Source organism: Salmo salar, chromosome 05 (genome assembly GCF_965601325.2).
Source record: "Salmo salar chromosome 05, fSalSal1, whole genome shotgun sequence".
Classification (NCBI taxonomy): domain Eukaryota; kingdom Metazoa; phylum Chordata; class Actinopteri; order Salmoniformes; family Salmonidae; genus Salmo; species Salmo salar.
In genome coordinates, this window is record NC_138295.1 from 17,624,515 (window position 1) to 17,753,893 (window position 129,379).

At 44.2% G+C, this 129,379-nt stretch overlaps 3 protein-coding genes across 7 annotated transcripts; 2 read left to right on the top strand and 1 right to left on the bottom strand.

Annotated features, from left to right (window-relative positions):
- The first annotated feature begins 23,223 nt into the window (after positions 1 to 23,223).
- On the top strand, positions 23,224 to 44,064 carry LOC106604358 (MORC family CW-type zinc finger protein 3). Of its 5 annotated transcripts, none has more exons than XM_014198913.3 (16): positions 23,224 to 23,492; positions 23,640 to 23,712; positions 31,422 to 31,554; positions 31,919 to 32,139; positions 32,404 to 32,551; positions 32,948 to 33,110; positions 33,628 to 33,756; positions 33,958 to 34,077; positions 34,325 to 34,428; positions 34,561 to 34,704; positions 34,878 to 34,994; positions 37,489 to 37,566; positions 39,186 to 39,548; positions 40,187 to 40,712; positions 40,931 to 41,100; positions 41,216 to 44,064. In XM_014198913.3, the coding sequence occupies exons 1-16, from the start codon at positions 23,454 to 23,456 to the stop codon at positions 41,373 to 41,375; spliced, it is 2,688 nt and encodes an 895-aa protein (XP_014054388.2). In that variant the 5' UTR covers positions 23,224 to 23,453; the 3' UTR covers positions 41,376 to 44,064. The 5 variants fall into 5 exon arrangements, with proteins under 5 accessions (XP_014054388.2, XP_014054389.2, XP_014054390.2 ...); XM_014198914.3 differs by having other exon boundaries at positions 40,190 to 40,712; XM_014198915.3 differs by having other exon boundaries at positions 39,186 to 39,503.
- Positions 44,065 to 47,627: 3,563 nt separating this feature from the next.
- On the top strand, positions 47,628 to 72,192 carry LOC106604360 (coagulation factor V). Its single transcript, XM_045717952.2, has 26 exons — positions 47,628 to 47,944; positions 48,149 to 48,249; positions 48,377 to 48,499; positions 49,040 to 49,252; positions 50,659 to 50,835; positions 50,961 to 51,064; positions 51,470 to 51,590; positions 51,815 to 52,076; positions 54,493 to 54,658; positions 54,772 to 54,859; positions 55,117 to 55,334; positions 55,593 to 55,743; positions 55,892 to 56,101; positions 56,324 to 57,566; positions 58,624 to 58,789; positions 59,106 to 59,354; positions 59,540 to 59,768; positions 59,929 to 60,111; positions 60,308 to 60,424; positions 61,545 to 61,616; positions 62,004 to 62,089; positions 62,294 to 62,455; positions 65,364 to 65,508; positions 65,833 to 65,981; positions 71,057 to 71,239; positions 71,509 to 72,192. Exons 1-26 carry the CDS (start codon positions 47,793 to 47,795, stop codon positions 71,662 to 71,664), a joined length of 5,226 nt encoding a protein of 1,741 aa, XP_045573908.1. The 5' UTR covers positions 47,628 to 47,792; the 3' UTR covers positions 71,665 to 72,192.
- A 4,897-nt stretch (positions 72,193 to 77,089) lies between these two features.
- LOC106604362 (monocarboxylate transporter 8-like) lies at positions 77,090 to 120,446 on the bottom strand. Its single transcript, XM_014198918.3, has 8 exons — positions 119,384 to 120,446; positions 98,409 to 98,553; positions 96,180 to 96,417; positions 95,777 to 96,031; positions 89,583 to 89,726; positions 88,859 to 89,087; positions 85,057 to 85,323; positions 77,090 to 84,739 (listed from the first exon to the last, which is right to left on the bottom strand). Exons 1-7 carry the CDS (start codon positions 119,889 to 119,891, stop codon positions 85,073 to 85,075), a joined length of 1,770 nt encoding a protein of 589 aa, XP_014054393.1. The 5' UTR covers positions 119,892 to 120,446; the 3' UTR covers positions 77,090 to 84,739; positions 85,057 to 85,072.
- Positions 120,447 to 129,379: the final 8,933 nt, after the last annotated feature.

The following is a 129,379-nucleotide window of genomic DNA, read 5'->3' on the forward strand; positions in this document are numbered from 1 at the left end:
ATGCAGTGTATCATTCTCATCATTAAAACTTAAGTGTTTTTTTTTTTTCATAAAGGCTCTGCTGATGTAACTATTGATATAAAAAGAGTGTTTGATTGATTTATCCGCTCACCTTCCATGTGCCTGGTTTTGTGTTGGGGACCTTTGAAGGTGGGTGAGAAGGAGGAGTAGGTTTACTGGAGCTGGATCTGTTGGTAGAGAAAATATTCTAGAACAATATGTTAGGAGTATTGGCTTGATCTTCATCTCAATTATTCTCCTCTAATTCTCACTCTGAATTTACTGAGTGAACTTGAACCGGTAAAAACACAATTCCTTTAATTGTTGTCATCAAGACTGTCTTTCAATAGTAAAACTGAGAAGGGGAAGAAGCACCTTTGGACTGTTGAGATACAGCCAAGGGGTTCATGGGAATGGAGAGGTCCAGGTTAGGTTACCCATTATAATTGTCTGGTGGCTTTGGGGCCTTTAGTTGAGGTGGCTTCACTATGGCGGGCTGGGGAGAGCTGAATTAACTGTCCTCTCTTGGACATCGTGGGTGGACACCGTGGATAGTCACCAGACACAAGAAAGATAGAAGTTAGGCAAAACATTGCATTCTCAACCTACTAGTCAATAGTAGTCATAATGGTGGCTATCTGTCCCTACCGAAGCTGACTTTTCTTTGTCTTTGCCAGGCAACTACAGTATATAGAATAATGGGTCTCCACACACTGACAATGCCTTTCTAATTGCCCCAAGACTTGACCTGAATAAACAGACTAGGAGACTAAATCAACAGGACAACAGACAGTTGACAGATAGTAGGAGATGTTTTGGTGATGATGAGGAGGTTGTTTCTTGGAGGGAGCAGACTGTCCAGGCTTCTTGCTTCGATCGATCAGGGGGACAGAAGGGGCTGGGGATAAGCATTTAAAGATGTTGCAGAGGTATGATCTGATAGGTTGTTTTAGCTAAGGTACCATTGAATTAGATTAGGCCCATGTCCGCTCTAGTCTTTTTATTTCTATGGTTTTACCTACCTTAGTTGAATGCTACCTCATAGAATGCACTGATTGTCCCAGTGGGTAGCAGTGTCTGCTAAATGACTCAAATGTAATCTGTCCTGATTTTCTGTCCTAATTTTACGTCGGTGAGCTTGATCTACCTCTAAACCAGGGTTTCCCAAACTCAGGCCTGAGGCCCCTCCTGGGTGCACATTTTGGTTTTTGTTCTAACACTACACAGCTGATTCACATAACCAACTCATCATAACCAACTCATCATCAAGCTGTGATTATTTGACTCAGCTGTGTAGTGCTAGGGTAAAAACCTAAACGTGCACCCAGGGGGGGCCCCAGGATAGAGTTTGGGAAACCCTGCTCTAAACCACTATCCTCCTATTCCTTATTTTCATGGTGCTGATCACATCGGAATAGTCCTGCTTTTTACAATATCAACACAAGCAGCTAAAAGACAGACAGTATGATCTCAGATAACATGGTAAGAATGACAAAGCCTGCAGCTTTGAATGGCCTCTGAGGGGAGGGGTCTAGTCTGGTTGTGGGAGGTTTGGCCAGCTAGAGAAAGGGGAAGAGAGAGTGACAGAGAGAGGGAGAGTTGGAAGCTTAATTAACAATGATTGATTTCAGAAAGAGAGAGGAGGGTAAGAGATGGACGGATGGTAACATGAAAGAAACGGTAGGGGTCTGATGCCACTGTTGCAGTATGCAAACATTTGGGCCATGGCTGCATTCTTCTTTTAGGGTCCACACACAAAACACTACAAAACCGCCCAAGCACAACCAGGCACAACCAGGCACAACCGGTCTAGGATGTTGGTTGATCTAGATTCTACATACAATGGGTTTTTTTCTTTCTTTTTGCATTCTAACAATTTTGGTCGGTTCCTGTTCCCCACACATGGACCCTGGCTGGTATGGCGGACTAGTGACCAGAGGCCAGGCTGAAGCATCTCTCAGATGGGTTAACAAGGTCAGGAATCGCCCTCCCCTGGTGGGCCTCACTAACACACACACACACACACACACACAATGTGTGTATCAATGTAGCTGTGTGTGTTTCAGGATGGAGTGTTTCTGGTGAGGGTCAGTTCCAAGGCTCTTCTGAGCAGTCCTACACCCTCATGGTGCTGAACCAAGGCAAGGTCTACAACATTCAGATACATCACCAAGGCAACACATAACACCTGGGCACCGGCCTCATGGGTAGCGAGGTAAACAAACAGCCTCCTCTCTGCTCCGTCAAGGGATCCCCTCACAAACAAGAATTCTACTTCTTTTTTTCAATCATTTTTAAAGATAATGTTATTGAACAGATAGTGAGAGAGAATGACAGTGGGAAAAGATAGAGGTTATGTCAAAGGTGACTAGGCCGGATTAAAAGCTTTGCCAACACTGTGTCTCGTCGTCATTACCACTAGACCAGCCAGGGGAATTCAAGGGTTTTCAGCTTAGCATGCAAAGGCAATTAAACATTGGTCATCTAGTTAGCAGGGGCTTTTGTCTAAAGTAGCTTACAGTTTACAAACAGATCAGGGACTCAGGCTGTAGGGTTTATTGGCTGTGCACAGATAAACACCACCCACTTGTTGACTTGATGCCTAAATGACCCAGTGCAGTCAAAAACAAGATTTTCCGGTGTTTTATATACATTTCCACAATATGATATTGGAATAATACATTGACATTGTGAAAATGATGCCCTTTTAGTGTACGAGCTGTTTGAAAAGGCCACCTGAAATTTCAGCCTGTTTTTGTGGGATGGAATTTTGGCTTGCCTGGTGACATCACCAGGTGGTAAATTAGTTAATAGACCAATAAGGGAGAGTTCCAAACCTCTTTGCCAATAACAGCTATTTTTCAGTTTTCCCCTCCCCACTCAGACTACTCCCAGACAGTCCTAGCTAAATTCTTGCTTGAGGAATTGCTCTTCCAGCTGCAAAGTCACAATTATCTATATTAAAAAAATTCATGAAAACTAAAATGTGCATTTTGGTCTTAATTTAAGGTTAGGGTTAGGCATTAGGGTTAGCAGTGTGGTTAGGGTTGAGGCTAGGGTTAGGTTTAACATCCGATTTTATGACTTTGTGGCTGTGACAGCTACTGAACACTCTGCAGAGTTCTTGACAATAAATGCCAACCTGCTAACACAAACAAACCAATGGCTCTTTCAAATCTATTGTGCTGCTGTGTTGCTGATGCAGAGTTTCCCAGGAGTGAAGATGATAGACCACCACACACACACACCTCTGCTGCTCATAAACATGGAGAGAGGACCTGGAGCACAGAGCCAGTGCTGCCTGCTGCACCCTGCACCACTCTGACCAGAACCAGCAGTGCAGGAGACACTGTGTGTGTGTGAGTGTGTGTGTGTGTGTGTGTGTGTGTGTGTGTGTGTGTGTGTGTGTGTGTGTGTGTGTGTGTGTGTGTGTGTGTGTGAGTGTGTGTGTGTGTGTGTGTGTGTGTGTGTGTGTGTGTGTGTGTGTGTGTGTGTGTGTGTGTGCACATGTTCTCAATGACTTACCTTGTTAAATAACGGACAAACAAATAAAAAAGGTGTACAAGGGAAGAGATATCTGAAATAATGAAGCTGGTAGGGAGAAGAGAGGGAACCAGATTTTATTAGGTAGCCAAATAATCAAATCAAATGTTATTGGTCACATACACATGGTTAGCAGATGTTATTGTGAGTGTAGCGAAATGCTTGTGCTTCTAGTTCTGATAGTACAGCAATATCTAACAATTCTACAACAACTACCTAATACACACAAATCTAAGTAAAGGAATGGAATAAGAATATACACATGGATGAGCAATGACTGAGTAGCATAGGCAAGATGCAATAGATGGTATAAAATACAGTATTTCCAAATGAGATGAGTAATGCAAGATATGTAAACATTATTAAAGTGGCATTATTAAAGTGACTAGTGATCAATTTCTTAAAGTGGCCAATGATTTCAAGTCTGTATGTAGGCAGCAGCCTCTCTGTGTTAGTGATGGCTGTTTAACTGTCTGAAGGCCTTGAGATAGAAGCTGTTTTTCAGTCTCTCTGTCCCAGTTTTGATGCACCTGTACTGACCTTGCCTTCTGGATGGTAGCAGGGTGAACAGGCTGTGGCTCGGGTGGTTGATGTCCTTGATGAACTTTTTGGCCTTCCTGTGACATCGGGTGCTGTAGGTGTCCTGGAGGGCAGGTAGTTTGCCCCCGGTGATGCGTTGTGCAGACCGCACCACCCTCTGGAGAGCCCTGCGGTTGTGGGCGGAACAGTTGCCGTACCAAGCGGAGATACAGCGCGACAGGATTCTCTCAATTGTGCATCTGTAAAAGTTTGTGAGAGTTTTAGGTGACAAGCCAAATTTCTTCAGCCTCCTGAGGTTGAAGAGGTACTGTTGCACCTTCTTCACCACACTGTCTGTGTGGGTGGACCATTTCAGTTTGTCCGTGATGTGTACACCGAGGAACTTAAAACTTTTCACCTTCTCCACTACTGTCCTGTCGATGTGGATAGGGGAGTGCGCCGTCTGCTGTTTCCTGAAGTCTACGATCATCTCCTTTGTTTTGTTGACGTTGAGTGAGAGGTTGTTTTCCTGACACAACACTCCGAGTGCCTTCACTTCCTCCCTATAGGCTGTCTCGTCTTTGTTGGTTTTCAAGACTACTACTTTTGTGCCGTCTGCAAACTTGATGATTGAGTTGGATGCGTGCATGGCCACGCAGTCATGGGTGAACAGAGAGTACAGGAGGGGGCTGAGCACGCACCCTTGTGGGGCCCCAGTGTTGAGGATCAGCGAAGTGGAGATGTTGTTTCCTACCTTCACCACCTGGCGGTGGCCCGTCAGGAAGTCCAGGACCCAATTGCACAGGGCATGGTTGAGACCCAGGGCCTCAAGCTTAATGATGAGCTTGGAGAGTACTATGGTCTTGAATGCTGAGCTGTAGTCAATGAACAGCTTTCTTACATAGGTATTCCTCTTGTCCAGATGGGATAGGGCAGTGTGCAGTGTGATCGTCTGTGGACCTATTGGGGCGGTACGCAAATTGAAGTGGTTCTAGGGTGTCAGGTAAGGTGGAGGTGATATGTTCCTTGACTAGTCTCTCAAAGCACTTCATGACAACAGAAGTGAGTGCTACGGGGCAATAGTCATTTAGTTCAGTTACCTTTGCCTTCTTGGGTACAGGAACATTTGTGGCCATCTTGAAGCATGTGGGGACAGCAGACTGGGATAGGGAGAGATTGAATATGTCCATAAACACACTAGCCAGTTGGTCTGCGCATGCTCTGAGGACACGGCTAGGGATGCCGTCTGGGCCGGCAGCCTTGCGAGGGTTAACACGTTTAAATGTCTTACTCACGTCGGCCACAGAGAAGGAGAACCCACAGTCGTTGGTAGCGGGCCGCGTTGGTGGCCCTGTATTATCCTCAAAGCAGGTAAAGAAGGTGTTTAGTTTGTCTGGCAGCAAGATGGTGTCCGTGATGTGGCTGGTTTTACTTTTGTAGTCCATGATTGTCTGTAGACCCTGCCTCATATGTCTTGTGTTTCTCTCATTAAACTGAGAGAAAAATGTCTTTGATTACAAGTGTGAATATGTCAATTGCTCTTTGCTAAGAAGCTATTTTTGTTTATTTTGACCATTTTAATTGAAAACAATCACAGCAAGGTACTTCATTGTTACCCAGAATTGATTTGATATTGCAATAAAAATGGTTGCTTTGAATCTTTAACACATTGCAGGTTGACATTTATTGTCATGAATCTTTCCCTGGAGGCAGAACTGAGCGATTTTCGCTAGAGCTAGATGGTCGAGCTGTAAAGTCAAAATTGGCTATATCATAAAAATTCCTAAGAATTTGTTTTTACTTTTTGGTGTTAATGTAAAGTTAGGGTTAGGCATTAGGGTTAGTAGTGTGGTTAAGGTAAGGTTTAAAATCAGATTTTATGGCTGTGCCAGCTAGTGACCACTCTGCAGAGCTGCATCCAGGGAAAGATTCATGACAATGAATGCCAACACGTCATAAACGAACTAATGGCTCTTCCCATTCTATGATGCTGCTCCTTCCCAGGAGTGAAGGATATGATAGACCACCACACACACACCCTCTGCTGCTCATAGACATGGAGAGAGGACCTGGAGCACAGAGCCAGTGCTGCCTGCCGCATTGAGAACACACACACACTGTGTCTACTGCACTACTCTGACCATAACCAGCAGTGTGTGTTCTCAATGACTCACCTGGTTAAATAAAAGGGAAGAAAAAGACGTGTATAAAGTAGCTGGTAGGGAGAAAAGAAGAGAGGGAACCAGATTTGTATTAGCTACAGTAGCCAATTCACAATGGAGGGTTAATTTTCATGTTATTAGGTTAATGTTATGAAGTTGCGTGTCGTAAGCTAAATGTAGTGAAGTTGTATATATTATACTGGTCTTCACCTGTCCTTTTTAGGTTGTGATCATTATTAAGCTGAGAGAAAAATTGGTTTATTACAAGTGTAAATATGTGGACAACTGATGGTCCCTATCCAGTTCTATTGGCTCCATGCTTTCCACACACACACACACACACACACACACACACACACACACACACACACACACACACACACACACACACACACACACACACACACACACACACACACACACACACACACACACACACACACACACACACACACACACACACACACACACACACACACACACAAACATCCTCTCCTTCACCTTAATTTCCATTCCATTCTCCTCCGTCTTCCTCATCTTCTCCCTCACTCCTCAGCCCGAGGTCATGTTTGGCCAGGTCACCCACCCCCTGTTCGGCTCTATTCAGAGAGGCCATCTTGTCTGGGCGGCTGAAGTCACACGATCAGGTCACACCATCTCAGCTGTGCCCGCACTGAACAGAAGAAAAGATTTACTAAAAAACACACTGTAAAATAAACGTGTCTATTTGACAAAGCTGGCCTAGCTCTGTGCACTTTTTAAAATAGGTTTAAATCAAAAGGACTGAGTCTACCAAAATGTAGGCCTTTTATTTAAAAACAGTGGATTTGTTGATTAGTTGAACTGCATGTGGCATTGTAGGGCTAGAACAACATGGATTGTCTGACAGTTCCCTAGGTAGGAGAGGGTGTGGATTGTCTGACAGTTCCCTAGGTAGGAGAGGGTGTGGATTGTCTGACAGTTCCCTAGGTAGGAGAGGGTGTAGATTGTCTGACAGTTCCCTAAGTAGGAAAGGGTGTAGATTGTCTGCCAGTTCCCTAGGTAGGAGAGGGTGTGGATTGTCTGACAGTTCCCTAGGTAGGAGAGGGTGTGGATTGTCTGACAGTTCCCTAGGTAGGAGAGGGTGTGGATTGTCTGACAGTTCCCTAGGTAGGAGAGGGTGTGGATTGTCTGACAGTTCCCTAGGTAGGAGAGGGTGTGGATTGTCTGACAGTTCCCTAGGTAGGAGAGGGTGTAGATTGTCTGACAGTTCCCTAGGTAGGAGAGGGTGTGGATTGTCTGACAGTTCCCTAGGTAGGAGAGGGTGTGGATTGTCTGACAGTTCCCTAGGTAGGAGAGGGTGTAGATTGTCTGACAGTTCCCTAGGTAGGAGAGGGTGTAGATTGTCTGACAGTTCCCTAGGTAGGAGAGGGTGTAGATTGTCTGACAGTTCCCTAGGTAGGAGAGGGTGTAGATTGTCTGACAGTTCCCTAGGTAGGAGAGGGTGTAGATTGTCTGACAGTTCCCTAGGTAGGAGAGGGTGTAGATTGTGTGACAGTTCCCTAGGTAGGAGAGGGTGTAGATTGTCTGACAGTTCCCTAGGTAGGAGAGGGTGTAGATTGTCTGACAGTTCCCTAGGTAGGAGAGGGTGTGGATTGTCTGACAGTTCCCTAGGTAGGAGAGGGTGTGGATTGTCTGACAGTTCCCTAGGTAGGAGAGGGTGTGGATTGTCTGACAGTTCCCTAGGTAGGAGAGGGTGTGGATTGTCTGACAGTTCCCTAGGTAGGAGAGGGTGTGGATTGTCTGACAGTTCCCTAGGTAGGAGAGGGTGTGGATTGTCTGACAGTTCCCTAGGTAGGAGAGGGTGTAGATTGTCTGACAGTTCCCTAGGTAGGAGAGGGTGTGGATTGTCTGACAGTTCCCTAGGTAGGAGAGGGTGTGGATTGTCTGACAGTTCCCTAGGTAGGAGAGGGTGTAGATTGTCTGACAGTTCCCTAGGTAGGAGAGGGTGTAGATTGTCTGACAGTTCCCTAGGTAGGAGAGGGTGTAGATTGTCTGACAGTTCCCTAGGTAGGAGAGGGTGTGGATTGTCTGACAGTTCCCTAGGTAGGAGAGGGTGTGGATTGTCTGACAGTTCCCTAGGTAGGAGAGGGTGTAGATTGTCTGACAGTTCCCTAGGTAGGAGAGGGTGTAGATTGACTGACAGTTCCCTAGGTAGGAGAGGGTGTGGATTGTCTGACAGTTCCCTAGGTAGGAGAGGGTGTGGATTGTCTGACAGTTCCCTAGGTAGGAGAGGGTGTGGATTGTCTGACAGTTCCCTAGGTAGGAGAGGGTGTGGATTGTCTGACAGTTCCCTAGGTAGGAGAGGGTGTGGAATGTCTGACAGTTCCCTAGGTAGGAGGGGGTGTGGATTGTCTGACAGTTCCCTAGGTAGGAGAGGGTGTGGATTGTCTGACAGTTCCCTAGGTAGGAGAGGGTGTAGATTGTCTGACAGTTCCCTAGGTAGGAGAGGGTGTGGATTGTCTGACAGTTCCCTAGGTAGGAGAGGGTGTGGATTGTCTGACAGTTCCCTAGGTAGGAGAGGGTGTAGATTGTCTGACAGTTCCCTAGGTAGGAGAGGGTTGGGGAAGACTGTAGTAGATAAAGGAGAGGGTTGAGAACACTGTAGTAGATAAAGGAGAGGGTTGGGGAAGACTGATGTAGATAAAGGAGAGGGTTGAGAACACTGTAGTAGATAAAGGAGAGGGTTGAGAACACTGTAGTAGATAAAGGAGAGGGTTGAGAAACACTGTAGTAGATAAAGGAGAGGGTTGAGAAACACTGTAGTAGATGAAGGAGAGGGTTGAGAACACTGTAGTAGATAAAAGAGAGGGTTGGGGAAGACTTTAGTAGATAAAGAAGAGGGTTGAGAACACTGTAGTAGATAAAGGAGAGGGTTGAGAACACTAGTAGATAAAGGAGAGAGTTGAGAACACTGTAGTAGATAAAGGAGAGGGCTGAGAACACTGTAGTAGATAAAGGAGAGGGTTGAGAAACACTGTAGTAGATAAAGGAGAGGGTTGAGAAACACCGTAGTAGATAAAGGAGAGGGTTGAGAAACACTGTAGTAGATAAAGGAGAGGGTTGGGGAAGACTGTAGTAGATAAAGGAGAGGGTTGAGAACACTGTAGTAGATAAAGGAGAGGGTTGAAAACACTGTAGTAGATAAAGGAGAGGGTTGGGGAACACTGTAGTAGATAAAGGAGAGGGTTGAGAACACTGTAGTAGATAAAGGAAAGGGTTGAGAACACTGTAGTAGATAAAGGAGAGGGTTGAGAAACACTGTAGTAGATAAAGGAGGGGGTTGGGGAACACTGTAGTAGATAAAGGAGAGGGTTGAGAAACACTGTAGTAGATAAAGGAGAGGGTTGAGAAACACTGTAGTAGATAAAGGAGAGGGTTGGGGAACACTGTAGTAGATAAAGTAGAGGGTTGAGAAACACTGTAGTAGATAAAGGAGAGGGTTGGGGAACACTGTAGTAGATAAAGGAGAGGGTTGAGAAATACTGTAGTAGATAAAGGAGAGGGTTGAGAACACTGTAGTAGATAAAGGAGAGGGTTGAGAACACTGTAGTAGATAAAGGAGAGGGTTGGGGAAGACTGTAGTAGATAAAGGAGGGGGTTGGGGAACACTGTAGTAGATAAAGGAGAGGGTTGAGAAAACTGTAGTAGATAAAGGAGAGGGTTGAGAAAACTGTAGTAGATAAAGGAGAGGGTTGGGGAAGACTGAAGTAGATAAAGGAGAGGGTTGGGGAAGACTGAAGTAGATAAAGGAGAGGGTTGAGAACACTGTAGTAGATATAGGAGAGGGTTGAGAAACACTGTAGTAGATAAAGGAGAGGGTTGGGGAAGACTGTAGTAGATAAAGGAGAGGGTTGAGAACACTGTAGTAGATAAAGGAGAGGGTTGAGAAACACTGTAGTAGATAAAGGAGAGGGTTGGGGAACACTGTAGTAGATAAAGGAGAGGGTTGAGAACACTGTAGTAGATAAAGGAGAGGGTTGAGAAACACTGTAGTAGATAAAGGAGAGGGTTGAGAAACACTGTAGTAGATAAAGGAGAGGGTTGGGGAAGACTGTAGTAGATAAAGGAGAGGGTTGAGAAACACTGTAGTAGATAAAGGAGAGGGTTGAGAAACACTGTAGTAGATAAAGGAGAGGGTTGAGAACACTGTAGTAGATAAAGGAGAGGATTGAGAAACACTGTAGTAGATAAAGGAGAGGGTTGAGAACACTGTAGTAGATAAAGGAGAGGGTTGAGAAACACTGTAGTAGATAAAGGAGAGGGTTGAGAAACACTGTAGTAGATAAAGGAGAGGGTTGAGAAACACTGTAGTAGATAAAGGAGAGGGTTGAGAAACACTGTAGTAGATAAAGGAGAGGGTTGAGAAACACTGTAGTAGATAAAGGAGAGGGTTGGGGAACACTGTAGTAGATAAAGGAGAGGGTTGAGAACACTGTAGTAGATAAAGGAGAGGGTTGAGAAACACTGTAGTAGATAAAGGAGAGGGTTGAGAAACACTGTAGTAGATAAAGGAGAGGGTTGGGGAACACCGTAGTAGATAAAGGAGAGGGTTGAGAAACACTGTAGTAGATAAAGGAGAGGGTTGAGAAACACTGTAGTAGATAAAGGAGAGGGTTGAGAAACACTGTAGTAGATAAAGGAGAGGGTTGGGGAACACTGTAGTAGATAAAGGAGAGGGTTGAGAAACACTGTAGTAGATAAAGGAGAGGGTTGAGAAACACTGTAGTAGATAAAGGAGAGGGTTGAGAAACACTGTAGTAGATAAAGGAGAGGGTTGAGAAACACTGTAGTAGATAAAGGAGAGGGTTGAGAAACACTGTAGTAGATAAAGGAGAGGGTTGAGAACACTGTAGTAGATAAAGGAGAGGGTTGAGAAACACTGTAGTAGATAAAGGAGAGGGTTGAGAACACTGTAGTAGATAAAGGAGAGGGTTGGGGAACACTGTAGTAGATAAAGGAGAGGGTTGAGAACACTGTAGTAGATAAAGGAGAGGGTTGAGAACACTGTAGTAGATAAAGGAGAGGGTTGAGAAACACTGTAGTAGATAAAGGAGAGGGTTGAGAACACTGTAGTAGATAAAGGAGAGGGTTGAGAAACACTGTAGTAGATAAAGGAGAGGGTTGAGAAACACTGTAGTAGATAAAGGAGAGGGTTGGGGAACACTGTAGTAGATAAAGGAGAGGGTTGAGAAACACTGTAGTAGATAAAGGAGAGGGTTGAGAAACACTGTAGTAGATAAAGGAGAGGGTTGGGGAAGACTGTAGTAGATAAAGGAGAGGGCCCAGAGGGGTATAGAAGAGATACAGACATACGTACATGCCAGTCTGTCCAAACACTCAGACATGGAGTCCAGCCCCTTCAGAATGTGGTCCAGATCAGTAGTCACCCTGTTCGGTGCTCCTCTCTCTTCTCTCCATCTGAAACACCACAGACAGTCAACTAGATTACACTCAGTCAGTGTAAAGTCAACCTGCATGGCCACTGGTTCACGTAGAAAGAAATAGTCTACTTTCAAACATTCCTCAACATACACTGAACAAAAATATAAACGCAACATGTAAAGTGTTGGTCTCATCTTTCAAAGATCCCAAAAATGTCCACACGCAACAAAAGCTTATTTCTCTCAAATGTTGTGCACAAATTTGTTTATATCCCTGTTAGTGAGCATTTCTCCTTTGCCGGGATAATCCATCCACCTGACAGGTGTGGCATTTCAAGAAGCTGATTGAATAGCATGATCATTACACCGGTGCACCTTGTGCCGAGGACAATAAAATCCACTCTAAATGTGCACAATGCCACTGATGTCTCAAGTTGAGGGAGCGTGCAATTGGCATGCTGACTGCAGGAATGGCCACCAGAGTTGTTGCCAGATGATTAAATGTTTGTCTACCATAAGCCAACGTCGTTTTAGAGATTTTGGCAGTAAGTCCAACCGGCCTCACAACCACAGACCACTTGTAACCACTCCAGCCCAGGACTTCCACATCTGGCTTCTTCACCTGCGGAATCGTCTGAGAACAGCCACCCAGACAGCTGATGAAACTGTGGGTTTGCACAACCTTAGAACTTCTGCACAAACTGTCTGAAACCATCTCAGGGAAGCTCATCTGCGCGCTTGACGTCCTCACCAGGGTCTTGACCTGACTGCAGTTCAGTGTCGTAACCGACTTCAGTGGGCAAATGCTCAACTGCGATGGCCACTGGCATGCTGCAGAAGTGTGCTCTTCACGGATGAATCACGGTTTCAACTGTACTGGGCAGATGGCCGACAGTGTATGGCGTTGTGTGGGCGAGCGGTTTGCTGATGTCAACGTAGTGAACAGAGTGCCCCACAGTGGCGGTGGGGTTATGGTATGTGCAGGCATAAGCTACAGACAACAAACACAATTGCATTTGATCAATGGCAATTTGAATGCAGATACCGGGACGAGATACATTGTCCTGCCATTCATCCGCCGCCATCACCTCATGTTTCAGCATGATAATGCACGGCCCCATGTCGCACGGATCTGTACACAATTCCTGGAAGCTGAACATTTCAAAGTTCTTCCCTGTCCTGTATACTCATCAGACATGTCACCGAAAGAGCATGTTTGGGATGATTTGGATTAATGTGTACAACAGCGTTTTCCAGTTCCCACCAATATCCAGCAACTTCGCACAGCCATTGAGTACGGTTACATGCACACAATAATGTGATTGTGGATAATCAGATTACTATAATAGTTTGATTAAAACGTTTACGTTTTGCAAGAAGAACAATTCCCCTAACAATCCTGTTTGCATCGACACATCTGAAATCAGGTTACCTGATGGCACTCTGATAAATGCAGAAAATTGCCAATAAAAAAAAAACGCTCAACCACAGCAAACATGTTATTTTTGGTAAGCATATTTGATTCTGAGTTCGGACATATAACGTTTGTATGTGAAAACTATGACTGCGCACAGATCAAATACACCACTGGAACGATGATTAAGGTGTGTACATGTCCTAATAATTCAAAAGATTGCTCAGAAAACCATTGGCATATGCTTACCTCGATTCTGACCGTACGCCAATTAAAATAAGCAGAGTAAGGTGTTTACATGGCTATTGCATAATTTGCCTACGTTATATGGGCATTGAATTTGTGAAGACCAGGTACGAGAGCTGGGGATAAATTACTTCTCTAAAGAGAGGCATATTGGATAAACCGCTTGTGCACGCTTTCCCCTTAATGAGGAATGTTATTTTTCTTGTTGTTTGTAGTGTTGTCAATAAGCCGAACACTTTGGTAATGACATCATAATGTAATTGTATTGATTGTCTATGTATCTTTATTAGATTGTCATGTTTCCCCCACAGCCCTCTCTGTGTGAGGTCTTGTTGTTGAGACATTGATTGCCATTGCCTGGCACCTGAAAAAGGGCTCATACTGTATGTCAATGTCAGTTTAATTAGCGGACTGCTGTCCTATTTCTGGTCTTTGGATTATGTACCAGGATCCCGCAACCCATTTCAATTTATTTAAGGTGGAGTCCAGCCGTTGTTAAACTTTTCATAATCTGCCTACTGCCATAATCCGTTTTAATATTGAATTATTAGTGTACATGTAAACATACTCATTGAAGAGGAGTGGGACAACATGCCACAGGCCACAATCAACAGCCTGATGTGATTGAGATGTGTTGCGCTGCATGTGGCAAATGGTGGTCACACCAGATACAAACTGGTTTTCTAATCCACACCCCTACTTTTTTTTATTTTTTAATTCCCAGTCATGTGAAATCCATAGATTAGGGCCTAATGAATTTATTTAAATTGACTGATCTCCTTATATGAACTGTAACTTAGTAAATTATTTGAAATTGTTGCATTTATAATTTTGTTCAGTGTACTCTGAAGAATGAGATAAAGGCTTTAGAAACTGTAAGCCTTAAGTACAACTCTACAGTACCATGACTGCTGGGGGTACGACTAGGATGTGACTATCAATATGTAGAACGTCAACACGTGCATGCACATTTTACCAACTCCTTTTGGCATCCCAATAAACAAGCTGACAGTCAATATTCGCTATTGAAGTTTATCTTACTACTTGACCAAACCACAAATTCAGAACACAACACTAAAGCTAATTGAACACCCATCCAAAGGTACATAACACACAACGATAACCTACATACAACAGCACCATACAACAGCCTGCTGCTCATCTTAGACAGCATGCAGTGTGGGGCAGTGGTTGCTGCTGCAGAGATGAGACTAGTCTACATATAACTGCAACAACATTGTAGACAAGCATACAGGACGCAGGCTACTATCTTTGGATTAAGGTCCATTTCAGGCTACTATCTTTGGATTAAGGTCCATTTCAGGCTACTATCTTTGGATTAAGGTCCATTTCAGAACATCAGATATTCCTGGTGAATCACGGCCAATCACATCTGTCAGTGGGATGGAGGTGGTATGTACAGGTCTAGGACACTCCATCCCTATAACTTGGTTCAGCCCCTGTCCCAGTTCCTATCCCATCCCCTGGTCCTTTCCCTGCCCCTGGTTCAGCCCCTGTCCCAGTTCCTATCCCATCCCCTGGTCCTTTCCCTGCCCCTGGTTCAGCCCCTGTCCCAGTTCCTATCCCATCCCCTGGTCCTTTCCCTGCCCCTGGTTCAGCCCCTGTCCCAGTTCCTATCCCATCCCCTGGTCCTTTCCCTGCCCCTGGTTCAGCCCCTGTCCCAGTTCCTATCCCATCCCCTGGTCCTTTCCCTGCCCCTGGTTCAGCCCCTGTCCCAGTTCCTATCCCATCCCCTGGTCCTTTCCCTGCCCCTGGTTCAGCCCCTGTCCCAGTTCCTATCCCATCCCCTGGTCCTTTCCCTGCCCCTGGTTCAGCCCCTGTCCCAGTTCCTATCCCATCCCCTGGTCCTTTCCCTGCCCCTGGTTCAGGCCCTGTCCCAGTTCCTATCCCATCCCCTGGTCCTTTCCCTACCCCTGGTTCATCCCCTGTCCCAGTTCCTATCCCATCCCCTGGTCCTTTCCCTGCCCCTGGTTCAGGCCCTGTCCCAGTTCCTATCCCATCCCCTGGTCCTTTCCCTGCCCCTGGTTCAGCCCCTGTCCCAGTTCCTATCCCATCCCCTGGTCCTTTCCCTGCCCCTGGTTCAGCCCCTGTCCCAGTTCCTATCCCATCCCCTGCCCCTGGTTCGGCTCCTGTTCCCCAGGGGAGCCACAGATGACAGCCCTGCAGCGGAGGAACTCTTCCTCCAGCCGACGAATGGAGTCCCCCAGATCAGGACTGGTTCGCTGCACCACCATGTCATAGGCCATCCACGTCAGCTGTACTGGGAAACCACAGGGGAGATGAGGGATAGGGCAGTTGGTGTCAGTATTGGGTTGTACAGAGTATGATTTAAAACACAAGGTGGAATTTATATAATGGATGTGTGTAATTCCCTTTTCTAAATGTAATAAAAAAGGGTTGGTAGTAAATTGAATGGTGGTGGAGAGTTATCTCAGAATAACAATAGGTAATCATACAGATGTTTAATAAAGCTAGTTGCCATACCTGATATATTTTCCACGTCTTCAATCATTCTCTCTAAATCCTTGTTCAACTCCATCATCTCTTCGCCCCAGTCCTCTTGATGGTCGCAGGATGAAGGAGAAGCAGCCATCTACAAACCCCATATATTCTCATTAAACATTCGAAACACTAACTAATAACGTTACTGTAATTGTTTCAACCAAAAGCAACCACACTGTAAATTATTCATGAACGTACCAAAATGATTGGGATAAATACGTATACGGTAAATAAGTATAAGGTATGGCCGTGGATAAACTAGTTTATAAGTTTTCAAATCCGTTTTATTTTGGCGACATTTGATTGACAGGTTCATGTCGTTAGCTAGCTGACTTCAAACCGTTGCTAAAATGTATCCAAACAAATGAAGCAGTCTGTGAGCTTGTATCAAGTTTGGTTTAAATAACACAATTTCGAGTACCTTAATAAAATAATCATATTCTTAGTTATTAATATTTAAAAATCAAGAAAAAAAATACTTACGATGCTCTAGCTAGGAGTCTATTTTATCTTCGTTGTTTGTTAGCAAAGATTGCGCGCGCACTGAGGAACAAATTTGCGGATCGTCATGCCAATAAATAAAAGTATTACTTCGAACAATTTACATAGTAAAAACATATTTTACTGGAAAACTGCAGATATGAAAACTTTGGTAACAGATCTGCTATAAAATCGCTCTCGAATTGTATTCTGTGGATAGAGTTATGTGGTTTGTTAAACTTTCAAATCAATGGTTTTTGTTTGGTATACAATATAAGGTGATAAATGAGTCTCAGCATAATTCTGTTACCATGGAATTTCCCAGAGACAAATCGAACCCAGCCTGTCATGTGCTGGAGCCAATGGCCACTAATTAATAAGCATTTGAAAGTGGATCGCCCAACAACAATTCCTCATATTCAATAATATAGGGTTGTTCCACCTCAAAAAAGCACAAAAAATAGGATTTCGACCCCGCAATCTCAGATTGTTCGGAAATAATTTCTGTAGTTAGTAACAGATACGATTAGCATTCCTGAAACATGATTTTGTTTAAATATAATTTCATCTCAGAGAAATTAAGCTAATTGATTGCACTCAAATTGACCATTTTAATTTATAGGATTCAGATAACATTCAATGAATATAGTGCCCAACGTCTGATTTGGACCAAACATCTTCCTACCAATGAGTAAGACACGAAGGAATCCCCCAAAAATATAAAAGCCACCCATGGCCCCTCACACCAATCCCACCCCAACAACCAGTATTCAGTATCGGTTGGCTCTCTATGTTTGACAAGTAGTATGAAGCCGTGGCTTGTAATATTGCTTCTCCATACTATGTAATGTATTCCCCTGTGAATCTGGAGATGTATTTTTTTCCCCTGTTCAGAGAAATTTGTAATTGAAGTTGAAGGCATTATCTACCATAAAGTAGGGTGAAAATACAAGGTTTTGACCACTAGATGACACTGATCCTTTGCAACTTTGGGTAGAAAACCGATAGATTTGTCTCATTATGAAAATACACTACATGACCAAATGTATGTGGACGCCTGCTCGTCGAACACCTCATTCCAAAATCATGGGCATGAATATGGAGTTGGTACCCCCTTTGCTGCTATAACAGCTTCCACTCTTCTGGTAAGGCTTTCCACTAGATCAGGGTTCCCCAACTGGTGGCCCGCCGGGCTAAATTGTTTAATTAAATGTTTCTACATTTTCATTGTTGGACATTAAAAGACTGTACAAACTCCAGGAAATGAGCTCCAAATGATTTTAATTTAAGAAATCTGTTCCCAAGTATTCCCACACATAAAAGAGAGACAAGTGATTGTATACAAATGTAAGTAAGGTTTGAAATGATTATGTTTTAGTCAACCATATCTGTTTGGGCTTCTTGCAGTCAATATGCAGTCTACAAATTATTTGTAATTTTAAACTGGGTGGTTCGAGCCCTGAATGCTGATTGGTTGACAGCCATGGTATATCAGTCCGTATACCACGAGTATGCCAAAACATTTCTTTTTACTGCTCTAATTAGGTTGGTAACCAGTTTATAATAGCAACAAGGTACCTTGGGGGTTTGTGGTATATGGCCAGTATACCACGGATAAGGGCTTTGACGGTGCCACGTTGAAAGTCACTGAACTCTTAAGGCCGGCCATTCTACTGCAAATGTTTGTCTATGGAGATTGCATGGCTGTATGCTCGATTTTATACACCTGTCAGGAACGGGTGAGGCTGAAATAGCCGAATCCACTAATTTGAAGGGATGTCCACATACTTTTTTATATACAGTGCATTCGGAATGTATTCAGACCCCTTCCCTTTTACCACATTTTGTTACGTACAGCTTTATTCTAATAATAACAAAGCGAAAACAGGTTTCTAGAAATTTGCTCAAATTTGTTACAAAAAAATACAGAAATGCCTTATTTACGTAAGTATTCAGACCCTTTGCTGTGAGACTTGAAATTGTGCTCAGGTGCATCATGTTTCCATTGATCATCCTTAAAATGTTTCAACAACTTGATTGGAGTCCACCTGTGGTAAATTAAATTGATTGGACATGATTTGGAAAGGCACACACCTGTCTATATAAGGTCCCACAGTTGACAGTGCATGTCAGAGCAATCGGGGGAGAAGGGCTTGGTCAGGGAGGTGACAAAGAACCTGATGGTCACAATGACAGAGCTCCAGAGTTCCTCTGTGGAGATGGGAGAACCTTCCAGAAGGAAAACCATCTCAGCATCAGATGGAAGCTACTCCTCAGGAAAAGGCGCATGACAGCCCGCTTGGAGTTTGCCAAAAGGCACCTAAAAGACTTTCAGACCATGAGAAACAAGATTCTCTGGTCTAATAAAACCAAGATTGAACTATTTGGCCTGAATGCCAAGCGTCACGTCTGGAGGAAACCTGGCACCATCCCTACGGTGAAGCATGGTGGTGGAAGCATCATGCTGTGGGAATGTTTATAAGCACCAAGGACTGGGAGACTAGTCAGGATCGAGGGAAAGATGAACGGAGCAAAGTACAGAGAGATCCTTGATGAAAGCGCTCAGGACCTCAGACTGGGGTGAAGGTTCACCTTCCAACAGGACAACGACCCTAAGCACACAGCCATGACAACGCAGGAGCGGCTCGGAATGTCCCTGAGTGGTCCAGCTAGAGCCCGGACTTGAACCCAATCAAACATCTCTGGAGAGACGTGAAAATAGATGTGCAGCGACGCCCCCCTTCCAACCTGACAGAGCTTGAGAGGATCTGCACAGAAGAATAGGAGAAACTCCCCAAATACAGGTGTGCCAAGCTTGTAATGTTATACCCAAGAAGACTCGAGGCTGTAATCGCTGCCAAAGGTGCTTCAACACAGTACTGCGTAAAGGATCTGAATACTTTTTTTAAACCCCTTTTAAACCCAATTTCGTAATATGCAATTGGTTGTTACAGTCTTGTCCCATCGCTGCAACTCCCGTACGGACTCCGGAGGTCGAGAGCCATGCGTCCTCCGAACCACGATCCCGCCAAGCCACACTGCTTCTTGACACACAGCTCACTAAACCCGGAAACCAGCCACACCAATGCTTCGACCGAAGTTTGCGTGCATGCCCCCGGGCCGTCACAAGTAGTCGCTAAAGTGCGATGGGACAAGGACATGCTGGCCAAATCCTCCCCTAACCCGGACGATGCTGGGACAATTGTGCACCGCCTCATGGGTCTCCCGGTCGCGGCCGGCTGCGACACAGCCTGGGATGGAACCCGGGTCTGTTGTAGTGCCTTAGACCGCTGCACCACTCGGGAGGCCCCTGTTTTACTTTGAATAAATTACAAACATTTCTAAAAAACTGTTTTTGCTTTGTCATTATGGGGTATCGTGTGTAAATTGATGAAGAAAAAAACTGATTTTTATCAATTTTAGAATAAGGCTGTAATGTAATAACATTTTGAAAAAGTCAAGGGGACTGAATACTTTCCGAATGCACTGTAAATGTTAATTACATGCATTATGCTTTGTGGACAGAGGTTGCTCTCCGGTTTTGTGATGAAAGAAAGGTGTGGTTGTATTTATTCTGCGACGGTATCTTCTTATTTTCTTGGCCTATATATATCACAGTCGCAAGGCATATGAACTAACCGGTTATAGAGCAAACAATGTAATTATCACATCAAATAGGTTGTAAAATTGCTTTTTTCTGTCTTCTCTAGTGATTGTACCCAATACTGATTGTGTGGTCATCCTCACGGTTTATGCCAGTCCTCCATGAAAGCAATTCAGTTTGTCCATCTCTTAGCAACCTAATTCTTCAAACCAACTCTACTTGAATAGTCCAACAAGTGGCCGCTCTCTGATGCAATCCCTATGGTGCAATTCTCATAAAGACTTTTCCTGCCCAAAACTTTGATGGAAAAATGGGCTAGGGACTAAAATATTGTGACAACCCTAATAGAACCCAACACCCTTACCATGCACAAAACACTATACAGAGTGTGTTTGGGAATTTTACCATTGAAGACCCTTAGACACCATAACATTGAAACCATTTGAACTAATGTAGCTTAAAGCTGCCGGCATACTAGGTTCTGTTTGCTCCTAGCAGAACTCGGTGTGGTGATATTTTATTTTTTTATTTAATTTTTTATTTCACCTTTATTTAACCAGGTAGGCCAGTTGAGAACAAGTTCTCATTTACAATTGCGACCTGGCCAAGATAAAGCAAAGCAGTGCGACACAAACAACTCAGTTACAGATGGGATAAACAAACGTACAGTCAATAACACAATATATAGCAGGATATAGCAGGAACAGCGGCATCTAGTGGTCAACACTTGGTCCTATCACACTACTTTATGGTAAATAAAGCAAGTGACTTCAATAAGTTATTGAAAAACACATTACCAGATTCACAGGGAATACATTACATAGTATGGAGAAGAAATACTCCAAGCCACAGCTTCATACTATTTGTCAAACATAGAGAACTGATACTGTATACTGTTTGTTGGGGTTGGATTGGCATTGGGTGTCGGGGTCCGTGGGTGGCTTTAGACTGTTTTTGGAGGATTCCTCATACTCATTTGTAAGAAGAAGTTTGTTCCAAATTGGACGTTGGTACTATATTTATTTAATATTATCTGAATCCTATACATTATAAATAGCCAATTTCAGTGCAATCAAATTTCTTGGGGATTTAATAACATTTCAACAAAATAATGTTTCAGGAATGCCAATCTTGCCTTTCTAACTACAGAAACAATTTCAGAACAATCTGATGGTGGGTGTCATGGCTTGCTGAAATGACATGGAACACCTCATACAGAGCATTCGGAAAGTCTTCACGGCCTTTGACTTTTTCCACATTTTGTTACGTTACAGCCTGATTACAGACTCGAGTCTTCTTGGGTATAACGTTACAAGCTTGGCACACCTGTATATGGAGGATTATCCCATTCTTCTCTGCAGATCCTCTCAAGCTCTGTCAGGTTGGACGGGGAGTGTCGCTGCACAGCAATTTTCAGGTCTCTCCAGGGATATTCGATCGAGTTCAAGCCCAGGCTCTGGCTGGGCCACTCAAGGACATTCAGAGACTTGTCCCGAAGCAACTCCTGCGTTGTCTTGGCTGTGTGCTTAGGGTCATTGTTCTGTTGGAAGGTGAACCTTCACCCCAGTCTGAGGTCCTGAGCGCTCTGGAGCAGGTTTTCATCTGTACTTTGCTCAGTTCATCTTTCCCTCAATCCTGACTAGTCTCCCAGTCCCTGCTGATGAAAAACATCCCCAAAGCATGATGCTCCACCACCATGCTTCACTGTATGGTGCCAGGTTTCCTCCAGACGTGACGCTTGGTATTCAGGCCAAAGAGTTCAATCTTAGTTTCATCAGACCAGAGAATCTTGTTTCTCATGGTCTGAGAGTCTTTAGGTGCCATTCTACCATAAAGGCCTGATTGGTGGAGTGCTGCAGAGATGGTTGTCCTTCTGAAAGGTTCTCCCATCTCCAAGGATGAACTCTGGAGCTCTGTCAGAGTGACCATAGGGTTATTGGTCACCTCCCTGACCTAGGCCCTTCTCCCCTGATCGCTCAGTTTGGCCGGGCGGCCAGCTCTTGGAAGAGTCTTGGTGGTTCCAAACTTCTTCCATTTAAGAATGATGGAGGCCACTGTGTTTTTGGGTACCTTCAATTTTTGGGTACCTTCAATTCAATGTCCACTAGACTAGAACACACAGGCCTGCTTTTGTTTGTCCAAACCAAACTCACCTCTACATTTTTTTGGTACCCTTCCCCAGATCTGTACCTCGACACAATCAAATCTCGGCGCTCTACAGACAATTCCTTCAACCTCATGGCTTGTTTTTTTTGCTCTGACATACACTGTCAACTGTGGGACCTTATATAGACAGGTGTTTGCCTTTCCAAATCATGTCCAATCAATTGAATTTACCACAGGTGGAAGTTGTAGAAACATCTCAAGGATGATCAATGCACCTGAGCTCAATTTAGAGTCTCATAGCAAAGGGTCTGAATACTTATGTAAATAAGGTATTTCTGTTTTTGTTTTTTTTATACATGTGAAAAAAAATCTAAAAACCTGTTTTCGCTTTGTCATTATGGAGTATTGTGTGTAGATTGATGAGGAAAATGTTTTATTTAAGAATAAGGCTGTAATGTAACAAAATGTGGAAAAAGGGAAGTGGTCTGAATACTTTCTGAATGCACTGTATATGAAATTGCCCAATGTTTTAATGTCTGTAAAACAGTTATTACATTAAAATGTGAGATATTTTGGCATTGCGGCTATTATTTTCAACGTGATCATTTTATCCAGAGACCCTGCTTTAAGGGACCCCCTGAATGTTATGAGGCCCCTGGGGGTCCTATAAGCCCACTTGTGTGAATCGCTGGACTAGAGGAAGTTGTTTGTATGGCTGAACGGTGCAACATTCTGTGGTCTGTTTCAATACACAGGAGATAAGCCTGTAAGGTCAAGGTTCAATGTCCACTAGACTAGAACACACAGGCCTGCTTTTGTTTGTCCAAACCAAACTCACCTCTATTTTAAAAAGGCAGATTAAAAAAAACGACTTCTGTGCGCACAAGGGGCGTATTGTGGCGTTTCCGTTACTACACTATTAGTTTTAGACCACATCAACACTTACTACTTTGGCACTCTCATTGTCGATAGAAGTTGTTATTCTATTCTGCGAAAGCTTTTCTGAACTTTGAAACCATACGTCTAAAACACCGGGGGGAAAGCAGGTGCACCACCTTGCAGCTCCCCGGGGGATAAGCAGTGTGGTTACGGTTAGGGTTATTTAAAACATTTTTTAAACAAATTGTCGAAATGGGCGTGGTTTATGACTTTGCGGTAGAAGCTAGTGACGACCTCCCCTGAACAGATGCCGCGTGTATGTACTAGTCGGAACTAGGAAACTCTGACATTTCCGACTTACTATCTGGTTGAACAGGACCCTGGTATAACTAGGCTAGCAAGTCGTACATTTCAGAGTTTCCTAGTTCCGACTAGAATGTGAACGCGGCAAGACGGACCTGTTTGTGTGGCCTGTCGCTACTCACTACGTAGGCACAGAGTTTAAACTCTACTGTCGTTGACGTTTGCCTGCAACTGGCTTTCACTGTAAAAACATGGCGAGGCTTAGCGAGCATGGGATTCGTCTCAGTTCCGTATGTATTTTTAAAATAAGTTATTGTGCAAAAACGGGTTATGAGCTATTGCATTTGTATTCGTTCTTATAGTCTATATTGGTTGTTGACGTTTTGTTTTTATTATAAAGAAAGTTACTAAATATCGAAGTTGTTGTTTTTTTGCAGATGAGTCCGTCCTTCCTGAATAGTAATTCAACAAGTCATACGTGGCCTTTCAGCGCAGTTGCAGAACTAATAGGTAACAGACAACTTTAATTTTGATACTTTCTGTGTTGTCATTTCCCCTTCTGCTGGAGGTAGGAACGTTGCAAATGTGTGTGCGTAAAAACTTACTGGTGACATGGCTTCCGCGTAAAAAAAATACTATAGACGCCATGTCTGTGGTGCGCGCTCTTCATCGACAGTCTATCATCCACCTGTTCTTTTCTCATCGCAATGTGTGTCGCATATACATAACTTTAGTTATAAAATGTAAGTATAATAAATGAAGTGCCATAACTTGGAGGAAAATGTTCTGCCTACAGTAACTTTATTATGACATGACGTCGCTTGCCAGGCATGCAGAACATATTTTTCTCGACGCAGTATCAACGCCGTAACACCACTTGTAATGCGCGTAGAATGTTTTATATTCATGTTCGTTTTTTATCTGTAGATGTGTTTCAACCAGTCAGCGCCGAGAAACCTCCACTCAGTGCATGATCATTGGTTGGAATTGACAAGTTGGTTGGTGCCGTGTGCATTGTCTGTTGGCTTGTAAAAGCCTACGATTTGCATGCTTGGAATAACCCCAATTGAGGTGTAAACTGAAGACTTGCATTTGGTTAAAATACGCAGTGCTTGACTTGGGCAGGAGCTCACGTAGCTGACTACCAGCACCTCAAATTTGCTACTGCTTGAGCTCCTGTTCCTCTTAGAATATTAGCTCAAAAGTATTGTGGAGCTCCTGCACCTGTATATAAACAGTACCGGCACCTACTTTAGTCAAGCACTGAAGATACATACTGGGCGTGTTTGGAGCAGAGCACTTTTGTCAAGTCGTTGGTCACCACTTTCCAAAGTGTGTTGCGTTATGGGGATAAAAATTGTCCGCCTACATGATGATTGCATATACTTTACAAAAACCACATCATCAATGGTCATGAAGTTTTGTCTGTAGACACCTGCAAATTTCCGCAGTTGCTCTTCAACTTCCTCCTGCAGCCATCACCTGAATTGTGGAAGGCAATTGTCAACTAATCATTAGGGTGTTTTTGTTTGACCCACACAAACGTGACCAAAGACGTAACTAAACAGGAACTAACTTTGCTGCGATTCATGTACAGTTGAACATGATATTTGAGTCTCTCTTTCACCAATGGATAGTACAGTGTACACATCTATATTTACAGTTTTTGAGTGTGTGATATGGGGATTGGTGACGTATTTATTTTGACAGTACATATAACCTTTTAGAAACCATGGCAACACTGACATGTTGCACTGAGCCTTCCTGTTGCAAAACCACATCCGTGTCCGACTTTCGGCTGTTGCTGATGCACCTCCCCAACTTCACTTTTCAACTCAAACAAGCCCATTGTGTTGTGACTTTGATTAAAGGCCCAATGCAGCCGTTTTTATATCAATATTAAATCATTTCTGGGTAACAATTAAGTACCTTACTGTAATAGATTTCCATTAAAATAACTAACGAATAACTATTTCTCAAGCAAGAATTTTGTTAGGACTGTCTGAGTGGAGAGGGAAAACTGAAAACTAGTTGTTATTGGCAGAGAGGTTTGGAATGCCTTTGGTTATTGGTCTATTAACCAATTTACCGCCTGGAGATGTTTCAAGTTTTGTCACATACACAAGTACAGTGAAATGCATTTCTTACAAACTCAAAACCCAGAAATTCAATGACAATGTAATAACAGGAAAACAAACATGAGAAATATGAAGTTCACAAGTAAGTAAGCATACTATATAGAGGGTCAGTTCCAATACCATATTTACAATGTGTATGGATACTAGAGTGTTGGAGGTAGATATTTCTAGGGGTAAGGTGACTGTGCGACAAGTATCCTAGTGGTTAAGAGCATTGGGCCAGTAACAGAAAGGTTGCTGGTTTGAATCCCCGAGCCGACTATGTGAAAAATCTGTCTGTGCCCTTGAGCAATGCACTTAACCCTAAACGCTCCTGTAAGTCGCTCTGGATAAGAGCGTCTGCTAAATGACAAATGTAAACGTGACTAGGCAAACGTGACTAGGCAACAGGATAAGATACAGTTGAAGTCGGAAGTTTACATACACCTTAGCCAAATACATTTAAACTCAGTTTTTCACAATTCTTGACATTTAATCCTAGTAAAAATCCCATTTTAGGTCAGTTAGGATCCCAACTTTATTTTAAGAATGTGAAATGTCAGAATAATAGAATAATGATTTATTTTAGCTTTTATTTCTTTCATCACATTCCCAGTGGGTCAGAAGTTTACATACACTCAATTAGTATTTGGTAGCATTGCCTTTAAATTGTTTAACTTGGGTCAAACGTTTCGGATAGCCTTCCACAAGCTTCCCACAATAATTTGGGTGAATTTTGGCCCATTCCTCCTGACAGAGCTTGTGTAACTGAGTCAGGTTTGTAGGCCTCCTTGCTCGCTCACGCTTTTTCAGTTCTGCCCACAAGGTCAGGGCTTTATGGCCACTCCAATACCTTGACTTTGTTCCTTAAGCCATTTTGCCACATCTTTGGCGTATGCTTGGGGTCATTGTCCATTTGGAAGACCCATTTGCGACCAAGCTTTAACTTCCTGACTGATGTCTTGATGTTGCTTCAATATATCCACATAATTTTCCATCCTCATGATGCCATCTATTTTGTGAAGTGCACCAGTCCCTCCTGCAGCAAAGCACCCCCACAACATGATGCTGCCACCCCCGTGCTTGCTTCAAACATAACAATGGTCATTATGGCCAAACAGTTATATTTTAGTTTAATCAGACCAGAGGACATTTCTCCAAAAAGTATGATCTTTGTCCCCATGTGCAGTTGCAAACCGTAGTCTGTCTTTTTTATGGCGGTTTTGGAGCAGTGGCTTCTTCCTTGCTGAGCGGTCTTACAGGTTATGTCGATATAGGACTCGTTTTACTGTTTCCTCCAGCATCTTCACACGGTCCTTTGCTGCTGTTCTGGGATTGATTTGCACTTTTCGCACCAAAGTACGTTCATCTCTAGGAGACAGAACACGTCTCCTTCCTGAGCGGTATGACAGGTGTGTGGTCCCATGGTGTTTATACTTGTGTACTGTTGTTTGTACAGATGAATGTGGTACCTTCAGGCGTTTGGAAATTGCTCCCAAGGATGAATCAGACTTGTGGAGGTCTACAATTGTTTTTCTAAGGTCTTGGCTGATTTCTTTTGATTTTCCCATGATGTCAAGCAAAGAGGCACTGAGTTTGAAGGGAGGCCTTGAAATACATCCACAGGTACACCTCCAATTGACTCAAATGATGTCAATTAGCCTATCAGAAGCTTCTAAAGCCATGACTAGAGGTCGACCGATTAATCAGAATGGCCGATTAATTAGGGCCGATTTCAATTTTTCCTAACAATCGGTAATCGGTATTTTTGGCCACCGATTTGCCGAATATTTTTTTTTTTGAAATGTATTATTATTATTATTATTTTTTTTTTACACCTTTATTTAACTAGGCAAGTCAGATTAAGAACACATTCTTATTTACAATGACGGCCTAGAAACGGGGGTTAACTGCCTTGTTCAGGGGGGGATTCGTTTTTGCAACCTTCGGTTACCAGTCCAACGCTCTAACCACCTGCCTTACATTGCACTCCACAAGGATTAACAGGCTGACTACCTGTTACGCGAGGGCAGCAAGAAGCAAAGGTAAGTTGCTAGCTAGCATTAGACTTATAAAAAACTATCAATCTTAACATAATCACTAGTTAACTACACATGGTTGATGATATTACTAGTTTATCTAACGTGTCCTGCGCTGCATATAATCGATGCGGTGCCTGTTAATTTTCATTGAATCACAGCCTACTTCGACAAACGGGTGTTGACTTAACAAGCGCATCTGCAAAAAAAGTACTGTCGTTGCACCAATGTACCTAACCATAAACATCAATGCCTAACAGGAATATTTAGACTTAGCCACCCGTTAGATAAAATACGGAACGGTTCCGTATGTCACTGAAAGAAAAAAAACGTTTGTTTTCGAGATGAAAGTTTCCGGATTCGACCATATTAATGACCTAAGGCTCGTATTTCTGTGTGTTTATTATATTATAATTAAGTCTATGATTTGATAGAGCAGTCTGACTGAGCGGTGGTAGGCAGCAGCAGGCTCGTAAGCATTCATTCAAACAGCCCTTCGCTGTGCTTCAAGCATTGCGCTGTTTATGACTTCAACCTGGGTGGGTATAATTTGTGGAACGTTCCAACAGGAATCTATTCCAAAAATTTCGTAAATAACAAGGTTTCCAAAAAACAACGCGTACAAAGTTGTATAGCGGCAGAATAAGATACCGGGTAGGGAGTGGTCTATTTCATTGCGTTTTTCACTCATCACGTTTATTCCGAAAAATGTCTGTCCTCACATGTCTGTTTGCCTATGGACAAACATTAAGAATAAGCTACGTGGTGAGTTGATGCCTATTCGGCAGCTAGTTAGCTAGGTTTGTATGCGTTGCTACTTTGTATGCGTTGTTGGTTGGCAACCTTTTATTTTACGTTTTTTGGAACAGATTCCTGTTGGAACGTTCCACCCCTTCAAGCCTATCAACTCCCAAGATTAGGCTGGTGTAACCGATGTGAAATGGCTAGCTAGTTAGCCGGGTGCACGCTAATAGCGTTTCAAACGTCACTCGCTCTGAGACTAGTAGTTGTTTCCCTTCCTCTGCATGGGTAACGCTGCTTCGAGGGTGGCTGTTGTCGATGTGTTCCTGGTTTGAGCCCAGGTAGGAGCGAGGAGAGGGACAGAAGCTATACTGTTACACTGGCAATACTAAAGTGCCTATAAGAACATCCAATAGTCAAAGGTATATGAAATACAAATCGTATAGAGGGAAATAGTCCTATAATTCCTATAATAACTACAACCTAAAACTTCTTACCTGGGAATATTGAAGACTCATGTTAAAAGGAACCACTAGCTTTCATATGTTCCCATGTTCTGTGCAAGGCACTTAAACATTAGCTTTCTTATATGGCACATATTGCACTTTTACTTTCTTCTCCAACACTTTGTTTTGCATTATTTAAACCAAATTGAACATGTTTCATTATTTATTTGAGGCTAAATTGATTTTATTGATGTATTATATTAAGTTAAAATAAGTGTTCATTCAGTATTGTTGTAATTGTCATTATTACAAAAAATAAAATAAAAAAATTAAATAATCGGCCGATTAATCGGTACCGACCCCCTTTTTTTTGGTCCTCCAGTAATCGGTATCGGTATCGGCGTTGAAAAATCATAATCGGTCGACCTCTAGCCATGACATAATTTTCTGGAATTTTCCAAGCTGTTTAAAGGCACAGTCAACTTAGTGTATGTAAACTTCTGACCCACTGGAATTGTGATACAGTGAATTATAAGTGAAATAATATGTCTGTAAACAATTGTTGGAAAAATTACTTGTGTCATGCACAAAGTAGATGTCCTAACCGACTTGCCAAAACTATAGTTTGTTAAAAAAAAACATTTGTGGAGTGGTTGAAAAACGAGTTTTAATGACTCCAACCTAAGTGTATGTAAACTTCCGACTTCAACTGTAAACAGAGTAGCAGCAGCTTGTATGTGTGTGGGTTTTGTGTTGAGTCAGTATAAATGTATGTGCAAATTATGAGTGTGTTTGTGATTGTGTAGGGCCTTGTGAGTGTGCAAAAAATAAAAGATCAATAAAGATGCAAGGTTAACTCAGTCTGTGTAGCTATTTATCAATCTTATTGCTTGGAGATAGAAGCTGTTGAAGAGCCTGTTGGTGCCAGACTTGATGCACTGGTACCTCTTGCCATGCAGAAGCAGAGAGAATAGTCTATGGCTCAGATGGTTGGTGTCTTTAACGATTTTCCTGGGTTTCCTACCACAACACCTGATATAGATGTCTTGGATGGCAGGGAGCTCGGCTGGGCTGTCCACACCACCCTCTGTAGCGCCATGCGATCAAAGGCGGTGCAATTGCCATACCAGGCAGTGATGCAGCCAGTCAAGATGCTCCCAATGGTACAGCTGTAGAACTATTTGAAGGCCCATGCCAAACTTTTTCAACCTCTTGAGGGGGAAGAGGCGCTGTCGCACCTTCTTCACGACTGCACGTGTGTTTGCATCATTTTAAATCTTTAATGATTTGGACACCGAGGACTTTGAAGCTCTCGACATGCCCGTTTCCTGTAGTCCACGATCAGCTCTTTGGTCTTACTGACGTTGAAGGAGAGGTTATTGTTCTGGCACCACACTGCCAGGTCACTGTCCTCCCTGTAGGCTGACTCATCATTTCGTCAGCAAACTTGATGAGGTGTTGGAGTTGTGCGTGGCCACACAGTCGTGGGTAACCGCAAATACAGGAAGGAACTAAGCACACACCCCTGTGTTGAGGGTCAGTGTGGCGGAGGTGATGTTGCCTACCCTCACCACCTGGGGTCGGCCCGTCAAAAAGTTTGGAGGGGATAATGGTGTTGAACGCTGAGCTGTACTCTATGAACAGCATTCTCAAATACTGTAGGTATTCCTCTTATCTAGGTGGGTGAGGGCAGTGTGGAGAGCAATTGAGATCGCGTCATCTATGGATCTGTTGGAGCGGTATGCAAATTGTTGTGGGTCTAGGGTGTCTGGGATGGTGGAGTTAATATGTGCCATAACCAGCCTCTCAAAGCACTTCATGATTACAGAAGTGAGTGCAACAGGGCGGTAGTCATGGTGGCATGAAGCCTTAGAGTTCTTGGGGACAGGAATGATGGTGGTCATCTTAAAACATGTGGGGATTACAGTCTGGGACAATTAGAGGTTGAAAATGACCGTGAATATGCCTACCAGCTGTTCTGCGCATGCTCTGACAATGCGCCCTGGAATATTGTCGGGCCTTGTGGGTGTTGACCTGATTTAAAAACCTTTCTCACGTCGGCCTCAGAGAGCGAGATCGCCCAATCCTCTGGGTCGGTGATGGCCCTCACACGATGTTGTTGTTGTCAAAGTGTGCATAAAATGCATTGAGTTGGTCTGGTACAGAGGCAGCGTCGGGCAGATCACGGTTGGGTCTTCCTTTGTAATCTGTAATGGACTGTAGCCCCTGCCGCATGCTGCAGGCGGTGGAGCCTGTGTAATATGATTCCAGCTTATTCCTATATGTCACCATGGAAAGGCAAAACTCCTGCCCTTGCTGACAAGAAGGTCCTGTGTAGATTGTATTTTCAACCAGCAACCAGGAAATAACACTGATCAAATTTGTTAACACTTTTACAGTGTTAGTTTCATCAGCTGTTTGTTGCACAATATGATATAAAACACAGGAAAATATCATTTGGACTGCACAAGGCCTTTTTTAAGAATATAATAGATAGCGGGTCACCTACTTCACGCCTTCTGGTTAGGCTATAGCAGGGTTCCCCAAACTGGGAAATAATTACAGTACACCCCTGCTTCAGGATAACTTGGTCAACTGATTTTAATCATTACAGTACACCCCTGCTTCAGGATAACTTGGTCAACTGATTTTAATCATTACAGTACACCCCTGCTTCAGGATAACTTGGTCAACTGATTTTAATCATTACAGTACACCCCTGCTTCAGGATAACTTGGTCAACTGATTTTAATCATTACAGTACACCCCTGTGAAGCACTGTAAGATGTTTACAACTTGTTCTACAACAGTTTTTCATGTAGAAATGGCTTTATAGATGCATTCAATGATTGATTGACTGACTTTGTGCTGTGTAGATAATGCATCAGACCCAGGCGTGACAGCCAGGCAGATCTGGATAGATGTGGTGGAGGAGCAACAGCAGCTCTGTCTGGCCTTCACTGACAATGGCAGCGGCATGACCCCCAGCAAACTGCACAAGATGCTCAGGTGAGAAACACACATACGTACAGTTGTCTATACACACACACACTGCTGTTTGATCGTCCATGTTGCAGCCTCTACACACACACACTGCTATGTGAACTGTTATACTGTAATTAACCATACATAAATGACATATGAGTTACTAACACATAGCAGTCCCTTTTCTTTCACTCACACCATTCTTTTCTCTCACTCACGCCCACTCTCCCTCTCTCACCGAAACACACACACACAATCGTTCTGTCTCCCCCTCATTCTATATCACACACACGTCCTACACACACACTATCTCTCTTCACACCAATACAGACACACCTCTCCAACTAACGCTGCAATCTCACCCCACCCCTTCTCTTTGTCTGTTCAGTTTTGGTTTCACAGAGAAAGGTTCTGGTAAGGGAAGCCACCAGGCCATCGGTGTCTATGGAAACGGCTTTAAGTCTGGCTCCATGCGTCTGGGTCGTGACGCTCTGATCTTCACTAAGAACGGAGGCTGTTTGACCGTCGGCATGCTGTCCCAGAGCTACTTACAGGCTATAAAGGCACAGGCTGTCATCGTCCCCATTGTGCCCTTCAACCAACAGACCAATATCCTTACACATAGAGAGGGGGAGAGAGGACCCAATGCAGTACCATTGATGCTTTGGAAATGTTTCCTAAATGCCAATAAAGCAATTGAGGTTGAGAGCGAGGAAGAGAGACAGAGAGGAAGAGAGAGTACATGCATGTGTGTGTATTAGAAAGAGTGAAAGAAAAAGTGTGTGTGTGTGCATCCGTGTGCTTGCCTGTGTGTGCGTGCGTGCGTGTGTGTGTGTGTGTGTATCCTGGTTGCTCTCCTTAACTATGTCTTACAGATGCTGGTAGTGACTGAGGACTCTGAGGCCAGTCTGAATGCCATCCTGACCCACTCTCTGATCCACACCCAGCAGGAGCTGCTGCAGCACTTTGACTCCATCCTCTCCAAGAAGGGCACCAAGATCCTCATTTGGAACATACGCAGGTCAAGATGCACACACATATGTAACCAGTGTGAAATGGCTAGCTAGTTAACGGTGCACCCTAGTAGCGTTTCTATCTGTATCGACACTTGCTGTGAGACCTTGAAGTAGTTGTTTCCCTTTACGCTTTTGCGGTGCGATGGGTAATGATTCTTCGAGGGTTACTGCTGTCCATGTATTCAGAGAGTCCCTGCTTCAAGCCCAGGTTGGGGCGAGGAGAAGGATGGAAGCGAAACTGTTACACACACACATTTGTTAGTAATGAAACGATATTGGGTATCATCTCCGAAAGCAGAAGGGATCAGTGGCCCATTAAAGATTAATTACAGATAAGTATTTGATAATTCTATGAAGAAGGAAGCTGACACAAGTAATGAGTTCTACAATATCACGTACAGGAACAAAGATGGTAAGCCGGAGCTGGATTTCGAGACCGATGAGTTTGACATCCGGATGCCAGAGATCCACTCAGAGGAGACCAAGACTAGAGGCAGGAAGAAGAGCTTCCCTGGACCGCAGAGGACTGACCACACCATCCCAGAGATGGACTACTCCCTGAGGGTGAGTGATAACTAAGAAAAGATGAAGTGATGTGTTACAATGAGAATAAGTGATGAGAGACCGGTTAGGATGGTTAAGAGAAAGTTCACTGTCAACTCTTCAGTCACTTTGCAACTCTATTCACCAGATGATTGTGACCTTGAATGCAGCATAGCCCTACAGAGTGATAAAGGAAGGTTTGATGATTTGAATAGGATTCTGAACAGGAAGTCCCCTCAAAAATGTCTATACATTTCTTTTTTTTCTCTTTTTTTTTAACCTTTATTTAACTTGGCAAGTCAGTTAAGAACAAATTCTTAATTACAATGACGGCCTACCCAGGCCAAACCCCAAACCCGGACGACGCTGGGCCAATTGTGCGCTGCCCTATGGGACTCCCAATCACAGCCGGTTGTGATACAGCCTGGAATCAAACCACTGAGATGCAGTGCCTTAGATGCTGCGCCACTCGGGAGCCCAAATAAAGTATCATTCATTCGCACCTTTTTTTTTATCTCACACTCTATCACTCTCACAGGCCTACCTCAGCATCTTGTACCTGAAGCCTCGGACTCAGATCATCCTGCGACAGAAGAAGGTTCAGACCAAGCTGGTTGCCAAGAGCCTGTCACAGATCGAGAATGACGTTTATAAACCCCAATTCAATGTATCCTTCTGTAGAACTAGAATCTGTTTGTCCATTCATTTCTATCAATAATTGTGTTTATCAGTCTTCTGTAAGTAATATAACTTCATTTAACCTAACTTAATTAACTTAAATATTGACGATGCAAAGTACTGTGGTCACTTGTACAGGATTCAGTCTTGGCGTACGCCCATTAAACTTAACCTTAACCGTTTCTATCAGAAAGACAGGGTTAAGGTCACCTTTGGGTTCAACCGTAAAAACAAAGACCACTATGGCATCATGATGTACCACAAGAACCGCCTCATCAAGTCCTATGAGAAGGTTGGCTACCAGATCAAGGTACAGATAAACTCAACATTACAGTCTTTAATTCATCTGTCAATAACAAACAAGATATATGAGATATTGTGTGAGGGTTTGATTTAATAGTTTTAGACAATACTGTGCTCCTATCTTCCCTCCCTCTAAATCACCCTCTTTCTACATCTCACTCTGTCCATATTTACTGCACTTTTTCCCCACCTCTCCCTCTACTTTTCCTTGACCTATATTTCTCTCTTCTTTTTTCCCTCCCTCTCTTCTTCAGTCATCAGGTCAGAGGGCAGGGGTCGGAGTTATTGGGGTCATTGAGTGCAACTTCCTGAAGCCGGCTCACAACAAGCAAGACTTTGAATACACCAAAGAGTACAGGTAAAACACACACACTCATACACATAAATTAGTCAGTATTATCATGAATCAGAAGAGCTGATTGTCAGATTGACATGCTATTTTAACTTCTGGATGGGAACCTCCTCACTGTATTTGTGTGGTTTGAAACAGGCTGACCCTGTCTTCCCTGGGGCTGAAGCTCAACGACTACTGGAATGAGATGATGGAGAAAAAGGCGAGAGAACGAGAGTTCCTGGCAGCAGAAAAGAGGAATGAAGAGGAAGATTCAGATGAGGAGGAGGAGGAAGGGGAGGAGTGAGTTTTTATGTTTGTCTTTAGGTTGAAGTGTGTTGGACGTCACAGTGCAAGTACAGGGCTTACATGGATGGCTTGTGGTTAAGAAAGAGGTAATTAAAAGTGTGTGTTTTAACTCGTGTGCCTATAACAAAATGTGCCGTATGTGTGCATGTGTTTGTACATGTGTGTAGGAGTCCAGTGTGGCTGCAGTGTGAGGACTGTCTGAAGTGGAGGCGTGTCCCAGAAGGCCACTACAGCTCCACCCCTGAACACTGGAACTGCAGCCAGAACCCCAACACCATGCTCAGGTACGACCGACAGACAGACAGACTAATAGAACCCACTGCATTCTCCAATTACATTGAATGAACTACAGGACAAAATACAAACCCTCAACCCAAAAAGGCCTGTGGTGTTGATGGTATCCTAAATGAAATGATAAAATAAACAGACCACAAATTCCAGTTGACTATACTTAAACTCTTTAACATCATCCTCAGCTCTGGCACCTTCCCCCAGTATTTGGAACCAAGGACTGATCACCTCAATCCACAAAAGTGGAGACAAATTTGACACCAATGACTACTGTGGGATATGCTTCAACAGCAACCTTGGGAAAATACTCTGCATTGTCATTAACAGCAGACTTGAACATTTCCTCAGTGAAAACAATGTACTGAGCAAATGTCAAATAGTTTTTGAAACAAATTACCGTAGGACAGACCACGTATTCACTCTGTATACTCTAATTGACAAACAAACAAACCAAAACAAAGGCAAAGTCTTCTCAGCCTTTGTTGATTTCAAAAAAGCTTTTGACTAAATTTGCCATGAGGGTCTGCTATACAAATTGATGGAAAGTGGTGTTGGGGGGGAAAAGCATACGACAATATTATATACGTGTACTCAAACAACAAGTAAGTGGTTAAAATTAGCAAAAAACATTTCTTTCCACAGAGCCAGGGGGTGAGACAGGGATGCAGCTTGAGCCTCACCCTCTTGAACAAACAGTGTCTTCGGAAAGTATTCAGACCCCTTGACCTTTTCCACATTTTGTTGCATTACAGCCTTATTCTAAAATGGATTTAAAAAAATGTAATCTCTCAGCAATCTACAGACAATACCTGACCTGTTGTATTCAGCGCATGTGACAAATGCATATTATTATTTTCTTTTTTTAAACAGGTTTTTAGAAATGTTTGCAATTTAAAAAAATAAATATGTATTCCTTATTTCCATAAGTATTCAGACCCTTTGCTATGAGAGTTGAAATTGAGCTCAGGTGCATCTTGTTTCCATTGTTCATCCTTGAGATGTTTTTATAACTTGATTGGAGTCCACCTGTGGTAAATTCTATTGATTGGACATGATTTGAAAAGGCATACATGTCTATGTAAGGTCCCACAGTTGACAGTGTATGTCAGAGCAAAAAACCAAGCCATGAGGTCAAATAAATTGTCCGTAGAGCTCCGAGACAGGATTGTGTCGAAGGACAGATCTGGGGAAGGGTACCAAAAAATGTCTGCGGCATTGAAGGTTCCCAAGAACACAGTGGACTCCATCATTCTTAAATGGAAGAAGTTTGGAACCACCAAGACTCTTCCTAGAGCTCGCCGCCCGGCCAAACTGAGCAAACAGGGGAGAAGGACCTTGGTAAGGGAGGTGACCAAGAATCCGATGGTCACTCTGACAGAGCTCTAGAGTTACTCTGTGGAGATGGGAGAATCTTCTAGAAGGACAACCATCTCTGCAGCACTCCACCAATCAAGCGTTTATGGTAGAGTGGCAAGACAGACGCCACTCAGTAAAAGGCGCACAGACCGCTTGGTTTTTGCCAAAAGTCACCTAAAGACTCTGACCATGAGAAACAAGGTTCTCTGGTCTGATGAAACCAAGATTGAACTCTTCGGCCTGAATGCCAAGTGTCACGTCTGAAGGAAACCTGGCACCATCCCTACGGTGAAGTATGGTGGTGGCAGTATCATGCTGTGGGAATGATTTTCAGCGGCAGGGACTGGGAGACTAGTCAGGATCGAGGCAAAGATGAACAGAGCAAAGTACAGAGCGATCCTTGATTAAAACCTGCTACAGAGTGCTCAGGACCACAGACTGGGACGAAGGTTCACCTTACAACAGGACAACGACCCTAAGCACACAGCCAAGACAACACAGGAGTCAAGTCTCTGAATGTTCTTGAGTGGCCCAGCCAGAGCACGGACTTGAACCCGATCGAACATCTCTGGAGTGACCTGAAAATAGCTGTACAGCAACGCTCCCAATCCAACCTGACAGAGCTTGAGAGGATCTGCAGAGCATAATGGGAGAAACTCCCCAAATACAGGTGTGCGAAGCTTGTAGTGTCATACCCAAGAAGACTCAATACTGTAATCGCTGCCAAAGGTGCTTCAACACAGTACTGAGTAAAGGGTCTGAATATTTATTAAATGTGTTTTTTTTTTTTTAATTGTTAGTAAATTAGCAAACATTTTTGAAAACCTTGTTCTTTGTGATTTTGAGTATTGTGTGTAGATTGATGGGGATATTTTTTTATCCATTAGAATAAGGCTGTAATGTAACAAAATGTGGACAAAGTCAAGGGGTCTGAATACTTTCCAAATGCACTGTATGTTTCCCATGCCAAAAAAGCCCACTTAATTGAATTGACACAGGCGGGGTGAGAGACAGAGAAATGGAGTCAATGAGTGTGCATGCGTTCAAGTTTTCATGAGTGTGTTTGCATGTGAGGTGGTCTTTGTTCTCATCAACTGTACTTCGTTACCTGACCTGTGGTGTGTATTTCAGGAGCTGCTCTTTGCCAGAGGAAGCCGAGCAGAGTGAAGCAGAGTTAACGCCAAGCTACCCGAAGAAGACCTACAAGAAGTAAATATTCCACCACCTGCCCCTACTCTCTCCTTCACCCTACTCTCAACTCCACCCTACTCTCATGTCCACCCTACCCTACGCTCTCCTCTACCCTACCCTACTCTCACCTCTACTCTTTCCTCTACTCTCATTTTAATGTTTGGTTTGTTAAATGTGATACGCCGTGTGTAATGTCCATTTTTATAGTTCACTCCGCTACTTGAGTCATCCCTCTCCTCTCTCTCTCTCTCCATGCTGCTTTCCACACAGACCTAGTCCCTCCCCCTGTCACTCAAGGAGCGTATTTGTTGTAGCTTGACCATGCAACAATGTTGATGACAACGATGTTGTTTCCACTTTAATCTTAATATAAATCCACAAGCTTTCTATAATTACAATATTAGTTTGTGTTTCTTACATCTGCAAACAGCTAGTTTGTATTTTCTTAACAAGTTAAGCTGAATTGTGTTAGCCACTAATGCTAATTCTCTAGTTAGCTGGCTAGCGAAATAGCTAATAAAAGTGCTGAGTCAGAGCAAACGTAGCTAGCTAATACAGCCTGATACCAGTACTGGTGGAGGCTTAAATCAGCATGTTGTTTGTGTAACAGTATCTTCTAAATCAAAGAGGAATAGACGAAGCATGAATAAAGATTTAATGTAGCCAAAGATTATAGGGTCCCCTAGGAAACACTGAACATCACTTTGGTTCCTACCCTGTCACAATAACTCGTCCATGCCATTTTCATTCGTAGTCATGTTAAACTACACTGGATTCAAAGTGCCCACTATTATTTATATTCTAACTAATTTTTATAAAAATCATTCTATTTCCATGATTCCAAAAGTTCACCCAAGTGTTTTGATCTAAATCACAACATTTGCAACATTTGGTTAAAAATAAGGCCTAGTATTTTTGCCCATATCGTGGCAGTGTGGAAATGATCTCAAATGAGTGCAGGGAATGCAGAAATTGATGGAAATGCAGGAAATAATTTTAGGTTGAAGTTGAATTGAACAGTATAAACCAATCAGAATGGAGAAAGACCCATTGAAATCACTTAGAATGTATGTGTTGCCACCCTAGGGTCACACTACTCATAAAGCAAATGTAGAAATTGTATTCATCAAAAACATAAATATAGTGTCATACCATGATATTTTGGCCATTATCGCCCAACCCCTCTTTTCAACCCTACTCTCTTTTCTACCCTACTCTCTTTTCTACCCTACTCTCTTTTCCACCCTACTCTCACTCCATCCCTCAACTCCAGATGTACAGCCAGTTAACGTCTGCACTGGCACTTTGTTTGATGTCTGTGTGCATGGGTGTGCTCGTGTGTGTGTGGCTAGTGGCTATGCATGTGTGCATTCAATGCCATGTATTTGCACTCTGTGTGCATGTGTCAGTTTGTGGTTTGCCGTCTGAGTTTTACATTGTTATTCTCAGCATAAATGTGAGAGATCCGGTGTGGTCAAAACCACAGTGTCAGAGCAGACCTGACTTCCTCCTTCAGTTGCATTTTTTTCCTTATTTTTAACAGACTTTAGGCCTACTCTACTATGCTTATCTATACTGTACTCAGCCCTGTAGCTCGGTTGTTCATTCACTTCTGTTTCCACTCTGTGTCTAAAAAGGGACCAAGGCCTGGTCAGAAAACGAGGCCGTCCGCGGAAGCACCATGTCCTCCCCCAAGGCCTGTCTGAGCCGGTCCTCCTCCGCCCCCTACCCCCTGATACCCCCCTCCCTCTGTCTGAGCCGGTCCTCCTCCGCCCCCTATCCCCTGATACCCCCCTCCCTCTGTCTGAGCCGGTCCTCCTCCGCCCCCTACCCCCTGATGCCCCCCTTTCTCTGCTCACAGAGGAGACTGAGGACAGTGAACTGAATAAGACAGTGGCTATACTGGTGGCCACTTTGGAGGATGAGGAAGACAACATGGCACAGTCAAAGTCTGGGTCAGACACATGCGCACCCACACGCGCATGCAAACGCACATACAGGTAACTGCCAAAATAAAGGAAACACCAACATAAAGTGTCTTAATAGGGTGTTGGGCCACCACGAGCAAGAACACCTTCATTGCACTATTGCATAGATTCTACCTGTATCTGGAACTCTATTGGAGGGATGTGACGTCATTCTTCCACAAGAAGTTCCATTATTTGGTGTTTGGTTGATGGTGGTGAAAAACGTCTCAGGCGCCGCTCCAGAATCTTACATTTGTGTTCTTTTGGGTTGAGATCTGGTGACTGAAAAACGCACAGACACACCCTTTAAACGGCCTATGCTCCTTTGAGACTCCTATTTCAAAGTCACTGAGATCTCTTCTAGCCATAGTAGTCAACATAATGGGCAACTGGGCATTTTTATACATGACCCTAAGCATGATGGGATGTTAATTGCTTAATTAACACAGGAAACATACATTTGTGGAAGCACCTGCTTTCAATATAATTTGTATCACTCATTTATTCAAGTTTCTCCTTTATTTTGGCAGTTACCTGTACATATGCACACACACACACACACACACACACACACACACACACACACACACACACACACACACACACACACACACACACACAAAACAAATATAGATAGATACAAACACACACTCAGTCTCTCTTTCTCTCAGCAGAAACAAGCGTAAGTCAATATGGCCGCCCAGGGACATGGACAAGAGACCACAACCATGGGCGGAGCCACACCCGTTCGCTGATGAGGTCCAAGAGGTGCAACAAACTGGGAAAGATGTCAACGAACCACAGACACTGACTGGACTGACAGACAAGACCAAGGGGGAGAAGGCACTACTGGGGGCCACCAGAGTAGGCCCTTCCCAGCCCAGCTCCAGCCTTGCCTGGCCTCCCTCCCTCCCCTCAGCCCAGACAGTGGTGGTGTCCCCCCTGAGTCGTCCGGAGGGCCCCTGGCCCCGGGCTCTGACCCTTGAGGGGGCTGGGTCAGACAGGGGAGCCCTGGTCCAGAGACTGGCTGGACTGGAGAAGGAGGCTCAGAGGCTGAGGAGGATACTGGGGTCCACTGCACTCCCAGCAACGCCAGACAACGTGGTGATGACAGAGGCTCCCTCTGGGGATAAGGCAGCTGGTGGGGTGGGGGTGGAGACACCGGTGGCCATGGTAACCAAACTGGACCAAATGGAGGTAAGTAGGGTTAACTGGGAATTTCCTAAAGGTCTGATTGTTTTACAAGATTAGGGAAATCAAAAAACGTTCTCTCCCCATTAGAATACATGAAGAACATTATAAAATGGTTATTTCCAAGCCTTCTTATTGGTTTAAACTTGTATTCTAGCTGTCAATTGTTCTGAATTTAAGCTTTTATAGAGAAATGTATCCCACTCCCTCTCCTTTCTCTACAGTGTGAGAGCTCTGCGTCCCCCGGTGGCCCAGGGGTTCCAGGGCTGGTTGTGGATGGCGTCCAGCCCCAGAGAGAACAGCCTGAGCTGGGCAGACTGAGGAGGGAGAAGGCTGACCCCCAGAGCAGGCTGAGACAGACTGACAGCCCAGTGACCAGGGACCAGAGCTCCCGGTGTGTTTACCCACACAGAGACAGAAACACACACAGAAAGACAGAAATACACACACAATCCATCGGCTCTCTAGCTTTGTATTCTCTTTAACTTTCTACTCTCTGTATTCCCCAGCATTGTGCTGGAGAATCTCCACAAAATCCGAGGGAACGTGGTGGCTCTGCTGTCAGCCATCCTGCCCCACCTGGACCTGCAGGGCATCAGCCTGGACACGCCAGACGTAGACAGCATCCTGCAGCAGATCATAGACGCCAACTCACTGTCTCCGCTCTAGAACCCACTCTCAGTGCTCTAGAAACTCACTCTCTGACCGCTAGAAACTCACTCTCTGACCGGCTAGAAACTCGCTCTTTGACCGGCTAGAAACTCGCTCTTTGACCGGCTAGAAACTCGCTCTTTGACCGGCTAGAAACTCGCTCTTTGACCGGCTAGAAACTCGCTCTTTGACCGGCTAGAAACTCGCTCTTTGACCGGCTAGAAACTCGCTCTTTGACCGGCTAGAAACTCGCTCTTTGACCGGCTAGAAACTCGCTCTTTGACCGGCTGGAAACTCGCTCTTTGACCGGCTGGAAACTCGCTCTTTGACCGGCTGGAAACTCGCTCTTTGACCGGCTGGAAACTCGCTCTCTGACCGGCTAGAAACTCGCTCTCTGACCGGCTAGAAACTCGCTCTCTGACCGCTAGAAACTCACTCTCTGACCGCTAGAAACTCACTCTCTGACCGGCTAGAAACTCACTCTCTGACCGCTAGAAACTCACTCTCAGTGCTCTAGAACCCACTCGCAGACTGCTAGAAACGCACTCTCAGCATTCTAGAACTCACTCTGCACTCTCGAACTCACTCTCAACATTAGTACTTATTCACACCAGTCTACAGTCGTGGCCAAAAGTTTTGAGAATGACACAAATATTAATTTTCACAAAGTCTGCTGCCTCAGTTTGTATGATGGCAATTTGCATATACTCCAGAATGTTATGAAGAGTGATCAGATGAATTGCAATTAATTGCAGTCTTTGCCATGCAAATGAACTGAATCCCCCAAAAACATTTCCACTGCATTTCAGCCCTGCCACAAAAGGACCAGCTGACATCATGTCAGTGATTCTCTCGTTAACACAGATGTGAGTGTTGACGAGGACAAGGCTGGAGATCACTCTGTCATGCTGATTGAGTTCGAATAACAGACTGGAAGCTTCGAAAGGAGGGTGGTGCTTGGAATCATTGTTCTTCCTCTGTCAACCATGGTTACCTGCAAGGAAACACATGCCGTCATCATTGCTTTGCACAAAAAGGGCTTCACAGGCAAGGATATTGCTGCCAGTAAGATTGCACCTAAATCAACCATTTATCTGATCATCAAGAACTTGAAGGAGAGCGGTTCAATTGTTGTGAAGAAGGCTTCAGGGCGCCCAAGAAAGTCCAGCAAGCACCAGGACCGTCCCCCAAAGTTGATTTAGCTGCGGGATCGGGGCACCACCAGTATAGAGCTTTCTCAGGAATGGCAGCAGGCAGGTGTAAGTGCATCTGCACGCACTGTGAGGCAAAGACTTTTGGAGGATGGCCTGGTGTCAAGAAGGGCAGCAAAGAAGCCACTTCTCTCCAGGAAAAACATCAGGGACAGACTGATATTCTGCAAAAGGTACAGGGATTGGACTGCTGAGGACTGGGGTAAAGTCATTTTCTCTGATGAATCCCCTTTCCGATTGTTTGGGGCATCCGGAAAAAAGCATGTCCGGAGAAGACAAGGTGAGCGCTACCATCAGTCCTGTGTCATGCCAACAGTAAAGCATCCTGAGACCATTCATGTGTGGGGTTGCATCTCAGCCAAGGGCTCACTCACAATTTTGCCTAACAACACAGCCATGAATAAAGAATGGTACCAACACACCCAACCATCCAGGAACAGTTTGGTGCCGAACAATGCCTTTTCCAGCATGATGGAGCACCTTGCCATAATGCAAAAGTGATAACTAAGTGGCTCAGGGAACAAAACATTGATATTTTGGGTCCATGGCCAGGAAACTCCCCAGACCTTAATCCCATTGAGAACTTGTGGTCAATCCTCAAGAGGCGGGTGGACAAACAAAAACCCACAAATTCGGACAAACTCCAAGCATTGATTATGCAAGAATGGTCTGCCATCAGTCAGGATGTGGCCCAGAAGTTAATTGACAGCATGCCAGGGCGGATTGCAGAGGTCTTGAGAAAGAAGGGTCAACACTGCAAATATTGACTCTTTGCATCAAATTCATGTAATTGTCAATAAAAGCCTTTGACACTTATGAAATGCTTGTAATTATACTTCAGTATTCCATAGTAATATCTGACAAAAATATCTAAAGACACTGAGGCAGCAGACTTTGTGAAAATTAATATTTGTCATTCTCAAAACTTTTGGCCACGACTGTACTGTAGGTAACATGTTGTTTCTTTGCTCATACCAACCTGGAACCCCTGGTGCAATGTCCACAACACATTATCCACACACGGACTTACATTGTAACGGATGACCCTCCAATAGCCCTACTGACTCTCACATTGCATTATCCCCACTGACTGTCACATTGTAAATACTTTATCTCCAATTGGCAGTTCAGATGTGTTATACTGTACTCACTGAGTGTGAGATGTTGAAAGTTGTAATACTGTACTCCGATCAGCTTGCTATACTGTACGTTTTACCTTCACCATATGGGAAGGATCCATATTGGTAACCAGCGGTCTCTGCTTCAATTATCCTTGTCATTCAGAGACCATGGCTTGTGTGAGAGAAGCATATTACTGTTTGTTTTTCTTCATTGCTAATGTTTTTAATATGTTTAATTGTTTTGTCATTTTAATATCTGAAAATGTGCCATGAAAGATTCTAAATACTGTAAGCCTGAACTTAACCAACCCTGTCGTTACAAGTTTTTACTGTTTGTTTGTATATCTTTTTAAAAAAATCAACCAGATATAAGAATTTTGTGATCTTTTGTCTGACTTGAGTGGAACATGCAACATTTTTGTTTTCACCTTACCCCTTTTGTCTGAAGCAAGTTGTCAAGTGTGTTTGAATTCAACCAATGAGAAGTAGCTAACAAAAGTTCATCAAATTCTGCAGTAGACAATATTGACCACAGGTAGGCAGAGTGGCCATCATTTTTACTCTCTTTTACTGTGAGGAGCTCTGAAACAGACATGTTTAACTTCACCATTTCCAACTCACCAGTGGCGATTTTAGAATGTAAATCTTGGTGGGGCAAAATAAACAAAGTGGGATGCATGCCAGGAAAGCCACTAAACAATACATGAATTGCACTATAACGGTGACAGATGAGGCCTGCAAACTGTTAGGACAGCTTTATGTAGGCCCTAACAGCAGAATCCCAACACCTTACCACTGTCTTGTCTGGCAAACGAAGCTGTTCATTCAGCCTCATTTACTGCCTTTTAAAAAAAACAGCTGATATGGCTTACTTGCTTAAACAAACATGGTTTCTACTGACAATTGAGATGTACAAGCTATGGCATAAGGGGACGACAAGGAGATAAGAGGTAATCCATCATTTCGATTAAAACATGAATGAGCGAGCTAGGACGGACGTAGTCAATATAACTATTTGTTCAGCACTTTTGATATGTACAGCGGCAGAATTCAGAACATGGGCCGTTCTTACAGTGTTCTCCCTGTACACCAAGTCAGAACCGTAGGATAAATAAAGGGGGCATATAAGCAGACAATGAAACTATTACAATATTCGATGATTGCATTTCTCAAAAACAGGTTAAAGGCTACATGTGCACCACCAAGTCAGAACAGTAGGTGAAATTAAGAGGTGAAACAAGACCAAATTATTAGGGTGAGGCACATGGGCTACTAACAGTTTATTACACAACATACACTTAGTATTACTTTCTTAGCTACAGTATACATATCTCCCTGGCATATCCACTGGATATTATAGGTGAATGCACCAATTTGTAAGTCGCTCTGGATAAGAGCGTCTGCTAAATGACTAAAATGTAAATGTAAAATATTACATATTTTATGCAGTAGCATACAATACATTTTGGACTCGCCTTGTGCTGTGCTCACTTGAATTTTAAACTTGGAAAAGAGACCCTTAATCTTATACCTGAGACCACACAGCCACTCCACTGAATAGCATTCTAATGATTGCTTCGCAATGCTTGCAGTTAGCCATTGATTCCTTCCAAACCACTGAATTTGCGATTTCCAACTTGTGTAATGTTTATGTCCATTGGCCGATGAGCACTGATACGTTTTATCTATAATTTCTCTTCATACGATAAGGATTAAAAAGGATTTGCCAATCGATTGTCGACTTGATTCATGATGATGTCTGCTAGCTAATATTTTGAAAGTATGATGTCCTAGATATAACATGATTTGACATAATTTTCTCTGTGGCCAATGACCTTGAGCCTTCTTGGATGGGCACTATAATGTAAATATATGGCAGCACCCAAGAGGCTTGAATTTTATAGATCTACCCTTAGACTTGGCGGTGACGTAGTGTCCCCATGACTGACAGAACACTGAGCCAATCACGGCGCAATGCTCCATATTTTCTGCTGGCTTGCCCCACCACCAGAGAAAGCACTGAGCTAGGCTGAAACACCTGCATTTTGGAGCTGCCTTACTCAAGAAAACAAAAAAGAGACTATGTTTGTTTTCGGCTTTATTAACTCAATGATATATATATACTGCTCAAAAAAATAAAGGGAACACTTAAGCAACACATCCTAGATCTTTATGAAAGAAATAATCTTATTAAATACTTTTTTCTTTACATAGTTGAATGTGCTGACAACAAAATCACACAAAAATAATCAATGGAATCCAATTTATCAACCCATGGAGGTCTGGATTTGGAGTCACACTCAAAATTAAAGTGGAAAACCACACTACAGGCTGATCCAACTTTGATGTAATGTCCTTAAAACAAGTCAAAATGAGGCTCAGTAGTGTGTGTGGCCTCCACGTGCCTGTATGACCTCCCTACCACGCCTGGGCATGCTCCTGATGAGGTGGCGGATGGTCTCCTGAGGGATCTCCTCCCAGACCTAGACTAAAGCATCCGCCAACTCCTGGACAGTCTGTGGTGCAACGTGGCGTTGGTGGATGGAGCGAGACATGATGTCCCAGATGTGCTCAATTGGATTCAGGTCTGGGGAACGGGCGGGCCAGTCCATAACATCAATGCCTTCCTCTTGCAGGAACTGCTGACACACTCCAGCCACATGAGGTCTAGCATTGTCTTGCATTAGGAGGAACCCAGGGCCAACCGCACCAGCATATGGTCTCACAAGGGGTCTGAGGATCTCATCTCGGTACCTAATGGCAGTCAGGCTACCTCTGGCGAGCACATGGAGGGCTGTGCGGCCCCCCAAAGAAATGCCACCCCACACCATGACTGACCCACCGCCAAACCGGTCATGCTGGAGGATGTTGCAGGCAGCAGAACATTCTCCACGGCGTCTCCAGACTCTGTCACGTCTGTCACATGTGCTCAGTGTGAACCTGCTTTCATCTGTGAAGAGCACAGGGTGCCAGTGGCGAATTTGCCAATCTTGGTGTTCTCTGGCAAATGCCAAACGTCCTGCACGGTGTTGGGCTGTAAGCACAACCCCCACCTGTGGACGTCGGGCCCTCATACCACCCTCATGGAGTCTGTTTCTGACCGTTTGAGCAGACACATGCACATTTGTGGCCTGCTGGAGGTCATTTTGCAGGGCTCTGGCAGTGCTTCTCCTGCTCCTCCTTGCACAAAGGCGGAGGTAGTGGTCCTGCTGCTGGGTTGTTGCCCTCCTACGGCCTCCTCCACGTCTCCTGATGTACTGGCCTGTCTCCTGGTAGAGCCTCCATGCTCTGGACACTACGCTGACAGACACAGCAAACCTTCTTGCCACAGCTCGCATTGATGTGCCATCCTGGATGAGCTGCACTACCTGAGCCACTTGTGTGGGTTGTAGACTCCGTCTCATGCTACCACTAGAGTGAAAGCACCGCCAGCATTCAAAAGTGACCAAAACATCAGCCAGGAAGCATAGGAACTGAGAAGTGGTCTGTGGTCACCACCTGCAGAACTACTCCTTTATTGGGGGTGTCTTGCTAATTGCCTATAATTTCCACCTGTTGTCTATTCCATTTGCACAACAGCATGTGAAATTTATTGTCAATCAGTGTTGCTTCCTAAGTGGACAGTTTGATTTCACAGAAGTGTGATTGACTTGGAGTTACATTGTGTTGTTTAAGTGTTCCCTTTATTTTTTTGAGCAGTGTATATATATATTAATATATATATATGTATTACATTGTTTGCAAACTGATATGTGACACGTATTAATGCCAAAATAACATGCAAAAAAAAAGTTTTATTATTTTTAATTTTTGCAAAAAATGTGGGGCTCTGCCCCACCTGCCCTGAATGACTGGTCGCCACTGTACAGATCCCACACATACACACACTCTCTCTCCCTTTATCTCTCTCACTCCTCCTTCACATTTATACACACTGTCTTTCTCTACCTGTGACCATCTCTCTGGTTTGGAACTTTCCCTTTAAATATCCCCCCTAACGGAAAATAACGGTAGTAAGTTGCCTGCTACGGTCCGGTCAGAGGATCTGACTTCTCGACCACCAGTGAATTGACGTTCAGTCAGACAGGTGCGCGTGCCTTGCGATGAGAACGCTGTTGATATCACTCCTCTGCGTCCTCAGCGGGGTGGAGGAGACCCTGGCCGTACCTACCACGAGAGAGTTCTATATCGCCGCGGTTGAGATCGGTTGGGACTATCTCTACTGGGGCAGCGCTGACCCCGCATCAGAACAAAGGTGAAGTTCTCTCAAGTCATTACCTAATATCTATCCAAATTATTATTTTTTACATTTTTTTGCGTCAATTTTGTTGTAGGCTTTTCTATTCAACTAAAAGTTTCAAATGTATATCACCATGTAGCCTATTTTATTTGTTTTCATGTTTTAATCATTGATTTATAAGCCTTTTTTTAAATATCCATGTTGATTATGAATTTGCAGGAGGAGGACCAAGGATCCCCCTCAGAAATACATAAAAGCTGTTTATAGAGAATTCACTGATTCCACATATTCAGTCCCCAAGCCTACACCAACATGGGCAGGTATGTGTACTAACTTTATTCATTCATTATTAATTACTTTAAGTATATCTTTGGAATTATACGCTACCACACACACGCTCACACACTCACACAGAGAGAGAGCTAAACAGAGTGTTTTGTGTTGCAGGTATCCAGGGTCCGGTGATCCATGCCCAGGCCAGTGACAGGGTGGTGGTGCACTTTAAGAACCTGGCGTCCCAGCCCTACAGTATCAGCCCTGTGGGGGTCAGCTACTGGAAACAGTCTGAGGGTAATGTCTTTATGTCTACCTACTAACTTACTACTGGAAACAGTCTGAGGGTAATGTCTTTATGTCTACCTACTAACTTACTACTGGAAACAGTCTGAGGGTAATGTCTTTATGTCTACCTACTAACTTACTACTGGAAACAGTCTGAGGGTAATGTGTTTATGTCTACCAACTAACTTACCAACTTACCGTAAACACTAAATCTGCATGTCTACCTACTAACTTACCGTAAACTGTAAGCCACTGTCACATCCTAGCACTGGTGTTATAAAGTAGACTGAATCCAATAAAGGGCTTACCCACTATTTACTGTCTTGAATTACGTGAACAAGTGTGTGTGTGTGTGTGTGTGTGTGTGTGTGTGTGTGTGTGTGTGTGTGTGTGTGTGTGTGTGTGTGTGTGTGTGTGTGTGTGTGTGTGTGTGTGTGTGTGTGTGTGTGTGTGTGTGTGTGTGTGTGTGTGTGTGTGTGTGTGTATCTGCTATGTCAGTCTCTGTGTGTACATGCGTATATTCCTAGCAATATATCTCTTTCTCTTTAGGGGCCGGATACGATGACGCCACGTCAAGCCAGGAGAAGGAGGATGATGCTATTGCTCCAGGAGGATACTACAAGTACGTCTGGGACATCAACCCTAAAGACGGTCCGACCTTGGGAGACCCAGAATGCCTCACCTACTCCTACTCCTCCCAGGTGGACACTGTACAGGACTTCAACTCTGGGCTCATCGGGGCTCTGCTCATCTGCAAATCAAGTTAGAGATACAACGTTATTGCTGCTATGTTACTCCCACTCACCTTACAGTCAGATACTCCACAACTTTATTCCTGCTATGTTACTCCCACTCACCTTACAGTCAGATACTCCACAACTTTATTCCTGCTATGTTACTCCCACACACCTTACAGTCAGATACTCCACAACTTTATTCCTGCTATGTTACTCCCACTCACCTTACAGTCAGATACTCCACAACTTTATTCCTGCTATGTTACTCCCACTCACCTTACAGTCAGATACTCCACAACTTTATTCCTGCTATGTTACTCCCACACACCTTACAGTCAGATACTCCACAACTTTATTCCTGCTATGTTACTCCCACTCACCTTACAGTCAGATACTCCACAACTTTATTCCTGCTATGTTACTCCCACACACCTTACAGTCAGATACTCCACAACTTTATTCCTGCTATGTTACTCCCACTCACCTTACAGTCAGATACTCCACAACTTTATTCCTGCTATGTTACTCCCACTCACCTTACAGTCAGATACTCCACAACTTTATTCCTGCTATGTTACTCCCACACACCTTACAGTCAGATACTCCACAACTTTATTCCTGCTATGTTACTCCCACTCACCTTACAGTCAGATACTCCACAACTTTATTCCTGCTATGTTACTCCCACACACCTTACAGTCAGATACTCCACAACTTTATTCCTGCTATGTTACTCCCACTCACCTTACAGTCAGATACTCCACAACTTTATTCCTGCTATGTTACTCCCACACACAGTCAGATACTCCACAACTTTATTCCTGCTATGTTACTCCCACTCACCTTACAGTCAGATACTCCACAACTTTATTCCTGCTATGTTACTCCCACTCACCTTACAGTCAGATACTCCACAACTTTATTCCTGCTATGTTACTCCCACACACCCTCCACAACTTTCTCTCTACGTATGACACTCCCCTTACAGTACAGTCAGACCCACTGTGACATATATTTGCCTGGTAAAGGAGGAAATGAATGTGGCTGCTGGACTCATAGCTGACTGGGACTTATAATGTGCTCTGCTCTCAGTCATAAAGTGATCATGTCCTACCTAATGGAAAGGTTTTGTGTATAGAAGGAGGTCTGAATCACCTTACTAAGTAGGGATTGTCAATAGTTTACTGCACATGATGAATCTTAATACCCAGACTGCCACATCGCCTGATTATTAAACAAATGAGTAATTGGACCAAACAAGTAATTTCACCACATGAGTAATTTCACCACATGAGTAATTTCACCACATGAGTAATTTCACCAAATGCCTCAATTCACTAAATGCGTAAATTCACCAAATGTACCCTGTGATATTCAGAGAAATCGACTAATGTGTTACCTGTATTCTCTGCTTCCCTTGGGTTCTCCTAGCTGCATTTACAGATAATGGAGTTCGGAAAAGCAGAGAGTTTATTCTGCTCTTTGCTGTTTTTGATGAGAGTAAGAGCTGGTACGGAGAGGTGGGGAGTTTCCGGGAAAGATTTAAGAAGGCCAGTGTGAGAAAACAGTATCACACTATCAATGGATACGTCAACTCAACTTTACCAGGTCAGGAGCTGGTTTAGCATGTTACTGTATAGAGTCAACAGTTCAGAGTCCTGTTGTCAAGTATGCTGTAGTAGAAGACTCAAACATATGTTTTTGTGTGGGTTGGTTGTTTGGTATGTGTGTAGGTCTGACGATGTGCCAGGGACGAGATCATGTGTTCTGGCATCTCATTGGAATGGAGACGGCTCCAGAGATCCACTCCATACAGTTCCAGGATCACAGTCTACAGGTACATCAGATAATTCAAGTTCAAATCAGGGTTTACTTAAAGTTGTCAACAAATCATAACTAATGGTCATATGTGACAATCAACCGAGATTTTCCTTTCGATCATTTTGCCAGTTCAGTTGTTATAAGTCGGCAGATAGGGGCGGCAGGTAGCCTAGTGGTTAGAACATTGGGCTAGTAACTGAAAGGTTGCTAGTTTGAATCCCCGAGCTGACAAGGTAAAAATCTGTAGTTCTGCCCCTGAACAAGGCAGTTAACCCACTGTTCCCCTGTTGGCCGTCATTGTAAATAAGAATTTGTTCTTAACTGACTTGCCTAGTTAAATAAAAAATAAGTTGTTTGTGAGAATGTGTAACCAGTTCAGCAGCATTTCAGTCTGAGCCTAACTCTACCCTTGTCATTCCAGGTGATGGCCCACCGTAAGGTTACTGTGGAGATGACCCCTATGACCTTCACCACAGCGGAGATGAAGCCCAGTACTCAGGGGAAGTTCCTCATCAGCTGTCAGATCCAAGCACACCGCCACGGTAAGAGTATGTTCTCTCAAAGTTGTGAAATAAAGTTTTGATCAATTTCAAAGTTCCCAATTTGAGTTGGCACTCCTGTGTGAGGTAACAGAGTACATTTGTACATTTGAGCCAGAGTAGCATGAATTATTATGGGGTTGAGAATGTGCTATAAGGTGTTCCTATTGCATCTATAAGGTGTCTTGTGAGTTGCTATAAGGTGTCTCTGTATGTTTTTGTTCCAGCGGGTATGAGTGCTGTCTTTAAGGTGGAGGACTGCCCAGAGCCTGTGACGGTGCCTGGTCCTGACGTGCGTCAGGTCCAGCAGTCTGAGAATGAGGAGGACTATGAATATGGAGATGACATGTTTGAGACCTTTGTGTTTAAGCCTGGGAAAGGTCAGGCTGTGGGGCGCTCCCGAGGGAGGAAGAACAAAATCTGGGTCCATTACATTGCTGCTGAGGAGATCATCTGGGATTACGCACCCCACCTCAGCCAGGGAGACAGGTAGGAAACCCCACCTCAGCCAGGGAGACAGGTAGGAAACCCCACCTCAGCCAGGGAGACAGGTAGCAAACCCCACCTCAGCCAGGGAGACAGGTAAGAAACCCCACCTCAGCCAGGGAGACAGGTAAGAAACCCCACCTCAGCCAGGGAGACAGGTAGCAAACCCCACCTCAGCCAGGGAGACAGGTAGCAAACCCCACCTCAGCCAGGGAGACAGGTAGCAAACCCCACCTCAGCCAGGGAGACAGGTAGCAAACCCCACCTCAGCCAGGGAGACAGGTAGGAAACCCCACCTCAGCCAGGGAGACAGGTAGGAAACCCCACCTCAGCCAGGGAGACAGGTAGCAAACCCCACCTCAGCCAGGGAGACAGGTAAGAAACCCCACCTCAGCCAGGGAGACAGGTAGGAAACCCCACCTCAGCCAGGGAGACAGGTAGCAAACCCCACCTCAGCCAGGGAGACAGGTAGGAAACCCCACCTCAGCCAGGGAGACAGGTAGGAAACCCCACCTCAGCCAGGGAGACAGGTAGGAAACCCCACCTCAGCCAGGGAGACAGGTAGCAAACCCCACCTCAGCCAGGGAGACAGGTAAGAAACCCCACCTCAGCCAGGGAGACAGGTAAGAAACCCCACCTCAGCCAGGGAGACAGGTAAGAAACCCCACCTCAGCCAGGGAGACAGGTAAGAAACCCCACCTCAGCCAGGGAGACAGGTAGGAAACCCCACCTCAGCCAGGGAGACAGGTAGCAAACCCCACCTCAGCCAGGGAGACAGGTAAGAAACCCCACCTCAGCCAGGGAGACAGGTAAGAAACCCCACCTCAGCCAGGGAGACAGGTAGGAAACCCCACCTCAGCCAGGGAGACAGGTAGCAAACCCCACCTCAGCCAGGGAGACAGGTAGGAAACCCCACCTCAGCCAGGGAGACAGGTAAGAAACCCCACCTCAGCCAGGGAGACAGGTAAGAAACCCCACCTCAGCCAGGGAGACAGGTAGGAAACCCCACCTCAGCCAGGGAGACAGGTAGGAAACCCCACCTCAGCCAGGGAGACAGGTAGCAAACCCCACCTCAGCCAGGGAGACAGGTAAGAAACCCCACCTCAGTCAGGGAGACAGGTAAGAAACCCCACCTCAGCCAGGGAGACAGGTAGGAAACCCCACCTCAGCCAGGGAGACAGGTAGAAACCCCACCTCAGCCAGGGAGACAGGTAGGAAACCCCACCTCAGCCAGGGAGACAGGTAGGAAACCCCACCTCAGCCAGGGAGACAGGTAGGAAAATCCACCTCAGCCAGGGAGACAGGTAGGAAACCCCACCTCAGTGAGGGAGACAGGTAGGAAACCCCACCTCAGCCAGGGAGACAGGTAGAAAACCCCACCTCAGTGAGGGAGACAGGTAGGAAACCCCACCTCTGTGAGGGAGACATGTACAAAATCCCACCTCAGTGAGGGAGACAGGTAGGAAACCCCACCTCAGTGAGGGAGACAGGTACAAAACCCCACCTCAGTGAGGGAGACAGGTACAAAACCCCACCTCAGTGAGGGAGACAGGTAGGAAACCCCACCTCAGTGAGGCAGACAGGTACAAAACCTCACCTCAGTGAGGGAGACAGGTAGGAAACCCCACCTCAGTGAGGCAGACAGGTACAGAACCTCACCTCAGTGAGGGAGACAGGTAGGAAACCCCACCTCAGTGAGGCAGACAGGTACAGAACCTCACCTCAGTGAGGGAGACAGGTAGGAAACCCCACCTCAGTGAGGGAGAGGGGGAGAAAGAGAGAGGGAGAGCGATACAGAGAGGAAAGAAGGAGTAGGTGAAGGAATAGGTGGTAAAGGTGGGAGAATGGGAGTGAAAAGGAAATGGAAAGTAAGAGAGAGGGAGGGAGGGAGGGAGGGAGGGAGGGAGGGAGGGAGGGAGGGAGGGAGGGAGGGAGGGAGGGAGGGAGGGAGGGAGGGAGGGAGGGAGGGAGGGAGGGAGGGAGGGAGGGAGGGAGGGAGGGAGGACCGAGAAAGGGAGAGGGTCAGAGAGACTGTGTATAGTAAGAGTTCAGATTGGAGGGAGGACCGAGGAAAGGAGAGGGTCAGAGAGACTGTGTATATATAGTAAGAGTTCAGATGGGAGGGAGGACCGAGGAAAGGAGAGGGTCAGAGAGACTGTGTATATATAGTAAGAGTTCAGATGGGAGGGAGGACCGAGGAAAGGGAGAGGGTCAGAGAGACTGTGTATATATAGTAAGAGTTCAGATGGGAGGGAGGACCGAGGAAAGGGAGAGGGTCAGAGAGACTGTGTATAGTAAGAGTTCAGATGGGAGGGAGGACCGAAAAAGACTAGGACAGGAAGGGAGAGATAGCATTGCTCAGAGTTCATGATACTAACGATGCTGATACTTCCCTCCCTCCATTGTCTCTGTGTTCCAGTCAACTGTTATCGGAATACTTCCCCAGGGGGCCTCATCAGCTGGGTCATGAGTATAAGAAGGTGGTGTATGTAGAATACACTGACCAGACCTTCACCAAGAGGAAATCACCTGTTAAAAGACTGCTAGGACCACTGCTCAGAGGACAGGTTGACGAACACTTCCAGGTGTGTGTACCACAATCAACAAAACAAACAAACAAACAAAAAGCATGTAAACAAAAAAGATGTATCTGAATAGATAGTAAAGAAAGTAAAGATCATTCTCATTGTTTCTTCAGATAGTGTTCAAGAACCTAGCAAGTCGTCCTTTCAACATGTATCCAAACGGCCTCACCACGATTTCTCCACTGCGTAAAACAGGGAATGGTAAGATAAACAAAAAGGTGGCATTATGATAAGATAATATTACTGCCTATGCATTTAGGTTTAGAATCATAACTAAGTCCTTGGTGGAATATAGTCATCATATGTGGTGTGTTTATATGTTGGGGTCTGGAGAATCTCATAAAAAGTGATTTTATAGTAATTTTATTAGTCTAATAGTCATTCTATTACACTAATAAAATCTCTTAGTCTCTTAGTCATTCCTGTTCCCCCCGTGGTGTCTATGTGTGTGTGTGTAGAGGGTGAAAAGGACCTTCGCTCCCTGGCTGTACCCCCCAACGGGACATATGGGTACGTGTGGAAACTAACAGCAGAGGACGGGCCCCTGGAGAGAGACCCCCAGTGTCTGACCCGTCTGTACCAGAGTACCATCAACCCTGAGAGAGACCTGGCCACTGGCCTCGTAGGACCACTCCTCATCTGCAAGAAGGACTCCATGGACACCAGGGGGCGGCTGGTGAGACTCGCCACTTCATATGTCCATAATGACACACGGGTTGTTTTTTCGGACACAGATTAAGTCTTGGAATAAGAATAACGTTCAATGGCAAATAGAGATGTGTCCGGGAAACTGTCCCAATATGACATATCAATGCATTATCTCTCCTGCAGCTTGCTCAAGTCATACACTGATAACTTGGATGTTGCTGTTTGTAGCAGTGTGAGAGTATGTGAGATGTTGCGGTTATCCTAACCTAAGATGTCCAATTTGCAGGTGGGCCCAGATAAAGTGAAGCAGTTGATGTTCGCTGTGTTTGATGAAAACAAGAGTTGGAACATCAATGACAACATTCAGAAGTACAGCAGAGACCCCTCCATGGTCAACCCTACAGACCCTGACTTCTACAACTCCAATGTCATCTACAGTAAGTGGGGTTTTCCTGCCTGGTTATCTTGTAGGCTAACTTCCCTTATTTCTTGATGAAGGTGGTGACACCTCCTTCATGTCTGCTCTGTCACCCCTTCCTATGTTTTAGATTTTGAACTGGATCTTGATCTCATTTTTGTTTACAGATGTGAACGGGATAATGTTCAATGGGCAGATGATCCAGCTGTGTAAGGATGACGTGACCTTCTGGCACCTGGCCAACGTGGGGACACAGAGCGACTTCCTGTCCGTCTACTTCACAGGAAACCCCTTCATGAGGGACAACGTGTATGAGTCCGTTCTCACACTCTTCCCAATGTCCGGGGAAACTGTTACCATGGAGACCGAGCTAATTGGTAAGGTCAAATGACAATGTTTGTTTGTCAGCCATTGCTGTTTTTGATGCTGCTGCAGTTGTGTTCAGTAGGCATAAAATGGAAGAAAAATGTAGAAACAGAGAGGTGCTACAGCTCCATTAAGAACACAGGTTTCACTACGGTGCGCCCTACTAAAACCTGACCCTGACCTGAGAGATTCTTTTCTGAAGTGCTGTGAGCTGATGTTTATTTCATCCTCAGGTGAGTGGGAGATCAGTGCTTTCGACAGTAGCCTGAAAAGCCGTGGGATGAGCGCCCGCTACTCCGTCCTGTCTTGTAACATTGAACTGCTTGTGGACAACGAGGACCTAGAGTACGGCCTGGAGGACGTCCTGCCTGATTACGTAGACCAGTTCTTCAAACCCAGATCCCTCCGCCCCCGGCTACAGAACAGGACCGTAGCCGTCAGAGTCTGCAGGAAGCAACCCAGCTTAAACCAGAACACAACAACACCGAAAACAGGAAATGACACAGATAACGAAGTCGCCATCGGAGAATCTGGGGACCACGGGCCTGATAACAATGTCACATTTAAGGCAGGGGACCAGAGGTCAATCTGTGAGGTCAGGTATGTGACGGTGTCGTCTGCTGACGAGGAGGGCAACCTGCTCTCCCAGGGAGGGATCCCCACAGACGTTCTGAAGCAACTGGAAAAGGACGGAGAGTGGATGGCTTCAGAGACCCAGGAGGGAGGGGGCCTGGGTGGGGAGCAGGGGGGGAAGAGACAAACACGCCAGGCCAGGGTAGAAGGAGGAGAGGATGGGGAGGAGGTAGAGGAGGGAGGTCTGGGCAGGGAGCAGGGGGGGAACGGAAGACAGAGACGCCAGGCCAGTTTGGAGGGTGGAGAGAGCAACAAGCTAGCGGAGAACTGTGAGGAGGAGGTGCTGAAGGAGTGGAAGGGTCGGGTATATGGGGAGGCGCTGGAGCAGGAGCAGAGAGAGGAGCAGAAGGTGGAGGTGTTGGATCAGCAGGAGGAGCAGGGACAAAAGGGGGAGTTGGATCGAGATTCACATCCTCTAAGCACATATCACGCAGATAAGGACCCTCTAATCTTGGAGTTAGATGGATGGAGGGATCTAGACCCCCTGAAAAACACTTTGAAAGCGCTCCCGGATCAGCTGAAGGTGCAGCAGCAGAGGGAGGAGCAGAAAGCTGGGGAGGTGCATCCCCTAAACAACAACACTCACACAGATCCGGACACACCTCTACTGGATTTGTTAGACTTCTCCAATGTCTCCAATGACAACGAGACGGCTCCCAGGAACGCAGTGTCTCTGGAGTATGATGACTATAGTGAGAAGGACACTGGGACACCCTACATGGGGACAGAGAACAACCTGGACCTGAGGACCACAGATGGACATTACCGCAGCTACTACATCGCTGCACAGGAGATCACATGGGACTATGGGATCAGGAAACCACATCAGCTCATAAAAACAAGGTAGTGTTTGGTTTTTGTAAGTATCTGGAACACTTATGTTTAGTCTTTGAGCAGCACTTTCAATGGAGAATCTCAATTGAATATGCCTCTTAGTCTAGAACTAGGCCGAGTCTGTGTCTGACCCTATCTGTTAATTAAAGAAATCCTGTTTCTGATTGATCAGCTCAATCTAAAAGACAAGGAAAAGCTGCTCTCTAGTAGCTCCGATGCAATACTTTATTTACCAACGTTCCAACGACAAGCTGTCTTTTATTAGGCTATTGATCAACGGCAAGCTGTCTTTTATCAGGTTATTGATCAACGGCAAGCTGTCTTTTATTAGGCTATTGATCAACGGCAAGCTGTCTTTTATCGGGTTATTGATCAACGGCAAGCTGTCTTTTATCAGGCTATTGATCAACGGCAAGCTGTCTTTTATCAGGTTATTGATCAACGGCAAGCTGTCTTTTATCAGGCTATTGATCAACGGCAAGCTGTCTTTTATCAGGCTATTGATCAACGGCAAGCTGTCTTTTATCAGGTTATTGATCAACGGCAAGCTGTCTTTTATCAGGTTATTGATCAACGGCAAGCTGTCTTTTATCAGGCTATTGATCAACGGCAAGCTGTCTTTTATCAGGTTATTGATCAACGGCAAGCTGTCTTTTATCAGGTTATTGATCAATGGCAAGCTGTCTTTTATCAGGCTATTGATCAACGGCAAGCTGTCTTTTATCAGGCTATTGATCAACGGCAAGCTGTCTTTTATCAGGTTATTGATCAACGGCAAGCTGTCTTTTATCAGGTTATTGATCAACGGCAAGCTGTCTTTTATCAGGCTATTGATCAACGGCAAGCTGTCTTTTATCAGGTTATTGATCAACGGCAAGCTGTCTTTTATCAGGTTATTGATCAATGGCAAGCTGTCTTTTATCAGGCTATTGATCAACGGCAAGCTGTCTTTTATCAGGTTATTGATCAATGGCAAGCTGTCTTTTATCAGGTTATTGATCAATGGCAAGCTGTCTTTTATCAGGCTTTTGATCAGCTCATCAACTCCCAACTGTTCCCTCCCCAGAGAGAGGCGTAGGGGAATGAGGAAGTTCCTGACGGAATATAAGAAGGTGGTGTTCAGGGCCTACAGTGACAGAGACTTCCAGATCCCCATCACCAGAGGAGAGCTGCAGGAACATCTGGGACTCATGGGTCCTATCATTAAAGCTGAGATCAACGACCTCCTTACCGTGCGTGGAGATCAATGATCATCTTATTAATTCACTGATGTTTCAAATCAATTCATATTTTGGTGGCCTTAGCTCAACTACTAGTAACCTCGTCAAGGTGTTTCGGAGTTCTTGGTGTTATGGCTAAGGTGTTGGACAGTTTCAGGAACCATGGTTTGAATCCAGGTTGCATTACCCCCTGAATTCACTGCAATTTTATTTTCATGGCATATTCTCAGATATCAGATTCTGTATATAATGCTGTTAAACATTCACTTGATCTTAATCTTGACCTGTTTTTTTGTCTCAATGCTGATCTTGATCTTGATCTCGACAGGTGACCTTCAAGAACATGGCGTCCAGGCCGTACTCCCTGCACCTCCATGGAGTGTATGATAAGACCCAGGGTGATGGATGGACCCAGACCCAGTGGGGGTCCTCCAGGGCTGGGGAGGCGGGGGTCCCTGGGGAGGCGGTCCAGCCTGGGGAGGTCAGGGTCTACACCTGGAGGATCACCAGGAAGCAGGGGCCCACCGCTGCAGAGTTTGACTGTAAGGCCGGGGCCTACTACTCTACACAGAATAAGGCAGGTGAAACTGTCAACATTTCCTCTACCTGTATATTAAAAAACTAGCTCATAGTTAGGCCTCATAAGTGTATTTTATTTTCAGCTTATCAATGTTTTGACATGCTTTTCCCTGCATGCACTTTGTTGTTCTGGCGTGTGTATTTGACTGTGTGGCTTTGTGTTCTGTTCTCACCCCTCAACAGGTGAAGGACCTCCACTCCGGTCTGATTGGTCCCTTAGTAATCTGTAAACCAGGCACCCTCCACCCCCAACTGAACCTACAGCCCAACCTACAGGAGTACGCCCTCCTCTTCCACACCTTCGACGAGACCAAGAGCTGGTACCTGGAGGAGAACATCCGTCAGTACTGCACCCCGCCCTGCCAGGCCCGGAGAGATGACCCCTGGTTTCAGCTCAGCAACAAGTTTGCAGGTAGAGTTACTCAGACTCCCTCCTAATATCAATACTAGTTTCATAATAAATACATTAAAATAGATTCCTAGTGAATTTCTCTGTTTGTTTAGGTTCATACTCATATCTGATCGATTGTTTGAGATTCATTTCTCTGGAAAATCTTTCCTTGTTACCGTAGCGATAAACGGCTACGTGGCAGAGACACTTCCTGGTCTGATGGTTGCCCAGCACCAGCAAGTCAGGTGGCACCTGCTGAATGTCGGGGGCAACGGGGAGTATCACGCCGCCCACTTCCACGGTCTGCCCTTCAGCATTCACAAGGAGCAGGAGCATCGCATGGGGGTGTACAAACTCTATCCTGGTAAATACACACACTAAAAAACACACACACATGCAAACACATACACAACCACAGTTACCCCACACACACACAACCACGCAAATGCACACACACACATACTGTACACACACACATACACATGCCCATACAATAAAATAATAGTCAATCATAATGAATGAATCACCTGTCCCACCTTGGTCTCTGTCCCCCTCTGCAGGTGTGTTTGGCACAGTGGAGATGAGGCCGGCCACGGTGGGGACCTGGATGGTGGAGTGTACAGTAGGAGAGCACCAGCAAGCCGGCATGAGGGCTAAACTACTGGTCTACAACCCACGTAAGTAGCCTACCACACCTCACAACCCATGTAGGTACCACACCTCACAACCCATATAGGTACCACACCTCACAACCCATGTAGGTACCACACCTCCCAACCCATGTAGGTACCACACCTCACAACCCATGTAGGTACCACACCTCACAACCCATATAGGTACCACACCTCCCAACCCATGTAGGTACCACACCTCACAACCCATGTAGGTACCACACCTCACAACCCATATAGGTACCACACCTCCCAACCCATGTAGGTACCACACCTCACAACTCATGTAGGTACCACACCTCACAACTCATGTAGGTACCACACCTCACAACCCATGTAGGTACCACACCTCACAACCCATGTAGGTACCACACCTCACAACCCATGTAGGTACCACACCTCACAACCCATGTAGGTACCACACCTCCCAACCCATGTAGGTACCACACCTCACAACCCATGTAGGTACCACACCTCACAACCGATGTAGGTACCACACCTCACAACCCATGTAGGTACCACACCTCACAACCCATGTAGGTACCACACCTCACAACTCATGTAGGTACCATACCTCACAACCCATGTAGGTACCACACCTCACAACTCATGTAGGTACCATACCTCACAACCCATGTAGGTACCACACCTCACAACTCATGTAGGTACCACACCTCCCAACCCATGTAGGTACCACACCTCACAACCCATGTAGGTACCACACCTCACAACCCATGTAGGTACCACACCCTCCCAACCCATGTAGGTACCACACTTCACAACCCATGTAGGTACCACACCTCACAACCCATGTAGGTACCACACCTCCCAACCAATGTAGGTACCACACTTCACAACCCATGTAGGTACCACACTTCACAACCCATGTAGGTACCACACCTCACAACCCATGTAGGTACCACACCTCACAACCCATGTAGGTACCACACCTCACAACCCATGTAGGTACCACACATAGTTACCTCACAACAGCTTTACTCAGTAGACTGAGACAGAAGTGTGAAATATGTTATTTGGAATGTCTTAGAATGACATTGTTGGTTGCTTTTTGTGAAATGCGGACAATACAAATACTATAATGTAATTTTCTGAGATTACCTGGCAGGATGCATCCAGCCTCTGGGGTTGAGGTCGGGAAGAATAGACGATTCCCAGATCACGGCATCAGACCACATAGGTAAGCAAGTTTCAGCAATGCAAGAATGTTAACACAAGAATGTTACTACGCACCTCTCCATCATGATAGCTGATGTGTGGCAAGCGTTTTGACAGAAAAAAGGTTGCTTCACATTGGTGGTGGAAGAGGTGAGTTGCCCCTTGCTATGTAAAAGCACTTTGAACACTTGAAAAGCGTTATAAAAATCCAATAAATTATTATTATCAATTTATTTGAAGTCAGGAAGTAGGCTCATACACAGTATACGCATAAGTAAGCCTCTAGAATGGAGAAATGTTACCATGATGAATCAGTGACATACTGTTTATGAAAACAAAGTATACTCTACTCTGTGTCAGGCCTGCATACAGTTAGCCAGTGGGATTGAATGCATATGTGTGTTGCCAGGTAACTGGGAGGCCAGGCTGGCGAGGCTGGAGCTATCTGGTTCTGTCAACGCCTGGATGGGCACGAATCAGAAATCATGGATCCAGGTTCAACACTAAACTTCTTGTTCTTCTATGAAAGATCCTTGTAGATTGAAAGGCCATCTGGTTTAGCTGCCCCTGTCTTTTGCATGGTTGGGGTCCATTCCATTTCGATTCAGTAGATTTATGTTTTCCTCAGTTCACTTCCTGAATTGACTGAATTGAAATGGACCTGGCCCCAACTCTGGTCTCCTGTTGTCTCCTATGTAGGTGGACCTCCAGAGACCCACTCTGCTCCATGGGATTCAGACCCAGGGTGCCAGAGCCTCTCTGGGCCTGAAGGACTACTTTATCGTGCACTTCACCCTCTCCTACAGCCTAGACCAGGAGACCTGGACTAACTACAGGGGGAACAGTACCACGCCATCCTATGTCAGTATCTTACATGTACCTTAACCATCTGTACCAGTACCTACTGGCTAGTACTGTACCCACAAAGCATGAGCTTAATTGTGTACCATACAAACCAGCAGTCAGTGAGAGCAGGTAGTGAGAGCAGGTAGTGAGAGCAGTCAGTGAGAGCAGTCAGTGAGAGCAGTCAGTGAGAGCAATCAGTGAGAGCAGGTAGTGAGATCAGGTAGTGAGATCAGGTGCATGTATCCTTTTGTTACTGTAAATGTCATCCATGCCTAAAATATTTCTGAGTAATTCTATGCAAGGTAGAGTAATTCTATGCAATACTGTGGTGTAGCTGTTCTTAGCCCCCTAAGGTTGATGTCTGCCCCCGCGAAAATATCCAATTAGCATAATACAAAGAGAGAGGTTGAACAGGCGAGTAATAGGGGTTGCAACAATTTCGGCAGATCATTTTAGAAAGAAAGGGTCCAGATTGTCTAGCCCGGCTGATTTGTAGGGGTCCAGATTTTGCAGCTCTTTCAGAACATCAGCTGACTGTATTTTGTAGAAGGAGAAATGGGGAAGGCTTGGGCTAGTTGCTGTGGGGGGTGCAGTGCTGTTGACTGGGGTAGGGGTAGCCAGGTGGAAAGCATGGGCAGCCATAGAAAAATGCTTATTGAAATTCTCAATTATAGTGGATTTATCGGTGGTGACAGAGTTTCCTATCCTCAGTGTCTGGTTAGACTGCAAACTCTCCTTCCAGACTCACATTATGCATCTCCAATCCAAAATTAAATCTAGAATCAGCTTCCTATTTCGCAAAAAAACGCCTCCTTCACTCATGCTGCCAAACATACCCTAGTAAAACTGACTATCCTACCGATCCTTGACTTCGGCGATGTCATTTACAAAATAGCCTCCAACACTATACTCAGCAAATTGGATGCAGTCTATCACAGTGCCATCCATTTTGTCACCTAAGCCCCATATACTACCCACCACTGCGACCTGTATGCTCTCGTTGGCTGGCCCTCACTTCATGCTCGTCGCCAAACCCACTGGCTCCAGGTCATCTATAAGTCTTTGCTAGGTAAAGCCCCGCCTTATCTCAGCTCACTGGTCACCATAGCAGCACCCACTCGTAGCACTCGCTCCAGCAGGTATATTTCACTGGTCACCCCCAAAGCCAATTCCTACTTTGGCCGCCTTTCCTTCCAGTTCTCTGCTGCCAATGACTGGAACGAACTGCAAAAATCACTGAAGCTGGAGACTCATATCTCCCTCACTAACTTTAAGCATCAGCTGTCAGAGCAGCTTACAGATCATTGCACGTGTACATAGCCCATCTGTAAATAGCCCACCCAACTACCTCATCCCCATATTGTTATTTTACATTTTTTTGCTCCTTTGCACCCCAGTATCTCTACCTGCACATTCATCTTCTGCACATATATCACTCCAGTGTTCATTTGCTAAATTGTAATTATTTCGCCACTATGGCCTATTTATTGCCTTACCTCCCTAATCGTACTTCATTTGCACACACTGTATATAGACTTTTCTATTGTGTTATTGACTGTACGTTTGTTATTCCATGTGTAACTCTGTGTTGTTGTTTGTGTCGCACTGCTTTGCTTTATCTTGGCCAGGTCGCAGTTGTAAATGAGAACTTGTTCTCAACTGGCCTACCCGGTTAAATAAAGGTGAAATAAAAAAAATATATAATACATTTTAAAAAATGTAGCACTTCCGCATCTGCGGTGAAAGGTGGCAGAGCGGTGTTTGTCAGACCACGAGAGAAATAGGTCTTCTCACAAAATCATCTGTAGCATCCAAACGGTTTGGCCTGCAAACTATTATGCCCCCTCTATGGAAAGAGGAGACTATCACGAACACGACGATATTCTCCGTTTTTCTTCTCCGACCTCCACTCGTCTGATGTTGGTACAGTCGATCTGCCAACTTCTGTCTGTAGCGTCCGAACCGTTCGGGCTACACACTAATATGTGTGCAAAGGTGATGCCCCTCTGTGGAAAGGTGAGACTCTCCCGAACCTGTACATGTTGGTTGTTCTGCTCTAGGACGCCCACAGGCCTCACAAGACTCGTCTGAAGGTCCCCAGGTACCAGTTTTTTTAAAAGATTGGAAAAATATGGAGACTGTTTAATGCCAAAAAATATATTAAATATTCCCCCAAAAAGTTTCCTGATATTTCTTATATCTCTCAGATCTAGGACAGACACTTCAGAACAAACTTAATTTTTATTTTGTGGGGGGGGACTATCTGTTGTTCAATGTAGTGAATCTGTTATTCTATGCATTTGTATGGGCTACTTCAAGGGGTCTTAAAATTCGAAATCAAATAGCTAAACGATTCTTGGTATGACCTTCTTAAAACAATTCCATATAGATTATTATAAACTGGGTGGATCGAGCCCTGAATGCTGATTGGCTGACAGCCGTCGTATATCAGTCCATATACCACGTGTATGACAAAACATGTATTTTTACTGCTCTAATTACATTGATAACCAGTTTATAACAGCAATAAGGCACCTCGGGGGTTTGTGATATATGGCCAATATACCACAGCTAAGGGCTGTGTCCAGGCACTCCGCGATGCGTCATGTGTAAGAACAGCCCTTAGCCGTGGTATATTGGCCATATACCACACCACCTCGTGCATTATTGCTTAAGTAGAACCCCTCCCCCGGCTTAGATGGGGCTTTGACTCTGATGGCTTAGTAATAATAGGGGAATCCAGTGTGAGGAATATGTGAACCCTGGGCTTGTTTATTTACATTTTGTCCTGTACTCTTAAATTGTATGTTCTGTTTCTCCCTCCTGTTAGCACTCTTAAAGGGGCACAAACTAATTTAACATGAACATCACAAATACTACAATGCCACCTCTTGTACTTACTGTTGACTTCTGTTCATTTCAGATATTTAACGGTAACCTGGATGGCTCAAAGGTGAAGGAGAACCATCTGTTTCCCCCAATCCTGGGGCGCTACATCAGACTGCAGCCTGTCACCATCCAGAGGAACCCTGCTCTTCGCATGGAGCTGCTGGGCTGTGACCTCAACAGTGAGTCCCTGTGGCAGTTAGGAACACCTTTTGTAACAGTTTGTAACAGCTGAGATTACATTTAGTGGTGGTGTATGTTGAGAGGTACATCAGCAGGTAGTCTGTGGTTAGGGGCCAGGGGTCAGTGACCGGGGGAAGGGAGGAGGTGCAGGGACGGTCAGATCTCAGGTGCTGGTGAATAGAATCCCTGAGAGAAGGAAGAAGGAAAACATGAGAAGATGCCTGCAATTTCAATCTAGGATCTTATCTTTCTGTGTGTGTGTGTGTGTGTGTGTGTGTGTGTGTGTGTGTGTGTGTGTGTGTGTGTGTTTGTGTGTTTGTCAGGCTGCTCCTTCCCCCTGGGTCTCCAGAGGAGGTTGGTCCCAGACAGCAGCTTCAGAGCCTCCTCCTTCCTGCAGACCTGGAGGCTCTCTTGGAGCCCCGCCCTCGCACGCCTCCGCCAGGACGGTAGCGCCAACGCATGGCGACCCAAGGTACACACTCACAACACACATACACAAAGTCAAACCACACACACTTTCCTGCCATCCCCTCCCTCTGTTACTGGCACTTATATTTTTCTATGATGTGTCAAGTCTTTCTATCTCTCTCTCAATTCAATTCAATATAAAAGGGCTTTATTGGGAAACGTGTTTACATTGCTAAAGCAAGTTAAATAAACACAAGTGAGAAGAATTGAACAGTAAATATTGCACTCAAAAAGGTTTAAAAAACATTTCAAGTATTATACACTGCTCAAAAAAATAAAGGGAACACAATGTAACTTAACAACACAATGTAACTCCAAGTCAATCACACTTCTGTGAAATCAAACTGTCCACTTAGGAAGCAACACTGATTGACAATAAATTTCACATGCTGTTGTGCAAATGGAATAGTCAACAGGTGGAAATTATAGGCAATTAGCAAGACACCCCCAATAAAGGAGTGGTTCTGCAGGTGGGGACCACAGACTACTTCTCAGTTCCTATGCTTCTTGGCTGATGTTTTGGTCACTTTTGAATGCTGGCGGTGCTTTCACTCTAGTGGTAGCATGTGACGGAGTCTACAACCCACACAAGTGGCTCAGGTAGTGCAGCTCATCCAGGATGGCACATCAATGCGAGCTGTGGCAAGAAGGTTTGCTGTGTCTGTCAGCGTAGTGTCCAGAGCATGGAGGCGCTACCAGGAGACAGGCCAGTACATCAGGAGACGTGGAGGAGGCCGTAGGAGGGCAACAACCCAGCAGCAGGACCGCTACCTCCGCCTTTGTGCAAGGAGGAGCAGGAGAAGCACTGCCAGAGCCCTGCAAAATGACCTCCAGCAGGCCACAAATGTGCATGTGTCTGCTCAAACGGTCAGAAACAGACTCCATGAGGGTGGTATGAGGGCCCGACAATCACAGGTGGGGGTTGTGCTTACAGCCCAACACCATGCAGGACGTTTGGCATTTGCCAGAGAACACCAAGATTGCCAAATTTGCCACTGGCGCCCTGTGCTCTTCACAGATGAAAGCAGGTTCACACTGAGCACGTGACAGAGTCTGGAGACGCTGTGGAGAACGTTCTGCTGCCTGCAACATCCTCCAGCATGACCGGTTTGGTGGTGGGTCAGTCATGGTGTGGGGTGGCATTTCTTTGGGGGGCCGCACAGCCCTCCATGTGCTCGCCAGAGGTAGCCTGACTGCCATTAGGTACCGAGATGAGATCCTCAGACCCCTTGTGAGACCATATGCTGGTGCGGTTGGCCCTGGGTTCCTCTTAATGCAAGACAATGCTAGACCTCATGTGGCTGGAGTGTGTCAGCAGTTCCTGCAAGAGGAAGGCATTGATGCTATGTTTTAGCAATGTGCAAATAGTTATAGTATGGGAAGATAAATAAACAGATAAATATTGGTTGTATTTACAAGCTGCATCCCTGTCTCACCCCACAGCCCTTTGGAAATACATCTGTGTGTTTATTGGCAATTTTAAATGCACACTTGTTGTTTGTGTACATGGATTTTACGTCATATGTTTTTGCCCCAACACCACTTTACATCAATTTGTATAGCAGACCCTCATGTGAAGTTGAGTCAAAAGCTTTTTGGAAATCAACAAAGCATGAGAATACTTGTCAATAAGGGTTTGCAGGTGTATACGTGGTCTGTCATATGGTATTTTGGTAAGAAGACAATTTGACATTTTCTCAGGACATTGTTTACACTGACTGAGGAAATGTTGGAGTCTGCAGCAGACAATTTTTCAGAGATTGCTGTTGACGCAGATTCCACTGTAATTACTGGGGTCATATTTGTCTCCACTTTTGTGGATTGGGGTAATCAGTCCTCGGTTCCAAATATTGGAGAAGATGCCAGAGCTGAGGATGATGTTAAAGAGTTTAAATATAGACAATTGAAATTCGTGGTCTGTATGTTTTATCATTTCATTTAGGATACCATCAACACCACAGGCCTTTTTGGGTTGGAGGGTTTGTATTTTGTCCTGTAGTTCATTCAATGTACTTGGAGAATCCAGTGGGTTCTGGTCATCTTTAATAGCTGATTCTAAGATTTGTAGTTGATCATGTACAGTGGCAAGAAAAAGTATGTGAACCCTTCTGGAAATACCTGGATTTCTGCATAAATTGGTCATAAAATTTGATCTGATCTTCATCTAGGTCACAACAAAAGGCAAACACGGTCTGCTTAAACTAATAACACACAAACAATTAAACCTGTTCATGTGTTTATTGAACACACCGTGTAAACACTCACAGTGCAGGGTGGAAAAGTATGTGAACCCTTGGAATTAATAACTGGTTGACCCTCCTTTGGCAGCAATAACCTCAACCAAACATTTTCTGTAGTTGCGGATCAGACCTGCACAACGGTCAGGAGGAATTTTGGACCATTCCTCTTTACAAAACTGTTTCAGTTCAGCAATATTCTTGGGATGTCCGGTGTGAACTGCTCTCGAGGTCATGCCACAGCATCTCAATTGGGTTGAGGTCAGGACTCTGACTGGGCCACTCCAGAAGGCGTATTTTCTTCCGTTGAAGCCATTCTCTTGTTGATTTACTTCTGTCTTTTGGGTCGTTGTCCTGTTGCATCACCCAACTTCTGTTGAGCTTCAATTGGCGGACAGATAGCCTTACGTTCTCCTGCAAAATGTCTTGATAAACTTGGGAATTCATTTTTCTGTCGATGATAGCAAGCTGTCCAGGCCCTGAGGCAGCAAAGCAGCCCCAAACCATGATGCTCCCTCCACCATACTTTACAATTGGGATTGAGGTTTTGATGTTGGTGTGCTGTGCCTTTTTTTCTCTCCACACATAATGTTGTGTGTTCCTTCCAAACAACTAAACTGTAGTTTCCTCTGTCCACAGAATATTTTGCCAATACCGCTGTGGAACATCCAGGTGCACTTTTGCCAACTTTTTTTTGGACAACAGTTGCTTCTTCCGTGGTGTCCTCCCATGAACACCATTCTTGTTTAGTGTTTTATGTATCGTAGACTCGTCAACAGAGATGTTAGCATGTTCCAGAAATTTCTGTTAATCTTTAGCTGACACTCTAGGATTCTTCTTAACCTCATTGAGCATTCTGCACTGTGCTCTTGCAGTCATCTTTGCAGGACGGCCACTCCTAGGGAGAGTAGCAACAGCGTGCGACAGCTTTTAGAGAAACTTTTGTAACCCTTTCTAGCTTTATGCAAGTCAACAATTCTTAATCTTAGGTCTTCTGAGATCTCTTTTGTTTGAGGCATGGTTCACATCAGGCAATGCTTCTTGTGAATAGCAAACTCAAATTTGGTGAGGTTTTTTTATAGGGCAAGGCAGCTCTAACCAACATCTCCAATCTCGTCTCATTGATTGGACTCCAGGTTAGCTGACTCCTGATTCCAAGTCATTAGCCTAGGGGTTCACATAACATACTTTTTCCAACCTACACTGTGAATGTTTAAGTGATGTATTCAATATAGACAATAAAAATACAATAATTTGTGTGTTATTAGTTTGAGCACACTGTTTGTCTATTGTTGTGACTTAGATGAAGATGAGATCAAATTGTATGACTAATATATGCAGAAATACAGGTCATTCCAAAGGGTTCACATACTTTTTCTTGCCACTGTATGTTTTTTCTGTTTGCTCTTTGTTATGGAGCCGAAAAGATGTGCTTTATCCATACATCTCCATTTTGGATAGATAGCTCTTCGTGTGTTCCAATTTTCCTAGAAATGGTTCGATTCTATGGATTCTTCAATTACATTGAGCTGATTTCTTAGGGTATTTCTGTATTGTTTTAGTGTTTCATCATAGTGAAGGCGTAGGCTGAGGTTTTCTGGGTCTCTGTGTTTTTGGTTGGATAGGTTCCTTAATTCCTTTCTCTGGGTTTTGCATTCTTCATCAAACTAAAAAGGGATTGAATTTGTTGCTGCCAATTGTTTTTTGGTAGGTTTCTACACTACTTTCCTTCCTTCTATAGTGTTTCTTAATAGTATGCAGTTTCCTCGGCTTTGATGCCTCATGATTGAGTATTTCTCTCTTCAAGTAGAGTGTGATTTTGCTGTGATCTGATAGGGATGTCAGTGAGCTGACTGTGAATGCTTTGAGAGACTCTGGGTTGAGGTCTGTGATAAACTAAGGGATGAGTTGTAGGCGTACCTACCGTAGGAGTCCCCTCGAAGCCTACCATTGACTATGTACAGACCCAGCATGCGACGGAGCTGCAACAGCTTGTTGCAGGTTGTTTTGTCATAGTTGTGTCTAGGGGGGCATATTGGGGAGGGAATGCAGTCACCTCCAGGTAGGTGTTCTGTCTCTCCCTCTTTCTTTCTCGTGGCCCTTCTCCATTGTTGGGGCGGCAGGTAGCCTAGTGGTTAGAGAGTTGGACCTAGTGGTTAGAGGTCGGATCCCCGAGCTGACAAGGTAAAAATCTGTCCTTCTGCCCCTGAACAAGGCAGTTAACCCACTGTTCCTAGGCCATCATTGAAAATAAGAATTTGTTCTTAACTGACTTGCCTAGTTAAATAAAGGTAAAATAAAAAAAAATATTGTCTCTCTATCTCTCTCCCCTTCTTTAGCTAATCACATTTACTGCCTTCCTCTGAAAACACTGGACAATGGTGTTTTTCCAACTTATCAGATTGGTGTTTCTTTTTAAGGGTTGGTATGTGAGCAACACTTGTAATTGGTACATAGAGGTCAACTGTGCCAAGTGTTCTCTGAAACTGAATAGTCAAGGATAGGTGGAGAAATAATGTAGAATCAGTGACCAATATCTATGCGAGAGTAACCTTTTTTGAGCTTGATGTTCTTTCCCTAGAAGACACTCTAGGAATCAATCAAGAGATACAATTGTTTGTAATGGTCACATGCTGTGGTAGAAGTGTTGTAAATTTGTTTTTTTCCCCGTGTCAGTCTCCATTTTCCTCCGTCCTTTGTTTCAACTGTTTTAAATCTTGTTTTTAATACTTGTTCCTGCCAAAACCAGCATCTGGACCTAGACTCACTGCTGTGCACAGTGTATCTCTTAATGTTTTGCACCTGTTATAACCCACCCCCCCTACCTCCCTCTCTCCTCCAGGCCAATAACCCCCATGAGTGGCTGCAGGTGGACTTCCTGGTTATGAAACGCATCACAGGGGTTGTGACTCAGGGGGCGTGGTCTATCCTGACTCAAATGATGGTGACAGAGTTCTCCGTAACCATTAGCGATGAAGGTCACTCCTGGTCCAACGTGGTTGATGAGGAATTGCAAAGAGAGAAGGTATCACACACATCACTCATTATCTTCAGATTTATCACAGGCTACGTTTCAGTACACACACACCTTCCTTAGCATGCAGGGTCACATGTGATTTGAAACCTCAGAGAAGTTAAGATTATTAAAGGCAAAGTGCTACCAGGCAGATGTAACAAAACCTGATGTTGTAGAGTGCAAATAGTGACAAAGCTGTAACATGTTTAACTTTGAGTTTACGAACTGTGATTTATGTGAGCCAGCTCTGTTTGACTCTGCCTCCTCCTTAATCCCAGATCTTCTTGGGGAACAGTGAGCCAGATGAGGAGATGCTGAACCTCTTTGATCCTCCTCTATTCGCCCGCTTCATACGGATCCACCCCAGAGGCTGGGTCAACGACATAGCCCTGCGCCTGGAGTTCATGGGCTGTGACACCCAGCAGCGTCTCTGAGAAACAGAGACAGGGCAGGGGGCCCCACTGTGCAGCTCCACACTCAGGCCCACCTCATCGTCATCATCTCCCTAGAGAATATTTAATGAGCATAGCAGTGACGTGATGATCATGAAATAGTCATGTCATTGATGGAGGAACAGAGTAAGTGAATCTAGGTAAGAGGTTTGTTTAGCTAGGTTCACGGTCATATATGATATTATTTATATGATATACTGTTGTAACTGTCTATTGATGAGCTTCAGCTGAGAATGGTCACTCCACTATTAACACATTACGTCAGTTTATGAAGATTGACACTCGCGGACAGTTTGTTCGTCTCATTTACCATGTATACTGCTACTAACACGATGACTTCTGACATTCCAGCTGTGATCAACCACATGTAAATAGTACAATATAATTAATATTTTCTGTCTGGATGGATGTATGCACAGTATACTATACAGTACTGTACATGCAATATATCATATGCACTGGGTGGAGAGGGATAGAGTTTATATTGTTAAATAAACAGAGGTCAGTGTTGTCTGGTTTCAGAGGTCAGTGTTGCGACACACACATGTATCCATTATTTTTCTTCCTGTCCTGTTCACCATCTCCGTGACAGCAAACAGTTCTCTTTGTTTTTGTTTTGTTCCTTTGCTCCAGCCCAGAGGGATACTGGCAGTGGCTCTGTGTTTCTCTATGATTATGGAGGGTGGTTTCACCTTCCTTTACTTCATTCCCGTCTCTCCAGACTGTTATTCAGTCTTATCCTCTTGTCACAGTCTCTCAAGGCATTTGGCAAGTGTGATTGATATGGCCATTGTTCCACTCGTACAGAAAATGACGATATAAAGATGACAATACGGTTATTCAGAAATCTCTATAATCTATGCTGAACAAAAATATAAACGCAACATGGAAAGTGTTGGTCCCATAAACCATGAGCTGAAATAAGATCCTAGAAATGTTCCATACGCACAAAAAGTGTATTTCTTTCAAATGTTGTCCTCAAATTAGTTTACATCCCTGTTAGTGAGCATTTCTCCTTTTCCAAGATAATCCATCCACCTGACAGGTGTGGCATATCAAGAAGCTGATTAAACAGCATGATCATTACAAAGGTACACCTTGTGCTCGGGACAATAAAAGGCCACTCTAAAATGTGCAGTTTTGTCACACAACACAATGCCACCGATATCTTACGTTTTTAGGGAGCGTGCAATTGACATGCTGACTGCAGGAATGTCCATCAGAGCTGTTGTCAGAGAATTGAATGATAATTTCCCTACTGTAATTTTAGAGAATTTGGCAGTATGTCCAACCGGCTTCACAACCGCAGACCACATGTAACCACGCCAGCCCAGGTCTTCCACATCCGGCTTCTTCACCTGCAGGATCGAGTCCAGCCACCTGGACAGCTGATGAAACTGTGGGTTTGCACAACCGAAGGATTTATGCACAAACTGTCAGAAACCGTCTCAGGGAAGCTCATCTGTGTGCTCGTCGTCGTCACCAGGGTCTTGACGTGACTACAGTCAAGGCAATTTGAATGCACAGAGATACCATGACGAGATCCATTGTCGTGCCATTCATCGGCTGCCATCACCTCATGTTTCAACATGTCGCAAGGATCTGTACACAATTCCTGGAAACTGAAAATGTCCCAGTTCTTCCATGGCCTGCATATTCACTCACCAGACATGTCACCCATTGAGCATGTTTGGGATGCTCTGGATTGATGTGTATGACAGCATGTTCCAGTTCCCGCCAATATCCAGCAACTTTGCACAGCAATTGAAGAGGAGTGGGACAATATTCCATAGGCCACAATCAACAGCCTGATCAACTTTATGAGAAGGAGATGTGTAACGCTGCATGAGACAAATGGTGGTCACACCAGATACTGACTGGTTTTCTGATCCACGCCCCTACCTTCTTTTTAAGGTGTCTGTGACCATCAGCATATCCTGTATTCCAAGTCATGTGAAATCCATAGATCAGGGCCTAATGAATTTATTTCAATTAACAGATTTTCTTATATGAACTGTAACTCAGCAAAATCTTTGAAATTGTTGCGTTTATATTTTTGTTCAGTGTAGTAGAAAAACAGAGAGAGAAATACAGCAGTGTGAGAGAGGAAGATGTAGAGAGAGAGAGAGGAAGAGGGGGAGAGAGAGAAAGATAGAGAGACCGCAGTGTGTGTGAGAAAGGGAGTACAATGAGCAGTGTGTTTGTGGACGCGGCACATAAATCTTCTCGTTATCAGCCCCTCACTGAGGAAGTTGACCACAAAGCCATGTTTGGTTTGGATGGGGAAAACAAACAGACAACTCTGCTGGACAAATGTTGGCAAAAACATCCCACTGGCCACAAACATGTTGAATTAACGTTGTTTCCACGTCCTTTCAACCCCAAAAATCTAATGTGATGACGTTGAATCAATGTGGAAAACTGATTGGATTTGAACCTAACGGCATTTCCTATTTTTTCCACATAACTTTTAACCTAAATCCAATGACATGGTGACATGTTTTGTTGATTTCACGTTGAATTCTTGTTCCTTGACAACTCAACCAAATATAAATCAAAACTCGACGTTGAGCTGACGTCTGTGCCTGGTGGGATGACAGACAGACAGACAGTAGCACAACATGTCACACTATCCCTGACCAAACAATAACAGAACACAATCCCTATCACAATGGGAACAGGATCATGTATATTCACCTGGTTTTTGCTCCAATAAAACCTTAATAGGTCTTAATCATACTAACGTCCTGTCCAGGGGGTGTACTTGTACATCAAGCTTCCTCACGCTACAGAAACAGGACATAGGCTCTAACTTGCCCCTACGAGCTGTTGTGGTTCGGACCAGGCTTACTTACTTTACTTAGTCATGTAAGTAATGATGACTGGACTCTGTTATTACTTGGCAAACCCTCCTTCCTATGGGTGTGTAAGTTAGTTTGTAACAACAATATAGATCATGTGACACTATCAAAGGAGCTCCAGGTCCTCTAGTGTCAGATTGGTGTGAGAGAAGTTTCAGAATAGGAAGGAAGTTAGTAGGTGTGACTCGTACCACTGGGGACCACTATGGCCACACTCTTATCATTTCTCTTACATCTCTTCCTCCTGAAACCACAGACGCCCATGTTCACACAACAATAACTCTAAGGACCCTGAAGCGCACACACACAAGTTTCTACTTTCGGTAATTTAAGTATTTAAAGATGGTCTTTATGGTAAAGGAAGTAATGGGATTTCCATGTAACTGATTATTCTGCGTAGTCTGGTAGTAGTTTCCACAGTATGTAAAATGAGCCAAATCCCTGAAGGTAGATTTCACAATGTGGCAAAGAATGTATGGTTATGCAATGAGATGGTTCAGTTGATCTGTGTGTGTTAATACTGTACTAAGGTATAGTGGGTTTTTATTTTATTTCTCCATGCTCCATTACATAGTGAACATGACATGTGTCAAGTTTAGCAGTTTTTGGGTTGTCCCTAGAAACAATAGGGTTTAGTTGTGTTCTGTAGGACTACCATATGACTCACTGTGTTCTGAAGCAGAGACGGCTCCCTCTTCTGGAGACGCTGTGCTGGTGCATCAGTTAGCTACTGCTGGGTCCCTACTGGCCAACCAACCTATTCTTCCTACAAGAGCCATCTATACTGAACAAAAATTATAAACGCAACATGTAAAAAGTGTTGTTTTATGAGCTGAAATAAAAGATCCCAGAAATGTTCCTTACTCACAAAAAGCTTATTTCTTTCCAATTCTGTGCACAAATTTGTTTTACATCCCTGTTAGTGAGCATTTCTCCTTTGCCAAGATAATCCATCCACCTGACAGGTATGGCATATCAAGAAGCGGATTAAACAGCATGATCATTACACAGGTGCACCTTGTGCTGTGGAGAATAAAAGACCACTCTAAAATGTGCAGTTTTGTCACACAACACAATACCACAGATGTCAAGTTTTGAGCCAGAGTGCAAGGAATGTCCACCAGTGCTGTTGCCAGAGAATTTAATGTTAAATGATCTACCATAAACCGCCTCCAAAGTCATTTTAAAAAGTAGAACCGGCCTCACAACCGCAGACCACAGCCCAGGACCTCCACATCCGGCTTCTTCACCTGTGGGATCGTCAGAGACCAGCCACCCAGAAAGCTGATAAAACTGAGGAGCATTTCTGTCTGTAATAAAGCCCTTTTGTGGGGAAAAACTCATTCTGATTGGCTCCCCAGTGGGTGGGCCTATGCCCTCCAAGGCCCACCCATGGCTGCGCCCCTGCCCAGGCATGTGAAATCCATAGATTAGGGCCTAATGAATTTATTTCAATTGACTGATTTCCTTATATGAACTGTAACTCAGTACATTCATTGAAATTGTTGCGTGCGTTATATTTTTGTTCTGTATATATAACCCCATTCACACACACAGGAGAAAGCAACAGAAATTAATAAAAAAACATTTGTGCAGCATTTTGGCAACAACCCCGTTGTGTCTATTCACACAGTCCCCTGATCCCCACCACTGTTCTACTTAAAACCCATTCACTCAAGCTATCCATCCATCCATCCATCCATCCATCCCAGTACAGGCCAGGCTCAGACCTGCTTTGCGTGATTGTAGCCACCAAAGAGGGGTGTAGCAGGGTAGTACAACATGCCTGGCTGCCAGTAGTTCTAAGAACTGAACAGAATTCTGGTGATTCTTTTCTGGGGCATCCAATGGAGTGTGCGTTCTAAATTGTGTTTGATTGGCCGATTGGCTGCTGAGTGAGTAAAGTGGGTCAAATGGGAGAGCGGGGAGCAGAGGGAGAGAACATGTGCAATCCAAATGTCACCCTATTCCCTATACAGGGCACCCTATGGGCGCTGGTGAAAAGTAGTGCACTATAAAGGAATAGGGTGACATTTGGGCCACAGACAACAGCTTGACGCCTGGCTGCACTGAGCCGTGTTCATATGGAAATATATGGCAGTCAGGGGTTGGATAACATGGGCATAATTTCATTTCCCCGAGTCATATGGAGACCCGAGCTAAAACAACACATCATTTAACATCACATAACACATTTATGGTAATAGCTACTGTCGGACCTAACTAAACCATGTTCATATGAGAATATGTCAGTTAGTCACAGGGCTAACATATACACTGTTTCCCAATTAGTCAGAGCGAACGTAATATCACATCCTTTAAACTAGAACATATGCAAACACGGCAGTTAGTCAGGGGGCGGCTAACATACACCATGATGCTCAGCCTCAGTGAATTTCGCAATGAGTCCACACACACACACACACACACACACACACACACACACACACACACACACACACACACACACACACACACGTGTTACAGGAAGTATGTTATATCCAGAGGCATACAGTATAATGCAGTGGCAAAGAAAACTAAAGCAGTTCTCATCATATTAAACATTTATTGTTGGTTTAATAGAAAACAATAACAAATTGTGTTTTACTACAGATCCAAAATAACTTCACAGAAAAAATTGCGTTTATCTAGCAGCATAAGTCTTAATTTCAAATCTATTGTTATAACATTTCTTGAAAAAATACAACTAAAAATATATATCTGAAATGTTGAGGTTCAGGAACAGATTGCTGACAGTTGGTAGAAAATCTGAGGTGAGCGTTGTGATGAAAATAACAGCAGAAACATGTGCAAAAGATAACAGAGGGAGAGATGAGTTAAAAGATTAAACAAGAGCAACAGTCAGGGTGATGCAGTCTATGGGTGATGCAGCCAGGGTGATGTACAGTGTACGGGTGATACAGCCAGGGTGATGTACAGTGTACGGGTGATACAGCCAGGGTGATGTACAGTCTACGGGTGATACATCCAGGGTGATGTAGTCTACGGGTGATACAGCCAGGGTGATGTACAGTCTACGGGTGATACATCCAGGGTGATGTACAGTCTACGGGTGATACAGCCAGGGTGATGTACAGTCTACGGGTGATGCAGCCAGGGTGATGTACAGTCTACGGGTGATACAGCCAGGGTGATGTAGTCTACGGGTGATACAGCCAGGATGATGTACAGTCTACGGGTGATGCAGCCAGGGTGATGTGCAGTCTACGGGTGATACAGTCAGGGTGATGTACAGTCTACGGGTGATACAGCCAGGGTGATGTAGTCTACGGGTGATACAGCCAGGGTGATGTACAGTGTACGGGTGATACAGCCAGGGTGATGTACAGTGTACGGGTGATACAGCCAGGGTGATGTACAGTCTACGGGTGATACATCCAGGGTGATGTAGTCTACGGGTGATACAGCCAGGGTGATGTACAGTCTACGGGTGATACATCCAGGGTGATGTACAGTCTACGGGTGATACAGCCAGGGTGATGTACAGTCTACGGGTGATGCAGCCAGGGTGATGTACAGTCTACGGGTGATACAGCCAGGGTGATGTAGTCTACGGGTGATACAGCCAGGATGATGTACAGTCTACGGGTGATGCAGCCAGGGTGATGTGCAGTCTACGGGTGATACAGTCAGGGTGATGTACAGTCTACGGGTGATGCAGTCTACGGGTGATACAGCCAGGGTGATGTAGTCTACGAGTGATACAGCCAGGGTGATGTACAGTCTACGGGTGATACAGCCAGGGTGATGTACAGTCTACGGGTGATACAGCCAGGGTGATGTACAGTCTACGGGTGATACAGCCAGGGTGATGTTGTCTACGGGTGATACAGCCAGGGTGATGTACAGTCTACAGGTGATACAGCCAGGGTGATGTAGTCTACGGGTGATACAGCCAGGGTGATGTACAGTCTACGGGTGATACAGCGAGGGTGATGTACAGTCTACGGGTGATACAGCCAGGGTGATGTGCAGTCTACAGGTGATACAGCCAGGGTGATGTAGTCTACGAGTGATACAGCCAGGGTGATGTTGTCTACGGGTGATACAGCCAGGGTGACGTAGTCTACGGGTGATACAGACAGGGTGATGTACAGTCTACAGGTGATACAGCCAGGGTGATGTAGTCTACAAGTGATACAGCCAGGGTGATGTACAGTCTACGGGTGATACAGCCAGGGTGATGTAGTCTACGGGTGATACAGTCAGGGTGATGTAAAGTCTACGGGTGATACAGCCAGGATGATGTACAGTCTACAGGTGATACAGCCAGGGTGATGTAGTCTACAGGTGATACAGTCAGGGTGATGTGCAGTCTACAGGTGATACAGCCAGGGTGATGTAGTCTACGGGTGATACAGCCAGGGTGATGTAGTCTACGGGTGATACAGCCAGGGTGATGTACAGTCTACAGGTGATACAGCCAGGATGATGTACAGTTGAAGTCAGAAGTTTACACACACTTAGGTTGGAGTCATTAAAACTCGTTTTTCAACCACTCCACAAATTTCTTGCTAACAAACTATAGTTTTGGCAAGTCGGTTAGGACATCTACTTTGTGCATGACACAAGTCATTTTTCCAACAATTGTTTAGACAGATTACTTCACTTATAAGTCACTGTATCACAATTCCAGTGGGTCAGAAGTTTACATACACTAAGTTGACTGTGCCTTCAAACAGCTTGGAAAATTATGTCATGGCTTTAGAAGCTTCTGATAGGCTAATTGACATCATTTGAGTCAATTGGAGGTGTACCTGTGGATGAATTTCAAGGCTTACCTTCAAACGCAGTGCCTCTTTGCTTGACATCATGGGAAAATCAGCCAAGACCTCAGAAAAAAAATGGTATACCTCCACAAGTCTGGTTCATCCTTGGGAGCAATTTCCAAATGCCTGAAGGTACCATGTTCATCGGTACAAACAATAGTACGCAAGTATAAACATCATGGAATCACGCAGCCGTCATACCGCTCAGGAAGGAGACGCGTTCTGTCTCCTAGAGATGAACGTACTTTGGTGCGAAAAGTGCAAATCAATCCCAGAACAACCTTGTGAATGCTGGAGGAAACAGGTACAAAAGTATCTATATCCACAGTAAAACAAGTCCTATATCGACATAACCTGAAAGGCCGCTCAGCAAGGAAGAAGCCAATGCTCCCAAAACCGGCATAAAAAAGCCAGACTACAGTTTGCAACTGCACATGGGGACAAAGATCGTACATTTTGGAGAAATGTCCTCTGGTCTGATGAAACAAAAATAGAACTGTTTGGCCATAATGACCATCGTCATGTTTGGAGAAAAAAGGGGGATGTTTGCAAGCCGAAGAACACCATCCCAACCGTAAAGCACAGGGGGGTGGCAGCATCATGTTGTGGGGGTGCTTTGCTGCAGGAGGGACTGGTGCACTTCACAAAATAGATGGCATCATGAGGCAGGAAAATGATGTGGACATATTGAAGCAACATCTCAAGACGTCGGTCAGGAAGTTAAGGTTTGGTCGCAAATGGGTCTTCCAAATGAACAATGACCCCAAGCATACTTCCAAAGTTGTGGCAAAACGGCTTAAGGACAACAAAGTCAAGGTATTGGAGTGGCCATCATAAAGCCCTGACCTCAATCCCATAAAAAATGTGTGGGCAGAACTGAAAAAGCGTGTGTGAGCAAGGAGGCCTACAAACCTGACTCAGTTACACCAGCTCTGTCAGGAGGAATGGGCCAAAATTCACCCAACTTATTGTGGGAAGCTTGTGGAAGGCTACCCGAAAAGTTTGACCCAAGTTAAACAATTTAAAGGCAATGCTACCAAATACTAATTGAGTGTATGTAAACTTCTGTCCCACTGGGAATGTGATGAAAGAAATTAAAGCTGAAATAAATCATTCTCTCTACTATTATTCTGACATTTCACATTCTCAAAATAAAGTGGTGATCCTAACTGACCTAAGACAGGGAATTTTTACTAGGATTAAATGTCAGGAATTGTAAAAAAAAACTGAGTTTAAATGTATTTGGCTAAGGTGTATGTAAACTTCCGACTTCAACTGTACAGTCTACTTGTGATACAGCAAGGATGATGTACAGTCTACGGGTGATCAAGTCAGAGTTATGCACATTCTACGGGTGATACAGTTAGGGTGATGTGCAGTCTACGGGTGATACAGTCAGGGTGATGTGTAGTCTACGGGTGATGTACAGTCTATGGGTGATGTACAGTCAGGGTGATGCACAGTCTACAGGTGATACAGCCAGGGTGATGTGCAGTCTACGGGTGATGTACATTCTATGGGTGATGTACAGTCAGGGTGAGGCACAGTCTACAGGTGATACAGCCAGGGTGATGTGCAGTCTACGGGTGAAACAATCAGGGTGAAGTAAGTTCTACAGGTGATACAATCAGGGTGATGTACAGTCTATGGGTGATACAGTCAGGGTGATGTGCAGTCTACACGTGATACAGTCAGGGTGATGACCAGTCTACGAGCGATACAGTCAGGGTGGTGTACAGTCTATGGGTGATACAGCAAAAGCTATAGAAGAAGAGACTGTATGTAGGGTAGATAAGTGGGGTCAGAAGTATAAAGACAAGGGATACGTCCAAAATGGCACCCTATTCCCTATATAGTGTAAAAACAATTACCAGGGTCCATAGGGCTCTGGTCAAAAGTAGTCCGCTATATAAGGAATAGAGTTCCATTTGGGACAGAGACATGGTGTACACCAGCCCAAGGATGTAATAAAAAGAGGACTGCATCTGACCTTATCTGACAGCCCTGTCTAACACACACTGGGCTGGACTGGACAAAAAAAATTACATCTTGACAAAAGAAAATGGGAGAAAACTCCCAAAAGATCACTCGGGTTGAGAATGTTATGGCTGCTATAGGGCGAGATACAATTAAAATATCAACAATATTCGGAAACATAAAATTAAAACATTGAGTTATTTAAGCTGTGTAAATATGTAGATTTATGATGAGATTCTACTCTCATAGTGTACATGTAAGCCTATGTAACATGTGACCCTATCAGTGACCGTTCCTTGAACTGGTACAGGGCCTAGACATTTAGGGTGCAATCTGCACTAGTGCCCACTCAGAAACCACTGTCCCCGCTGGGCCACCAAGGCTGCAAAGACAACAGGACTTTGACTAGCCAAACATTGGTTAAGCAAACAACACTATGAAGGCTGCATGTTTCACTATCAGTCATTAACCACTCGCGTCCAAATAGGTTCTATCTCAGTAGTTAAAAATCAAATATCTCAATAGCCTATCTCATCAAAACACCAACAGAACAATGACACGTGCCAAATTAAACAAGAGAATGATCAAAAGTACATCTTGTAGTGTTTGACTACAGCGAGCAAACTGCACAGTTTACTCTGCATCTCTACAGTATAAGGATAAGGATGCTTGGTGAGACAGGAGCATAGCCTGGTAGACCAGACTGAATGCTGCACTCACAATGGTTCAATCTGGTTTAACCTGGCAAGAGCCAGCAAGCTCTCTGACCAACTATAGGAGAACGATCAAAATGAATTATCAAAAAGTACATTTTGTATTACAGCCTGCTTGATCAAACAAGGTTTCCTCTTCCATCTATAGCCTAAGGATGATAATGCATGGTGAGCTAAGGATGATAATGCACGGTGAGCTAGCGGGCTCTCAGAACAGCTGTAGGAGATATAGGAGCAGCATGGCGGTGAGATCATCAGAAGAGAGACCGAGGAACTTAATGAGGTAACAGTCAGAGTAGTCCACTCAGTCTGCAGCCTTAATGGAGGCAAGGACCATAGTGATCATATCTATATTACATGGCAGGGACTAAACTGTCAGAGGGAATGACATTTAGAGCAGCAGGAAGGAAAAATAAAGAGTTTAAAAAGTATGGATCACAGCCAGATGGGGGAGAGGGAAGGTAAATCTCATACATCTGAGTGCACACACACACACACAGACACAGTGAACGCACAGACAGAAACACACACAAGTACTAACGAGTATTAATAACTGGAGTGAAGCATTGTAGTTTGAGAATAGGGTTTTTGGATATTTTTTTCAGTATGTTCAGCTCAGTGGTGCTGAAGCTAACAGCTGTAGAAAACAAATAGCAACCATTTCATTTCACTTGGAAGTATGATGTCATGATTTGAAGAATGCCAACATATGTAACTAGATTACTGAGGTATTGACGTCTTTGTCCTCTCTCTGTTTCCCTCTCTGTCCTCCATTAGGCCTAGACTGTGTCCCAAATGGCATTCTATTCCCTTACTAGTGCAGTACTTTTGACGAGTGACCATAGAGCACTATATAGGGAATAGGGTGCCATTTGGGACACTCCTATTCAACCATTCTGTCGTGCGGAAAATGTCATCTCAAGGAGGTAAGTGGTCCGTTTAACATTAACGAAACGTAACAGCAACTGCAATTGAATGAATTTCTCTACTAGAGTTAGAATCTCCATGAGGCAGTATCTGGTTATTACCGTGACGACGTATGAACCCAACAAACAGTATGTTGTCATCTGAAGATAAGAAGCAGCAAACTCATCAACAAATATGTTTGATGTGGACCGATGGGGATCAGGCTGAAAAAAAGGATATAGCCAATGAGTGCATGTATGTAATGGCAATCATTCTGTGGCCCAATGCCCTAACACACACACACACACACACACACACACACACACACACAAACCCATGGCCTTCGAATCAAAATTAAGCTCAATGCCCTTAATATAGATTTTGATTGTTTCCAAAAAATCTTGCAGACTAAAGGTTATTTTTCTTTCTAATAAACTGCCAGTCTTATTTCTCAACAACTGTATATCAGTGGATGATTCATTATCATTATTAGCACCGCTAGATTTCAGACCCCGGACCATCGAGATCTATGGCTCAATTCTTGACTGATAATGGGGAGAATCCTAACTTCCATTTATTAAGTAAAACTTTCACTTAAGTAGAATTTTCACATAGTCATACATTGATGTCAATGGGAGTCTGAAAGTGGAAGTCAGGATCCACCCCCATGGGAATAACAAGATCACAATGCCATTGTAAGAAACAGATGGTAAAAACGAATAAAAAAAACATTCCAAACTTAAAACAATAAAAACTAATCTGCAGAGTAAATAAACATTTGGCAAAACATCTCAGAGAGGTGTATTTAGTTTCAATTCAAATTTGATTGACTTAAAGTCTTAGAAATATAACTGTTAAAAAAATAGATTTAAGACGACAAAGTCAGAAGCCGGTAAATAATCCATTCTGTGTGGTCTGGCTCTCTATCTGTAGCTCCACCATGGCACGGGTTACATATGGAAAAACTGCATAAGTACGTATGTGGTTGAGGTGACTGCTTTAGTGGCTTTTCCAAGGGGGAATCACCATGGAGACCTATAGTATAATACACAACTGAAACAGATATGTGTTCTTCCTTGGTCTATCATAAACAAAATGAACTGAGACTTGTAAAATGTAACTGCAATAAGTTGTCATAATAACTGAAATCTTTCCAATGTCCTATATTATGCCCTAGACCTATCTAATGAAACACCCAGACACAGAAGGAACATATGAAATATAGTGTGAGATGCTTGTGGTCTAGACAGAGTAGAACAAAGTACTCCATTCAATTACTCTACTACTATTTATCTTTCTGAATAATCTGTCATTTAAAAACCCACTGAAGCATATTAAATCATTTACATACTCTGATTCCAGACGCAATAGGATTTAAAAAATGATTTCTTCCAGGCGGCCAGCTCTAAACGGTACACACCTATTGTGTGCATTCCCGTTTTAGATGAGCTTAAAGCCACAGGGAAAGAGAACACTGTTTCGGATTGTGTGACGCCCAGATCCTATGATAATGCCATTTGTCTCTTCGTCCAGGAGGTTGGTCAGTGATGTGTTCCTCCTTTGCTTCAGAGGGCAAAAAAACCTTCTCCCCCTCTCTCCTTAGACCACAGGGATCACTATAAGGAACTAATGGCATTCAGAGAGGGGGCTTCCTATAGACAGGAGGAGGGTTCCTATAGAAACTGTAGGAAGGTTGAGAGGTACATCAGCAGGTAGTCCGTGGTTAGGGGCCAGGGGTCAGGGGTCAGGGACCGGGGGAAGGGAGGAGGTGCAGGGACGGTCAGATCTCAGGTGCTGGTGAATAGAATCCCTGAGAGAAGGAAGAAGGACAACATGAGAAGATGACCGTAATTTCAATCTAGGATCTTGTGCTGTCTGTCTGTCTGTCGTCGTCTGTCTGTCTGTCTGTCTGTCTGTCTGTCTGTCTGTCTGTCTGTCTGTCTGTCTGTCTGTCTGTCTGTCTGTGCATGCATGCCTACGTGTGTACACACACACACACACACACACACACACACACACACACACACACACACACACACACACACACACACACACACACACACACACACACACACACACACACACACACACACACACACACACACACACACCCCTCCCTTCTCATACCTTAGTGAAGTGCTACTCAGATGTGTGTCTCCACGTCAGTGTATCCAGGCAACATTTCTCCGTTAGAGCAGCCCTTGGGGCCTCCTGCCGGGGGCAGCATGTGATCTGTGCTGGGGTCCTCCGGCCCACCACCCTGGCCCTCAAGGGCTCTCTGCTGCCGTTGGTGTATCAGGGGCACAAAGAACAGCACCATGCCCCCCACGATGGGAGGGCCTCCTGCCAGGTAGAAGGCCACATTGTAATCACCACAGTAGTCATGCAGGAGTCCTGGGGGACAAGGGAGGGAGAGGTTTCAGATGTAGTCTATGGAACCACTACTCGTTATTCAAGAGAGAATCACTGAGCAAATGAATTGTATTTCCTTGATTCCTTGTGTCCACTCTCAATGCTTCTTTCTCAAAATTCATTGGTGGAGAAGATCTGAGGGGAGGAGCTTTAGATCTTTTGCTCCAATGTGCTTTGAGATTCACCCACTATCTTGGTGATTCAAGTTGTTTTACCCGTTTGTCTGTTCTACTTCCAGGAAGTAGCTCAGAACTAATAATTAGCGGTCATAAACATCTCTAAGAAGATAAGTCATAGTTTATTAGTCTCCAAGACTGTCGGGTGGTACAGCATCAGCATCTTTTATAACTGTGAGAGGTTGTTCAAGTTGGTTTAGTGGTTTGCCTGTTCTTCCAAGAAACAATACCGTGCAGTCCTAAATGCTGCTCTGTATCTGTGAAGAGTGAATGTGGACTAAGAAGTTCCAGTCAGAAGCTTTATTATTATAGGGTAACCATAGAAACCACGAGTACCACTAGATTGAGGAACATTTTGTAAAAGAAAATCCTCAGTAAAGTGTATCTAATGTGTGTCCAGGGTGATGGGCAACACTGGCCAAAGTATTCAGTAAGGAGCTAGCTAGCTAAGTGGCCTTGCCATAAACAAGAGCTGGAAACGAGATAGATAACTCATCCAACATCTGGCACTAAGCAGAGAGAGAGATTCAGCCAGGCCTCACAGGACGCAATGTCAATACAGAACACTGAGGCTCTGAGAAGGAGGACGAGCCGGGAGACAGACCTGGGTTCAAATATTATTAACAATCTTTCAAATACTTTATCCGTGCTTGATTGAGCTTGCTTGGCGTGATGTAACCAACAGAATAGTCCACTAAAGTGCAGCATGCAAACTCTGCACATCTGGCACTCAGGGCAGACTCAAGCAAAGCTCAAAGTATTTTTTAAAAAATCTAATACTATTTGAACCTAGGTCTGCAGGGAGGCGAGCAGACAGACTTATGTCCAGTCTGGGTGCTCCTGCTGTCGGCTGATGGGGCAGGATTCCTCCTCCTCACTGCGACCTCTGGGGTGTATTCAGCCAGAGGAAACTATTCTCAATGTTGCACATAGAAATATACTGCTCAAAAAAATAAAGGGAACACTTAAACAACACATCCTAGATCTGAATGAAAGAAATAATCTTATTAAATACTTTTTTCTTTACATAGTTGAATGTGCTGACAACAAAATCACACAAAAATAATCAATGGAAATCCAATTTATCAACCCATGGAGGTCTGGATTTGGAGTCACACTCAAAATTAAAGTGGAAAACCACACTACAGGCTGATCCAACTTTGATGTAATGTCCTTAAAACAAGTCAAAATGAGGCTCAGTAGTGTGTGTGGCCTCCACGTGCCTGTATGACCTCCCTACAACGCCTGGGCATGCTCCTGATGAGGTGGCGGATGGTCTCCTGAGAGATCTCCTCCCAGACCTGGACTAAAGCATCCGCCAACTCCTGGACAGTCTGTGGTGCAACGTGGCGTTGGTGGATGGAGCGAGACATGATGTCCCAGATGTGCTCAATTGGATTCAGGTCTGGGGAACGGGCGGGCCAGTCCATAGCATCAATGCCTTCCTCTTGCAGGAACTGCTGAGACACTCCAGCCACATGAGGTCTAGCATTGTCTTGCATTAGGAGGAACCCAGGGCCAACCGCACCAGCATATGGTCTCACAAGGGGTCTGAGGATCTCATCTCGGTACTTAATGGCAGTCAGGCTACCTCTGGCGAGCACATGGAGGGCTGTGCGGCCCCCCAAAGAAATGTCACCCCACACCATGACTGACCCACCGCCAAACCGGTCATGCTGGAGGATGTTGCAGGCAGCAGAACGTTCTCCACGGCGTCTCCAGACTCTGTCACGTCTGTCACGTGCTCAGTGTGAACCTGCTTTCATCTGTGAAGAGCACAGGGCGCCAGTGGCGAATTTGGCAATCTTGGTGTTCTCTGGCAAATGCCAAACGTCCTGCATGGTGTTGGGCTGTAAGCACAACCCCCACCTGTGATTGTCGGGCCCTCATACCACCCTCATGGAGTCTGTTTCTGACCGTTTGAGCAGACACATGCACATTTGTGGCCTGCTGGAGGTCATTTTGCAGGGCTCTGGCAGTGCTTCTCCTGCTCCTCCTTGCACAAAGGTGGAGGTAGCGGTCCTGCTGCTGGGTTGTTGCCCTCCTACGGCCTCCTCCACGTCTCCTGATGTACTGGCCTGTCTCCTGGTAGCGCCTCCATGCTCTGGACACTACGCTGATAGACACAGCAAACCTTCTTGCCACAGCTCGTATTGATGTGCCATCCTGGATGGGCTGCACTACCTGAGCCACTTGTGTGGGTTGTAGACTCCGTCTCATGCTACCACTAGAGTGAAAGCACCGCCAGCATTCAAAAGTGACCAAAACATCAGCCAGGAAGCATAGGAACTGAGAAGTGGTCTGTGGTCCCCACCTGCAGAACCACTCCTTTATTGGGGGTGTCTTGCTAATTGCCTATAATTTCCACCTGTTGTCTATTCCATTTGAACAACAGCATGTGAAATGTATTGTCAATCAGTGTTGCTTCCTATGTGGACAGTTTGATTTCACAGAAGTGTGATTGACTTGGAGTTACATTGTGTTGTTTAAGTGTTCCCTTTATTTTTTTGAGCAGTGTATAATGTATGAAATGACTCCTATTCAACATGACTGATGATATTTGTTCTACATAATACATTTCTATCAGAATCATTGCATCACTCTGAACAGCACCCTGGTGGTCTGAACAGGAATGTGGGGAGTGGCGGTGGAGCCTGAAGGGTGGCAATGGAGAGTGGTAGAGCCCCAGAAAATTCAGCCATAGTGTCAACAACCCATCACTAAACTATCCGCTATCCGAGACTACTACTCCCTCTGTATCTTATTCCCTCTGTAACAAATCACCAGCCCTGGAACTGGAACTCTGTCACTTTACTCAGTGTGCATCTCAAATTTCCCTCTGCCCTACATAGTGCACTACTTTTGACCAGAGCTCTATGGGCCCTTGTGAAAAAGAGTGCACTAAATAGGGAATAGGGTTCCATTTGGGATGCAACCTCATTCTATTTACTCTGTAGACCAGCTACATTCAGAGCCAAGCCCAATGATGTGAATATACGTATGTATATGGCTGAGACATGTCAGCTCAACGGCATGATAAACACAAAATACATGATCCTAATCCTACCCTGTTTAGAATTCCCTATGGAATGTGGCTATCCTCAAAGGACTTATATGGTAACACTATGCCAGCTACAGAATTGACTTTTCTCGAATGGAAGGAATAGGTTCCTGTTGAAGAGAAAGCAACCATCTTTTTACCACCTTGGCTTCCACTCCAAAGTTGAGGTGATACTCAGTAGCGATTGCCTGTCAGATAGCAGTCAACCATCTCTTTATCACCTGCCATTTAAAATCTTTGAGGTCAGTGTTAAGTAAACTGAGGAACCGATAGTACTCACCAGCGATGGGGGGTCCTGCGGTCATGGGCAGGGCCATGAGTCCCAGTAAGTATCCTATAGCCTGGGAGGCCTGCATGGGGCCCACTAGCTCGAAGGCTATAGGAGCCATGATGGTGATGAAGCAGCCATCACACAGCCCCAGGAATACACACACCACAATCAGCCCCTCGAACACAGTGCACTGGGGGATCATTATGGACATCAGCCCCAGCACCATGAACGACACCGACTGGGGGAGAGAAGAGCAGATACAATATAATAAACACATAACAATGAATGCCATTTAGCAGACGCTTTTATCCAAAGTAACTTACAGTACACTGGCATTGTGTAACGTGTCAGAGAGTCTTAGGAGTCTTAGGTTAATGTTGTCCAATACATCTCTCCTGACTAATACCTTGTCCCTTATACACTCTTCCACTTCATACAGAAACTACAAAGTAACCGACCAATATGGCAATATGGCAACCGACTTGGGTCAAATCCATGTCAAAAACGTTCAACCAATTCTATTGGTTCCATTTTACCGGGTAAACTAAATGAAGCGCAACAAGTACTTGACCAATGGATCTGACCAGAAATAGTAATAGATTTGAAGTTTTTAGTAGCCATCACCATTCATGGAAAAAAACTAAGGGGATGTGGCTGATGTGCTAACCCATATTTAAAATCTGAATTTGTTCAAATTAAGCTGACAATGAGATGCTGAAGAGGGTTATCTCACCTGCATCCAGATCTTCTTGGCTCCGGGAATGAGGTCTCCTACTTTCCCGAAGAGGAGGCGTCCCACGCCAGATGAGGCTCCTATACACACCAACAAGATCCACTCTTTCTGGGTCTCCTTGAACTGCTCTTTCACAAAGTTCATCTGGTGGAAAAGAACAAGCGGAATACTTTCATGTCCATTTTCTTTTCAGATTTGTGTTTATTATGGATCCCCATTCGCTGATACCAAGGCAGCAGCTACTCTTCCTGTGGTCCAGCAAAATTAAGGCAGTTATACATTTAAAAAGCATTACAATACATTCATAACAGATTTCACAACATATTAAGTGTGTGCCCTCAGGCCTCTACTCTACTACCACATATCTATAAGACAACATACATGTGTACATGTGTGTATAGTGCGTATGTTATCGTGTGAGTGTATGCATGTGTCTGTGTTTGTGTTACTTCACAGTCCTCACTGTTCCATAAGGTGTATTTTTAGCTGTTTTTTTAAAATCTGATTCTACTTCTTGCATCAGTTACTTGATGTGGAATAGAGTTCCATGTAGTCATGGATCTATGTAGTACTGTGCGCCTCCCATAGTCTGTTCTGGACTTGAGGACTGTGACGAGATCTCCAGTGGCCTGTCTTGTGGGGTATGCATGGGTGTCTGAGCTGTGTGCCAGTAGTTCAAACGGACAGCTCGGTGCATTCAGCATGTAAATACCTCTCATAAATACAAGTAGTGATGAAATCAATCTCTCCTCCACTTTGAGCCAGGAGAGATTGACATGCATATTATTCATATTAGCTCTCTGTGTACATCCAAGGGCCAGCCGCGTTGCCCCGCGTTGCCCTGTCTATGTGGCACCTGACCACAAGACTGAAAAATAGTCCAGGTGCGACAAAACTAGGGCCTGTAGGACCTGTCTTGTTGATAGTGCTGTTAAGGTAGAGCAGCACTTTATTATGTATCAATATGTTCTGAACATGACAGTTTACAATCCAGGGTTACAGGTAGTTAAATCTCCTCAACTTGCTCAATTTCCACATTATTCATTACAAGATTAAGCTGTTTAAGGTTTAGTGAATGATTTTGTCCCAAATACAATACTTTAAGTTTTTTAAATATTTAGGACTAACTTATTCCTTGCCACCCATTCTGAAACTAACTGCAGCTCTTTGTTAAGTGTTGCTGTCATTTCAGTCACTGTGGTAGCTGACGTGTATAGTGTTGAGTCATCCGCATACATAGACACACTGGCTTTACTCAAAGCATGTCATTAGTAAAGATTGAAAAAAGTAAGGGGCCTAGACAGCTGCCCTGGGGAATTCCTGATTCTACCTGGATTTTGTTGGAGAGGCTTCCATTAAAGAACACCCTCTGTGTTCTGTTAGACAGGTAACACTTTATCCACAATATAGAAGGGTGTGTAAAGCCATAACACATACGTTTTTACAGCAACAGACTATGATCGATGATGTCAAAAGCCACACTGAAGTCTAACAAAACAGCCCCCACAATCTTTTTACCATCAATTTCTCTCAGCCAATCATCAGTCATTTGTGTAAGTGCTGTGCTTGTTGAATGTCCTTCCCAATACGCGTGCTGAAAGTCTGTTGACAATTTGTTTACTGTTAAAAAGCATTGCATCTGGTTAAACACTTTTTTTCAACAAAAGTTTACTAAGGGTTGGTAACAGGCTGATTGGTTGGCTATTTGAGCCAGTTAAGGGGGCTTTACTATTCTTAGGTAGGTGAATTACTTTTGCTTCCCTCCAGGCCAGAGGGCACACACTTTCTAGTAGGCTTAAATTGAAGATGACGGAAAGGTGTCTTGTTGCTTTCAAACCAAGCCCCTGGAAACATACAAACACTGTGGGGTTGGAAGCAGCCAAACCAAGCCCCCTGGAAACATACAAACACTGAGGGGTTGGTAGCTGCCAAACCAAGCCCCCTGGAAACATACAAACACTGTGGGGTTGGAAGCAACCAAACCAAGCCCCCTGGAAACATACAAACACTGAGGGGTTGGAAGCAGCCAAACCAAGCCCCCTGGAAACATACAAACACTGAGGGGTTGGTAGCTGCCAAACCAAGCCCCCTGGAAACATACAAACACTGTGGGGTTGGAAGCAGCCAAACCAAGCCCCCTGGAAACATACAAACACTGAGGGGTTGGTATCTGCCAAACCAAGCCCCCTGGAAACATACAAACACTGAGGGGTTGGTAGCTGCCAAACCAAGCCCCCTGGAAACATACAAACACTGAGGGGTTGGTAGCTGCCAAACCAAGCATCCTGGAAACATACAAACACTGAGGGGTTGGTAGCTGCCAAACCAAGCCCCCTGGAAACATACAAACACTGTGGGGTTGGAAGCAACCAAACCAAGCCCCCTGGAAACATACAAACACTGAGGGGTTGGAAGCAGCCAAACCAAGCCCCCTGGAAACATACAAACACTGAGGGGTTGGTAGCTGCCAAACCAAGCCCCCTGGAAACATACAAACACTGTGGGGTTGGAAGCAGCCAAACCAAGCCCCCTGGAAACATACAAACACTGTGGGGTTGGAAGCAGCCAAACCAAGCCCCCTGGAAACATATAAACCCTGTGGGGTTGGAAGCAGCCAAACAAAACAGCAACAAAAAAAAAACACTGAATAACGCCTCAAAGGCGCAGTAATTTATTGCATGTGATCATGGATTCTTTCTGTTCCCATGTTGAAATCACCTTACATAGAGGACATTGATTTTAATCTTGGTGAAGGGATTTCAATGGAGAAACTGTCACACCCTTAACTGTTTCATCCGTTGCGTGTTTGTCTCCACCCCCCACCAGGTGTCTCCCATTTACCCCATTTTCCTGTGTACTTATACCTGCATTAACTGTTGGTCTGTTGCCAGTTCGTCTTGTCAAATCTTACCAGCGTGCTTTCCCGTATCTCTAGTTTCTGTTTTCTAGTCCTCTCGTTTCTGACCATTCTGCCTGCCCTGACCCTGAGCCTGCCTGCCGTTCTGTCCCTGATGCTGCCTTGGATTACTGACCCCTGCCTGCCCTGGACCTTCCGTTTGTCTGCCCCCTATTTTGTAATAAACATCTGCGATTCAAACGGTCTGCTTCCTGTGTCTGCATTTGGGTCTCATCCTGAGTCGTGTTAGAAACTGGAATTTGTTCTCCTTATAACATTCCAAACTTCTGTAACCATTCTTTGGAATAACACATGTTTTCATCCACGTCCTCCTCTCAGAAGACCCGTAAACAGTGAAGCAGGAAGGGGCGGAGCTATAGGTGAATGATTTCTCTCCTCTCCTCTCCACCCAACACCTGAATCTGATCCAAAACACAAAACCCTCTGAAGTCCTTTCCTGACCAGAAGCTTCTCTCCCCTATCAAGTTCATGTGAAATGTTTCCTCTGCTTTGATACTGCACTACATGGCACCAGAATAACATCAAGGGCCATAGGATACCCATGTTTAGGGCTGACCTAAAGCAAAGAGCTTCCTGAGTCAGTTTAGCAGCATGGGCGCTCACACAACAAAAGCCGGTGGCTTTGTTTACATCTGGGACTGGCTCTGGGGCCTGAGAAAACAGGACAGGCAGTGGGGAGGCTGCCTAAACATCTAAGATGTAGCAGAACGTCACACTACACATCTACCGCCCCCTTCTCTTCCCTCCCTCCCTCCCCTACTCTTTCCCTTCTTTCTACTCCTTCCCTCCCTCCTTTTTTCCTTCTGTCCTCCTTCCTCATCCCTCCAGGAGTTTTCATAAACATACTGCTATGACAAGGTTTCTCCTTGATACTCCTCACATCACCATGCAACAATGTCACTAGTAGAGGTCGACCGATTATGATTTTTCGACGCCGATACCGATCCCGGTTATTGGAGGACCAAAAAAAAGCCGCTACCGATTAATCGGCCGATTTTTTATTTTATTTATTTATTTGTAATAATGACAATTACAACAATACTGAATGAACACTAATTTTAACTTAATATAATGCATCAATAAAATTAATTTAGCCTCAAATAAATAATGAAACATGTTCAATTTGGTTTAAATAATGCAAAAACAAAGTGTTGGAGAAGAAAGTAAAAGTGCAATATGTGCCATGTAAAAAAGCTAACGTTTAAGTTCCTTGCTCAGAACATGAGAACATATGAAAGCTGGTGGTTCCTTTTAACATGAGTCTTCAATATTCCCAGGTAAGATGTTTTAAGTTGTAGTTATTATAGGACTATTTCTCTCTATACGATTTGTATTTCATATACCTTTGACTATTGGATGTTCTTATAGGCACTTTAGTATTGCCAGTGTAGCAATATAGCTTCCGTCCCTCTCCTCGCTCCTACCTGGGCTCGAACCAGGAACACATCGACAACAGCCACCCTCGAAGCAGCGTTACCCATGTAGAGGAAGGGAAAAAACTACTCCAAGTCTCAGAGCGAGTGACGTTTGAAACGCTATTAGCGCACACCCGGCTAACTAGCTAGCCATTTCACATCGGTTACACCAGCCTAATCTTGGGAGTTGACAAGCTTGAAGTCATAAACAGCGCAATGCATTGCTAAGGGCTGCTGGCAAAACGCACGAAGGTGCTATTTTGAATGAATGCTTACGAGCCTGCTGGTGCCTACCATCGCTCAGTCAGACTGCTCTATCAAATCATAGACTTAATTATAACATAATAACACACAGAAACACGAGCCTTAGGTCATTAATATGGTCGAATCCGGAAACTATCATCTCAAAAACAAAACGTTATTCCTGTTACATTGCACAACCTTCAGTGTTATGTCATAATTACGTAAAATTCTGGCAAATTAGTTCGCAACGAGCCAGGCGGCCCAAACTGTTGCATATACGCTGACTGCGTGCAATGAACACAAAATGACACAATTTCACCTGGTTAATATTGCCTGCTAACCTGGATTTCTTTTAGCTAAATATGCAGGTTTAAAAATATATACTTCTGTGTATTGATTTTAAGAAAGGCATTGATGTTTATGGTTAGGTACAGTCGTGCAACGATTGTGCTTTTTTCGCAAATGCACTTTTGTTAAATCCTCCCTGTTTGGCGAAGTTGGCTGTCTTTGTCAGGAAGAAATAGTCTTCACAGTTCGCAACAAGCCAGGCGGCCCAAACTGCTGCATATGCCATGACTCTGTTTGCAAGAGAAGTGACACATTTTCCCTAGTTAAAATAAATTAATGTTAGCAGGCAATATTAACTAAATATGCAGGTTTAAAAATATATACTTGTGTATAGATTTTAACAAAGGCATTGACGTTTATGGTTGGAGCAACGTGTACCTAAGCGATTATATGCAACGCAGGACAGGCTAGATAAACTAGTAATATCATCAACCATGTGTAGTTAACTAGTGATTATGATTGATTGATTGTTTATTATAAGATAAGTTTAATGCTAGCTAGCAACTTACCTTAGCTTCTTACTGCATTCACGTAACCTCGTGGAGTGCAATGTAAAGCAGGTGGTTAGAGCGTTGGACTAGTTAACCGTACGGTTGCAAGATTGAATCCCTGAGCTGACAAGGTAAAAATCTGTCGTTCTGCCCCTGAACAAGGCAGTTAACCCACCGTTCCTAGGCCGTCATTGAAAATAAGAATGTGTTCTTAACTGACTTGCCTAGTTAAATAAAGGTCTAAAAAAATTAAAATTAAAAATATATATTTTTTAAATCGGCCAAATCGGCGTCCAAAAATACCGATTTCCGATTGTTATGAAAACTTGAAATCGGCCCTAATTAATCGGCCATTCTGATTAATCGGCCGACCTCTAGTCACTAGCTACTTATTTTAGATAAGTGGGTCTGTCTGACACAATATGACAACCTAACCCAACACACAAGGTAACCTAACACACACAACAATATTACAGATTTCCTCTGAAGTTGACTTGGTGAACTTTTGGTTGGAAAGTTTAGTTTTCCAACATACAGTAACATGCCAATCAAGGTGACACTAAAATCAGTAAGGGCGGCATTATTTCCCCTTGCAAAAACAGCAACATTCTAAATGGAAAGGTTACACATCATAAATTGTGCTGCAGATTATTATAATTCTATCATTATAATTTCACTCACAGCACAGGTGTCTCTGAAAACGGTGCCCTAAATACAACACAATATCAAGAACATGGTAAAATCTTCAAGAAATTATATTGATGGTCCCTGAGCTCTTACCAAGTGGATGTAGGGCACAAAGTAACCCAGCACGGCCGTAGCAACCCCGAACGCCCACACCCGGTAGGTGACGATGTGGAACACCTTCAGGTTAAAGGCCTTCCTGACCTGGGTCAGGGCCCTGCTCCAGCGGCTGCCCCGGGCAGTGGCTCCTTCCTGAGGTGTTGACCCGACGGGGCCCCCTGGTCCTGGTGGTCCCATTGGAGCTCTCTGGGGCAGCAGGGGTCTGAAGGTCAGGGCCAGCAGGGCCTGGACCTGTTTTGTTGATGAGAACGAAAATAAACACTTGTTCAAAGATGAATTTAACGTTTACTTCAACGAGTCACATCATTAAAAAAAAATCTGTAAGATGTAAACAAAAAGACAGTGTCATGGATGATCACTGAACACATCACAACAGTACCAGCATGAAGAGGCTGAGGATCTGGAAGGTACTGCTGAGGCCCAGCGGCTCCACCACCTTGGTGAGCAGCACTGGGAGGCCCATGGAGAACAGGCTGCTGCCAGCCGTCACCACCCCGTTGGCCAGGCCCAGCCGCCGCCGGAAGTAGTGGCCAAGGATCACCAGGGAGGGCTGGAAGGCAAAGGACGAGCCACAGCCAAACAGGATCCCATAGGTGAAATACCGCAGGCTGAGGGACCTGGGCGGGCAGGGGTAGAGGTACAGTTGAAGTCGGAAGTTTACATACACCTTAGCCAAATACATTTGAACTCAGTTTTTCACAATTCCTGACATTTAATCCTAATAAAAATTCCCTGTCTTAGGTCAGTTAGGATCACCACTTTATTTTGAGAATGTGAAATGTCAGAATAATAGTAGAGAGAATGATTTATTTCAGCTTTTATTTCTTGCATCACATTCCCAGTGGGTCAGAAGTTTACATACACTCAATTAGTATTTGGTAGCATTGCCTTTAAATTGTTTAACTTGGGTCAAACGTTTCAGCTAGCCTTCCACAAGCTTCCCACAATAAGTTGGGTGAATTTTGGCCCATTCCTCTTGACAGAGCTGGTGTAACTGAGTCAGGTTTGTAGGCCTCCTTGATCGCACACGCTTTTTCAGTTCTGCCAACAGATATTCTATAGGATTGAGGTCAGAGCTTTGTGATGGCCACTCCAATACCTTGACTTTGTTGTCCTTACGCCATTTTGCCACAACTTTGGAAAAATGCTTGGGGTCATTGTCCATTTGGAAGACCCATTTGCAACCAAGCTTTAACTTCCTGACTCAAGTCTTGAAATGTTGCTTCAATATATCCACATCATTTTCCTGCCTCATGATGCCATCTATTTTGTGAAGTGCACCAGTCCCTCCTGCAGCAAAGCACACCCACAACATGATGCTGCCACCCCCGTGCTTCACAGTTGGGATGGTGTTCTTCAGCTTGCAAACATCCCCCTTTATCCTCCAAACATAACGATGGCCATTATGGCCAAACAGTTCTATTTTTGTTTCATCAGACCAGAGGACATTTCTCCAAAGAGTATGATCGTTGTCCCCATGTGCAGTTGCAAACCGTTGTCTGGCTTTTCTATGGCGGTTTTGGAGCAGTTGCTTCTTCCTTGCTGAGCAGCCTTTCAGGTTATGTCGATATAGGACTCGTTTTACTGTGGATATAGATACTTTTGTACCGGTTTCCTCCAGCATCTTCACAAGGTCCTTTGCTGTTGTTCTGGGAATGATTTGCACTTTTTGCACCAAAGTACGATCATCTCTAGGAGACAGAACGCGTCTCCTTCCTGAGCGGTATGACGGCTGCGTGGTCCCATGGTGTTTATACTTGCGTACTATTGTTTGTACAGATGGACGTGGTACCTTCAGGCATTTGGAAATTGCTCCCAAGGATGAACCAGAATTGTGGAGGTCTACAATTTTTTTTCTGAGGTCTTCGCTGATTTCTTTACATTTTCCCATGATGTCAAGCAAAGAGGCACTGCGTTTGAAGGTAGGCCTTGAAATACATCCACAGGTACACCTCCAATTGACTCAAATGATGTCGATTAGCCTATCAGAAGCTTCTAAAGCCATGACATAATGTTCTGGAATATTCCAAGCTGTTTTAAGGCACAGTCAACTTAGTGTATGTAAACTTCTGCCCCACTGGAATTGTGATACAGTGAATTATAAGTGAAATAATCTGTCTGTAAACAATTGTTGGAAAAATGACTTGTGTCATGCACAAAGTATATGTCCAAACCGACTTGCCAAAACTATAGTTTCTTTACAAGTAAACACTGCAAAACTAGTTTTAATTATAATGGGTGAAGAGGTAGGCATTCTCAGTACTGTGCGATGTTCCACACTACCCACACTAGCATAACATAGCACCTAGAATATATATCAAATAAATGACTTCCTTATAAGCAGTAAGTTAGTGTCAATATGGAACAGAGCCTGTGACACCTTAGCATGAATGTGTAATTCTCAGGTCACTGAGGGCAGGACGTGTAAATGATATGACAGGCAAAAGTTGTGGCAAAACATTCAAGGAGAGTTCTAAAAATTGTGAAGGGTTCTAGAAGGGCTCTAGAGTAGATGGGTTATAATAGTTATAGAAGGTGTGGAGTGTTCTAATGATTCTAGAATGTTTGGAGGGTTCCAGAAGGGCTCTAGAACAGAAGGTTCTCTTACGTTGCGAAGGCAGTGCTGAGGAGTCCGATGAAGGCCACAGTGGCCCCGCCCACAGCTGTCTTCCTGCAGCCGAAGTGATCGGTGAACATGGAGACCACCGGGGAACAGAAGAAGATCATGCCCATCGCCAGGGCCCCCACCCAGGCTGGAGGGAGGTAGGAGAGGGGGAGGGAGGTAGAGACAGGTCGGGAAGAGGTAGGGGTGGAGGGAGGGAGGGAGGGAGGGAGGGAGGGAGGGAGGGAGGGAGGGAGGGAGGGAGGGAGGGAGGGAGGGAGGGAGGGAGATTGAAGGTTGTGTGAGATGGGACAGATAAGAAAAAAAGGAGGGCAGGTGGAGAGGGGATGGGGGACAAAGAAAATGGTTAATATAATCTACACATGAATACATGGTTATTTTCAATATTGACACACTCAAAAGGTAAGGTGCATTCGGAAAGTATTTAGACCCCTTGACTTTTCCAATTATTTCTAAAGATTGGAAAGCTGCCGCGGTCATCACCCTCATAAAGGGGTGACACTCTAGACCCAAACTGTTACAGACCTATATCCATCCTGCCCTGCCTTTCTAAAGTCTTCGAAAGCCAAGTTAACAAACAGATCACTGACCATTTCGAATCCCAACGTACCTTCTCCGCTGTGCAATCCGGTTTCCGAGCTGGTCACAGGTGCACCTCAGCCACGCTCAAGGTCCTAAACGATATCATAACCGCCATCGATAAAAGACAGTACTGTGCAGCCGTCTTCATTGACCTGGCCAAAGCTTTCGACTCTGTCAATCATCGCATTCTTATCAGCAGACTCAACAGCCTTTGTTTCTCAAATGATTGCCTCACCTGGTTCACCAACTACTTCTCAGATAGAGTTCGGTGTGTTAAATCAGAGGGCCTGTTGTCCGGACCTCTGGCAGTCTCTATGGGGCTACCACAGGGTTCAAATCCTCTGGCCGACTCTTTTCTCTGTATATATCAATGATGTCGCTCTTGCTGAGGGTGATTCCTTGATCCACCTCTACGCAGACAAAACCATTCTGTATACATCTGGCCCTTCTTTGGACACTGTGTTAACTAACCTCCAAACGAGCTTCAATGCCATACAACACTCCTTCTGTGGCCTCCAACTGCTCTTAAATGTGAGTAAAACTAAATGCATGCTCTTCAACCGATCGCTGCCCGCACCCGCCCAACTAGCATCACTACTCTGGACGGTTCTGAATTAGAATATGTGAACAATTACAAATGCCTAGGTGTCTGGTTAGACTGTAAACTCTCCTTCCAGACTCATATTAAGCATCTCCAATCCAAAATTAAATCTAGAATCGGCTTCCTATTTCGCAACAAAGCCTCATTCACTCATGCTGCCAAACATACCCTCGTAAAACTGACTATCCTACCAATCCTTGACTTCGGCGATGTCATTTACAAAATAGCCTCCAACACTATACTCAGCAAACTGGATGCAGTCTATCACAGTGCCATCCGTTTTGTCACCAAAGCCCCATATACTACCCACCACTGCGACCTGTATGCTCTCGTCGGCTGGCCCTCGCTTCATACTCGTCGCCAAACCCACTGGCTCCAGGTCATCTATAAGTCTTTGGTAGGTAAAGCTCCGCCTTATCTCAGCTCACTGGTCACCATAACAACACCCACCCGTAGCCTGTGCTCCAGCAGGTATATCTCACTGGTCACCCCCAAAGCCAACTCCTCTTTTGGCCGCCTTTCCTTCCAGTTCTTTGATGCCAATGACTGGAACGAATTGCAGAAATCGCTGAAGTTGGAGACTTATAGCTGCCTCACGAACTTTAAGCATCAGCTATCTGAGCAGCTTACCGATCACTGCAGCTGTACACAGCCCATCTGTAAATAGCCCATCCAACTACCTACCTCATCCCCATATTGTTTTTATTAAATTTTTTGCACACCAGTATTTCTACGTGCACATCATCATCTGCACATTTATCACTCCAGTGTTAATTTGCTAAATTGTAATTACTTTGCTACTATGGCCTATTTATTGCCTTACCTCCTTACTCCATTTGCACACACTGTATATAGATTTTTCTATTGTGTTATTGACTGTACTTTTGTTGATCCCATGTGTAACTGTGTTGTTGTTTTTTGTCGCACTGCTTTGTTTTATCTTGGCTAGGTTGCAGTTGTAAATGAGAAATTGATCTCAACTAGCCTTCCTGGTTAAATAAAGGTGAAATAAAAAAATAAATGGTGGTGGCAGTATCATGCTGTGGGGATGATTTTCAGCGGCAGGGACTGGGAGACTAGTCAGGATCGAGGGAAAGATGAACAGAGCAAAGTACAGAGATCCTTGATGAAAACCTGCTCCAGAGTGCTCAGGACCTCAGACTGGGGTGAAGGTTCAGCTTCCAACAGGACAACGACCCTAAGCACATAGCCAAGACAACGCAGGAGTGGCTTCGGGATAAGTCTCTGAATGTCCTTGAGTGACCCAGCCAGAGCCCGGACTTGAACCTGATCGAACATCTCTGGAGAGACCTGAAAATAGCTGTGCAGCAATGCTCACCATCCAACCTGACAGAGCTTGAGAGGATCTGTAGAGAAGAATGGGAGAAACTCCCCAAATACAGGTGTGCCAAGTGTAACCAATGTGAAATGGCTAGTTAGTTAGCGGTGGTGCGCGCTAATAGCGTTTCAATCAGTGACATCACTCGCTCTGAGACCTGAAGTAGGGTTTCCCCTTGCGTTGCAAGGGCCGCGGCTTTTGTGGCGCGATGGGTAACGATGTTTCGGTGGGTGTCAGTTGTTGATGTGTGCAAGGGTCCCTGGTTCGAGCCCAGGTTGGGGCGAAGAGAGGGACGGAACCTACACTGTTACACAAGCTTGTAGCGTCATACCCAAGAAGACTCAAGGCTGTAATCACTGCCAAAGGTGCTTCCACAAAGTACTCACTAAAGGGTCTGAATAGTGTTTTTTATACATTTTCAAAAATGAATTAAAAAAAATGTTTTTTTGCTTTGTCATTATAGGGTATTGTGTGTAGATTGATGAGGGGGAAACAAACATCGAATCTATTTTAGAATAAGGCTGTAACATAAGAAAATGTGGGAAAAGTCAAGGGGTCTGAATACTTTCTGAAGGTCTGAAATGTCTGGACAGTCTATCTAAAGTACAACATGTCTGCTACCTGTCTATGCCCTGTCTGCAACATATTTACAACCCATGTACAACCTCAAACTTTCACAACGAACCCGTTGACAACCTCCAGAAGCCCACGTCTGTGCACTGCAGAAGAACACGTCAGCGCGATCTAACCTGTTCATTTCGACATGGTGCTCATGACCACAGCAGTAAGGTTCACCTATTTATACACATGCTGTAACTGATATCCTGTATAAAACATGCAGTAGGCTTCTCAATAGGGCTCATCTGCATGTAGAAAAATGCTGTACCCTCATTATATAAGCTGTAGAATAACCATTGATCTATAATAATATCATGCTGTACCCTCATTATATAACCTGTAGAATAACCATTGATCTATAATAATATGTTGTACCCTCATTATATAACCTGTAGAATAACCATTGATCTATAATAATATCATGTTGTACCCTCATTATATAACCTGTAGAATAACCATTGATCTATAATAATATGTTGTACCCTCATTATATAACCTGTAGAATAACCATTGATCTATAATAATATCATGTTGTACCCTCATTATATAACCTGTAGAATAACCATTGATCTATAATAATATCATGTTGTACCCTCATTATATAACCTGTAGAATAACCATTGATCTATAATAATATCATGCTGTACCCTCATTATATAACCTGTAGAATAACCATTGATCTATAATAATATCATGTTGTACCCTCATTATATAACCTGTAGAATAACCATTGATCTATAATAATATCATGCTGTACCCTCATTATATAACCTGTAGAATAACCATTGATCTATAATAATATGTTGTACCCTCATTATATAACCTGTAGAATAACCATTGATCTATAATAATATGTTGTACCCTCATTATATAACCTGTAGAATAACCATTGATCAATAATAATATCATGCTGTACCCTCATTATATAACCTGTAGAATAACCATTGATCTATAATAATATCATGTTGTACCCTCATTATATAACCTGTAGAATAACCATTGATCTATAATAATATCATGCTGTACCCTCATTATATAACCTGTAGAATAACCATTGATCTATAATAATATGTTGTACCCTCATTATATAACCTGTAGAATAACCATTGATCTATAATAATATGTTGTACCCTCATTATATAACCTGTAGAATAACCATTGATCTATAATAATATGTTGTACCCTCATTATATAACCTGTAGAATAACCATTGATCTATAATAATATGTTGTACCCTCATTATATAACCTGTAGAATAACCATTGATCTATAATAATATGTTGTACCCTCATTATATAACCTGTAGAATAACCATTGATCTATAATAATAATATGTTGTACCCTCATTATATAACCTGTAGAATAACCATTGATCTATAATAATATCATGCTGTACCCTCATTATATAACCTGTAGAATAACCATTGATCTATAATAATAATATGTTGTACCCTCATTATATAACCTGTAGAATAACCATTGATCTATAATAATATGTTGTACCCTCATTATATAACCTGTAGAATAACCATTGATCTATAATAATATGTTGTACCCTCATTATAAACCTGTAGAATAACCATTGATCTATAATAATATGTGTACCCTCATTATATAACCTGTAGAATAACCATTGATCTATAATAATAATATGTTGTACCCTCATTATATAACCTGTAGAATAACCATTGATCTATAATAATAATATGTTGTACCCTCATTATATAACCTGTAGAATAACCATTGATCTATAATAATAGCATGCTGTACATCTGTGCACAGTAGGGTTAACCTGCACTGCATAGAAACATGCAGAATCCTTAGTTGACCTGCATAAAACATGCAATAGGCTTCTCAATATGGCTTATCTGCATGTAGAAACATGCTGTACCCCACCTTATGTAACCTGTTTAATAACCACTGATCTGGGATAATTATAAAATAACATGCTGTACCCCACCTTATGTAACCTGTTTAATAACCACTGATCTGGGATAATTATAAAATAACATGCTGTACTACATGCTGTACTACCACATCTATTGGTCTGGGGCTGTTTCCAAGGGTATGGAAGTCCGACAAAATAACGGCCATCTTTAAATCGGGTGACCCTGCTGACGTGAGTAACTACAGGCCCATTAGTATACTACCTGTGGTGTCGAAGGTTGTTGAAAAGTGTGTCGCAGAACAACTGATTGCCCACCTCAACAACAGCCTCTTCACATTACACTCCACGCAGTTTGGCTTCAGAGCAAAACACTCCACAGAAACGGCCAACTGCTTTCTTCTGGAAAATGTGAAGTCCAAGATGGACAAAGGGGGCGTTGTTGGGGCTGTGTTTCTGGACCTACGGAAGGCTTTTGATACTGTTAACCATGAGATTCTCATCACAAAATTGTCTAAGTTCAACTTTTCCACCGATGCCTTGAGATGGATGAAATCATACCTTGAAGGCAGAACTCAGTGTGTCAGAGTGAGCAGTGAGCTGTCGCCCACTCTTAGCTATGATGTGGGTGTGCCCCAAGGGTCAATACTGGGGCCCCTCCTGTTCAGCCTGTACATTAATGATCTGCCTTCTGTCTGTACTGGGTCTGAAGTTCAAATGTATGCAGATGATACAGTGATATATGTGCATGCAAAGAGCAAACAACAAGCTGCACAAGAACTCACTACTGTAATGGTCCAGGTTACAAAGTGGCTCAGTGACTCGTGTTTGCATCTCAATGTGAAAAAAACAGTTTTCATGTTCTTCACAAAGAGGGCAACAGATGCTACTGAGCCAGATGTCTATGTGTCAGGGGAGAAGCTCCAGGTGGTATCTGATTTTAAGTACCTTGGCATCATACTTGATTCCAACATCTCTTTTAAAAAGCAGGTGAAAAATGTAATTCAAATAACCAAATTCAACCTAGCTAATTTCCGATTTATACGAAATTGTTTGACTACAGAGGTAGCAAAACTGTACTTCAAATCCATGATACTCCCCCACTTAACATACTGCTTGACTAGTTGGGCCCAAGCTTGCTGTACAACATTAAAACCTATTCAGTCTGTCTACAAACAGGCTCTCAAAGTGCTTGATAGGAAGCCCAATAGCTCTCATCACTGTTACATCCTCAGAAAGCATGAGCTCCTGAGTTGGGACAATCGTGTGCAATACACCGACGCATGTCTTGTATTCAAGATCCTAAAGGCCTGGCCCCCCCCCCCCTCAGCTCCCCCTCCACTCAATACTTTTGTTAAACAGAAAACTCAAACATAAGGCAGCAGATCCATAAGGTCTGCCATGAGAGGTGACTGTATAGTTCCCTTAAGGAAAAGCACCTTTAGTAAATCCGCTTTCTCTGTGAGAGTGTCCCATGTCTGGAATACACTGCCATCAGACACACATAACTGCACCACATATCACACTTTCACAAAAAACATGAAGACATGGCTAAAGGTCAATCAGATTTGTGAACATAATCCCTAGCTGTGTATTGCCACTTTCCATGTTGTCTGTTGTCTGTAGCTTGTGAGGTGTGGAAACACTTTGTTGCTTTTATGGATTTTGTCTTGTTGCTTTTTGTGCCATGTTGCTCTGTCTGTATGCTACATCTTGCTTGTCCTATGTTGCTCTGTCTGTATGCTACATCTTGCTTGTCCTATGTTGCTCTGTCTGTATGCTACATCTTGCTTGTCCTATGTTGCTCTGCGTGTGCTCACTGATCATTGATTGTCTGTATTGTAATTGTTTTTAACCTGCCCAGGGACTGCGGTTGAAAATTAGCCGGCTGGCTAAAACCATGTGCACTGTCCCTGTAAAAATAAATAAACTCAAACTTTGCTAGTATGGTTAACCTGACCTGAATAGAAACATGTTGTATCCCACCTTATGTAACCTGTACTGTATACCAACTAGAGCTGAGTGATATTGACAAAAATCCATATTGTGATAAATTGCCTGAATTTATGCAATAACGATAAATAGAACGATAAGTTAATAACAAAGTGCACCACAGTTTTTTTTTAAATTCTCCTTTAAACAACTACTATTAGTTTGAATTGTTGTGGCCATCAATTGTCCTATTTAAAATCACCAGTGGTGTAAAGTACGTATGTAAAATTACTTTAAAATATTACTTAAGTAGTTTTTTGTGTATCTGTAGTTTTTCTTTACTATTTATATTTTGTACAAATTTTACTTCACTACATTCCTTAAGAAAATAATGTACTTTTTACTCCATACATTTTCCCTGACACCCAAAAGTATTCTGAATGCTAAGCAGGACAGGAAAATGGTCCAATTCACAGACTTATCAAGAGAACATCCCTGGTCATCCCTACTGCCTCTGATCTAGTGGACTCACTAAACAGAGAACATCCTGGTCATCCCTACTGCCTCTGATCTAGTGGACTCACTAAACAGAGAACATCCTGGTCATCCCTACTGCCTCTGATCTAGTGGACTCACTAAACAGAGAACATCCTGGTCATCCCTACTGCCTCTGATCTAGTGGACTCACTAAACAGAGAACATCCTGGTCATCCCTACTGCCTCTGATCTAGTGGACTCACTAAACAGAGAACATCCTGGTCATCCCTACTGCCTCTGATCTAGTGGACTCACTAAACAGAGAACATCCTGGTCATCCCTACTGCCTCTGATCTAGTGGACTCACTAAACAGAGAACATCCCTGGTCATCCCTACTGCCTCTGATCTAGTGGACTCACTAAACAGAGAACATCCTGGTCATCCCTACTGCCTCTGATCTAGTGGACTCACTAAACAGAGAACATCCTGGTCATCCCTACTGCCTGTGATCTGGCGGACTCACTTAACACAAATGCTTCATTTGTAAATTATATCGGAGTGTTGGAGTGTGCCCCTGGCTATCAGTAAATTTAAAAAAAAAAAAAATTTAAATGGTGCCGTCTGGTTTGCTTTATATAAGGATTTTTTAATGATTTATACTTTCTTTTGATACTTAAGTAAATTTTAGCAATTATATTTACTTTTGATACTTGAGTATATTTCAAATGAAATACCTTAGACTTTACTCAAGTAGTATTTTACTGGGTGACTTTCACTTTTGCTTGAGTCATTTTCTATTAAAGTACTTTTACTCAAGTATGACAATTGGTTACTTTTTCCACCACTGACAATCCCCCATATTAGCAAACGTATTTCAATTCAAACTAGATATTTCTCTAGTATAGGCTACTTATCTTAATGAACAATATCAGCAAAATGCCTGCAATAAGAGATCGGTGTCAATCATTTTCGGTTTATCGCCTCAGCTCTAATAATAACCATGTTTTTTAAAGCAACTTTGAGATTCTGTTTGTAATGAAAAGCACTATATAAAATCAAACCTATTATTATTATTAGCTAAGACAGAAACTCAGCCATGGATAGAGATCCAGGTCCATGCGGTACTACTGTACCCAGTAGGGTTAACCTGACCTGAATAGAAACATGTTGTACCCTACCCTCCTTATTTAACTTAGAAAAGAACAATTGGCCAATGATAATAACATGCGGTGCTACTGTGCCCAGTGGGGTTAATGTGTTCAGACTACTGTGCAGAGACATGCTTTACCCTCCAGGGCAAACCATCCCTGAGTCTTAAGGGCCAAAGGTAGCTTTAAGGTCTCCAGTCTGTTCTGGGTCCAACAGAATGGGACTGCATCCCAAAAGGCACCCTATTCCCTATATAGTACACTACTTTTGACCAGGGCCCATAGGACTCTGGTCAGAAGTAGTCCACCATATAGGGAATAGGGTGCTATTTGGGACGTGTCCTGGGTCACTGAACATGCCCACTGGTTACACATTAGAACGGACAGTCGGGATGATGTGAAATCTGAGCAGACCCCATATTGCCCTTGGCAGCCATTCAATGTTTCTTCATCCCCAGCCAAAGCAGTAAGCAAACATGACATCTGGATATTTGTGGATATGACAGGTGACACTGGACCGTGACCCAGGTTAAAGTAAAATATAGATCAGTTAACTTGTTACAATGTAGGAGACTTGGAGAATGTAGAGTTGATAGAAATATAAGGTTCGACCTCTCTGGGGTTACTGATGATAGAACATGAGAAGAAAGAGACTATTACTCATCCAACATGTTTTCCATACAACATGCTGTTTTACAGTAAAACCTCCAGTTAGTTGGTGTTTGTTTTAAGACAAAGGGCTAACTGTAACTCACATCAGCCAAAAGGAAGCAAACCATGCAGAACGGACCAGTGGAGGAATAAAGACAGACTGTATCTGAAAATGCACCCTAATCACTATATAGTGTACTACTTTTGACCAAGGTCCTGGTCAAAAGTAGTGCACTATATAGGGAATAGGGTGCCATTTCAGAGGCAGACACAGAAAGCATATAGTAGAAACCCTTGATGCTTGACCAACTCCACAGCCCTTCATTCCATCCAGCCCGAGCCCTATAATCTTCTCAACATCTTCACTCGCCCACCTTCCACCCCTCCATCTCATCAACCCATCCCTCCACCTCTCTCCCCTCATCCCCCACTTCTCTCCCTCTCTCACAGCAGCCCAGGGTCTGAATAATAAAACAGCCAGAGTGCACTCATAAAGAATTAGGTATGAACGCTTCAAAACAAGAAAGAAAGAGAGTGAGAGAGAGGGAGAAACACACAGAGGGAGAGAGAAACACACAGAGGGAGAGAGAAACACACAGAGGGAGAGAGAGAAACACACAGAGGGAGAGAGAAACACACAGAGGGAGAGAGAGAAACACACAGAGGGAGAGAGAAACACACAGAGGGAGAGAGAGAAACACACAGAGGGAGAGAGAAACACACAGAGGGAGAGAGGAAACACACAGAGGGAGAGAGAGAAACACACAGAGGGAGAGAGAAACACACAGAGGGAGAGAGAAACACACAGAGGGAGAGAGAGAAACACACAGAGGGAGAGAGAGAAACACACAGAGGGAGAGAGAGAAACACACAGAGGGAGAGAGAGAAACACACAGAGGGAGAGAGAAACACACAGAGGGAGAGAGAGAAACACACAGAGGGAGAGAGAAACACACAGAGGGAGAGAGAGAAACACACAGAGGGAGAGAGAAACACACAGAGGGAGAGAGAGAAACACACAGAGGGAGAGAGAGAAACACACAGAGGGAGAGAGAAACACACAGAGGGAGAGAGAGAAACACACAGAGGGAGAGAGAGAAACACACAGAGGGAGAGAGAAACACACAGAGGGAGAGAGAGAAACACACAGAGGGAGAGAGAAACACACAGAGGGAGAGAGAGAAACACACAGAGGGAGAGAGAGAAACACACAGAGGGAGAGAGAAACACACAGAGGGAGAGAGAGAAACACACAGAGGGAGAGAGAGAAACACACAGAGGGAGAGAGAAACACACAGAGGGAGAGAGAAACACACAGAGGGAGAGAGAGAAACACACAGAGGGAGAGAGAAACACACAGAGGGAGAGAGAAACACACAGAGGGAGAGAGAGAAACACACAGAGGGAGAGAGAAACACACAGAGGGAGAGAGAAACACACAGAGGGAGAGAGAGAAACACAGAGAGAGAGAGAGAGAGAAACACACAGAGGGAGAGAGAGAAACACACAGAGGGAGAGAGAAACACACAGAGGGAGAGAGAGAAACACAGAGAGAGAGAGAGAAACACACAGAGGGAGAGAGAAACACACAGAGGGAGAGAGAAACACTTTCTAGTAGCATGATCCAGTAGCAGTGACAGACGCATAGTGACAGGCTCTCTTTTTCTCCTTCTCTCCCCCTTCCCTCCTCTCAGGCCCCTGACTGCATAATGCAGTCAGATGCCAGGGGGGAGGCTGTTAGCTATTTAAAGAGACAGTGACCCCACGGAAGACACTAATTGTGTGAGATAAGCCGGTGATGACAGCATTGTTTACGAGGCCTCATTAAGAGAATCACAGCGTGTGCGTTCCAAATGACACCGTATTGCCTATTTAGTGCACTACTTTTGGGATGCATCATGGGTATCTGAACACACTCACAATAGACAAGAGAAAACAATGATGAAAGGAATGAAAGTGGAGCAGCAAACAGCAATACATTGTTATTCTATTAGAATCCTGTAACTAACTACTAAATAATGAACATCTCATGATATCATATTCATTATTACAAGTGTGATGGAAATAATACTATTCGCAATTGTTGAATTTAAATGATCAGAGTATTGCTGCTTCTGATCCTACATGCAACACTGTTCTCTCCCCCTTGCTGAAAAAGCAGTCCTACTAGGCTTAGCATAGTTGCAGTATGGTGTAAACAGGTTGTTCAATGTGTTGTTCAATTGGCCTTAATGCAATGTGAGGACGTAAGCTACCTTGCAGCTTCTGCTCAAGACATTAACTGGTCCCAGCAAACCGGGAACATTCCCATTAAGTTCTAGTTAGGGTTTTATCCAACATTAGGATGATAACATCAAGGGTTGGAAACCAAAATTACACTACATCATCAAAAGTATGAGGACACCCCTTCAATTTAGTGGATTCAGCTTTCAGCCACACCTGTTGCTGACAAGCACACAGCCACACAATCTCCATAGACAAACATTGGCAGTAGAATGGCCTTACTGAAATGCTCCGTGGCTTTCAACGTGGCACCATCATAGGATATCACCTTTCCAACAAGTCAGTTTGTCAAATTTCTGCCCTGCTAGAGCTGCCCCGGTCAACTGTATGTGCTTTTATTGTGAAGTGGAAATGTCTAGGAGCAACAACGGCTCAGCCGCAAAGTGGTAGGCCACACAAGCTCACAGAACAGGACCGCCGAGTGCTGAAGCACATAGCACGTAAAAATCTGTCCTCGGTTGCAACACTCACTACCGAGTTCCAAACTGCCTCTGGAAGCAAAGACAGCACAATAACTGTCCGTCGGGAGCTTTATGAAATGGCTTTCCATGGCCGAGCAGCCGCACACAAGCCTAAGATCACCATGCGCAATGCCAAGCATTGGCTGGAGTGGTGTAAAGCTTGCCACCATTGGACTCTGGAGCAGTGGAAACGCGTTCTCTGGAGTGATGAATCACACTTCACCATCTGCCAGTCCAACGGACTAAATCTGGGTTTGGCGGATGCCAGGAGAATGCTACCTGCCCCAATGCATAGTGCCAACTGCAAAGTTTTGTGGAGGAGGAATAATGGTCTGGGGATGTTTTCATGGTTTGAGCTAGGTCCCTTAGTTCCAGTGAAGGGAAATCTTAACGCTAAATCAAAAACATTGTCATTCTAGACGATTCTGTGCTTCCAACTGTGGCAACAGTTTGGGGAAGACCCATTCCTGTTTCAGCATGACAATGCCCACGTGCACAAAGCGAGGTCCATACAGAAAAAGTTTGTAGAGATCGGTGTGGAAGAACTTGACTGGCATGTACAGAGCCCTGACCTCGAACACCTTTGGGATGAATTGAAACGATGACTGCGAGCCAGGCCTAATCGCCCAACATCAGTGCCCAACCTCACTAATGCTCTTGTGGCTCAATGGAAGCAAGTCCCCGCAGCAATGTTCCAACATTTAGTGGAAAGCCATCCCAGAAGAGAAGAGGCTGTTATAGCAGCAAAAGGGGGACCAACTCCATATTAATAAACATGATTTTGGAATGAGATGTTCAACGAGCATGTGTCCACATACTTTTGGTCATGTAGTGTATTTTCCAATCGTTTGTTCTTAACAGAACCCCTATTTTTTCCATTCCATTCCACTGTTCTGACCAGCTAAAGAAAGGTCTGAGCCAGTTCGAACCAAAAAAACGTATGTTTATATTGTTGTTAACTTCTGTTCCTTTTTTAACCTTTGAAATCAATTTTTTTTTTTTTACATTAAGCTCAATACATTACTTCACCAATCAGTGTGGATAGAGCAGGCAGAGAATTAAAAACACGTCAAACCTTTTTGTAGTTAATAAATCCAACGTGAAATGTGATCACTAGGCCTATAGTACCCTTAACTAGCATTGAAAAAGTTTATCCATTCTTCTCTAGCTAATTAAAAATCTCTCTCTCTCCCTATCTTCTGAATCAAGCCTGTAATGTCAGTACAGTAGCCTACTGTATGCTTCGGAAGGGGGAGGAACCTAAACACACACAGGCAGAGATTTTCAGCTTGCAGGCAGACACTGGAATACGTTTCTGAGTGACAGAGTGAGGGCTTTGCATTGGCGCTTTGTTGTGTTATTTTGTGGGAATAGAAAGATATGCCTGGAACATAGAATTATGTTATTAACCTGTTGCCATGCTTTTAAAATAATGGTTCTGTTCTGGAACAGTATGTGTCACGAAGTCTACCGAAGGTGGCTCCTCTCCCTGTTCGGGCGGCGCTCGGCAGTCATCGTCGCCGGCATACTAGCTGCCACCTATCCTCTTTTCCTTTTCGTTTGGTTTGGTCTGGTTTTGTGTTACACCTGTTTTGACTTAGGTAATTAGTGGGGTATTTAGTCTTGCTGTCTGGGTTTAGGTTTTTGTGCGGGATTGTTCGTTTGTTGCTTTTCGTGGGGTTTATGTGGGGTGTTTTAGTTTTCTACAGTATTTCTGTAGAGGACATGATTTCTGTTACTGGACTGCGCTCCAACCGCTTTAGGTAGACATGGTTATTTTTGTCTGGTACGGTTTTCCCTTGTTTATTTTTCACATTTGGATTTTGTGTGGAATTAGGAAAATAAACACCCAACTCCGTATATGTGGTCTCCTGTGCCTGACTTCACCCCCATCATTCTAGTGAGCCGTAACAGTATGGATCACTTTCATTCCCTGTTCCATTTCTGATCCTTGAAAATTAACGTTATTTTCCAGTTTTCAGTTCTGTTTCTGGAACCAGTTCTGTTCCCTGAACCGGTTCTAACCCCTGGATAACATCCCAAAAACATTTAGTTTTTTTATGAAATATCATTGGAATGTTCTCCTAATATTTACTAAAATGTTGTGCACAACCACCACAGAACATTCTCCTGAGGTTCTTATTAGATTTCCAAGTAATGTAATAACAGAATGTGTTCTGGGAATGTTCTTACAACATCAAACAAACGCTTTTTACAAACATGGTATAATCTTCAGCACAACTGGACAGCTTTTGTGTTTTATAACTTTTTGGACAACCTAATGAATGTCCTGGGAATGTTCACAGAACCAATTTTGGTTTGCTGGGTATACACAAAATTTTCTGTATGCATGAGTAGGCTATATGCACAGCTGCACACTAAAGTGTGCTTTTTAAACAAATTGCTCAATGTGTCTAATCGGTTGCTTAGCTTAGCTTCAACACAAAAAAAGCAGTCCTTGGCCTGGAGTATAAGCACAGTTACAGTATAGTGAACTCAGAAACAGGTTGTTCAATGGGCCTAAATACACTATGAGGAGTGAAACTACCTTGCAGCTTCCGTGCACAACTAAGAGGCCTAAATTACAAACACAACAAGTATTTGATTGGGTCTAAAATGTGAAGGAAGTGGAGTGAGTGGACTGGACAAAGGGCCCTGATCTGATTGAGATCTATTCTATTCCACAGCCTTCTGGAATGCCAAACACGCTACATTATTCCTTAAGCTGCAAGTTGTTAGGATTTATAATGTAGCTGGTCGCTGCTCTAGTCTAGAGAGACTACAGAGAGGGAGAAGTATCGGAACAAGCTAATTACTCATGGGTAAATGATAAGGCATGGTAATGATAATGTATTGTCTTACAAAGTGAGTAGTCTTGACAGAGCCAGAATGGGCCATAAGGCAGGAGACTGTTGTTTTTTATTTTATTTTGCTAGCATGAGGCAGCTTGATGTACAGCTAAACCCCCTGGACAGGACGCTAGTCTATCGAACAGTACTGTAATAACAGTATCTTGTTCAATAATGGAAACAGAAGGATTGGAGAGAGTCCGCATACAGATGGCCGTTGAATAGATTAATTTTAGAAATTATGGACCAACTGCCAATTTTAGGGATAGTTCCATTACTGCATACAACTGTATTCTATTCCTATTTAACTGACCATAATACTGTGCTGTAGTGCAGTGGTTCCCAACCTTTTTTGGTTACTGGACCACCAACTGAATTTTGCTTTGTCCCGAGTACCCCTGAAGTACCCCCTCGTGTGCATTTTACCACTAACCCTATAGACTCAGGAGTCTTTTCAAGTACCCCCTGTAGATAGGCCAAGTACCCCCAGGGTCCTAGTACCCCTGGTTGAGAACCACTGCTGTAGTGTACTGTACGCAGGAATGTTATGTATGAACTAGTGTCTATATTTTAAACAATAAGTGTTTAAATCTTGGTCAATGTGCGCGAGATATCTGTGGCATTTTAAACATTTCCCTCAGTCTGTAAGCCAGATGAGCTATTTCTTTTTCATGGCAAATAAAATGTAGTAAAATGCGCTGAGCCAGCAGGTCCAGACAGATGGAGTAAGAGGATTCTTGTTTGTTGTGCTGTAAATGAATGGCACCAGACTGTCATGTTTGCTCTCTATTCATGTTTCAGGTCATAGGACATCAAGTCCCCAAAGACAGCCAACATAAAATGCATTTCCGGTGGTTGAATAAAGACATAAGGTGCTAACAGTAAATAACCCTTATGAGCAGTGCCATAACAGTTCTTTTAGAGTCCAGAAAGCTACAATAACAGGACAGACACCCCCTCAATAAATCCCTGACTCTATTTCACTGGAACCCATAGCCATTCCAAGCCTTGTGAGTCTGTATCTCTTTTAGCAACTCCCTGACCTGGGATCACTCACCCCATACTGTATGTCCATCACCCTCTCAATCTCTTTACTCCCCTCACTCCCCTTTCCTTCCTTCTCTCCTAACCCTTACTTCTCTCCTTCAGGTAATTAATCACTGGTCAGTATGCGATTTGATATGTGAAAGCAAAGTTTCCACCATTCTGCATTCACCAAGACAACGCTCTCAGATTTACAGTGGGTACATCCCAAATGAAACACTATTCCCTATTCAGTGCCCTACCTTTGACTTGAGCCCTATTAGCCCTGGTCTAAAGTAGTGTATCACAAAGGTAATATGGTGCCTTTTGGGACGCATATTGATATAAATTGTCATTAATCTTGTCCTGGAGGCAGAAATTTGCAATTTCTGCTAATGGTCCAGCTGCAAATTCAAAATTTGCTACATGGTAAAAATGAATGAAACCAAAAATGTGCTTTTTTGTCTTAATTTTGAGGTTAGGGTTAGCTGTGTGGTTAGGGTTACGTTTAAAATCTGATTTTATGACTTTGTGGCTGTGCCAACTAGTGAACACTCTTCAGAGCTGCCTCCAGGGCAAGATTCATGACAATAAATGCCAACCTGCATTTGGGAAACAAACGGTATTAACTTCAAGGAACTGGATGTTCCCTCACTCCTTCCACCTCTCGTTCTCTTTTCTTACATGTCCCTCCCTCACTCCCTTCCTTCCTTCCTTTGCTTCACCGTGATACCTCCATAACTCGCCGCCTCAGGCACTCCTTTGTTGATTCCCCTCTCACCCACCTGGTTAAGATCATGAAACTATTGTTTTGATGAAAGGATTTCTTCCATCTTGACATGTGGATCCTTCTACACACTTAACCTATTGTTGTTGATAACCCCAGATAATCTCAGGCCATTATTTGTACCTGAGTAATTACATAGTAATAATCTAAACATGACATGATGTTTCGTAGAGATCCGGACTCATTGATCAAAACAAGCACCACTGGGAAGTGATTGGTACCTCATTTCCCTCCTCATGGCTCTTATGAGGAGAACTAGTGTGTCTTACAGTGGATATGTTTTTAACTGGGCAATGGGCACTGATTTCACAGAGTTCACATCAATGTAAATTCTCCTTCATGTCTCACTCCAGAGAGGTATTTGGAGTGGGTACTGGCCTGGGCACTGCACTCAGGGTGGGCTCAGCTGAGAGATGTGATTCTGTGCCAGGCAGTCAATAAGCCCCACAGGAGGTTGGTGGCACCTTAATTGGGGAGGACGGGCACGTGGTAATGGCTGGAGTGGAATAGGTGGAATGGTAACAACAACATCAAACACATGGTTTCTTTGCGTTTGATGCCATTCCATTTGCTCCGTTCCAGACATTATTATGAGCCGTCCTCCCCTCAGAAGCCCCTTCTGCACAGTACTGTTTCCCGGGGCGAGCTAGTGGAGCTGGGGGATCTGACTACAGCTCACTAGTCTAATTCCTTTTGATATGAGAACAGTGGACGCCTTTTTTAAGATTAGAAATCAGGATCCTGACTGGAACCAAACATTTAAAAAGTCTTAACGAAGGGAAAATAAGAGAGGGAGAATTGTTGACACTAGTCATCTGATTAAACTGGGGTCGTTGTTTTGGGAGAGAGGAAAGACCTCTCCCCTGGATGATGGCCTAAAAGTTTCAGTTGAAAACCTGAGAACGTGTACACTTCCATAGCAAGAATGGATACAGAGGTAAACATATCTCGGTCCTAAAAATGAACCTAGGGGCCATCGTCAGACCCTTTCTGAGAATTGAGAGAGTGTTAGAGAAAAGTCAATTGGCTTTCTTTTTAGCCACAAACATGTTTTATCCTAAAGCCACAATCATGTTTCATCCTAAAGCCACAAACATGTTTCATCCTAAAGCCACAAACATGTTTCATCCTAAAGCCACAAACATGTTTCATCCTAAAGCCACAAACATGTTTCATCCTAAAGCCACAAACATGTTTCATCCTAAAGCCACAAACATGTTTTATCCTAAAGCCACAAACATGTTTCATCCTAAAGCCACAAACATGTTTTATCCTAAAGCCACAAACATGTTTCATCCTAAAGCCACAAACATGTTTCATCCTAAAGCCACAAACATGTTTTATCCTAAAGCCACAAACATGTTTTATCCTAAAGCCACAAACATGTTTTATCCTAAAGCCACAAACATGTTTTATCCTAAAGCCACAAACATGTTTCATCCTAAAGCGACAAACATGTTTCATCCTAAAGCCACAAACGTTCAATCCTAACAATATAAGTGGTTGAGAACTCAAGGTCTCACGGTGAGTGTCTGTGGTGGCACCTAAGCTGTTAAACATTAAAACACTAACTGAGCTGCAGCTCAATGACAACTGAGCCGTGGACAGACTATAGCCTCACCTATACCACAATGCCTGTCCCTCATCCCTCCTCACCTACTGTGAATCATTTATAGAAGTGCAAACTAACCGCACGTACCTGGCCTGCATCCGGGCCTGAATACACTAAAGAGTTACCTCTTATACTGTAGGTCATCCCTGGCCTGCATCAGGGCCTGAATACACTAAAGAGTTACCCCTTATACTGTAGGTCATCCCTGGCCTGCATCAGGGCCTGTATACACTAAAGAGTTACCCCTTATACTGTAGGTCATCCCTGGCCTGCATCAGGGCCTGAATACACTAAAGAGTTACCCCTTATACTGTAGGTCATCCCTGGCCTGCATCAGGGCCTGAATACACTAAAGAGTTACCCCTTATACTGTAGGTCATCCCTGGCCTGCATCAGGGCCTGAATACACTAAAGAGTTACCCCTTATACTGTAGGTCATCCCTGGCCTGCATCAGGGCCTGTATACACTAAAGAGTTACCCCTTATACTGTAGGTCATCCCTGGCCTGCATCAGGGCCTGTATACACTAAAGAGTTACCCCTTATACTGTAGGTCATCCCTGGCCTGCATCAGGGCCTGTATACACTAAAGAGTTACCCCTTATACTGTAGGTCATCCCTGGCCTGCATCAGGGCCTGTATACACTAAAGAGTTACCCCTTATACTGTAGGTCATCCCTGGCCTGCATCAGGGCCTGTATACACTAAAGAGTTACCTCTTATACTGTAGGTCATCCCTGGCCTGCATCAGGGCCTGTATACACTAAAGAGTTACCCCTTATACTGTAGGTCATCCCTGGCCTGCATCAGGGCCTGTATACACTAAAGAGTTACCCCTTATACTGTAGGTCATCCCTGGCCTGCATCAGGGCCTGAATACACTAAAGAGTTACCCCTTATACTGTAGGTCATCCCTGGCCTGCATCAGGGCCTGAATACACTAAAGAGTTACCCCTTATACTGTAGGTCATCCCTGGCCTGCATCAGGGCCTGAATACACTAAAGAGTTACCCCTTATACTGTAGGTCATCCCTGGCCTGCATCAGGGCCTGAATACACTAAAGAGTTACCCCTTATACTGTAGGTCATCCCTGGCCTGCATCAGGGCCTGAATACACTAAAGAGTTACCCCTTATACTGTAGGTCATCCCTGGCCTGCATCAGGGCCTGTATACACTAAAGAGTTACCCCTTATACTGTAGGTCATCCCTGGCCTGCATCAGGGCCTGTATACACTAAGAGCCTCAGTTTTCCCTTAAATATCATAATGAATTAGATCACATGAACAGGATGGGACCTGATCCTAGATCAGCACTCCTACTCTGACACGCTTTGTGACGGCCTTGATGTAGTGAGGCAAAAGAGCTGTGTGTGTGTGTGTGTGTGTGTGTGTGTGTGTGTGTGTGTGTGTGTGTGTGTGTGTGTGTTATAAAAGAAAAGCCTGATAGTAATCCTAAACAGATTGGGGGTGAAGATTGAGGCCACAATATAGTGGCACACACTAGTGCCTTTGTCACATGGAAAATAAATGAACAACATGAGCGGAGAACATTAGGACGCATGTTATCCAGCAGTATGAAAGAATTAGAGCCGTGACCAGAAAGTTAATGTAAGGCAACTCTGGTGCTATATGGCCTGGGTATAGTCTATACAATAACTTAAAGTAGGCTGAAGTAGACTGTAGACTGAAGAAGGCTGAAGAGTCTTCAGACACATGATGCTGAGACTGAAGTAGTAGCCTAAATTCTCTGACACATCTGAAGAGCAAAGATGGATACGATCAATAATCCAAAATGTCATTCATGTTTTACTTCAATATCTTCTTGAGACAATGCTGGGCATTCTTCTATAGTGAACAAAAATATAAACACAACATGTAAAGTGTTGGCCCCATGTTCCATGAGCTGAAATAAAAGTTCCCAGAAATGTTCCATATGCACAAAATGTATCTGAAATTTTGCGCACAAATTTGTTTACATCCCTATTAGTGAGCATTTCTCCTTCGCTAAAATAATCCATCCACCTGGCAGGTGTGACATATCAAGAAGCTGTGCTGTGCACAATAAAACTCCACTCTAAAATGTGCAGTTTTGTCACACAACACAATGCCACAGACGTCTCAAATTTTGAGCGAGCATGCAATTGGAATGCTGATGGCAGGAATGTCCACCAGAGCTGTTGCCAGATAATTTAATGTTAATTTCTCTACCATAAGCCACCTCCAACGTAATTTCAGAGAATTTGGCAGTATGTCCAACCAGCCCCGTAACCACACCAGCACAGGACCTCCACATTCGGCTTCTTCACCTGCGGGATCGTCTGAGACCTGCCAGCTGATGAAACTGAGGAGTATTTACGTCAGTAATAAAGCCCTTTAGTGTGGAAAAACTCATTCTGATTGGCTGGGCCTGGCTCCCCAGTGGGTGGGCCTGGCTTCCAAGTGGGTGAGGATATGCCCTCCTTGGCCCACCCTTGGCTGCGCCCCGGCCCAGTCATGTGAAATCCAAAGATTAGGGCCTAATGAATTTATTTCAACTGACTGATTTCCTTATTTGAACTGTAACTCAGTAAAATTGCTGAAATTGTTGCACTTATATTTTCGTTCAGTATAGTTCTGACTGAGTTAATTTGACCCTTCTCGCTTACCTTCAACAGTAAGTCACCATCAGTAGGCTAACTTTAACAGGTGCAACAGTTACAGGACAGACTCACCTACTTTAAACTGCGACGTTTTGTCATTGGGGTCTGCGTGGTCTTTCACCAGCATCATGTGGAGGATACCGAAGGAGTTCTGTATCCCGAAGATGGATCCATTACACCAGGTAGCAGCAAAAACAACTAACCAGCCGAACCCGCCCTCGGGTGGGACGAACCCGGGGCTCTGCCCTGGCATCGGTGCCGGGGACTGAGAATCCGGGGACACACCGGGTTTACAATCGAGACATCCAGCCTCGATGAGCTGGATAGTACTGTCCTCATGTGGAATCTTGCATTCGCTATCTACCAGGTCCTGTCCCTGGTTCTCCTGTGCTCGCTGGTTCTCTTGGTCTTGGAGAGAACCAGCGTTCTGCTCAATTACAGAGTCAGGAGTAGCCTCATCACAGTTTTCGGTCGGCGGCTCGCCGCTCGATACTTCCTCCTCGGTCCGATTTTCTCCTATCCCGTTGACCCCCATTTTATCCTGTCCAGTAGAGGGGTTACTGTTGTGTTCTGGGTGCATCGCTCATGCATCAGACAGCGACAGTAGCCTATTGATTGACAAGGACTGTCTATAGAAAATAAAAAGTAGGATTCTTTCTGCTCTTTCAGTAATTGAAGGCAAAGTCAAGTCCCAGCACCAAGTTCAGTATCCGAAGTGCTGCTATAAAATCGGTTGTATAGTGAAAGGACAGGCACGTCTTATTTATTTATCATGGTATAAAGCAGGTGTCCATGAAGCCTATTTACAGGGGAAATGATGACGCCAGAAAATATTTCACTTTTGCTTTCCTGCTCCGTGAAAAATGTAAATCAACCTGTGAAAACGTCTGCTGCTCGCCAACCTCAACTGAATCTCGTCCTGGCGCTGCACAGAGTCACCGCTGTCCACATCGTGTAGCCTAATCTGTAAATAAATGTGTGTCGGCTCCTCCTCTTTCATGGGTTTAATGTTACATTGGAATATGTGAATCTCTCGAACCGGGGTTTTCAGGACCACCGTGCCAACACAGAAAATAACCCCCTCCTCCACGACCTCCGTCACCAATGACCGAGCTCAGGGATGGATTAAAAATTCCTGCAGTACGAGATTACGGAAAGACTCGAATGTCGCCCCACCCCTTCTGCTGCCTCTGCCATACACGACTCGAACTACAGTGGAAGGCGCAGGCGCAGCCGCAGCCGCAACTCAATGAATGATGTTGATGGTATGGGCCCGCAGCATTCTCCACAAAATATAGCAACGTTGGTCTATTGTTACAATGTTGCAACTGTCGAAGGATACAGTTTCCCGCGAAAAAGTGTCAACATAACAATTTCTCGGCGCAGCGTTGTATCGGGTGTATAGCAACTGATTTAACTTCACTCAGCCATGATGCAGCCAATTTGATCAAGTTTCAAGTTTTAATGTCACACGCACAAGTACAATGAAATGCCTTTCTTGCAAACTCAAAGCCCCAAAATGCTAAATAGTCTATGGCTTGGGTGGTTGGGGTCTTTGACGATTTTCCGGCTCTTCTTTTCACACAGCCTAATATAGAGGTCCTGGATGCAGGAAGCTCGGCCCCAGTAATGTACTGCGCTGTCCGCACAACCCTCTGTAGCGCCATGCAATCGAGGGCGGTGCTATTGCCATACCAAGCAGTGATGCAAACAGTCTAAATTCTCTCAATGTTACAGCTGTGTGACCTTTTCAGGATTTCAAATCTAATCAAATCAAATTGTATTTGTCACATACAACAGGTGTAGACCTTACAGTGAAATGCTTACTTACAAGACCTTAACCAACAATGCAGTTTTAAGAAAACACCTAAAAAAGAGTAAGAGATAAGAATAACAAATGATTAAAGAGCAGCAGTAAATAACAATAGCGGGGCTATATACAGGGGGTACCGGTACAGAGTCAATGTGCGAGGATACCGGTGTAGAGGTAGTTGAGGTAATATGTACAGGTAGGTAGAGCTATTAAAGTGACTATGCATAGATAATAACAGAGAGTAGCAGCAGCGTTCGGCGGGGGGGGGGGGGGGCAATTCAAATAGTCTGGGTAGCCATTTGATTAGATGTTCAGGAGTCTTATGGCTTGGGGGTAGAAGCTATTTAGGAGCCTCTTGGACCTAGACTTGACGCTCCGGTACCGCTTACTGTGCAGTAGCAGAGAGAACAGTCAATGACTAGGGTGGCTGGAGTCTTTGATCATTTTTAGGGCCTTCCTCTGACACCACCTGGTATAGAGGTCCTGGATGGCAGCAAGCTTGGCCCCGGTGATGTACTGGGCCGTACGCACTATCCTCTGTTGTGTCTTGCGGTTGGAGGCTGAGCAGTTGCCATACCAGGCAGTGATGCAACCCGTCAGGATGCTCTCGATGGTGCAGCTGTAAAACCTTTTGAGGATCTGAGGACTCATGCCAAATCTTTTCAGTCTCCTGAGGGGGAATAGGTTTTGTCGTGCCCTCTTCACGACTATCTTGGTGTGCTTGGACCATGTTAGTTTGTTGGTGATGTGGACGCCAAGGAACTTGAAGCTCTCAACCTGCTCCACTACAGCCCAGTCGATGTGAATGGGGGCGTGCTTGGTCCTCCTTTTCCTGTAGTCCACAATCATTTCCTTTGTCTTGATCACGTTGAGGGAGAGGTTGTAGTCCTTGCACCACACGGTCAGGTCTCTGACCTCCTCCCTATAGGCTGTTTCATCGTTGTCGGTGATCAGGCTTACCACTGTTGTGTCATCAGCAAACTTAATGATGGTGTTGGAGTCGTGCCTGGCCATGCAGTCATGAGTGAACAGGGAGTACAGGAGGGGACTGAGCACGCAACCCTGAGGGGCCCCTGTGTTGAGGATCACCGTGGCGGATGTGTTGCTACCTACTCTTACCACCTGGGGGCGGCCCGTCAGTAAGTCCAGGATCAAGGTGCAGAGGGAGGTGTTTAGTCCCAGTGTCCTTAGCTTAGTGATGAGCTTTCAGGGTACTATTGGTGTTGAACGCTGCGCTGTAGTCAATGAATAGCATTCTCACATAGGTGTTCCTTTTGTCCAGGTGTGAAAGGGCAGTGTGGAGTGCAATAGAGATTGCATCATCTGTGGATCTGTTGGTGCGGTATGCAAATTGGAGTGGGTCTAGGGTTTCTGGGATAATGGTGTTGATGTGAGCCATGACCAGCCTTTCAAAGCATTTCATGGCTACAGACATGAGTGTTACGGGTCGGTAGTCATTTAGGCAGGTTACCTTAGTGTTCTTGGGGACAGGGACTATGGTGGTCTCCTTGAAACATGTTGGTATTACAGACTCAAACAGGGAGAGGTTGAAAATGTCAGTGAAGACACTGCCAGTTGGTCAGCGCATGCTCGGAGTACACGTTCTGGTAATCCGTCTGGCCCTGCGGCCTTGTGAATGTTGACCTGCTTAAAGGTCTTACATCGGCTCCGGAGAGCGTGATCACACAGTCGTCCGGAACAGCTGATGATCTCATGCATGTTTCAGTGTTACTTGCCTCGAAGCAAGCATAGACGTTATTTAGCTCATCTGATAGGCTCGTGTCACTGGGCAGATCTCGGGTGTGCTTCCCTTTGTAGTCTGTAATAGTTTGCAGGCCCAGCCACATCAGACGAGCATCGGAGCTGGGGTAGTACGATTCGATCTTAGTCCTGTATTGATGCTTTGCCTGTTTGATGGTTCGTTGGAGGGCATAGCGGGATTTCTTATAAACTTCCGGGTTAGAGTCCTGCTCCTTGAAAGCGGCAGCTCTACTATTTAGCTCAGTGCAAATGTTGCCTGTCATCCATGGCTTCTGGTTGGGATATTTACGTACAGTCACTGTGGGGACGACATCCTTGATGCACTTATTGATAAAGCCAGTGACTGATGTGGTGTACTCCTCAATGACATCGAAGAATCCCGGAACATATTCCAGTCTGTGCTAGCAAAACAGTCCTGTAGTTTAGTATCTGCTTCATCTGACCACGTTTTTATAGACCGAGTCACTGGTGCTTCCTGCTTTAATTTTTGTTTGTAAGCAGGAATCAGGAGATTATAATTATAGTCAGATTTGCCAAATGGAGGGCGAGGGAAAGCTTTGTACGCGTTTCTGTGTGTGGAGTAAAGGTGGTCTAGAATTTCTTTCCCCTAACATGCTGATAGAAATGAGGTAAAACTGATTTAAGTTTCCCTGCATTAAACTTCCCAGACACTAGGAGCGCGGCCTCTGGATGAGCGTTTTCCTGTTTTCTTATGGCGGTATACAGCTCATTGAGTGCGGTTTTAGTGCCAGCATAGGTATGTGGTAGTATGTAGACAGCTACGAAAAATATTGATGAAAACTCTCTAGGTAGATAGTGTGGTCTACAGTTTATCATGAGATACTCTACCTCAGGCGAGCAAAACCTCGAGACTTCCTTAGATATCGTGCACCAGCTGTTGTTTACATAAATGCATAGGCCCCCGTCCCGTGTCTTACCAGAGGCTGCTGTTCTGTCTTGCCGATAGAGTGTATAACCCGCCAGCTGTATGTTCTTAATGTCGTTGTTCAGCCACGACTCGGTGAAACTTAAGATATTACAGTTTTTAATGTCCCGTTGGTAGGATAAACGCGCTTTCAGTTCGTCCCATTTATTTTCCAGCGATTGAACGTTAGCTAGCAGGACAGAAGGCATGGGCAGATTAGCCACTCATCGCGTAATCCTCACAAGGCACCCTGATCTCTTTCTGCGAAATCTGCGTTTCCTTCACCAGCGGATAACGGGGATCTGGGCCTGGTCGGGTGTCTGTATTATATCCCTCCCGTCTGACTCATTGAAGAAGAACTCTTTGTCCAGTTTGAGGTGAGAAATCGCAGTTCTGATGTCCAGAAGCTCTTTTCAGTCATAAGAGATGGTAGCAGCAACATTATGTACAAAACAAGCGAAAAAACAAACAAAATAGCATGGTTGGTTAAGAGCCGATAAGACAGCAGCCTTCCCCTCCGGCACCATCACAACAAAATTTGCAGGCCCATGACAGGCTTTTTCAATCTCCTGAGGGGGAAGAGGCACTGTCGCACCTTCTTCACGACTGTGCGTGTGTGTTTTAACCATTTTAAGTCTTTAGTGATTTGGACACTGAGGAACTTGAAGCTGTCTACCTGCTCCACTGCTGCCCCGCCGATGTGGATGGGGGCGTGCTCACCCCCCCCCCCCCCCCCCCCTGTTTCCTGTAGTCCATGATCAGCTCCTTGGTCTTACTGACGTTGAGGGAGAGGTTGATGCTCCGGCACCACACTGTCAGGTCACTGACCTCCTCCCTGTAGGCTGACTCATCGTCGCCGATGAGTGATGATCAGGCCTATCACGACGGTGATCAGGCCTATCGCCGTTGTGTCGTCAGTGAACTTGATAATGGTGTTGGAGTCGTGCGTGGTCACACAGTCGTGGGTGAACAGGGAGTACAGGAGGGGATTAAGCACACAACCCTGTGCGGCCTCTGTGTTAAGGGAAAATATGCACAGTATCCATCACATCCCATACATCTGCATTTTAGATCAGAATAAAATGCTGTTAAAACATGCGATTTACGTCTAATGACGGAAATTGAGGCTTGTAAAGCAGGCTTCTTCTATGACTGCATTTAAAGAGGTAGCCCCTGTCAAACCTCTTGGCGTAATGGTTAATGTGTTGGCTTGACAGTCAATAGATCTGGGCTCAAGGCCTCGATTTCGCTACAACATACTTCCATAGTTGGTTTCATTGACTCTTCCCTTGAAGTGGGCAATTAGCAGTTGCTATATCCATTTTTGGACTAATAAATTAATGATAAGTGCCCAAAATTCTTCAAGAATATAACTTAGAAATGTCTCATGAGCTTAATTCAACGGTCATACACCATCAGAACCCAAAATAAGCTTGTTTTTCAAAGTAAATGTAAACAAACATTATACAGCCTCAAAACATGGTTAACAGTAAACTATAATTTTGATATCATGGATGGTCCGTCCTTGCATCCATAGCTATCTATGAATTTGAGAGTAGTTACATTTCTCCAGCCCTATCCCTCAGCTTTTTACTGAAACAGGTGCGAGGAGTATGCTTTGTTATTGTTTCTACAGCTCATTGCGTCTCTAAACTTCCCCTATTTGACACATTTTTAGCTACTACTTCCGAGTCCATTGGAGAGGATCAGCTTGAGCAAAGTGAGGTGTAGAATCAGTGATCTACAAATGGTATTCCCTACCAAATAATAGGCTTTGTGCAATTAAAATTCTTAGAGCTACACCTCCCCACCAAATGCTCACACAACCAGACATTGATTGATTAATCGATTGATTGATTGAAGACAGCTTGTGTCAATTACAATGCATTTCCTAAGATTTTCTACCTGCAGCAAACCTAGCTTTCCCTGTGGCTCAGTTGGTAGAGCATGGTGTGTGCAACGCCAGGGTCGTGGGTTCAATTCCCACGGGGGGCCAGTGCAAAAAATAAATAAAATAAAAAAATGCATGAAATTAAAATGAAATCTATGTATTGACTACTGTAAGTTGCTCTGGATAAGAGCCTCTGCTAAATGACGTAAATGTAGTGGACAATGCTGAAAATAACAGTAAAAAAAAAAAATCCTTAATCATAGGCCACAGCTGTGATGCAATAGCTAACTTTCTCCATTGGATGGGGCCAACATGCAACAGTTGACCGATCTCAGTGTATGGCTGTAGATAAGTGTCCTTTGTCTCTCCTGATCTTTCAATCCCTCTGGCTCGATGCACTGATGACTTTGTTTTATAATCATAGATCCCTATATTATAGGATTTATCTCTGTGGGAGCATCATCCCACTCCTTTATGAAACCTATAAAAAGATGATTGAGGAGTCCTGTTTCTAGAACTTTCCGGCAGTTCACACATGTAAGGGGTCAAAGGTCAGGGGGCCCAGGAGAAAGATGGTCAATGATTTCCTGTTGATTCTGGGATTCTTTAATTCCCCTGAGAGGTGGAGGCGGGGGGTCCAGGCTCAAGAACACAGAGGAATGACAGGGACTGGGGTCAGCTGGTCTCTCAGCAGAGAAAAGACTGAGACGTCAGCAGGGCGAATGATGCATGCTGTCTGGATCAGACCGGAACTGATTGAGAAAGGGTGGGAGAGGGTGAGTGGGTGACAGAGGGGGTAAGTGGCAGAGAGAGGGGGTGAATGGGAGATAGAGGGTGAGAGGGTGGGTGAGTGGGAAAGAGAGAGAGGGTGAGTGGGATAGAGGGTGAGTGGGAGAGAGGGAGGGTAAGAAAGAGAGGTTGAGTAAGTGTGAGAGAGAGAGGATGAGAGAGGTAATGTAAGTAATGTTCAGCATGCCTGAACATGCAGCAGCAGCCAGCAGGGAGTGGGGTGGCGCTGGCAGAACCATTATCACACTGCTGTGACTCACATCACATTCTTTTCCCTCAGGGTTCTGAAAGTGATACAGTTCGTTCTATGTAATTCAATTCACTGGTTTATGCCTGTCAGTGGATCAAAAACAAATCAATAGTCCCTGTCTGTATTCCATAGCTGATGTGTGTGATTCTGGTGTGGTTCGCATTAAAAGCAAACTTCTTCTATGGAAAGGTGACACCCTCACCCTCATACCTGTAGTCATTGGCACACAGTGACGCAGTGGGGAAAATACTTTCAGACAAAACAATATTTTATGTGACGCACTGTGCTAGACAGTCTCCTGAAGGGACATGCATGGTTTCATCTCAGGGTACATGACCAGACAGCATCTAGCAATGATTGTCCCTGACAGTCTAGACTCATGGAAATGTACATGATAAATTATCCACTTAAAAGTACTTGTTGGCTATTCATGAATGTGAAAACAAATGGACTGAATAGGTGTTTATGTTTTTAAGGAACTGTTCAAGGCCTGCTACATTAGCAGTACCAACATGCACATATCCAGTGATCCATGCTGGTAGATATTGTCTGACATGTGCCACGTTTCCGTCTGCACTCCTGTTTACATCTGTCCCCAGTTTCCATCTTGTACACTGTTACCATCTGGGCCCCTGTTTCCATCTGGCCCCATGTTTCCATCTGGTCCCATGTTTCCATCTACTCTCTGTTTACATCTGGTCCCATGATTCCATCTGCTCTCCTGTTTCCATCTGGGCTCTGTTTCCATCTGCCCTTTGTTTCCATCTGGTCCCATGTCTCCATCTGCTCTCCTGTTTCCATCTGGTCCCATGTTTCTATCTGCTCTCTGTTTCCATCTGCTCTCTGTTTCCATCTGATCCCATGTTTCCATCTGCTCTCCTGTTTCCATCTGGTTCTCTGTTTCCATCTGTTCCCCTGTTTCCATCTGGTTAGAACCAGACTCAAGTAGAAGTTAACAACAAAACAAACACGAGGAAATGCTGAAGGTAAAGTATGTTTGAGTATGTTGTCAGTGTTCTTCCATTCTTGTCAGTGAGAGATGTCATGTTAGCATGATTTATGTGATGTCATGTTAGCATGATTTATGTGATGTCATGTTAGCATGATTTATGTGATGTCATGTTAGCATGATTTATGTGATGTCATGATAGTATGATTTATGTTATGTCATGTTAGTACCTATAGTCTCACTTCATGATTCATACATTCCAGTGGCGATCAGTGCTGTTTAAGATTTTTTTTCATGAGTATGACCTTATTTCTATTACAGCATATTGGATGACTCATTCATATTCCATTCTCCCAGTTCAATGTAACATCGATAGGTTTAGGCTACAACATGATACTCACATTTTCCCTATACCCATCATGAGATTGCTACAATCTAGCCTATGAATGAAAGTTTCCATTTGCTTTCGTTTAAGAAACGTTTTTCAACAGAATCAGGGAATGAATACAGCCCTGATCATTCGTAAAAACAGTTCACTCTCATAACAGCCACGTTGTATTCCTTCTCTTCCCTTCACTTGTGGACTTCGATGCACAACACATCAGCTGTATGTGACCAGGTGAAAAAAACTTTCCAAGCCAAACCGCTACACACAGCCTACATCGTTGTCACCATATTAGCGTAACGTCATAGTCAGCATAGCTAATAGAACTAACACGTTAGTTAAACTCGCTATAATCATGCAGTAACATTAGTGTACAGTCAGTAAGCAGTTACACCGGCGGGCCCTGGTGGCAATAAGTGAGTAATACCAAAAGCGTACCTTGACTTGGAAAAGTTCCAGTGCTGTTTTGGAAAATCAAAGCCAGCTAGCTAACATAGCATCCCTCTGTTTGAGCAGGGTGTTTCAGTAGGCTAAACTAGATAGCTGCATTTGCTAGCTAAGCAAGTGAAACTGAAAGTGAAAAAAAGACAAAATCTCTCTCTTTCTCTCTTTCTTTCTTGCTTCTCCTTCGTTTTGGAAGAAATTAATTTGCTCAAAACTGTTTAACTATTGTCTTTCTCTCTCTTTGAGTCAACTACTCACCACGTTGTATACACTGCAGTGCTAGCTAATTGTAGCTTATGTTTTCAGTACTAAATTCATTCTCTGATCTTTTGATTGGGTGGACAACATGTCAGTTCATGCTGCAAGAGCTCTGATGGAGGACGTCCTCTGGAAGTTGTCATAATTACTTTGTATGTCTTTGGAAGGGGGTGAGAACATGAGCCTCCTAGGTTTTGTATTGAAGTCAATGTACCCAGAGGAGGACCGAAGCTAGCAGTCCTTCGGCTACACCATGGTGCTACCCTACAGAGTGCTGTACAGGTTACTGTAGACCTTATTTGGTGACATGTGGTTATATTTAGTATCGTATTATCTAAAAGTATAACTTTTAAATGTTTTAAGATTTACATTTTTATGAAATTAACTGAGGAGGGTGATCCTCCCTTTCCTCCTCTGAGGAGCCTCCACTGATACATTCCATTTCTTCATACATCAATTATTTACTTGAACTTCAGATAAGCCCCTGCATAACGCCCACTAATAAAGTTACAACTTGTAATATTTTGGGCTTAAGGTAACATGTTGGGGGTAGTATTAGGTAACTACAACTTATAGTCAAGATGATGCGTCATGTTGTGGATT

Excerpts from the sequence above, each read along its gene's own strand:
- LOC106604358 (XM_014198913.3), top strand. The coding sequence starts at position 23,454 with ATGGCGAGGCTTAGCGAGCATGGGATTCGTCTCAGTTCC. Across the intron at positions 23,713-31,421 it reads CGCAGTTGCAGAACTAATAG|ATAATGCATCAGACCCAGGC; the intron begins GTAACAGACAAC and ends TGTGCTGTGTAG. Across the intron at positions 34,078-34,324 it reads AGGTTGGCTACCAGATCAAG|TCATCAGGTCAGAGGGCAGG; the intron begins GTACAGATAAAC and ends TCTCTTCTTCAG.
- LOC106604360 (XM_045717952.2), top strand. The coding sequence starts at position 47,793 with ATGAGAACGCTGTTGATATCACTCCTCTGCGTCCTCAGCGGGGTGGAG. Across the intron at positions 52,077-54,492 it reads CACCTCAGCCAGGGAGACAG|TCAACTGTTATCGGAATACT; the intron begins GTAGGAAACCCC and ends TCTGTGTTCCAG. Across the intron at positions 65,509-65,832 it reads GCTGGGCTGTGACCTCAACA|GCTGCTCCTTCCCCCTGGGT; the intron begins GTGAGTCCCTGT and ends TGTGTTTGTCAG.
- LOC106604362 (XM_014198918.3), bottom strand. The coding sequence starts at position 119,891 with ATGCACCCAGAACACAACAGTAACCCCTCTACTGGACAGGATAAAATG. Across the intron at positions 96,418-98,408 it reads CTCAGCACTGCCTTCGCAAC|GTCCCTCAGCCTGCGGTATT; the intron begins GTAAGAGAACCT and ends CTGCCCGCCCAG. Across the intron at positions 85,324-88,858 it reads CGCAGGACCCCCCATCGCTG|GACTCCTGCATGACTACTGT; the intron begins GTGAGTACTATC and ends CTTGTCCCCCAG.